Here is a 110,506-nt window from a genome sequence, read left to right as displayed (position 1 = left end):
GATTTAAACTGTTAAAAGTCAGTTCAGTAAGAAGAAGCTAAGGTCAATCTAGAATGTCATTCTTTATTTCTTTTTTCTCAATAGATTTTAGACTGTGTTAGTTAAAAATCCATACCGTGTACGGGTTCTGGGAAGTCGGGGGGGGGGAAGGAGGAGGGGGGGTGGGGGGGTGGAGGGAGGGAGGGGTACACACAACAAAAAAAATTGTACTTCAATGTCTTAATGATTGACAAATGATGACATATTTGTGTTTTTTTTTAAATAAAAATAAAAAAGTTTTGTTTAAAAAAAAAGAAAACTGCAAATATAGTACCACCAGCAGATTTAGAAGAATATTTTTATTCATTAGAATTTTAAAAGGTTTAAATGTATTTGTTAGTCAGGTCAGTTTATTTTTCTCCTCTCCCTATAATCCTGCAGTTTAAGATAAACAACATACTACTACATCTGCTAACTGTAGTTAGCCATACAATTCCCCCTAATTATGATGTAATTCTAACATTAGAAAATACAGTGCTTTTCTATGAACCTCAAGCATCAAACTCATCAGCATTTTCCAATTTTTAAGACATTAATAAACACCATAAATCCATCTTCTGTAACAAAATTTCACATGAATGAAAGCCATGAATCAATATATTAATATGAATGTTAATAAATATATGAAGATTTGCCAGGCAACAAGGTAAGAAAACCTGCCTAACAAATAAATCCCATTACAAAAAAAAGGAGAAAATGAAGCATATTTATTTATTGTAAATTAACAGGAACAAGTTTATTTGCTCACATTTTGTTTGCATGATATTTTTCTTGGCTTTGCTGGAAAAACAAATAAGACTTCCCCTCTGTTTTGATTGCTGCTAAGACAACGTTTATGTATCATTTGAAACTGGTTCTGAATGGATTCATGATGTGAGCAGGGCCATGTGTTTGCTTATTCCTGATCACTTTTTCTACTTAATGTGCTTTTTCCAGGGGTTGGCAAATTAGTGCAGCTCTTTTAACCCCCTGCCCCTGGTCCCTTGCCCATTACTGCGCTGGATCCAGCTAACAAGAACTGAAGTTCAAACCATCTGACCTTATCTATTTGACTTGTAGTCTAAAGATCATTGTGTTAGACTCAGGAATGCCAGAAAATCAAATACCTCAGTGTGGTCCAGCTTATAATATCTTCATATTACAGCCACTCAGCATAAATATAGAATGTAGTACTTTCTCTACATTTTATTGAAAAGCGGTAAATGTTCATTCATAGGAGACTGACAACACTATATGTGCAGAGATATAAAAATAGTTTAGGTGGGTTTATGTATACACTGGCCAGTCTAGGAATATTAACGGAATGGATAAATATATACATATTAACAGCAATAATTAAAGAGGCCACATAGGAAATGAGAGTAAGAAAAAAGGAACACAGAAGATCAAATTGGCAATTATCCAAGGAGGATTATCAAACACGTAACAACTTATTTGACACCCATTCCTGTGCTAACATACAAAGTTGATCTCAGTAGCTAGGAAATATATGCTTCATTTTGTGTAGCAGAAGCTCCTGCACAAATACAATTTAATTTGCAAAGTTATAGTATATTGCATGGAAGTATAACAGTAGGGGCACTAAGGATCAGCAAAATATGACATTTTAGAAGTAGGAAAAACACTAGAATGTTCCATTTCTCCTGGGTTTGACATAATCTAGAGGGGAAACAGAATGTTGTGGAGCTCTCTGGAATGTTTTGTTCCTGAATCACTAGAATGTTGGGTGCCCCTACTGGGTGACTCATATTATAAGAAGCATAGAAAAATATGAACGACACTTAAAAACATTCAAGCTTGTCCCAAGGAGACAATCTACTTTAGGATCATAGTCTTGTCAATTGTCTTCTCTTTCAGTTTCTCCGTAGTTTCTGAAATCTTTCGGCCATATATATTTTTCTGACTCACAATATATGAATCCACAATGTCCCTCACATCACTAGAAATAAGAATACAGAAAAAGTCTGAACATGTGGATTAGGTTGTTTTCAGACCAGCAAAAGGAAATTCTGTTTTAAATAAACAAGGCTAAGCAAATGATGATTTGGAAAATAAAAGTTTTGCTGTCAAAGTTATATATTTGGATTATACCTTGAAGTCTCAAAATATAATCTTACATTATCATCCATAGTCTGCTCTTGTTTAAAACTGTTCTTCAAATTCAAATAGAGTTAGACTAACAAAACATATTCTATTTTTACTATAGATTCTGTGTTGATTAGGTTGTCCTAGTTTTGCCCTCCAAGCTGGATATCGTGACCAACTTATAAATATATAGATAAAAAAACAGTCCTGTAAAAAATGGTTCTACAGACCTTCAGGGAGGAGGATGGTTACTTATTTGGTACAATTCGTTTCCTCATTACAGGAAAAGATGGAGTGAGTTCTCATTAGCAGCTTCCCTGGTGTGCTTTATCATGAGTTTAGCATCTTGACCAAATTAACTACTCCTTAAGGAGCACATTTTATCAGAAGGCTAAACCAGTTTTCTCTTTCTGCCTCAGGGAGCAGAATCAATTAAGTGGTTTCCATGTGTTTTAAGTCAGGAGGTGTCAAACTTGTGGTGTCATGTGACTTCCCCCCCTTCACTAAACTGGGGGTGGGCATGGCCAGCGCGACGCAATTGGCCCACGGGCTGTGAGCTTGATGCCCTTGGTCTAAGTGCTATGGAAATGAGGGAAGGAACAAAAACATTCTATGATGGCATTTTTTAAAAAAATGTAAGATTGTAACATGCTAAAAATAAACCAATTTCTTTAAAATATACTCTACTTTCTTTTTTCCCACCAGCGTCATTATTGAGTTTTTATAAAGCCTAATAAAATGAGAACCCTGCCAATCTCAATACAACCAGTTAAGGAAGCCCAAACCTGAATAAACCTGTAAAGTATGAGAAATTACCAAACATTATTAGGCCTTTTCAGAAGTAAGCCCCATTGCTTTGTCAATATTTGCAATTCTTTGCTGAATTTTACTAAAATCCAGCCTTTCTTACTTTATTTTTACTAAGTTTTTTGAGGGCATCCATCCTTTCGCTCTTTTGAATCCACTGCATATGGCCATAAGTAACCTTTGCACATCTAACAATATACTTCAGTATGATTTCTATTAGCGCTAATACAAAGCAATCCATTGGCGTTTACAATTCAAATAATCCCATTACCTGGAAACAGGCACAGATTTATATAGAGATGTAAAAGAACCAACTTTCACTTCTGCATTTCCTTCACTAAAAAAAGAAATAAAAAAGAAATAATTGTTAAAAAACACCCCTCCATTATTGGGTAATAATTTTATTATGAGCAATAGAACGACATAAAGGAATATTCGAACAGTTGACTTTTCTGGAATGTCTTAGAAGGCCTGGTGTTCAGAAATAAATTAATATAGCTAATAAGTGCAGGGATGGGGCAAAGAGTGATGGACCAGTTGTCTTTCTCAATGCTGCCTGTAGAGAACATCCCTGCATAAATAAGCTTGTTGCCAATACATTTTATTAGTGTGAAGGTGATTTAAATGGAGCCGAATGCCATTTAAATTATATATGTGACAGAAAGCTCACCAGAACTAAAGCAGTGGCAACTTACGGTGACACACTGTAGCAGTTTGGGCACCACAGGGACAATTCTAATCATTGTCTTAGTTGCCTTGAGACTCTAGACTTAAGAACAGAAAAACTTAATCAAGCCTAGAAGATAAATATTTGGCAGTCAGCATTATAAAGCATATTGCTTTGCCGCAAAAATTCAAGCAGGTTTGGGTTGAACACAGGGAAAGTGACATTTTTTGTTCAAAGAACTATTATTTAGGAACAAAAAATCCCTTTCCCCAACTCCAGATTGTAACTCAAGGAAAGGTTGGTTACATATTTTATTTCCTTGCTATTAATCAGTGCTACAAAAACCACACTTCTGAGTTTGAACCTGTTCTGTTCCTAACACTATCTGATTTTTGTGCTTAAGGGCAAAAACATCCATAAATATTTATGGACTATTCCTAAGGTTCATGAAGCATTTAAACCTCTTTCTCTCTCATACAAAAGCTATCAATTCAGAATATTCCATCCCTGCATTTTCTGTTCAGAACAACTGCATGTTGCCTGCAGCCCACATTTTAAGGACCACAGCATAGGCTTTGCATGAGATTTTAGTGGAAACAGACATACCTTTCCTCTTTTGATTTATTGTCTTCTGCTAAGATGTCAATCTGTGGAAATTCAGCTTTCATCATCTGTGGTGTAAGTAAGACGGCAGCCTCTCCTTCAATTGCTCTAAAATTTAAGTTGCCAATTATTTTACTTTTCAAGTAAATGACGGCAATCTTGTGAGCTTTTCATTATGTGCCCACACATAAGCACCTGTTTATATTAAATCCCGGTGTTTGGTACGCAATAGAATTATTCCAAATGAACAGTGGAGAGAAAACTTACTCGTCCACCACATTTTCCTTGTCTTGTTGTGGTAACTCATGCAGAATTGGAGGAGCAACATCTGGAAGTACGTCAGGGTTATAAGGATCAATGCTGTAGAAAGTGGAATCATATTGAGATGTTAACAGAAGCATGTGATAAGGACAATTGAAATTAACCTTACGACTGGCTCTTCCACTTGTACTGGGGCTACACGTCTCCTAATCCATAGAAGTATTGTACTCTAACACAAGTGGATGGTTTCAAGTTGAATATGGATGAACTACAGCACTGATGTAATTTTCCTGGCTTTGATACCTACATCCTTTTTTTCAAATGAAAAATAAATGAAGCATGTCATCATATTCTAATACAATACCAAGCAGTTAAAAAGTAAAAAATATATTACAACAAACAAGAGTTACATTCATTACAGGATCTTCTCTATTACAGGTAGTCCTTGACTTATTGATCACAACTGAACCCAAAATTTCTGTTGCTGAGATATTTGTTGTGAGTTTTGTCCCATTTTACGACCTTTCTTGCCACAGTTGTTAAGGGAATCATTGCAATTGATGTTAGTAACATGCTTATTAAGTGAAACTAATTTTCACCATTGATTTTGCTGATCAAAGGTTACCAAAGGCTTGATCACGTGACCTTGGGACACAGCAATGGTCATGTAAGTATGAACCAGTTGCCAAGCATCTGAATTTTGATTGCACTATCATGCGATCAACATGATCATGCTACAAAGGTCGTAAGTGTGAACACTGGCCATAAGTCACTTTTTTCAGTGCCATTGTAACTGTGAATGGTTGTTAAATCAAGGGCTACCTATATACCCCTAGTCTTCCATACTTTATCTCTGTTTCCTCTTCATGATTTAGAATACATGGTGTCTGACATCACATACTGCTAAGCTCAGGGTTGTTTTAATTATGGTCTGTGGAATAAGCCGCACTGGCTGGTTCACTCACTGTGTTAAGTGTTCAACCATTTTCCCATTTTCCTGAGAAGCAGTCTAAATTTTCTGGTCTCTGAAAACTATTCCTAATGCCTTACATTTTAACTATGTTTCATTTTCTATTAAATATGCCTAGTATAAGCAAACTAAGTAAGCTCCAGAATTTATACCTATAGCTAAATCTGATCCAGGTACTAAATGAAGAACAGTACATTGTTTGCAACTGACTTTAGCTAACAAATTTAAGAACTAAACAACTGAATAGTAGGATACTAAAAATATTCCATATAATCAACTGACATACTGTCTCTAGAAGCAGTATTACTTTACAGCAGAGGCATCAGATTAATCCTCTCTCGATATTTTTGACTTTAACCAAACCTATAAAATATGACAAATATTTTATTTGGGAATATAGAGGATCTAAAACACCCAGAGGGCATTTTTCTTCAAGAAAAACAGCCTGTAAGCATCCAGAAATTTGGGGGAAGGACTTTCTGTTGCTTCTTACAAAGTCAAACACTTCCAACCTTTTTCTATTACTTTGCTGAAACTCTCTTTACCATTTTTAGCAATATTCCAAGTGAAAAAGGGCCACTTTGGCCTAGAGAGTGAAGATGCTTTTAATAAAAATGATAATTATTCTTACCAAAATGGCATTACCAAGCTATTCAGAGGTGGTATGGCCGATAAGGTTGAATTGGTAACTGATGGGAATTTTCTCCAGTTAGTCACACCACGAATCACTTCCTGAAATGATCATAAACATATTAGGAAAAGCTATCCATCATCCCCATCAGCTGTTAAAAGTTCCAGTGACAAATTTTACCCTGTGATGAAGAAACGTCTTTTGTGTAAGTGTAGTGCCGTTTGGGAATTTATTGCAATTTGGAAATTTTGGAAGAGGGCAAATGTGATATTCCATGTTGGTTTCTGTATAGGGCAGGGGTAGCTTGAGATCAAACAGTCCTGGACAAGGATTCTGAAAAGCAAAGAAGAGAAATATTGAAGCAAGAACACCTTTGGGCCAACTGGGGGGGGGGGGGGGCGTGACAAGTAATTGTGGAACAAAAACAAACAAAAGGTTACAGTTATCTTCCATAGTTTTTACATCAAAAAGCACATCAGCATATAAAATCAAACAAACAGATGACATGCTGAGTCTGATAGAAAGACTATTAGCCTGCAATTCTGAAAGCTCTGATTAGCGATCCTGATATTTTTGACTGGGTTCATTTACCATGGTAAAATATAGCTCCTTTTCTACTGTGGGAAAGTAGCCTCTCTGGGTTGTATCTTAGTGGACTATGCAAACCTCACCAACAGGGTTCAAATAAATCATGCTAGAAAACTATTTTATAGTTGGAGGTTGCATTTTTAAAAAGGCTTCCATCCAAGGGCCAAATGATACTTGGCTGCTTATGGAGAGACATCCTTGGAGCGAAAAGGGCTATATATTTTTGCCTGGGAGGAATGGTTTGTTTAGGGAACACTCTTTTAAGGTTTATTTAATCCATGGTTGCATTCTCACAACATGCTAACTCATAAGATAGGATCCACTAATAAGAAGTGTGAAATACGCTCAAAATACTAAGCCAGAACCAAACAACCATGCTTTAGGACAATGTGCAAATCCAATCAACACACTTCAATGGAATTGGGAAACATTCAGGAACGGGAATAAAATCCAAGATTTTGGCAAAAAGTTGTTAATTAATCCTAAATTGGATAGATTATTGTCCAAATATTAAATTTTGTGTGTGTGTGTGTGTGTGCGCGCGCGCACATACATATCAGAGGTGGGTTCCTACCAGTTTTCGTCAAATCTACCGAACCGGTTAGAAGAGGTTCCACCAGTGGACCCGGAAAGCAGGCCACACCTACAGAAGAGGTTCCAAAAAATTTTGAAACCCACCACTGGTGCATATGATCAAGATCAAATGCAACTATTCTAACATTATACAGCAACAATCTTATCTGTGTGTATTCCTCATCCTTTGTTGGTGGGACAAACTGTCCCAGGTTCCTTACTCTGTCTGTTTTACTCACAAAAATTTGAAGTGGATGATGGTTTGGAGGGTGAAGCAAAGCTTCAGGGGCTTTCAGGTTTAAGAGGGAAGTGTCCCATTCTGCAGCCTGTGCAGCTGAGGATTCTTCTTCAGAGGCAGGTATTAGTGGAATCAGCTCTTCCTGAAAAACAGCAGAAAATTATTGCATGAACATAGCATGACCAAAACAACAGATCCGAAAAAGAAAAGTAAAACACAGAACAGACTAATTACCTCTGCACCTGACTTCAGAGTTTGAGAATATTTTGGAACCTTGTAACTAGTGGCTGCTTGATGTACACAGAATGGTTGATATGCCATGCTACTGAAATGCTGGGGTACCTTGATGTAAAACAAAACAAAACAAAAACCAGATATCCTTGACAATCAAATGATATGAACCAAATGGAATTTAAAAAGTATCCTACTCATGATTCACACCACCAGCATATAACTTGCTACAAAATATCTCTTGGTACAGGAAAAGTGTTGTGCCATGGATGCCCGGTGCTTTGAGTTTGAAGCAGCAAAGTTCCTTCATAGGCACATGTGGGCATAGATGCCTCTCTTGTTGGGCTCCTTCAAGAGGTTGCATCTTTTCCTGTACTCACAGTAGCTGTACAGTCCCAAGAATATTCAGGCAGTCCTCAACTTACAACAGTACATTTGGTAACCATTCCAAATTATAATGGCACTGAAAAAAAAGTGACTTGGGACTGTTTTTCACACTTGCGACCCCACGCATCCCCATGGTCATGTAATCAAAACTCAAGACTCTTAGCAGCTGGCATGTATTTATGACAGTTGCAGTGTCCTGAAGACCTTCTGGCGAGCAAAGTCCATGGGGAAGCTACATTCACTTAACAACCATGTTACTAGCAACTGCAGTGGTTCACTTAACAACAGTGGCAAGAAAGTTTGTAAAATGGGGAAAAACTCACTTAACAAATGTCTCACTTAAGAACAGAAATGTTGGGCTTGATTGTGGCCGTACATTGAAGACTGCCTGTGTGCATTTGAACTAAGGGGTACTGATAGGGTGAGAGAGCACCCTTTGGATGGGTACGAAAGCACTCTTGGGGCCTCCTTACTTATAGGTGGCATGATTACTGTGGGAGCCCAGGAGGGGCAGTTTCTTTAAGGAGGCCAACAAGTGATGTTCAGAACCTATATTCAGAACCTTCTGCTCCTCTAAAGTTCCACCCAATTAAAAATGAACTTACTGTCATCTCGGGTTGCAGTAATTGAAATCCTACATACTTGGAGATGCCGAATTGGGTACAGCCACTAAATTAACATTAACTACTGCTTGTATACAATACTTTAATTTGACCACAGAACATGACTTGATCAATTGCAGCTAACCTTTAGATCATAAAAGTGGTGGAGCTGTTTTATTTTCACTGAAGTTTGCTTAAGAGGAACTATGCCCAAAACTTCGGGTGCCTGGAGGGAGAAAAAAAAATAAACAAACCAAGTTGTTATGTGGATATGTGTTTCTGCTCATTTTTTAAAAATCATCAGATTGGAATGTATTTTGTTCATAATGTAGCTTACATATCATATTGTTAGTCATGATTTGTAAAAATAAATTCTGACACATACATTTATTTGGTTCACATATAATACTAGGCTAATGTATGATTACTTCTGTTGCTTACTGTGATGAGAAAATCCACCTATCATAGTTTAGCATTATGTCCAAAACCAATGGTTTGTTGAACAAAAATACTGAAAAGAATCTTGACTCTAAGATGTGTATAAATGCAGCCAAGATTATTTGCAGGAGGATCAAAAGGAAGAAATGTGATCACATCATGGCAGAGCCAGCAAAGAGCCAAAACAAGGACACGGACATTTCTGCCCCAAAGGTGCTTTTCAAAAGGCAACTGGACTTCCTTGATTTTTTTCCTTGAAAACTTTTAGCTTCTCATCCAATAAGCCAGAGTTCCACAACTTTCTTGGCTTTGCGGACGGGGGTGGGGGGTGGGGGGTTAGGATGGTTCTATGCGTGGGTGGGTGAATGTGCAGCTATTTGTGCAAGTGCTCACCTGCTGCTTGTGAGATGGGGGTCCACATGCACATTTGCCTGCCACTTCTGTGGCCTGGTTCTGAAGGGCTGAAGGCCTGGTAGTGGCCCGTAGCCCAGGGGTTTGGGACCCCTGCAATAAGCTTCTTCAGTTCTGACAGAAATTTCAGGAAAAAAAAAACAAGAAAGTCAAGTTGTCTTTCGAAAAGCACCTTTGGGGCAACCATGACCTGGATGATTTAGAATCTACACAGAGACATTTCTACCATTCTCTACCCAGAATAAGAGTCCAGGTAATACAGTAACAGATGGTATACCGCCTCCATTGAGAGTAATCCTGGCTAGGCAGAACTATCCAGACAATGCTACTACTGCAAGGCTGCAAATCTTTTTTAAGGTCCAAGAGGGAAATTGTTCAGCCCTTTATATCTCTTTCCACCTTATCCTATCCTATAAATGGTTTATGAGACTGGATGAGTTGCACATGTTAAACTATTGCTATGTTCGTATATAGTTTATTCAATAAACTATAAATGGCTACCTTCACAAAATGCACTGTGCATAAACTATGGTTTGTAAACTACAATAGCTGGTTCACAGCAAACAAACAAACAGTAGCAAAAAAACCAGTAGATTTTGCCATGGAATATTACATGAACTAAACCAGCAGCTTCTTTTGTTCCAAATCACTGCAAAAAGATTTCAGCCCACTAGCCAGCTAAACAAAAACAAATCAAAACCAAACCAATCCGAAACCCCTTTAAAAGTTAGTATCAGCAGAATCTTGATTTTCATTTTTAAAAAATTCTTCCAACCTGACAGAGAGAGAAAAACCTTTTGAAAAGTAAGCTATTGAGGGGAGCAAGTGTCAGAGATTCATTTTTCCTTCCTCACTTCCTGTTCTCTTTTTCTTCTTGCATGATAAAAATGTCTATTTTTCACCGCCATTCCTTTAACTCTGTTTCAATATACCCCAACCTTTCTTTTTATATTCTATGTATAGTTTGCTTGGTTATAGGGATCCTAGGGTTTTTAAAAATATTTTTGATTATTTGCTTGTTAGCCACCCAGAGTATGTATTTAATATGGATGGCCATATAAATTTTCTAAATAAATAAATTTATGTGCACATTTGGTGAATCAGGTTTAACTTGAACAATGACAATGGCCACATTGGCTCATGTAAGGGGGAAAAATCCAACATCTGTTTTAGGATAATACCTTTAACAGGATTATCTAAAAGGGCAATTGTGAAAAATTAAGAGAACTGAGGTTTAGTGCTCATAATGTTCATAAGCTTGTTTTGACAGCTTCATTGATGCTGGTTAATTGGTGGCTTCAGAAAAAATAGTGTTGAAAGAGGGATTGCATTGTTGTATCTTCCTGGTGGTACTTACCAGTTCATCAGCCCATTGTGGTGGATTGTAAGTAGGGAATTCAAATGGCTGTATTCGAGCTGCAATCAAGGCAAAAGGCATTCTCTTCTCCTCTTCGTTTATAGCAGCGGTGCTGGATGTTTTAAAACTGCTGCATTCTGCCACATGGAGATAGACATGGACAAATGCTAAGATCTGAAGTATAAGAACATTGGATAGGTGACAGAGAAGCATTCTGGTGCTTCATCTACTCATTTACCTCATGACTCCAAGGATGAGGAAGAAGAGGACAAACTATCTTTTCATCTTTACCTTGTGCTCTATCGCTTGATTTTTATGAGTCAAATAGAACAACCTATTTACCCATCCTCTATGGCTTCAATAATTGTGAGTTATGGTCTGGCAACAAAGAAGCGGGGAATGCACTGCAATGAAAAGCCATGGCCCACTTGGCAATGGAAGCCACTTTCATGGAAATGTTTTTCTAATTATTTACATCTAGTAAACTCCATGTTTTCATCACACATTTTACATATTGTGGCAGCACATATTTTCATTGCCACGTATGAAATGACCTGTACTTGTAAAGGAAGCAAAAACTGGCAATGGTTGGGTGATTCTGAGGGTTTACCTGATATCAATCTCTTCTCTTCCTCTTCTTGTTCTTTGTACCGCTTAAATACGTTATGAAGCAAATTTATCACTTTATCTAGCCGAATCTGAATCAGGACCTATAACAATGATTAAGACCCATTCAGTGGTTTTTCAGTAATTCTGTAAAGTGGTGTCTATCTTTGAGATATGTTCAGCTAGGTGCCATCAGTCAGTACAATAAAAAAGTGACACAAGTATATAAAAAGTACATAAAATGTGACAGGCTCAGTTTTTTTCTATTAAAAATATAAATGTTTATACAACATAAATGTTTATAGAACAATCTTGAAAACAGATGAACAAATAATCCGTTGTCATTTAAAAAAAAAAAACTAAGGCACAATAAATAAACACTGAGATATTATAATGATATGTATTTGAGACAACATGCCAAAACATTGTTTTTAACTTTTTGTAAACAAGTCAAAAACTTCAAAATGTTCCTGAAATGATGTAAAATAACTGAAAGCTGATCACCAATGCATTATTGTAATTGCTTAGAATTTGGTTACTACAATACCCAGAATCCCCAGTAACCCTGGTATTTTGCTATGTAGACTATGACTGTGCAAGCTGCAGGTCTAAAATATCTGGAAAGTACCGTATAATGGGGAATAATAGACTAAACCCATTGGGAGTAAATAGACTGCATACCTAGGCTTATCCTAACTGTAACTGAACACTCACATTTCTAAAAAGAAACTTCCAAAATTATAGGGGGAAAAAAGATTCAGCACAAAACTTTCCATAATAAATATTCTGATACTGGTTACTAGACAATTATTAGTCATAATTTGTCAAATTAAACATGGTACACACTCAGTTAAGCTTCATAACTATGATATCGAGATTGAGCCAATTAAAAAGTACAGGGGGAAGTTTTTATCGTCACTTATTTATTTATTTGGGGAAATCAACTATCTCTTGTTAATTTAGCTAAATAGTTACCTCAAAGGTAGCACTATATTGAAAAGTATATTGTTATATTGCAATAGCAGATTAAAACTAGTTAATAGCATGAATTTATTGAAATACAATTTGATCAGCAGAAGAGTATGACCAGTATGGGGAAAATAAATATAATGTCTCACTAAAATCAAGAATTGAATTACGATAATTTTTTAGTTTTTTGATAATAGAATATTATTCTTTGATATGAACGTTATTATAATTGCCTACAGAGTACGTGGAGTGCACAAAACAGTATTAATACTGACTAAACTGAGATTATATATTTCAAATTATTTTAATTTAGCAGAGCATTTGCTTATTGAAAATTGAGACACATTTTTTCTAAACTTGGAAGATTTATCAGTCAACAGATATCTTAAAAATTGAGAGCCAAGTGTTGCGAATGTTAAAGGTTATAATAGCTTTATAATATATATTGGAATTCCTTCATTTTAATGCTCAGACTTTTTGATTTTAATCAGATCTTAGAACTTTTCATACTGAAGCAAAATACAAAGTATGACATTTCTATTTTATGAAAAAATAAAGAGAGAATATTTATACGATCCTATTATATGTACTAAAAGGGGGGGGGCAACAGAAATCCACACAGTTTAGTCCTAAACAAATAACAAATATAGATCCACCCTCTCTATTTCCACTAAATGGAAAGTTTTTCTGGGCTGAAAATACGACAACTCTATGCATGCACGTAAACACTGTGAATCTACAATAACTGCAAAAAGTACAATTTTAAAAAGCGCTCATCTCTTGCTTAGGCAAATTAATTGGGTACCATCTATCTATAGGATCAGAAAAAGGCTGTGCAAAAACGAATAAGTATATCTGCAGCTGGTATCTGCACGGGTGTATTTACCTGCAGCCATTTTGTTTAAGTACCTTTCGTGCAGCTTGTTGGAATCGCTGCTGAATTCTGTGCTTGTGATACCAAGGATTATTAAGCAGAAGGTCGAAAGTAGGCTGAAACCGGGGACGCTTTGGCAGACAAGAAAAGAAAGTTGCAGCAGTAAATGTTCAGAATTTGGAGTTTTAAGCAACGATACCACCAAATTAATGTACTACATTTAATTTAACACTGAAAGATTACATCTCAGCAATCCTGAACTTTGTATCTGCTTTGACATCCAAAGTGGTAAGCAGTAAATGTACAAAAGAAGGGGAGAGCCCTGAAACTTGAACCAGTTCCTTAAGCAGTACCTATTGATAACTACAGGTAGTTCTAATCTAATAACCATTCATTTAGTGGCTGTTTGAAGTTACAATAGCACTGAAAAAAGTGACTTATGGCCGTTTTTCACGTTTACGACTATTGGTAGCATCCCCATGGTCACATGATCAAAATGCTTGGCAACTAGCATATATTTATGACAGTTGCAGTGTCCAAAGGTCAGGTGATCCCCTTTTGCAACAGGGAAAGTCAATGGGGAAGCTTAGCATTGCTACAAAGTTAAAAACAGCAGTGATTTATTTAACAATCATAGCAATAAAGGTCATAAAATGGGGCAAAACTTAAATGTCTTGCTTAGCAATGGAAATTTGGGGCTCAATCGTGGTTATAAGTCAAGGAGTACTTGTAAATGGGTTTATCTTCTAAACCCTGCGTTCTTCAACCTGCTTCCTCTAGATGTTTTAAGCTTCAACTCCCCTAAATTTGGCCATGTTAGGTTGGGATTATGGGGAATTAAAAATCCAGCGTATCTGGAGGTAGGTGGCTAGGGAAGTTCATTAAAAGTAAAATTAAAGAATTTAAAAAATAAAAAAATCTAAACTAAATCATAATCAAAGATTTATGATGACAACATTATTATTTTTTACCAACTTCACATGAATTAAATCTAGGAGAATCCTATTAAACCTATCTTCCACCTGATCCCTGTGCAATACTAATCTAATTCTCACCTGTGCAACTCCAAATATCTAGACCTCTCCATCTGTTAATATTTTGACAAGAGGGCCTGACAATGGAAATAAACATTTACTGTATATTTTAATTTTAAATTATAATTCCATCCACTTTTAACACTTTTTAACAAAGCCATACCTCATTAACGTGTCGGACGATACGTTTCAGAGAGATTTCAATATGCTTTCTTTCAAACTCCTTCTCCAGAATGGGGTCTCTTCTTTTAATCTAGTTTGGAGCAAAAAGGAATGAATGAATAAAACACATCAATCAAAAGCTTTGTGTTTAGTAATATGAGCAGAGCTGATTAGCAAAATGTTGCATGCCAAATATATGTATCTTATCCACATGGTTGCTATTACCATCCACACACAAACCACTGTGAATGTAGAGGAGGAATAGACATACAACCTGCCAGATTTTAGACTACAGTTCCAACATATCTTTGCTATTATCATATTGGTTGGAGCTAGAAGATACTGACATCTAAAACATCTGGACAGTTCAAGTCTCTTAATTCCCATAACAGAATAGGGCTGTTTTCAGACACAAAGCTCCATATATTGTAGCATCATTGCTTTCCTCCAAAAGTGAAAATTTAATTGTAACATTATAGTTCCCAGGATTCTAATGAGATCTATATATGACCCAAAGGTGCTTTTTCAAAAGGCAACTGGACTTTGTTTTTCCTTGAAGGCAAAGACCTTGAAGAACTGAAGCAGCTTTTTGGATGAGAAACGAAACATCTTCAAGGAAAAAACAAAATTCAGTTGCTTTTTGAAAAACCTGGATGACGGAGAATTGTCCACAGACATTTATATATGACTCTTTTTCTCTTTAAGCAATCTCAAAATGTTTCTTCTCAGAACTATTTGAAAAAGTCACTTTTGACCTGTTACATCACCACCCGCCTGGTCCTGTGATCATAATTCAGGCAGTTGGTAACTAGCTTGCCTATACAATGGTTGTAATGTCTTGTGGCCACATGATCATGGTCTGTATCTTCCCAGACAGCTTCCAACAAGCAAAATCAATTGGGGAAGTCTGATTTACTTATCAAGCACGAGATTCACTTAACAACCATGGTAAAAAACAGTACTAACATTGACTCTGGTTATGGGTGACTTGCTTTACAACTGCACCAATGTATGATGGAAATTCACGTCCCAATTGTGGACTACCTGTATCTAACAGAGATAGATATTGACAAATGAGGGATTTTAATTAGAACAATTAAAAGAAAAAAAGTGATTGCAGATGATACATGGACTCCTTAGATCATTTTATACAGCTGAAAGCAATCTTAAGTCAGAGATCTTCAATCAGTTCAGAATGAAATCCAGCTATGTTCAATGGGATTCCTTTCAGAACCATAAGATCATGCCTGCAGGGATAATAATCAAAGCACTGCAGCAAGCTACACTTGAAGATGAAAAGGTAATTTGGAATCTGCATGGAAGCTCAAATAAGGTCCGTTGATGCTTTCTTAAAGGCTGATCATGTGCCATCAAGTTGGTGTTGGCTCTTAGTAAAGCAGCATCTTTTCCTGGTCTTAATGCCATCGTAATCCAACAAAGCCAAGCAATTTTTCACTTTCAGTCTGGATTGCTGCACAGCCCTAATAATCATTTCAAAGTGCTTGGGAAGGGATTGTAATTGTAACATCATGTATCCAGTTCCACATCCCTGCTGTTCATTAAAAATACATATTTTCCAAGGAAAACTGGCTTGGAGTAGAGAGCTATCTTTCGGAAAGAATAAATTGATAGAAGATGGGACTCACAGAATAGAGAATAGAAATACAAAACAGGGTTGGAAAGTGACAGATCTCTGGTTTCACAGAAGAGCTCATGTTCTCCTATGGGACAGGACATCAGGACATCATCCAAGTGCAATATGACATACTGTATATAAAATGAAGGACTCCAAAAGAAATAAAGCAGTAGTGCTATATTTGGATCCATACCACAAGAGACTATGGCTAGATGTTCCCAAAGGGATTGCCCACCAGACTATCCCTGTTTCTCTTCTGCTGCTCCTGTTCTTTTGACATTTCATGTGAACTCTGGAGTTAGGAAAGTAAACCATTTTTTAAAAATAAGAGTAAGATATACAAAAGATGACAACAGTGATGTTGTCTGCTGTGTTTCAAGATAAGATCCCATCTTCTTTGGTCTCAAAAATTATTCTACCCTCCTGATATCTCCCAGAATATATGAAGCCAGAGTCCCAAAACTGTTTCTTTTCTGAAGGGAACTGGACTTTGTTAGCATTTTCTTGGAAAATGTTTTGCTTCTTATTCAAGAAGCTTTTTCAGTTCCTGAAGCAAAAGGTTTTCAAAGCAAACACCAAGAAATTCCAGTTGCTTTTTTGGGGGGAAAAACATCTTTGGGACAACCATGACCTGGATTATTGAGAATCTCCATAGATATATAAAAAGTCAGGGATTATTTTTATACTCTATAATTCTACTCACCTTGTAAAGTTCTTCTTCTTTCAGTCGATCTTCATGGATTTGCTTTTGAAGAGTTGGACATATTGGATCTTTACCTAAATGAACTTGCCTATGTTTGAAATTCAAAAGAAAAAGAGTTTTAATAAAAAAAATCAATTCAGACAAAAGTCCTCTTGACCAACAATTGGTCCATCTGAAGAAAAATAAATCCTAATATAAAAATGACTTTTGTAGATTACCTGTTCACTGATCTACTGTCACTTCACTACACACATCAAATTAATCAATCATGTTGATGCACATGACTGGCAGTGAGGCAACAGGATGGGTAACAATATTATAGACTTGAACATTTTACAAATCCACTTATTTTAGTCAAAGAAATGAACTTAAGTTTGTGCTTCTGAAGTCACACAATTTTAAAATGCTTGGCTGACTTATGCTTCATAGGGTTTTCACAAATTTAGATCTGGGGACTTGTTAGGTCAAAGATCATAATGGCTAATTCATACATATGAAAAATCATGGCTTGTTTCAACTCTGGTTGTTAAACATATCACAATGGCTGGATTCACAGAGCGCAGTAAACCACAAATCATGGTTTCAAAGTAATAAATTAGGTTAGCATTCTATACTTTGCCTGGATTTGTTTTTACATTTTTAAATGTCTTAGAGCATTATGTTAATCTAGTCAATGGATTGTACCCATTGGTGGCTTTGCAACAATGCTCCTGTTCATGTTAAGGCAATCAATCGATCAAATGATCAAGCAATACACTTATTTATTATTTCCTCTTATTACTTTTGCTTTTTCACATTATTCTAAAACCTCTGTCAAGCCTCTTTATTATCCTTGGTTGTATGTGTTATTACACCTAGAGTTATTAAAAGGCCATCAACAGATTTTAAAATGTTTCTTCCCACTTTTGTTGGTATCTGCTGCTTACCCACAGTGAAACAACTAACCACAATTTTAGTACATGTAACAACTGTAATCAGATACAAACTGAGAAATGATAATTATGTAACTTTTATTGTAAAACCGCTTTTATTAATATGCTAAGTGGCAGAATGATTTGATTGGAAGAGTTATTTTAACTTCCTGCCTGTTGGTATAAAGTGTGCCATCACTCACCACTTAAGTTGATTAATTTCCTCTTCTTGTATATCCTGTTTGACTTTTAGTTGAAAAACGGCTTCTTTTATCTGTCGTGTTTTAGTTCCTCCATCACCTTGTCCTCCTAAGACTGCATAACACAAAAATAAAAAACTGTTAATATAAAAGGGCAATGAATTACTTGTTGCAGGGTAACATTAAGCATATTTCCCATACTAATATCCCAGATATTAAGTATCTGACAGAAGCAGAATTATTGAGAAATTGCAAGATTTCAAAACACTGATATCAGGAGCATCCTAAGATAATTAATTTAATTATTATTAAATTATTATCATTATACATGATACACACGCACATACACACACAATAAATGCCAACGTATTATATATATGATAAATTTGTGGAGTTCTTGGTAAAATAAATGTAAACTGTATATAACAGGGCAAGATAAAATTTAATATTAAGTATAAGAAGAACACACATTGGGATTGACAAAAATCATTGTCAGTTAATTGCAAAAGGCAGCTTAACTGGAACAGCTTCCATCCTGCGCTGAGACCTTTAACACCATCAAACAACATCTGTCTAACTGTCTTTGAGAAGGATTTGATTGGTGAATAAAAATGCCAAATTGAGTCTAAATATTTGGCTGATTATGCGACCAAACAATGATAATAAAAGTTATTACCTTCCCTTAACTGTTTAATCTTCAATTTGCCTGGTTCCTGAATCAAAACTGTTCCCACAGCATAAGGATTTGACAAATCAACAGGGAACCTCAAGTTTTTATATTCAATAGTCTACGAAAATAAATAGGTTATGTCAAAATGACTGTTGAGAATGTTATTTCCTTCCTTTATAGCAACAATTTATTTTTGTCCATTCTGTACCTGTCCTTTTTGTAGTGGTTTGGGCTTTTTGTCTTCCGGTGATAGTGTTTTCTGTGGAAGCCACAACACTGCTTTTTCAGCAGACTTTGGTATTCTTTTCAAAACTGACTCTTGGTTCTCCAAATCTCCTCTTCTGGAATTGGGGGAGAAAAGTACAGAAATTTTAGATGGGTGGGAACACATAAGCCACATTATCTGGGTAATGAAATATTGCTCTGAAAAGCTCTAGTAAAGAGAAAATTACATACATGTATTCATAGCACACATGAAACTCAGTATGCAGCACAAACGGGGACATTTCCCCTTTCACCGTATACATTAAACTGGTTCCTGCTATTTTTGAGGAAGAAGAAAGGGATGTACTAGAGCAGAGGTGGGGAACTACGGCCCTTTTATGAACTTCAACTCCCAGAATTCCTAAACCAGCATGGTTGGTTCAAGAATTCTGAGAACTGAAGTTCACAAGTCATAAAGGGGCCACATTTTATGGGGATTCTTGAAATCTGAGGCCAAAATTGGCAAATTGCTTCAATGGCATGGGATGCAATGTCACTTCTCCAGACTCAATTGTAATTAAAATCTTTGCATATTATTTATGTTAAACTGGCTTGTTTATTACTCCAAAACAGTCCATTCTTTAAATGTCTTCAAGGGTAGCTTGCTCCCTGGAGCCCTGAAGGCTTAGATATGACTGAATGTTTCTGGTGTTAACTATGTTCTCCTGACTGAAATAGGATGACTTCTTTCCTCACAGGCATCATCTTTGCCCTCATCAATCTAATGATCAACTGTATCCTCTTGGCACTTATCAATGCTTCCTGTAGCCAGTTTATAAACCGAGTATCAAAAAGAGGAGACAGCTGGTTTCCTATTCCTTGTCTCCATCACATGTCATGCTGCATTAACTAAACAACAAGGGAAGGGAGAAGAAAAGGAAGCTGACCTCTCTTTAGGGAACAGAAAAAGCTACTTCTCTGTGCAGCTGGAATTGAGGAGAAGTCATAGCTCCCTGGCTTCTTGGAGGAAGAGGAGGAAAGGAATCCAGAAGACAGATGAGGCTGGCGTTCTCAACAATGTGAAAGCTATTTCACATGTTTAGAGAAGATAATATCATCACAGTATTTCCTCTGGTGTTGGAGCCTAGTTGATTAACTTGTGTTAATCATTTTCAGTTAATCAGTTTAGTTTCTGAAGACAACTGGAATCCATAGCACAGCAGGGCCATGAAATGCCAACTTCAGTGAGTCCCTTGTGGGTGGAAGGGGCCTATAACTAGTGAACCATTTTATAATGACCTAGTTCCATTTGTTTCTTTTTACAGGTAGTCCTCAACTTAGGATCACAATTGAGGCCAGAATTTATGTTGCTAAGTAAGAAATTTATTAAGTGAGTTCTGTCTCATTTTATGATTTTTCTTGCCACATTTCTTAAGTGAGTCAATATGATTGTTAAGTAAGTAACATGGTTGTTAAGTGAATCTGGCTTCCCCATTAACTTTGCTTGTCAGAAGGACACAAAAAGTGATCATATGATCCAGGGACCTCAAAAATATGGAACAGGTGTCAAGGATCTGAATGTAAATCATGTGACCATTGGATACAATGGTCATAAGTGTGAAATATTGTCCTAAGTAATTTTTTTCAGTGCTCTAAACGAACTGGTCACTAAATGAACTGTTGTAAGTGGAGAACTACCTATATATTAAGTGATTCTGTTGCTGACATACTGTCCCCGCACCTTATAACTCAAATGAAATCTTTTCACCTAAATTTCCCTTCCAGCCATTGTTCTCCATGGACAATTGTTTTGTGAAATGATTTACAGTTTTGCTACTTTCCTCTACTAGGTGATAGGAAACATAGTTGAACAATGTTATCTTTTCACTGGTCCAGAATCCATTAACTAGGAGTCTTGGTAAACATGACTCTAGTAGTCAAACTATCACTGAGGCAAGCACCTACGGATTGCAGTGCAAAAAAAGAGTTTAACCAGGACTGATATTTTATAGCACATATAAAACGGGTACATATAATGGGAGATATATGTAAATAACATTTTCAACATGGTATGTTTTGGGGAACATTTGACCTACTTAATTGATATAGTTTTTGACTAGGTAACCCTCAGCTGCAAATATTATCTAATAAACATCTCTGTTAGCCAATATTCAAAACATTATGAGCTTCACATACATTACGTTTAGGTGCGGGATAGATGTTCCCGTGAATGTACAACTGTAAGGTTTTGAGTCAAACTGCGAAATCCACAATTGGATTTTTATTTGGGCTGTCCCATATTCAAAAGGTGCAAATGTAACCATCACTTCTGCTTTCCCACTGGATGGAATTATTCCTGTAATGAACAAAGAAAATGTTATGTTGGAGTTAATGTACTTATTCTAAAAACCTGCTGTTCTTTTTCTGTCTAAATACATATACTCTATGCACATGTTGTGCACATGTTGTTCCAAATGCTGCAAGAGAGAAAAAGTTTTGATCAGCTGATTGGAAAATGAAATACTGCTAGGCAAAGCAACCTTCAACTACTTGGATTGCTTTCTAAAGAACTAGCATGTCTCCTCTCTGAACCTTTGTACATATCATACATTGACTGTCTTTGTGGCCCAATGTACCAAAAGATGATTCTGGAATAAAAGTAGCTTGGGACTAAATTATTTTTGAATTCAAAAGCCTCTTGTTTCCCTGGAAAAACTTGGATCAAGTTTCCTAAATAATCAATTTATAGCTAGTATAATACATTTAATTTAATTAGTTAGTTTTGCATTTCTGAACTGCCTGTCTCCTTCAGATCATTCTGCTATTTTGAATTAGTGGGCAGGATCAATTAGATGCACTGGCCTGAAAAGCACAATAAAAGTACTCCTGCCTGTGTGAGTTGGTGGGTTTTGAAAATTTTGAGTACATTGCTTCCCCTTGAATTTCAGTTAGGCTTTCTAAGAGGTTCATGACCTGATTTTCCTAATTCATCCTTTTCCAAATCCTTCCCATGATTTTTCTTATTGTTCATTCCAATGTCTGGACACAATGATGCAGAGGATTTAAAATCAACATACAGCGTTTTGATTACGAAAGGTCAATTTTGGTTAGCTTTACAAAAAGAGGCTCTATGAACCACTCCTATTCTACTGAGAATAGCATCCAAGGCAGCCTAAGTTTTGGGAAGACTGTCTATATTTCGAAGGCCTATGCTTGAGCAAATGTCCCCATTATCAAGGCAGAATAGGAAGGAAGTATATACATGGTAAGTTGATTTGCTTTGGGTATATAAATTAGAACCTATGGATAGGTTCACATAACATGCTCAGTGAAAATCAAACAGAATTTGGAAGGACTTAAGGTGACACATGAAATCATCCTGAGAAATATACATCTAAGGTTCATTCATTCATTCATTCATTCATTCATATTACTATGTAAAATTCCAAACATTCATGAAACACGGCTTCCCTTTCAGAACTTACCTGACATGGGTTGTACTGTAAATGCTTTGTGGGATTGAAGATACTCAATCTGAAACTCAAAATCTATGGGGCAGCTACACTGCAGTGGGATCACATAGGGCTTACTGAAAAAGGAAAACAGGACCAAATAGCAAATAATTATATTCAAATTTGTAATATTACCATTCTAGCAGCAGCGTGACAAAAAAGGTGTGGATATGATGGCATAAAATCCGGAACTTGTAAACAGGAAAGCAATTATTAAAATAATGCCTACCATATGTTAAATTAAAGTTTGTTCCAATTTAAATGATAAGCACCCAAATTTTATTTAAAATTATTTCATATAGATATTGGAGAACATGCTACATGAATATGCAGCCCTAATCAAGCAACTATATTAGATAAGTTATGATTTCATATTTCATGAAAGTTGGCAGTTTGTATTAATAATTGAAAACACATATGCATTTACCTCTGTATGTATGTAATTTATTTTAATAAGATTTGAGCTTTTGCATTATGAATTCATATAAAAGAAAAAGCAGCTTCCTTAGTAGACTTCACTTGATTTTAATTTAAATATTCTTCCTTTTTAAAAATTAACAATTAAAGTTACACTGCTGTAATTTATTTATTTATATTTCATATTTCTATTCCATCCATTCCCCTGAAACCCTGTTGAATTCAGTGAGGCTTACTTCTTAAATAGGTCTGCAATATTGCACTACTTGTTATGATTTAAAAAACATGCAATCTCACAGACTTTGTTCTGTTTTTAAAATACAGCAAAGTCTATGAAACTGCACATTTTAAATTCAGTAAATTTAATTCTGTAAAGTACTCTGAAAAACTCACTAATGGGTGCAGCTGGAAAACTACAATTTTTCACTTCCATTAATGGGGTTCTTCAAGTGGAATGACATGAATAATAAAAATGAACCCCAGTCACAGAAATAACTTGCTGGAAAGTTTTTTTCTATAGCAAGGGACATTTCGAAACTAGATTTACCAAAAAGGATAGAATAGAGGAAGACTAAATCTATAACTTGACTCTTACTTGTAATATATACTTCATACGTATACTGTACCATATTTATAAAGCCTTGTTTAATAATTGATATGATTATGTGCATGAGTTCATCTCTTGTTTAGGACAGAAGCTTAAATCAATAAAGAAGCTTTACTCCAAACCTCAGTATGGAATACAAGGGTGAAGTAATGAATGCAATTCTGCCATGACCCTCTAGGCGGGCATCAGGCAATGGAGATTCAGGGAATGGACTTCCTCCATAAAATCCAATGCTATTATAACTAACATGTAGCTTCAATTTGTAACTTCAATTTGTATCTTTTTGAGTATCTAGTAATTTCCCCCCCAAGTTAAACTTTTCTGTGCAGACTGCAATTCCAGCTATTATTCAGAAGAAAAACTCTGAATATTCTCAATTTAAATATATTTCATTCCATGAACTCCAATATAAATAAACTGTCTCAGTTGAATCCTGTCTAGCCAATTACAATGGAATATAGTTTACATACAGTACTTCCTAAAAGCAATTCTTTCTGTCTTTCTTGTTTGTGTGACTAGTAACAAGTAACAAGAGTATATTTCTTTGATGGGTGTTTAAGAAGTTCAACCTGGAAAGCATTTCTATCCTTTGCAAATAAAGGAGGCCATGGATGTATAGAAAGAATGGGGCAAGGATCAAAGCAGGAGGAAAGAAAAGGGAAAAAAGGCAGCATTTGTAATAAAAAAATAAAATAAAATGTAAGATTTAAAAGTAGAAAACAAAAAAAAAAATAAGCCAAGAAAGAATAATCCCCTAATCCTACTCAGATGCACTCAGAAATAATTCTCTGTTTATTTAACAAGCATATTAGATGGAGAATTTGAACATTCTTGAGAAATAATGCAAGAGTATCCTGAAAGCTAGAGATAGGCAGGGCTGCCATAAATTTCAGACCTTGCACCAACAAGAGATATGTGAAATTTACAGCAGAGAGAACACACAAACCTCTTTATATAACCTTTTCCAATTACATATACATCTGCTTCTACAAACAGAAAAGAAGTTCAATGCTTGAATATACAATTGAAGTTGGCATCATAAACTGCAGGTAAACTTCAACAGGCAGGGATGGTATATTTGAGTATAAAACTTACTACTACCAAGTTATACTACTCATAAAGGAGAACATTTGTAGTTCAGAAATGAAATGAGGGGTCATTGGTGTTCTCTGAGCTTGGTTGTTTTCTTGCAAATGTTTCATTACCCAAACTAGGTAAAATCATCATTATGATGTTACCTAGTTTGGATAATGAAACATCTGCAAGAAAGCAACTAAACTCAGAGAGCAGTAATTCTACTCAGTGTATACTATGAACACACTATTATTTCATAGCAGTTATCCATAGGCATATTCTTCCTCTGTATATAATCATTTATCCCCACCAATATAAAGGTGTTTATATGGGAATGCTTTACCCAGAGAAAAAGATGAAACAAATCCTGTTTTTTTTTTCAAAACAGTAAGATCAGGGGAAAATTAAAAACAGAGAAATACCTCCCCACCAATCACATTTTAACAGATTTAAGGCTCCAGAAAACAAAAGTATTATCTAGATATTTAGTCTCCCACTTTCATTTTCTCTCTTTACAAATGTTCTCAGAGTCATCAGTGAACACAACCAGGGTGTAATAGCTATCAATAGTTTTACAAAGTAATTCCAGAATTACATTTCACAGTGCCTTGTCACCAAATGAAAAATATATAAATATGGTTACAATAAAAACAACTTCAATTGCATTTCCCGATTGAATTAATTCTGTAGATGAGGCATTCTGTTCTTTCACTGCCCACCGGCCAAAGTCTAATTATGCTCATTCTTTTTATCATGCATGAAGAAGAGATGAAAGAAAAGTTATTGCTTTAATAGCCACTTGCCATTGTCCCAAAGGAACATCCGACAAATTAATGTAGGATGGAAAGTCTACATTATTCATCACAGGATAGGCATGGAGAGGGATCAGCAAAGTTTCATCTCCCTGAGAAGAAAAGAGAAGGATACAGACAGTCTCAGGAGAATTGTGATCTAGGGGGAAACTAGTTCCGCTCTCTTACACAGTTAAGGCTACACTTCTCATATGACTTAAATAATTATGGGGATATTTTAATTCCCAGCCAATATAAAACATGCAGTATATGAAAGCCTAATTTTAAGACCTGAGAGGACTAAAGCTATTACCATTTCTGTTCTGAAGTTTTGACACCCAAAATAAAGATGATCTGAATTTTTCCACTTGCGTGCATGGCACACATGCATGTACACCATGTTATTTCTTATAGGATGAGAAACATTGTAGACTTTCTATGAGTTGAATACAATATTAGATTGTTAACAGAGGGCTTTGATGCTTAATTTTGTTGTTGGTTTAGGTGTTAACTACCTTTTCTTAGATATATGGTAGTAGATAGATGACAGGCTAAATTAGAAGTAAATAGATATGCAGAAATTTATAAATTGTAAGCTTGCTTTGCAAGGGGTAGAAACTATTATTGCTGCAACACATTTATCCGTATTCAAGTAGGGAGGCTATATCTATCTCTAATCAGTTTGTTTGTCTGTCTGTCTGTCTATCTGTGTGTGTGTTCTAAACAGAAAAAAGAAACCAAGTGAAACCTAGTTACAATTCGCTATGCATCAATATATTGCATAATTGGTGGGATGCAACCAATATCTTGGTTTGCAAGACAATCTCTAAATCAGAAATCCTAACTTACAGTAAAAGAAATTTGAGCTTTGGTTGAATGTGATAAATTGGCCAAAATGTGCCAAACTGATCAATGCTGTCAATATAATTACCGATCACATTTGGCACATTTTGGCCAATTTACTAACATTCATCACAATTAGTATGAAAGCTGAATGTAGCACAACTAGAATTAAAGCTGATAATGTAGTTAACATCTTACAAAACGTTCATGAATGTTTTAAAATAAGCATCCCAGTTCTTAGGAAAACAATAAGAAAATGCTGGAAACCTGTCACCTACTTTATTTTAAACTAACGTATATATTCTTTTTGAGCGTCTATTCCCCCCCCCCCCAAAACTGGGTGCGTTTTTTTTTTATGGGCCTTGGAACAAAATAGCTTGAAGAAAAAGAATGAGCCAAAGAAGCTAGTAAAAGAAGCTGATCATTAAAGAGTCTAAAGAATCTTCAATCTAAGCATAGTAAAAATATTCATTGTATGTGCTGATATCATGAACAGTCAGCAATATATTGATTGACATTTAGAGGGAAAGGGGAGTTCCTACCTAGATCTATTGTTTTTTCTTACCTGAGAATGGATTCGGATGCAGTCGTGATAGTATCGCCATTCATCAGGGCAAAAATCAACCATTACTGTAAAGGACAAGCCAGGGACAAGCCGCTGCTATAAAAACAGAGCAGAACAATTTCCTATGAAAGGCTTCAAACTATTTGTTTTACAATTTGGTGAAGTTCAAAAAGGAAGAGATGAAATAAATGTGGACACTCTCAAGGTTACTGAACCGACACTTACAATTTTGTTATATTTGATCTGGAAATAGTTTGTCTCCGGCGGAATAATATGAATGTTTATAACTCCTCCGGAAATATTTATCAGTTTCTATAGGATAAAGCAAATAATTCAAAGAAAGAAAAAAAGATGTTCCTGTCAGTATTTTTGGCACAATTACAGACAGAAAGTGATGTAGATAAAATGGTTAACATATAAGCTAATGCCGAGGACATGAATGGAACAGAATACAATTTGTTAATTGGCACTAGTCAATTCAGCTGGGTAATGCCCCTTCTGTAGGAGCTTCATTGGTTGACTATGGCTTCGGAAGCCAATTCAAAGTCCTGAGTATAGCACCTTATACTGCTTTGGACCTCATTATCTTTGGGACTTTCCTCCCTGTAAAATCACATGCCCCCAAGGACAACAATAGCTTTTATGAACAGTAATTCAATTATTGCTTTTAAAATTACATTTTATAAATGTCATTATCTTTATACATTGTACGCGGCTTTGAGTCATAAGGACTATACTTATTTATAAAATTAAGCAAATTTATATGGCCACCCAACTCACACATACGAGACCAAGGATGGATTACAACATTAAAAATCATGACATTAAAACCTCTAGCCCACTCACCCCAAATATGTATGTGGGTAATAATAAATAACATTAATAAATGCATGAACTCATTTCAGGGTATCAGCTCTCAACTCTTTCGTTACTTACCAGCACTTGCTGATGATGTTTTTCTAACTCAAATCCTCCATAATGCATGATGGCAGGTTTAGCCTGTATAGCATTATTTCTTACTAGCTTTGTATAAATCTCTGAAATTAAAAAAAAGAAACAAAACAATAATTGGTGCAGCCAATAAGAGGGGTCACGATATCGGCTACAGCTAGAAAGAAAAAAATTGAGAACCAAAAAATAAGAGAGTTGAAAGAAAGATATAGAAACTTAGAGAGTGAACTTCAAAAGAAACCACAAAATAGAAGTATAAAAGGAAGTATGGAACTGATTAAACATGAATTGGCTATATTTGAAAAGGCAAAATTGGCAGAGTCTATAAAAAAAGCAAGACAAAATTTCTTTGAGAAGCCTATAGGATAGCTACCGGGGCGGTAGCTATCCTATAGGCTGAGGAAGCAGAAGCAAGAGAACTGGATCAATAAACTACAAGATGAAAAAGGCGAGATCTGCTAAGAGCCAAGGTGGCGCAGTGGTTAAATGCAGCACTGCAGGCTACTGCTAGATCAGCAGGTCAGCGGTTCAAATCTCACCGGCTCAGGGTTGACTCAGCCTTCCATCCTTCCGAGGTGGGTAAAATGAGGACCCAGATTGTTGGGGGCAATATGCTGACTCTCTGTAAACCGCTTAGAGAGGCCTGAAAGGCCTATGAAGCGGTATATAAGTCTACTGCTATTGCTATTGCTATCAACTAGAGGGGGAAAAAAGGATTACCCAAGAGTTTTATGAACAATTATATAGAGAAAACCGAGACTATACAAAGGAAGGAATACTACAATATCTGGAAAAGTCAGATCTGCCAAAGATTCCAGACGAAATAAAAGATATGCTCAATGAAGAAATTAAAACATCAGAGATAATTGAGGCCATACAAAAACAAAAGACTAATAAAGCTGCAGGGCTGGATGGACTGCCAGCGGAAATATATAAAGAATTTCAGGATATGTTTGTTCCAACGCTGTTGGAAGTTTATAATGCCGTGTTGAAGAGGTGAAGATACCGCTATCATGAACGGAGGCTAACATTGTATTAATACCTAAGGGGGACTCAGATCAGATGTTCATACAAAATTACAGACTAATCTCACTGCTAAATGCAGATTACAAGATTTTTGCTCTGATAATAGCAGAACAGTTGAAAAAATTCCTCACATCATTTATCCACACAGATCAAAATGGATTCCTCCCCAGAAGACAAATTAAAAACAATAGGAGAATTATGCTGGACATTCTCGAATATTATGAAGTACATAATGAAAAACAGGTTGCACTATTTTTTCTCGATGCCCAAAAGGCATTCGACAATGTGAACTGGGAATTCTTGCATCAACAATTGGAACACATGGAATTTGGGGATAAATTTATAAACACAATTAGAGCAATATATACAAATCAAAAAGCCAAAGTAATAATTAATGGTGAATTAACACAAAGTATAGCAATCCAGAAAGGTACAAGACAAGGTTGTCCCCTATCCCCGCTGCTGTTTATATTAACCTTAGAAGTTTTAGCCAGGAATGTATGTAAAGAGGAACAGATAAAGGGACTAGAAATTAAAAAGGAACAATTCAAGTTACAGGCTTTTGCGGACGATCTAGTGTTTGTGTTAGATGATCCTATAAAGTCTAGTATGAAACTTATCAAGAAATTGACAGAATATGGGAAAGTAGCAGGTTTAAAGATAAATATGACAAAGACTAAAAATATGACATCCAAATTGAAAGAAGAGTTAATGAAGAAATTGGGTATCCAAATTGTTAAAAAAGTGAAATATCTAGGTATACACTTATCTGCGAGGTGTGCGTCCATCAAAGAAGACAACTATACTAATCTGATCAATAAAACTAAGAAAGACCTAGAAATGTGGAAAAACCTACAATTGTCCCTGATGGGTAGGATCGCAGTCATAAAAATGAATGTACCACCAAAATTTCTTTTCCTATTTAAGAATATTCCAATTAAATTAGAAAAAGGTTTTTTTTAAGGATTTCAATCAATTGGTTTCAAATTTTATTTGGCAGGGAAGAAAACCAAGAATAAAACTCAAAGCCATGCTAGATACTAGGAGGATTTTGCGTACCAGATTGGGAACTTTATTATATTGCGGCCACCCTAACATGGTTAAAAGAATGGATAATGTTGAGAAATAAAAGATTACTCAAATTGGAAGGTCATGACCTCCAAGCAGGATGGCATGCCTTCCTGTGGTAAGAAAAAGAATCTGCACATAAATATTTCATTAGACACTATATCAGACAGTCCCTGTTATTAATATGGAACAAAATTAAACACGACCACTATACTGAAACACCCATTTGGCTATCTACGATGGAAGCATATATACACCCAAATTTAATTAATATGGAAAATATTGTTACATATAAAGAGTTATTGAACAGACAGGGGGAGATTAAAACTAGATTAGAATTGGCATCACAAGGGGTACAAGTAGAATGGTGGTCTTATTTACAGATACAATCAAGGTTTTCACAGGACAGGAAGAAGGAAGGTATTGCTAAAGATTACACAGTGTTAGATAAACTTTTGATAGAGACAGAAAACAAGTTGATCAAAGTGCTGTATAGATTTTTATTGGAATATAAACTCGAGGAAGAACTTGTCAAAGATACTATGGTCACCTGGGCGAAAAAGTTTGGTTATAATGTGGAATTGGCTAAGTGGGAAAAACTTTGGATACTTAATCAGAAACTAACATTGCCTACAGGGTATAAAGATGGTTGGAACAAATGGTGGGAGACCAAATTTTATTTAAACCAGAAATTTTTCTCCTAGGCATAATACCAGAAGGCTTTAAGAAAAATGTACTCTATCTAATTATACATGTATTAACTGTGGGGCGCATAACTTTGGAAAAAAGAAAATACACCATCAGAGCTAGATATAATCAGAAAAGTGTTGGCCTGTGCGGAAGCAGATAGGCTCACTCTTGAACTTAAAAATAAAGGGGAATCAGAATAGTTTGAAGTCTGGAACAGATTTTATGACTGGTATAAGACAAAGTGACAAGACTGGAACAAACTGTATATATTGTGATTGGACAGAAGGATAGATAATGCACTAAGTAGGCTAATAGTTAATGGTTGAGACTAATTGTGTATAATGTGAATGTATGATCACTTCAACTCTGCAGTACTGCATTGTTTTAAATGTAAAAATAATAAAAATATATTTCAAAAATAATAATAATTGGTGCAGCCAGACAATAGCTCCAGGAGTTCCCTATGACTAATTTTGCTTTTTTTCTAATATTAGATGGACTGATATAATTAGCTCAAGATCTTCCGTGCACGAAAACAATCCATTTAGCCTACCAAACCACAAACTATCCCATTCCTCAATCTGACAGTCCTTTTTTCCCCCTGGCCGATATTAGGCTTCATCCTAAGGTAGCATTATGTATGGAATTCAACTGCAGATCAATGATGCTGTATTATTTAATTATGTCATATAGGCAGAGAGTGCCTATTTCAGAACCCACTCCCAACTATTGGGATCCAGGAGCCTTCTCTGCTGCAGTGCTTGTGCTTTGGAATATCTTAAGATCTAAGATCTGCTCCCACCCTCTTATCCTTCTGCAAGAACCTGGGGATCAAATGGGGGGGTTCCAAACTGGAGGTGGCTGCTGGACTGATGGCAGAGTCCCTCCCCCGGCTTTATGTTGCCCCCCCCCCCCGGCCATCTTTTCGGTTAGCATATTGTTGTACTCTTGTTATGTTGCTTTTTCATTGTTTGTTTTATTGTTCCATTATTTTATTTCTTTACTGTTTATGCTCCTTTCATTTTCTTATTATTGTTAGCATAGCCACACAGAGAGATAGGCTACCAATAAATTTAACAAATAAGGAATATTCTCTGTTCAGAATAGAGCTGGAAGGAATGTCTAGAATGTCAGAAACAATGCTGTTTCTGTCAGTGCTGTCTATGACTATGTATATTTACCCATGTAGTGTTATTATCTTCTTTACTACCTCCTCTTATTGGTATTGTGATTATGATTATTATTCTGTTGCTTTGTGTGTACTCTGAGAGTTTCTGAACTGGAGAAATATTCCTTGTGTGTCTATTCATACTTGGCTAAATAAAGTATTTAAATTCAGATTATCTTACAGGATGATACATGTCTTGAAAGAATATAAAAGGGGATTGTTAGTTCAGTGAAATTCTAGGTTCCCCACTATGTTTCCCCCTTCCTTGACCACTGGAAAAGGATCTTCCAACCTCAGGAGTGGGTTGCAAGGGAGGAGGAAAGGGGAATGCATCAGGGGTAAAATCCATCAGGTTCTGGAGAACCGGTAGCGGAAATTTTGAGTAGATTAGAGAACCGGCAAATGCCACCTTTGGCTGGCCCCAGAGCAGAGTGGGAATGGAGATTTTGCAGTATCCTTCCCCTGGAGTGGGGTGGGAATGGAAATTTTATGGTATCCTTCCCCTGGAGTGGGGTGGGAATAAAGATTTTGCAGTATCCTTCTCCTGCCACTCCTACCAAGCCATGACCACCAAACCACACCACTCCCACCAAACCACTCCCACAGAACCAGTAGTAAAAAAATTGAATTTCACCACTGGAGTGCATGCTATTATTATTATTATTATTATTATATTAACAGAGACAGAACTGAATTATTATATTTCGAAATGAATTTAGGTGCAACAAAACTGCCTATAAGCCGAGGTGATAAACAATCATGTTCGTCAAGATTATTAAGATAACCAACAATTCTTTTCTGCCTGAGAATAGTCAATTAATCACTCACTTGATTCCAGGAGGTGATTGGGAACATCAGTTTTTTGCTGGGCCTCCTCCACAAAGCTGTCCAGACGAAGGGATGGAGGGCTTATGAAAGACTCTTTGGTGCTGTGGAAGTCACTCTGAATATTACTCACAACTTCCATCCTCTTGTTGGAATTTACAGTTTCTAGAATAGCAAAAAGATCATTCCTGTTACCTGATACAAAACAAGTAACATTAAAAAAAAACCTCCCTGGAATCCAGGGGTGTCAAACCCGATCACATTGCGAACCATATTGTGACATATTGGGATGTTTTTTGCCTTTGCGGAGCCAGGGTGGGTGTGGCCTGCAAGGAGCATATCCGGCCCGCAGGCTGCCAGTTTGACAGGCTTGCTGTAATCCCTTAATTCAGGGTATAATCAGGGCAACTGGACGGAACTGAACGTTTACTGGCAGATGCCCTTCCTGATACCATGTGGAGTTTGCAGCAGATATTTTTCTCTTTATGCCTAGGAGAGAAACATCTGCTGCTACCTGGGATTGAACTCTGAACCTTCCGAGTGGGAGGTGAGCATCCTCACAACTAGGCCACTTCGCCACTACATATAGAAATTCTACATACACCAATACATTTATTTCAACTGCTATTTGGTATACAAATTAGTAAGATTTTCCAATGAAATTAAACAAATGATTGTGGCCCACAGCTTGAAATGATTCAACCCCCACCCCAACCCCCCGGATTTATCTATTTGATAATTATTCTCCTCAGACAATATTTAGAAGTATCTTAACTTTTCCAGGGTTTTTTTTCATTCGCTTAATATTTGGCATAATAGTAGCATTTAAAGTTTAAAATAACTTTAGAATGACTTGTTTACAAAATGAAGATAAATATACAACACAGTACTACCTAGAATAAATTATATGTCCAATTGGAATAAGATGAATTATTTAAATGTAAATCTAGCTTGAGGCCAAGCACAGAAAATTAAACTATAAAATGCCAGTTCCCAAAATATGACTTTTTGACAGCTGTCACTGGCAATTCCCTCACAATGTCAAAGGGAAACAAATACTTTTTCAGAAAGATACAATATATTATAATGTGAAGCTGACCATTAAACAGCATCCCAATGCCAAATCTTCTTACATCTAACCAAAGAGGATGAGATTGGAGGAACTGAATATGTACAGCCTGGAGGATAGGACGGACAGCAGGGGACATGACTGAAACTCTTAAATATATTAAGGGTGAGAAAAAGGTTCTAGAAGGCAGTATTTTCACTATTAAGCAAAAATCAAGAACACAGGGACATAACCTCAAACTGACAGTAGAGAAAGTTCAAAAGTACTGTTGCAAAGTATTACTTCAAAGAAGGAGTAGTAGAAGTTTGGAATCAACTTCCATCAGAGGTAGTGGGTCAGTCATCTGTAACAAAGTTTAAACCTGCTTCGGATAAACCCATCATCCGACAAAAACAAATAAATAAAATAATCAGAAAAGCACCTGCCATATAACACCCTAGACTTAACAAATTTCAATTAAAAAAGACAATAAAGTCTACATAATGGATGTGGCAGTACCTGGAGACAGCAGAATAGAAATATAAAGACCTGCAAATAGAAATACAATGACTGTGGAAAAAGAAAGCAACGGTAAATAGGAGCTTTGAGTGAAATCCCAAAACAAATGGAGCACCACTTGAGCACCACTGATAAATTCTCTATCAGTCAATTGCAAAAGGCAGCTTTACTCAGAACAGCTTACATCCTGTGACAGTCTGTAATGCCATTAAACACCCACATCTGCCTATTCCAGGTCCTTAGAAAGAACTTGAGAGGTAGACAAAAATGCCAAAGCACTGAACATCTGGTTTACTGTGCGCCGAATCACAATAAGAAAAAAATAAAAGAAAAAGAAAAAAGAAAACAAAAAGAAATAAAACACTGAAAAGGCACACTTGATGGATCACTGGGTCTTTTTCTGCTGTCAGTTTTCTATGTTCCTATGTCATCCCTCACCAACCGCTAGGTCCATACACTTTACCAACTCAGAATTTGGTTAACAATGCTTTACTAGTAAATCGTAATTGCCTGAGCTTATGCATCATACCAAATCATAAAACCCAATTTGCAAGTGACAATGGCTGAAAACACACATTCATACTTCAAACAAATTACATTAGAGTATGGTAAACATGAGGTGTGAATCAATTTCTCTAGTCTTGTTCTATTATGGCTTTAGGTAGCTGAGTTAGGTACCTAAAAGGCATGAGCAAGAGATGCTGTATTGAGAAGAAAAAAAGTGAGGATGCAGTTTTTAGTTTATTGCTGTGCTGTAGCTTCTGTATCTCTCTTCCAAGAAAATATAATACTGACTTACCTCAGCAGGTAGCATCACCTAGCTGAAGGGTTTAAAAGCTCAACAAGAATGGGCAGCAAAGTGACATTAAAAAGACACTCCTTCTTTCCATCTAGTGGTTGTCTTCATTAGATATAGTGAGTAGTACTTGAATGCAATGGGGCATAGATGGCTCAGCAGTTAAAGATGCTGAGCTTGTCAGCTGGAGAGCTAACAATCCAGGTTTGAGAGCTGAACTCCACGCAACGGGGTGAGCCCCTGTTACTTGCCCCAGCTCCTGCCCATCTAGTAGTTTGAAAGCATGCAAATGTGGGTAGATTAATAGGTACCACTTTGGTGTGAAGGTAACAGTATTCTATACGTCTTTGGCATATATTCATGCTAGCCACATAATCATGGAAAATTTCTTCAGACGACACTGGCTCCCTTGGCCAAGAAATAGAAATAGAGTTGGACATGTGGCAGTTAGTTTCTGGAGCTTTCCTTTTCTATTATGGCACAGCTGAGATGGCCAAACTGCATATAGATAGTCCTCGAATTATGACCCCAAGTTCAAAATTGGTGTTATTACTCAAGACAGTTAAGTGAGTTTAGCCCCATTTTATGACTTTCTTGCCCCAGTTGTAAAATGAATCACTACATTTGTTAAGTTACTTACGATTAGTAACTGGTTTTTGCATTGACTTTGCTTATCAGAAAGTCACAAAGGTGATCACATGACCCATAGCCTTTATTGTCATTATACATCATGTATACAACGAAATTGGTTGTATACCCAGGGACACTGCAACCATCATAAATAAGCCCATTGCCAAGCGCCTCAATTTTGATCATATGACCATGGAGATCCTGCAGTGGTTGTAAGTGTGAAAAATAGTCATAAGTCACTTTTTTCAGTGCCATTGCAACTTGAAATGGTCACCAAATGAATGGTTGTAAGTCGAGGACTACCTGTGTACCTTTCTTAAAAATATATAATTTCACAAATAATATAAAAATATATTATACACCTTTCTTTAAAATTTGTAATTGTATAAATAATATAAAATATGTACTGTAAGTAACGATCTTGGTACCTAGAAAAAAAGCAAGCTAGCTTCTTCACATGCTTATACATAGATTCAGCTGAGTGGAGTGCTGATAATTTAGCAGCAAGCAGAATGCTTGCTAAAAAAAAGAAATCTTCAGTGCAATGCCTAGCACTTCCAATTGAAACTCGCTGCTATATATGTGCGGGTGTGTACATACATACATACATACATACATACATACATACATACATACATTTACACACACACCCTTAAGGGAGATAAGGGGACAGAGGTTGGGCTAGAAGACCTCTAAGGTCCCTTCTAATGCTATGATTTTTTTCGACCTGGGGAGTCGGGACTAGTTAAAGCAGAGAGTTCTGGTGAGGTGGACAAAGAACCAGTAGTAAAATGTGCAAGTGGTAACTTTTAGTCTTAAGGCGAAACAGAAAGAAACCACTACTAGATCAAAGGGGGAAGGCGCTGCTCCGAAGGAGAGGAGTTTGAATTTGCAACGGACCCCAGAAACTCCCAATTACCGCCCCCCAACCACGGCCCTTCCCAGTTTTATTTTGTCTTTCGCTTGGAGGGACCGGCGAACCTACCAGCAGCGAAGGTGCGATCTGTAGCTTAAAAACCACTTCGCGCCCGCCCGCCTCAAAAGCTTCGGTTGCTATGCTGGTTGTCAACTGTGACGTTCTAGAGCGCCAAGCGGGCTTTGGGCCGTACCATTATCTAACCCTGGGAGGGGAGATAAGGAGAAGAGATGTAACATGTTGACCGACGGGTCAGCAAAGCGTACAGCCTCTTTCAGTCGTGGAAAGCCGAATGGTTTTGTACTTGTTCGGGTTGCGCTGCAACTCTTAGAAAAGGGTTGGAGTTGAAGAATAGAGACAGCGCCGTACAGTTAATTGCTAGCAATTAATCAGTAGCAAATTGTGGCAATTCATTATTTAGCCGAGACGGCCAAGGGATTGCAAGACTTTAATTGGAATTTGAAAAGGGAAATGGGGCTGGTAGAATTAATAAAGAGGGACGCGGTGAACACCCTCATTCCTTTTGCCTTTATTATCTCAGCTACATGTATATATTTCCACTTCAAGGCTGTTTCCCAAAAAACTATATCCAAGAAACATCAAATAAAAAATAAAACTCTGAAGAGTTGAGAAGTAAATGTGCCAGCACGGTCACTGTAAAAATATGTTGATACATTTTTAGCTGCTAAGGCTACATATTTAAAAGGATATATATACTAAACCCATAATTTGCAGTCGATATTGTGTATTGTATAGATATGTGTGTCCATGCCTACATTGCTCAGCTTGATAGTAGCAAATAACTGATAACTGATCTTGAGAGCATTAGGATAGAAGACCTCCAGAAAATCCCAGGACTGTAGTCTAGTTGTACTGAAACATCTAGTAAAGTGTGCAGAAAGCTAGCACCCACCCCTCTCTAGAAGAATGAAATATTCTAGGAAATACTAAAAAGGCAGAATATTATATTTGCTTGGATGAGAAAAGGGGGAACCTGTTTTTAAAGACAAAGCAGCTCCCTGTCCCCAGCAGATATTTGGTGCCCATTGAGCATGACTGGGCCAGCCTATCTATAAGACAATGAGACCTTCAACTCCAGGGTAATGGGATTCAGACATGACCCCAATCCCCCAGGACATAATAGGATTATATATCAGCAGAATTCACCACATGGCACAAACACCTGGAACATTACATCACCCTCCAAGTTTCAATCAAACCTGAGCGCTCAAACAATTTATGACCCTTGCACAGCCCTGTAGGAAGTTGTCACCCAGCCCTCTCCCAGAAAAATGAAATATCCTAGGAAATATTGAAAAGGCAGAATATTTCTCTGGATGTGAAAAGAAAGAAACATATTTTAAAAGACAGAATAGCTGCCTGTAGCTTCCTGCCCATCCTCACCTTGTTAATGGGCCATTAAGAAGGCCAAGCTAGTCCACTTTACATAATAAAGACTTCTCCACTGCAGCTGCAGGGGGATGGGAGTAAAAGCATGATAAAATTGGCCCCAACTGACCACATGGCATCTGAGAACTCAACCAAACCTGGATTCAAAACACAGCCCAGAGAGTTGCCCCTGCATGGCCCCATGGGAGTCTGACAACCAATCAGAATGCATTTCTTACACAGGAACAGGAAACAGAGAGGTGGGACTGAACAGGTTATAAAAAGCCTAGCAAGCCCCTCCCTCAGCCCTTTTCTTCTTCTCCACCAACATTGAAGCATGTGATCACCTTTTCTGTTCAGGGCTCAAGCAAGCCATGTGGCCCTGTTCAACAATAAACCATCTTTCCAAGTAGCTTCCATGTCTCCAGTGTCTTTTCCCCACTTGGAGCTGAACCCAGAAGGACATTTCTTTCATCAGCCCCATGGGAGTCTGACAGCAACCAATAGAGTACATGCCCTTGTCACAGGAACAGGAAGCTCAAGTTCAAAGCCCAAGAGAGAGTATAAATACCTCTCACTCTGCACGCCATATGGTTGGCTGCCCAGGACCTCAAACCCATGTGGTTCTGTTCACCAATAAACCCTCTTTCCAATCAGCCTCCATGTTTCCGTTGTCTTTCTCCCCTCTTGGAACTCATCAAATGGATATTTCTTCCAACAAGTGTTTTAGTACAATTTGCAAAATCCCTTTAAGGACATGTCTGTGAAGTCACTGGGATCTGAGCTTCATTTAAAGATTTTGCATTTAAAAAATGCAGTATAGTTCTTATCTGCACTGCATATATTTTCAAATCAAACCAGAGGGTACTGTAGCATTAGGACATGACCTCCAGCATCAGATTACTTCCTTTAAGCCCTCTGTGGGAGGCGAGCATCTTTTTGCCATCTTCTGATTTATTGCATTGTTCTCTGTGTCAACAGTGGAGACTTTATGGGACTCTTAAAACACAGCTTGCAGCTGTTTCAAGTAGTAAGCCCACTGTCAAGAAATCGGTGGTGGGTTGCAGGTGGTACGCCCCGGTACAGGCGTATCGGAGTCTGCCTGGAGCACTGGGTATCGTTTTGGTATGGTGCTCCGGAGGGACCACCTGCCTGCCCAAACTCCTTACCTGTCCTTTAAGCCTTTGGCACTTCTGCGCACGTGCATGGTGCGTAGGGCGCCTGTGCGACACTCCGCTGAGCAGCTGGAGCATTGCAGAGGCTTGCGGAAGTGTCACAGGCAAGTACTACGCATGCGCGCATCCAAGTGGGTGATGCTGGGGCGTTGGAACGGAATCCGGAATCCACCCCTGGAAGAAATGCTGTGAGATGAAGCTAAGCAAAGGCTGCACGTTTCCCATTCCTACATCTTCCTTCCAGTTGAAACAGAGCAGGTATACTTCTAGATCTGGATTATATTTTTTGCACATTAATCTGTGGAGGGGAGGCAGGATATAAATATTTAAATAAATAATTGGAACTGTTTTGAGAAAAAAAGGTTCCCTGAAAGTAGCAAGTTTGCAAATGTACTATGCTCATTTTTTATCATTTCTACAGCATTGTGATAAGATAAACAGCATTATCTGCAATAAATATTTTACCCAGATACTAGAAACCAGCCTAGTGGAGGAAGAAACTGTGCTGCTACCTGTAATATATAAACATGAAATTGCAAATGGAACTATTGCCTCATTTCAAGCAAAATTGTGCCAATTATAACTTTTAAGATGTTTGCTTACTTTCGGTGGGTCCAACTTCACTATCTGATGCTGTAGAAAGTTAGCAACCACCCCTCTCCTAGAAGAATGAAATATTCTAGGAAATATTTAAAAAGGCAGACTATTATACTTCCCTGGATGAGAAAAGGAGAAACAAGCTCTTGGAAAGCAGCCCCCACCTTTGTTAATAGCCCCAGAAAGACTGAGCTATCCTATCTACAAAACAAAATGCCTTCCACTCCAGAGTGATGGGATTATGATATGACTCTCTAAGACATAATAGGATTAGTCCTCTACCCATGTAGCAGCAGAACTCACCACATGGCACCTGGGGATATTACATCATGCAGCACAGTTCAGCCAGGCTTACCTCAGAAAAACTCCTAGGATTTGCACATAACCCCTACAGCAACCAATAGGATACATTTCTTGCACAGGAACAGGAAGTTCTAGGGCAAGGCCCAAGAGAGAGTATAAATAACACTCACTCTCCACTCCACGTGTTCAGCTGCACCAGAACCATATCTATCTTGAGCTCAACAAAAGAAAACTCCAGTACGTTCTGTTCTGTAATAAGCTCTTCCAAGTCCTTTGTACCAAATGGCATCATCTACGTACCACAAACTGTTATTGTTTTGAAACTTTTCAACTTTTATTCCAGCTACCATCTCATCCCCACACTTTGCTTATGATACATTTGCTGTGTAAGTTAAACAGAAATGGAACAATATGTGTTCTTGTCTTACTTTCTTTTCTCTCTCTTTCTTCCTCCCTCCCTCTTTTCCATTCATCCATCCATCCATCCATCCACAACAATATAACCTGAAGTTTTAAAAAAGTTTCTTGCTATGCATCTATGAATTTTATATCCTGTCTTTCCCTTTTGTTTAGAGAATCATATTAGTATAGATAGAATTATATGGTTGTCATAGCAGAATAGATGGCTCTGTACCAGTGTTGCTTTCTGCCCAAGTAAGGAGGCAAGAGTGCCTACTATTCCATCCAACAGCCACCCTGTGAGATGGAGCATACATTTTTGTCTGTCAAAGATACTCTCTGGATACCTGTGCTCCTGGGAAATGCAGTTTACACAGGGAAGACACTAGCAGAGTGTTTCAACCTAGATGAATCACCCCATGGATAGTGGCTTTTCTCTTGCCAGAAATTGGTTTGTGCCGCCACTTTATTCCTTCTAGGTTCTGGAACAAGTTCTGTTATTTTCCATGCCTTGACAGATTTATCTTTGGTTTGGTGAAATGAATGCAGTTATCCCATAACCAGATGTATTCCCTTATCCATGGGAACACAAAGGATTGATCTTTCTTCTTGACACAAGGTGATAACAATGAGTAATGGAAGAGAGAGTGGAAATATCTCGACTGCACAAACCCTAACATTGCCTGTGACTGGAGGTGTAGCATCCTGCTGGTATTCAGGGACAGATATAACAGTGCCGGCAAGATGCAGACAACCACATTATCCGGGAGAGCGGGAAGAACACCTAGGAGCCCATGGAGATAACTTTTGATCTGTGTGCAAGGAGTGAAAGGAAGAAACAAGCACCAGCCATGTGGGTTTTTACATTAATTGTCTTCACGTCTCTGGAGCTAACGGTAAGGACTGTAACTGATCAGGGAATACCGTGTATGGTAGCAAGGAAGCCAAATGTCCACCCACTTAAAAGGAAAAAAATATGGGAGAGGGATATTGGAGCAGCCCCGTGTGCACTTATACAGAACAACTTCTTTAAAATCCAAGGACATTTGTTTCTGAGGCAGTATCTATATAGGATTGTGATGTAAAATGGAGGGGGAAATCCAAACTGGAATTTGGATTTGCTTAAAATATCTTAGAACTCTTTCAGTGGGATCATTAAAAAGTATGAGAATGCGCTTTAGAGACGCCACTCTGCCCTGATCAAAGTTAAAATGTGTAGGTTGTATAAACTCTTGTCTCGTTGTGCTTCAGAGACCAAAATGCACAAGCACTGTGCAGTATAATGACAGGACAATCAGCTCGTTACACAGTCTGTAAAAATATAATTTATGACAGCAATTTGCTGGATTGTCAAGGAGCATATAAAGACAGTTGCTAGTCAAACATAAATATTTTATTGTGTTCTGTATAATAATTTATTGTAATTGATACACTAATTTCACTCTAAAATTAAGAACTGTGCTAATGTATGTCTGATTAAAAGGTTATTTCTTGCTCCTTGTCTCGTGTTCAAATATTGCTTAGTATGGGCTAGAATGATTGGTTTAAACTGAGGCCCAAAATATAGCGATGAAATAAATAATCAAGCACATATTAAAAATATGAATAGTAGTTGTCAGGTGAGACTACATGCAAATAATGGTATAAATAAATAGAAATTATTATGTTTCTAATAATAAAAAAGTTGAATAAGCAAACATTTATATAAAGTTTGAATTATTATTCAGTTTATAGCAATTTATTGAAGCGTTCATTTTGAATTTTTTCTATTCACAGAGGGTTAACACTTAAGGGAAGCTAAATAGTAAATGGAAATAAAAATGAATGGAATAAAATATTGCATTCATTTTTATAAGTTTTAAATTACAGATAATTTGTTTTGCTATGATAGCTTTGGATAAATAATAAGTATCAGAAGTCATCTGTGACTTTTCTGTTCAGATATTTTGGCCACAATCAACATTATTTACAAAATCTGTGACTTTTGTGATGTAATTGTGCCTTAGTCCTGCATAAGCTGCAATAGGGTTGTGATGTGGCACTGTGGTTCTAAGATGTTAACTTCCATAATTTTGTCCTATTTGCAAAATGATCCCATTGACAAAGTGGCAATTGTGACTTTGCTTCTTTGGAGAGCAAAATGTTAGGAACTGAAACAAGTCAGAAGGTTTCTCCTGTGGAGAATCACTTTCCCTGCGGATCTCTGAAAGAAAAGAGTGTGGGTGTGTATGTATGAATGTGCATATATAGGTAGTCCTCAACATATAACCGTTCATTTAGTGACCATTTGAAGTTACAATAGCACTAAAAAGTTGACTTATGACTGTTTTTCACACTTAGGATTATTGCAGCATTCCATGATCATGTGATCAAAATTTAGACGCTTTAGACAACTAACTCATATTTATGTCAATTGCAATGTCACGGGGTCATGAAATTACCTTTGAGAACTTCTGTCAAGCAAAGTCAATAGAGAAGCCAGGTTCGCTTTATAACTGTATTATTAACTTAACAACTTCAATGATTCGCTTAACAACTGTGGCAAAGAAAAGTCATGAAATGGAACAAACTCACAACAACTGTCTTGTTTAGCAACAGAAATGTTGGGCTGAATTGTCATAAGTGTGTGTCTGTATACAGTGTATAGATAGATAGATAGATGGATGGATGGATGGATGGATGGATGGATGGATGGATGGATGGATGGATGGATGGATCGGACCGGACCGGACCGGACGGACAGACAGACAGACAGACAGAGGCAGACAGAGAGAGGCAGACAGAGAGAGGCAGAAAGAGACAAGATAAAAGATTTCCAGGCCATATAAAATTAAATAAGAATTTTCAAAGTAATATTATATCAGTATTGTATATAAAGGTGACCTCAGTATTTTAAATTTATTTTTAAAATCAAGTCAATCCTTAGCAAAGGCACCCAAAATACTAACAATTATTCATCAGAGTAGCTTCTAATCTAAGAGTGCTTATTATTATTCTCAAAATCTTAAATTTTAAGGCCTTGTGTTTAAGAGTAAGCTGAGCTTCAGATGTGATACAACTCCCTGTGCAAAATTATAGCCCCAATTAAATTCAGCATCACATTGCTTTTTTCAATTTTAAAAAAGTGATTGCACTTTTTTGAGACATTCTTACTTTGCCTCTAAAGGAAGAAATGCCTTGCAGCTATAGAGGAGATGTAGCAAATCTGTCGTTGCTGCATTTCTTCTGGGAAAAAAAGAGAGGAGTGATTGATTACTCAACTCATTTCCTGAAGACCCTGGGAAGCTGTATGATATTTTGGTAACTTTTCCTGTGGGACGTTTAGTACTGTAACAGCAATGATTTTGGACATACAGGTAGTCCTTGACTGAACACAAAATTTTTGTTCCTAAGCAAGACAGTTGTTAAGTGAGTTTTGGCCTGTTTTATGACCTTTCTTGCCACAGTTAAGTGAATCACAGCAATTGTTAAGTAAGTAACATAGTTTTTAAGGAAATGTCAGAATACATACTTTTAGAATACTTTAACAGAATAGCAGAGTTGGAAGGGATCTTGTGTAGGACATCTAGTCCAACCCCCCAATGGTGGGTTTGTACTGGTTTTACTACCGGTTAGTTTGTGCGTGTCCGCATGCTCTTGAGCGCTCTTACACATGCCCAAAAGTGTCCGGGTGGGTGGGAGGAGCCTCCCGACACTGCCACAACTGGTTCCACTGAACTGGGCTGAACTGGGCCGAACCAGGAGCAACCTACCTCTGCAACCTCTCCCCACTCTACCCAGGCAGGAGATCCTGCACCATTTCATATGGCAGGTTGCAAAAGGTGATCCCATGGTCCGGGGACACTGCAACCATCATAGGTATGATCCAGTTGCCAAGTACCTGAATTTTGATCATGTCACCATGGAGATGCTGTCATGGTTGTGTGTGAGAAAAACAGTCATAAATCACTTTTTTCAGTGCCGTTCAGTGTATCGCCGTACAGTCACTAAATGAATAGTTGTAAGTTGAGGACTGTTTGTATACAACCCCTGTGTTTGGAATGGCTCTGAAGGATGGTAACTTATTGTAAATTGTGTAAGAAGAAAATTGAACCTGGCATCTGTTTTTACATTCACGCCAGTGGTGGGTTATGACCAGTACGCCCCAGTACCATTCCGGTATGGTGCTCCGGAGGGCCCACCTGCTCACCCGCCGTCCTTACCTGTATTTGAGCTCTTCAGGGCTTCCGCTCATTGAGAATATGGCGCCTGTGCGATGCTCCACTAAGCAGCTGGAGCATTGCAGGAGGTAAGGACACATGTGCGCGCTGTGCACATTCATGTGGAGGATGACGGACCCTGTTGCACCATATCGGTTGCACCGGGATCTGGAACCCACCACTGATTCACTCTCACCATAGATCACAAGTTATGGCTCACTTTTATTTTTATTCCTGACTATATGTGTGGGTTTGCACATTGTGCTAAGCCAAAATGTATTGCAGGGAGGGAGGACTATTGGCTTTGGTTTCTAACCAATTGCTTCTTTATTTAGTCTGATGGAAAGGTTTGTCAATATTTGATTATACAGACGTTCCTGAAATTTTACAGCTAAGGGTAAGATCTGATTAATGTTCCTAGAATACAACTCTCATGATTAGTAACTATTGTGCTTGTTATGCTAGCTAGGACAAGGGTATCAAACTCGATTTCATTGAGGGCCACGGGAGGTGGGGGGTGGCCAGCTATACATCACTCGTGTCAGGGATGCCTGTGGTGCCCTGAGAGCTCTGCCAGTGAAAATGGGCTGTTTCCAGGGTGGCCCTGTGGGTCAGATCTAAGCACCCCATGGCCCAAATCCGCCCCCCTGGCCTTGAGTTTGACACCCCTGATCTAGGAGTATTGGAAACTAATCCAGTATTTTGAAAGCCAACTATTTCTCCAATATTTCATTAGGAGTAGGGATCAAGAATAAGGTCTTGAGCCAATCCACTTATAAATATTTGTGTTACACTAATAAGAGTCTATGGAGATTCTCAGTCATCCGGGTTGTGGTTGTACCAAATATGCTTTTTTCAAGAGGCAACAGGACTTTCTGGTTTTTCTTTGAAGAAGTTTCACTTCTCATCCAAGAAGCTTCTTCAGCTCTGACTGGATGATGGGGAATGGAAGGATTTATACTCCTTGCAGACAGCTGGTCATTTGCATTCTTTTAGCAAGTCATTGAGGCTACCTGGAGACCAGCTGTGTACAAGAAGTATAAATCCTTCTATTCCCCACCATCCAGTCCGAGCTGAAGAAGCTTCTTAGATGAGAAGCAAAACATCTTCAAAGAAAAACCAGAAAGTCCAGTTGCTTCTTGAAAAAGCACATTTGGGACACTAATAAGAGCTTCAATATAGAATGACTGACTAGATTAGTCTTTCGCAAGCTTTTTACCCTTGAAGCCCTTTGAAATAATTTTCCAATCTCAGGGACCCCTTCTTTAAAATGTATTATATGTACAGCACAGGGTGATAAATAAACTGAGTTGTGCATAGACATTCTCCCCTTTCCCAGTGCTAGCATTGAGTGATATGCAACATTTAAAAAGGGATGTTTGGTTGTTTTTAGTCATGACCTGTTGCAGAACCCAAGTAGAGAAGGGCTGACCATCCTAACTTAGTACCCTCCAAGAACTCTCCTAATTCCCCAGCCATGATAGCTTGGGATGATAAGTTGAGGTCCAAAACATTTAGAGGATAGTAGCCGAGGGACCTCTAAATCTTTTGCACAGTGTTAATCACATTCCACTACTTTATGGTTTCCTCTATAATTCTCCCTGCTCCCCATATCATAACATAAGCAGGTTCAGCAATTGTGAGACTGTCTTGTGATAAGGATGTGCTATCTATACCAGGGGTGGGTTGCTGCTGGTTTAACTACTGGTTCGCAACCCGCACGCAACACTGTTCAATGTAAATTGTTCTTCATGCATGCGCAGAACAATTTACAGTGAATTGTGCATGTGCAGTCGCTAAAAATCAAAATGGTGGCAGCCCAGCAGTGGTGAGGGAACCAGTTTGGGGACGTGGCAGGCCTGGGTCGCTGCCGGCTCTGCGACCCAGACCTCAATTCCACTACGGGTTTGGCCGAACTAGGCCAAATCGGCAGCAACCCACTTCTGATCTGTACCTACTACAAAACGTACGAGTTACTGACTGAGTAACTGTAGCAGCACTGTTTCATGCCTTTCCCTTTTTCAGGAAACTTATTTCACACACATTTATAAACACCACTTGGTATTTAGAATATCAGGCATGGAAACCAATTCAAGCCCTTGAATCATTTCAGGAAGCCGTATGTGATGTTTACTTATTCTGACATGTTTACCGGTACATCCTCTAAGTAAGGTGAGGGAAAAGGTCTTGCTTTGTTCTTGAAAGACAGCATACATCTTCTGTTGAAAACCTGTTGCCAGTCCTGATTTATCTCGGGCAATTTTGATTTACTTCTGCAAGTTGAAATAGAAGAATTTTAACTTGCTGTCCTGTATTTCTTATGGTTGTGGTTATAAGGCTCAAACTTCATTAGGGCTACTGAATCTAGGCTGCAAAACTCTGGGCAATCATTCTGTCTGTCTGTCTTTCCACTGAGTGATTTTCCTGAAGCTACACTCCAGATCTGATATGGTACCGCTAAGTTTCACAATTGATGCCTTCTGTTGTAGGTTTCTTTTTCCAAAACAATGCTTATCAATTTTATACAACATTTGCCATTTAGGACAAAGGAGGGAAAAAAAACCTCTTGTATAAACCTGATCCTTCTGTATATGACTGACAACTTGCTTCAATGTCTATCAATAATAGGCTCTCATCTTAACTGAAGTTGCTACTGTCTTTGGTATGTATAGCAATTAGAGAAACCACCTCAAATAGAAACTTCCAGTTTTTGTTGGAGTCTAGTCATTGTTCCATCAGCATGGATAAGGTTAGGTCAATTGGTAGATTACAAGTAGGAAAGTTACATTTATCTGTGGGAAGTTATCATCCAGCCCTCTCCCAGAAAAATGAAATATCCTAGGAAATATGGAAAAGGCAGAATATTTCTCTGGATGTGAAAAGAAAGAAACACGTTTTAAAAGACAGAATAGCTGCCTGTAGCTTCCTGGCCACCCCCTTTGTCAATGGGCCATTAAGACGGCCAAGCTAGTCCCTTTACATAATAAAGACTTCTCCACTGCAGCCCCAGGGGGGATGGGATTAAACCATGATAATATTGGCTCTTTACTCAACTGACCACATGGCATCTGAGAACTCAACCAAACCTGGATTCAAAACGCAGCCTAGAGAGTTGCCCCTGCATGGCCCTATGGGAGTCTGACAATCAATAAGAATACATTTCTTACGCAGGAACAGGAAACAGAGAGGTGGGACTGAACAGGTTATAAAAAGCCTAGCTAGCCCCTTCCTCAGCCCTTCCCTTCTTCTCCACCAACATTGAAGCATGAGATCACCTTTTCTGTTCAGGACTCAAGCCATGTGGTCCTATCCACCAATAAACCATCTTTCCAAGCAGCCTCCATGTCTCCAGTCTCTTTTTCTCCACTTGGAGCTGAACCCAGAAGGACATTTCTTTCAGCACTTCCAGATAGGGTGAACATATAACTACCATCATCATCTGATCATATGAGAAGTTGAAGCCCTAGCTCCCATATGGAGGTCAATATTGTTGTATATCTTCAAGATGCATCAAGAATATTTTCTGTATATCCCTCCTCAACTCTTTATGATTACTGGTAAGTAAATAAAATTAAATGTAATTTTAAGACAAAGTGAGAAAATGGATGGGAGTGGAAAAATCACCACCAAAAAGTGGATACAGTTAAAGCAAAATAAGAGCTTTTCATGGGGTACTCCTACTTTACCCTTGCCTTACCACAGTCTTCAAAAATCCAAATGGGACCTCTCGAATGTTAGGCTGAATTTCTAGCATCTCTGTTCAGAAAGAACAGAAGAAAAAGAAGAACTTCCCCTAAGAACACAACCTGTCAGAATTGAAAATCTAGTACTGGCTTGGTGGACAAAATAGTTTTGACTGGTATAAAGATATCCGCTTATGTTATATAACTTTCCTAAATTATTTGCAAAAAGCCCCAATGACTGTTTTTCATTGATAGTGGAAGCCTTATATCTCACCTATCCAGGATTGAAGATAGTTTCCTTATGGTAGAGATGACCATCTTTGCTTTCTGTGTGACATATCTAATGCAGACGCCAAGCATCTGAATGCAACATCTACCTATGTAGTTACTTAACCGTAATGTTAGGTTAATCAAGTTGAAATGTTTTTGATTGAGTTACAGCCATATTCTAAAAGGTCTCATAAATTAAAGTGCAAGTTTAATTCCAATAAGAGTTACAGTTCTTTCTCAAATAAATGATTCAGCTGCATAAAAAGAAAGTCTTCCTAATATATAACTGATGGATTGTTGCATACCCTAAAAGAAATGCTCTATAAAATAAATTTTGACTTGGGTCTAGCTATGCAATAGCTTTTGCAATTCCTTGATAGAGAAATTGCATGCGTTTGATGTGCTAAACATCCAATGCTTTTCCCCTTGTGTCTACAGTTGCTCTTTCTGAACCAATGTTTCTTTCCCTTAGGTTTTTGAATAGCTTATCTAGCTGGATATAACCCCATACAGGTAGAGAGAGGAATAGATGGATTAAGAAATCTGATTTAAAAGGCAATAATTTTACTGTAACATAAACTGGCGTGTGAATTAGAATTTCAAAAGTAAATAAAGGAATAGAAACCTATATGAACAAAGAATGTTCTTTCTGCGCCAACCCAAGAAGCTCAAACTGCCCATGGAGCTGCTGATACAGTTCTACAGAAGAATCATCAAGTCTGTCACCTCTAAAATTGTCTGGTTTGGTTCTGCAACCCAACAAGACAGAAACAAATTTCAGAGGATAATTAGAACTACAGAAAAAACAATTACTGCCAACCTGCCATTGAGGACCTGTATACTGCATGAATCAAAAAGAGGGCCGTGAAAAAATTTACAGACACTTCGCATCCTGGACATAAATTGTTTCAACTTCTAACCTCAAAACGACCCTATAGAGCACTGCACACCAAGACAAACTAGACACAAGAACAGTTTTTTCCCTTAACGCCATCACTCTGCTAAACAGATAATTCCCTCAACACTGTCAAACTATTCGCTAAGGTTGCATTACTATTACTATTAGTCTTCTATCATTCCTATCACCCATCTTTTCCCACTTATGACTGCAGGACTGTAACTTTTTGCGTGAATCTTTACGATTTATATTGATATTGATTGTTTCCTGATTCCTTATTTGTACCCTATGACTATCATTAAGTGCTGTACCTTATGATTCTTGATGAATGTATCTTGTCTTTTTATGTACACTGAGAGCATATGCACCAAAGACAAATTCCTTGAGTGTCCAATCACACTTGGCCAATAAAGAATTCTATTCTAAAAAAAAAAAAAAAAAAAAAAGAATGGCTGGGTGAGACATAGCCTTGTGGGCACTCAGCATCCAACAACCCTTTGCAAGAGGTAACATGTCAAGATAAACAATGTTATCATCAATTCTGGAGTATCTATTGCATAAAACTTTCTAATTTATATACATAATTGATTTTAATAGAAGAAGCAGAATCAGGGCCCCAATAATGGCAATTTTATCATGTGTGAAAGTAGATTAACCCAGCTACACTTATAGTAATAGGTATTTCTTGTGCACTAGAGGCAGGGTTGATGTAAATCAGCCTTGCATAAACTGAACTGCAAAGCCAACTATGCTTTACCACCATATAAGGCAGTTGCCAAGAATGTTGTAAATCTCTTGGGGCTGCTTGTTTGGAATTGCAAAAGGTTGCCCAGGATCTTCCTACTAGCAATATACAATTTACAATCTTAATTCCACTGGTAGTGCTTAAATTGTGCAGGCATAGAGAAATGGGGGCACTTTCAACTTTCCATTCATCCAGTTCATCAAAAGACACAGTAGCTGAGTTGTAGTTGCATTTGGAAGACTTACTAAACTGCAAACTAGTTGATCACATATGAATACAGCAAAACCAGACTTAATAAATTCCTTAGGAAAAGCCCCAAAACAGAGCTCATGAGTAAATAAATTTCAATTTAGATTGTGTTGTACACTATTTGCATTAAGCAAAAAAGGTTGGAAGAATACAAAGAGGCCTCGATAGTGAATGGAATGGGGACAACTATCAGAGGAGACCTCCCAAGAGGGCAAGAAGACACAAAGGATTGTTGTGATGTCACAACATGTTGCATTGTCATGTCACAACATAATGCCCAGAACTTAAGCATTTACATCATGATATAAGAATGCATTTTGGGGGTGTGTGTCATTTTTCTGCCTTCCCAGTTTGAAGTATATGCCTATGACAACCATGATGGAATAACCTCATCATGGTTTTGACTGTGCTATAAGCTTCATCTGGAATTATGTGATTCATTGATTGGAGTTAGGTGTAACATGAAAACCTGAGAAAAGCAATTTAAAAAAAGATCTATCTACATTGGAATTTAAGTAACCATTTTGTCTTTACGTTTGAATATCCTGTCCAGAACTGTTATGGGATTGTTAAAAAAAATTGGGGGGGGGATGGTTCCCCACTTCTGCAAACAAATCCCGGGATTAAATTCTAATGAGTTTGGGCTCTAGTTGAGTTCAGAAGGCAAACAAGTCACTGTGTTACTTTAAAATGCTGAAATTATAACTATATAAAAAAGGAACCAGCCGCAGTAGTTTGTAATCAGAGTAACAAAAGAGTAATAAAATGATACTTTTTAATATAGCAGATTGCAGCTTTCATTTCATCATGCGAAATCAAAAAAATCATGAGGATGGAAGAAGAACTGTGCACCTCAGCACTTGCCCAGGAAGAAGCAAACAGAACAGCTGGAAATGAATCATTGAGGAGTGCAGGTATGTTCCAGAGTATGAATTTTATGCCATTTAGATCAGGGGTCTCCAATTTGGCAACTTTAAGAATTGTGAACTTCAATTCCCAGAATTCCTCAATCAGCCATGCTGGCTGAGGAATTCTGGGAATTGAAGTCCACAATGATGTAGACCAGGAGTGTCAAACTCACGTCGTCACAGCAGCGTCACATGATGCATCGGGACTTCCCTCCCCCCCCACTTCGCTAAACTAGGCAAGTGATACATCCGGCCCACAGACCAGGAGTTTGACAGCCCTGATCTTGACCTCTGATCTAGATCATTGTGGACTTGTATTAAAATAAGAATTCAAAAGGTGGTAATAGGTACACAGTAAATTATGCTGATAAAATAACCAGAGATTAGTTTGGGGTAGGATTGTGTGACAGCTGAATGGGATCCAAGAAAATAAGTTATTCACTTAAATAATATGAATCTGGAATACGTTTGAAAATTGCAAATAAATTTAATGGACAGACAAGGTTATTTATCAGTGCTTTAAAGCAGTCTTTCAGCCTCAGCAACTTCAAGATATTTGGACCATCTCCCAGAATTCCCCAGCTAGCCATGGGGATTGAAATCCATACATCCTACACTTGTTTAGATTGAGAAACAGAAGCTTAAACTATTTGAAATTTAGCAAGAGAAATTTGGATTACCTAAAATTGCAGAACAGCTGTATATTCAGTTACCATGTCTTGTAAACATCTTGTTGTCCAGGAATTCTGTTGCTTTTTGGGACTCACTGGGACAGTTTAAAAAATTGTCTCTTAGTATTCTTGTAAACTCATTGTCAAGATTGAACTGCTTTGCTTCTTTCCAATCTTATTGTTATTCAACTTGCCAATGAACTGGAGGGAGGGAAGGAACAGAATGCTGAGATTTGGTGCACAGATCAAGGTCACCACTGCACATGCTTGAGAAGGAGGTGAATGGTTCCCATAACAAAAGGATGTCTCATAACTGGACAGTGTGAACATCCTGGGGTGGGGTGGGGGTAAGGAAGCTATTGTTTAACTAAGCAAGTATTTGCATGGGAAAACCAGAGCTGGTTTTGATTCTTCAATACCAAAATGGTGTATCCAATAAAATTTTACTTTTGGCAATTCAAAGCTCTCGAGAGTATTTCCATATTTTGAGTCCTCTAGTCCAGTTTCATTTACAATTGGAAATCCCTGGCTTTGATAATATGTATCTTAGTTATCAGCATAACATCTCTAAACATTAAAACTTGCCTAGGTACAGCTTCATCTGTGTGTCTGTGTATTGTCTAGATTTTCTTCCAAGAATCAAAATCTTCTTATTTTATAGCTATAGTCATCATCTCTTTACTACATAACCTTTTCTCTGTTTATTTATACTAGTTCACTTTATCTGCTGACATTATTTTGGTATTGTTTGGTATTGTTTTAATATTCATCAGCACGCTTAATCCATAGTTCTTCTCTTTCTCTTTACCCATTTGTTATTTTTATAAAGTACTCTGGAAGTGGAGAATTATAAGAAAGGAAGAAGGAAAGATCAGAATAATCCCATATAAGGAATAAAAGATTAATTAAGGGGGGAACCAAACACTAATTTGTAATTAGTTCTGTAGCTATACTGATCAGAGAAGAATATCCTGTAGAGAAACTGGAAAGTTAAACTGTTAATTTATCTCTCTGTATATCTCTGCTTCTGCCTCTGCCTTTCATATATATGTATATAAATCTCTCTCTCTCTCTCTCTCTCTCCCTCCCTCCCTCCCTCCCTCCCTCCTTCTCTCTCTCTCTCACTCACCGTGACTGGGTGAGGCTTGTTTCAGGGGCCATTTTGTGTGAAGTCCAACTGCTTCTGCATTGTGTGTAAGTCAGTTGTGTCAGAGTCAGTTGTGTAGCTTTTGTGTTAATTTTGTGTAAAGTGTGATAATTGGTTTTTGAGCTCTTTGTGGCTCTGTGAGGTTCCTGCTTGTTGTTGCAGGGACCATTTTGTGTGCTTTTGTATTGTGTATGAGTCAGATGTGTGATTTTTGTGTTGTTTATGTGTGTGAAGTTTGAAAGTTGGTTTTTGAGCTCACCCGGTCACATGACCACCAAGCCACGCCCACCCAGTGACATGGTCACCAAGCCATGTCGCAAGCCACGTCCACATAACCAGTAGGGAACATTTTTAGATTTCATCACTGTATGTATGTATGTATGTATGTATGTATGTATCTATCTATCTATCTATCTATCTATCTATCTATCTATCTATCTATCTATCTATCTATTGTCTTTGTTTCTACTTACATTTATAGATACTACTCAGACTAGGGATTAGTGCTAAGGATAGGCTTGTGTAACTTGGGTAAACTATGGTTCAGCTAATTTATGGTTTGTTTATGGTTCAGCATGTCCTGTGAATCCAGAAAACCATGGTGTGTTGTATAGATCTAGCTTAAATTTCTGATGTCCTATAGGAGCAAGGATGTGAGGAATGAAAGAAAATGAAAGAATTCCAGTTCCATTGAAGAAGAAGAGTTGAGATTAACTTTCAAAAATCAATATTGGGAATAGTTTGTTTGTCAAAATCTCTATTCTAACTTGCCTCAAATTTCTAAAACCTTCCTCTGATGCCACAATTTTGAACTATCACAGTAACTATATTGGACACTAGAAAATAAAGATTTAAATATGATGACCTCTTTACTATTTTTTATATTTCTTCTGAATGATGGAAAGCACACTGCCCAGCTCCCTAAAGAGAGCAACAGTACCAAAAGAGTTAGAATATAATTAAACCTTGTGTAAAAAGAATGATCTGTTTGGTGGATTTATGTCCCATGATATGATGAAGTAGACTTAAATATTCAGGAGGATTAGCAATAGAGCTGCCTTCTGGGAAAGAGATTTCTGGAACAATGGTTGATTGAAGACTAATATGAATGCACTTCTTCCTGGTTTTAATTAATTAGGTTTCATTGACCTACTCAGCCCTTGTCTAAACAAAATAATGGCCTTGCATGCCTTATTAATCAGTACCTTGAATTCAGAAATATCTATCCCACTCATGTCTTCTTTTAGAGTATATGTTTGCTCCTTGCCCTCCCTTGGTAATCTCACACAGCTCTGAACACCTAAGTAAAGGTAGAACTTTAGTAGAAGATAAGAGGACCAATTCAACTCTCCCTTTCTTCTTAGCACACTCAGCAGTCCATTAATAAAGGCTCCTGGGATGGCATGATTTGTGATTACTGGCATTAGTTAATGGAGGCTGATAGTCTGCCAAAACCTGTGTTGTTTGGTTTATATATAAAATTACGATCATATAAAAATGATTGATCACATAAAAATGATTTAAATTACAGCAAGTGCATTGTGAGACGCAGGGTAAATAGGAGGAACTCTTTAATATATTTTTATAAGCTCTAAAATACTTATGACATCAGAAAGAAGAATATAGCAATAGCAATAGCAGTAGACTTATATACCGCTTCATAGGGCTTTCAGGCCTCTCTAAGCGGTTTACAGAGAGTCAGCATATTGCCCCCAACAATCTGGGTCCTCATTTTACCCACCTCGGAAGGATGGAAGGCTGAGTCAACCCTGAGCCGGTGAGATTTGAACCGCTGACCTGCTGATCTAGCAGTAGCCTGCAGTGCTGCATTTAACCACTGCGCCACCTTGGCTCAAGATCAAGAAGGCTAAAGATCATGGTGTGAGGCTATTGCTCACTTCTACTCTGCTTCACAGAGACTGGTTTATCAATAAAGGAGAATATCTGTAACTCAGGGCCGAAACGGCAGGCCCTTGATGCTCTTTGACCTTGGCTGATTTCTTGCAGGCATTTAATTACCCAACTAGGTAACATCATTAGTGCTAGAAGTTGATTTTCCCCACACTGGTTGATGCAAGCGCAGCATCTGGATTGTGTTGCGATTTCCTTCCCCCTCTCTGTGGGATTTATTTACTATTTTGATGTGTTTGTGTTCTTGTACCTTAGGCAGATGCCTTGGCATGTGGGATAATCTTACCTGTTGGCTGTCTGCTTCCATTGGACAAACTGTTAGTGCACCCTGTCCCCAAGCCTTTCAAATAGTCACTGGACAAACAGGTAACATGAAAACCATGATTTAATGGTCACACACATTTTCAAAGGTTTGGGGAATTACTTTAGATTTTTGGAACTGAAGGACTTAGGCTGTCAGCATTCTGAGTAACGCACCCATTGAAAGCATAACTCCAAGGCAGGTAGATTCCCCAAAGGATATGTTTATTGGATACATCATATCAGCACAGCCGGTGAAAACCAACTCTGAAAGTTCCCATGGTTTTCACCTAATTAAAAGAATAATACCCCCCTCCCTTGTGTCATCAGTCACATTGTCCAATAAATATGGCTGGCCAGCTCCTCTCCTCCTTCACAAGGCACCTGTTACGATGACCTTTGTTCCCACAGGAAAACTTTTTATTTTGACTGCAAGCTGGGCTATCTACTTCCCCCCTCCCCTTCTTTCTCAGACTTCATGGCAACTGTGAGGCAGGACAAGATGGCTTCAGCCAGGCTCATTTCAGAATTGACATAGCCTACTTTTCAAACTGTATTGGACCAACTTCTGTTTATATATAAAGAATATTTTTTCATCCCCAAAGCCCAGGACCATAGTTGCTCATTTTGGGCACAAAAACACTGTAGGTTGCGCTCTGAGAGTTGCATTAAAAAAGCAAAACAGTAACAGGTCCAAGGATTTGCTTTCTTTCTTGCTTGTTTATTTCCTACAAGACTCAAAGTGACTCTTGGTAGTTGTCTAGGCCACTGCACAGCTGTAAACCTTCTGTGTGGTCTTGTGTGTATCTTTATTTTAGCTCTGGCTTCCTATTTAAAAAAAATAAAATAAAATAGATTATTTTTAAGAAAATAATTTCCTAAACAAAGGAAATGGGAAGTAATGTTAGACCTTTTTATCGCATTATAATCAATATTTGCTTTAATTTAACAATAAAATCAAATAATTTAGATTGTATATTGAAAACTATACTTTCCTCTTATTTATAGTCCACTGCTTACCGTAATTTATCGGGGTTTTTTCCATGTTCTTCTTGTTGCAATACAGGGTTTATGTATCGTAATTGCACCAGAGAAGGCTGGTCAGAAAAATATCCCAAACCATATATTGCTTGTGGCTTAAATGCCAAACAACTTAATGCCCCTATAACTGAGTGGGAATCTAAGGTGAGTTCACCTCTTCAGCTATAATATTTCTGCATGTGATAGAAAGTCCTTTATACAAGCTCGAAAATTGGTCTAATATTTGATCCTTGTGTAGAGCAGTGGTGGGATTCAAATAATTTAACAACCGGTTCTCTGCCCTAATAATTTCTTCCAACAACTAGTTCACCAAACTGCTCAGAAAGTTAACAACCGGTTCTCCCGAAGTGGTGTGAACTAGCTGAATCCAATCACTGGTATATGAGCACCAACAAAAAAAAAGAGAGAAAAAAAGGGGGGGGAGTTAAAATATTTTCTGAATGTGTAAAAAGCATATTCAAATTTTGCAGGTGTATAAATTAGCTCTGAATATGCAAAAAATGACATGCACATATACTGAGGTCTGGCCACTGTTTAGCATTCACAGAAGAAAGTTAACATAAGAAGAAAGTCCACTTCTGTATCTACATCAGTAATATCACCACGGATGCAAAATTGCTGTTTCAAGACAACAAACTCAACTTCAGAAAAAGATAGTGTTGCTGTTTCAGCTCTATTGAAGGGATATTCTTGGCTCTTCCAGCTTTCCATCTTCTCATAGCAATAGCACTTAGATTTTATGTATCACCACATAGTGCTTTTACAGCCCTCTCTAAGCAATTTACAGAGTCAGCATATTGCTCCCAACAACCTGGGTCCTCGTTTTATCAACCTCAAAAGGATGGAAAGCTGAATCAACCTTGAGTCTCATCAGGAGGCTCTGGGCAGAGTTTGCCTGCAATACTGCATTCTGACCAATGTGTCAGCAAGGCTCATAAAGATCTGAGATCCTAGCACCATGCTGTTATGATTGGAAGAACTCCAAATGCAGACTTATTATCACATCGGCATTGGGAATGGTGAAGGCCACAAGGATTGCCACCATGGCAAACACAGACTTTTTGAACGGCATGGATCTGAAGAGGGAGAGAGGATGTAGGCAGTCAGTGATTGGCTGTCAAGTGACCTCTAATTGGCTGACTGTTCTTTCTGCTCAGCTATTGGACAATAGCAAGCAGTAATTGATGGGAGATTCTCTGTGAACTCTGTACTGCCCTATACTACCTAATATTCTGTATAGGTCTGAAAATAGCTTGAAGCCATCTCATTCAGTAGGTGCATTTTAAAGTGGGTTCAGAAGGATTGGTAGATCAGAAAAACTACTTGCCTGGAAATGTCCTATATCTCTGAAATATATTGTTTTTGCTGATACAATTGCACTCAGTTGACCTCGTGGAACTGAAGAACTGGGTTCAATGAAACACACTGAAGGATAAATAGAGTGCCAACCTGACCAATTTAGCTCGAAACTCACCAATTTAAGAGCTCATGGGGCACCCATATATCTGTTCCTCAAACTTTGAAGAAGGATTCAACTTCCCTAAACCTACAAGTTTGAAACACGGATGTGCAAATGGATAGGTAGGTCACACAGGAAGGGCAGGAATACATATTCTCTTTTTTGTCTCATTAGTGAATTATGCCCTTTGAAGGAGGAATTGGATCAAGCCTTTGTTTTTGACACTCTACTTAATTACAGAATAGATTACTACAGCAGCTTTCATGAAGAGCTGTCCTGGCAGACTGCCTGAAAATTTAAGTTACTTGAGCATGCTGCCAACAGACTGAGATCAGAAGGTGCAATATACAAACAGTGGGATGTCATCATCATTTGTTTCCTTGCCCTCTTTTAAGCAGGCCCAAGAGAGTTTTATTTTTTGCAGTCATTTAATGGGCTCTTTTATTCTCAGTGGTTGTGTTTTATGAGGCTGATTTTATTTTGCAATTAAGTTCCTTTGCAATTGTTGTGCACAGGCACTAAGCATTTTATATTCCATTTAAATAGGTATAGAAAGGTGGGATATAAAATCCAAGGAACAAAGATGTTTTATTATCATTACAGAAAATGTATTTTTGGGGGTTACTTTCATCTTTAGTCTATAAGTGCTTATTCCTTCTGCTTGGCTACTTGGATTCAGAGACAATAGAACTGCTGCATGTAAGAAAAATAATTGTAAATAGCAACACCTAGTGATCCAATTTAGTACTGCACAATTCAACAGCCTCTTTAATACATGCCCTTTCAAAATGTTGGAATGGCAGAATGTGATTTCTTTGGGGCTCAATTTAATGTGTGAACATGACATTATGATTGGTAAGCCAAGGTTTACAATTTAGAGTTATGTGTAAACTCAGTCACTTTGGCTTTTTTGACACACCATGGCTAATCATGGTCTAGCAACATGGATGAATACTTATGTGACTTCAGTAGGAATCAATGATATGAGGCATGTTGTTCACACGACCCTCAAAGCCGTGGTGGAATTCATTTTTTTTACTACCGGTTCTGTGGGTGTGGCTTGATGGGCGTGGCATAGCTTGGTGGGTGTGGCTTGGTGGGCATGGCAGGGGAAGGATACTGTAAAATCTCCATTCCCACCGCACTCCAGGGGAAGATTACTGCAAAATCCCCATTTCCTCCCGATCAGCTGGGACTCGGGAGGCAGAGAATAGATGGGGCGGGGCAAGTCAGAGGTGACATTTACCGGTTCTCCGAACCAGTGGTGGGTTCTTCCCAGTCCGGCCGTACCGGTACTAGCTGGGAGCAGCGACAGTGTACAGGTACAGTGGCTTGTTTGGCCCCCCTGCCCACTTTCTATACCTGTTTTTGAAGCAACCAGCCAATTGCGCACATGCGCACAGCATGTGGCACTTGCGCAAGCCCCAACGAGCAACTGGGTGTCTCAAGTGTGGTAGATTGTGCATGCATGTGCAGCGTGTGTGCACAAACAGGACGTGTGGCCCCGTGAGTAGCGTACCGGTAGCGACAGTAAGAGCAACCCACCACTGCTCCGAAGTACTCAAAATTTCCATTACTGGTGCTCCAGAAGTGGTCAGAACCTGCTGAATATCGCATCTGCCTCAAAGTCAACATCTAATTCACGTAATGCAACAACAGATATATGATTCTGGTCTAGTGTAATATGTATATTCCACTCCTGATTTACATATGCTAAAAGGAATTATACACCTGGCTGGGGATATTTCTTCGTTTTGTTCCTCCCATATTTTCAATCAAGCTGAGTTCTGCCAGAGAATTTGCAGAGAAAGTCATTTGCCTCAATTCAGTTTATTGCAAATAAAAGTTACATTACTATGATTGTTTTTTTTTTAAGCAACATTGAAAAGCTGCTTGCATGAATACAACTCCTACCTGAAAAAAATTATCCTTGGATGTCTTCTTACAGGTATCTTTTCTAATGAAATTGGAGACCGTGTACACTGTTGGAAGCAGCATCTCCCTCATAGCTCTGGCAGCAGCCTTGGGCATTTTAGCTTCTTTTCGGTGAGGAAGAATTATCCATAGATTTCTTCCCTTTCCTTTGTTTATCGTTTAATAGCCCACATGAATATGCCTCTGTGTATTAAATGATGTGAAACACTGAGAAACTGTGAATCCTGTTCCATTTATTGGTGAGGTTGGGAGTGGAGAAATGATGAGAATCAGAGATCTGGCAATGCTTTCCCATGATAGGTTCAGAATGTGCCATCATACTGCTTCATCTGCTTTTACTTGATCGTATGATACTGCATTTAACTTGTTGAGTGGATTCTGTATTTTTATACCATGTTTCCCTTGTGCAAGAAAGTAACATATTTTACAGTTCTCAGTTTTACCATACAGATGCCCAACTAGATTGCAGGATGTAGCAGAGCTCATATGATCTCAAAAAGGGTTGAGGTTCAAAGAGTACTTGGCTGTGACACTGCCAGAAAATTCCAGGGCTAAATTGGGAAATTGGTTTTTTTTAAAAAAATCCTGAAAGTAGGCAGTGGCAAACTGTATTTTACGGAGTATAAGACGCACCTTAGTTTTTGGGGAGGAAAATAGGAAAAAAAAATCTGTCTACCAGGTATTCATCTGGCTAGCGTCCTTAGTCTGGTCAGCTTCAGTGCATAAGTTTGCTGGTTTTCAGCACACGTGCACATGCTTTTTATCCCCTGGTTGGGGATTAAAAAACAGCTTCTAAAGCAGGGCTGATCGTTGGAGAGAGAAGCAATGAGAAAAGCAGGCAAAGCACGGAAGATCACTTCACTCTTTAGCACCTCTTTAGGGCTGAGAAAAAACTTCGAAAAAGCTACTTTTGGAGTATAAGACCCACCCAAATTTTCATCCTCTTTTAGGAGGGAGGGAAGTGTGTCCTTATACTCTGAAAAATATGGTATATGTATGTGTCTGTGAACTCACCCTAGTCCAGCTGAATTCATTTGAGTTTTTACCCTCAGGAATAAGCCATCTGATAAATCCATACAATTTTTTTTATTTAATTAAGTAGATTTTTATGGCTGCCTGACTCGCACAGAGTGACTCTAGGAGGCGTCCAGCATTGAAAATCAACATTTTAAATTTAATCAGCATATCGATTGAATGTTTAATCAACATTAAATATTAAGCTAGAGTGGCAATGTGCTCATCTTGGCATATAATTGGGATCTAGGCAATATGTTCTCCCTTACATGTAGTCCCCAGTGCCATTAGTGAATCGGTTCAGGCAGGAAGACTTGGAAAGATGTCTGGCTGAGATCTTGAAAAGCCTGCTGCAGATTAAAGCAAATTATTCCAAGCAGTATAAACAATAGTAACAATTCTTCTTTCTTTGCTGTTTTGTAAATGATATGCCCTGACAATATACTGTATTCAAAATGTTTATGAATATATTAAAAAAAGTAATGATCTCTTTTCCCTAAACCTTCATGTGGCTGATCAGAATACCTATTCTAATCCTGCATAATGCCTGGTTTTTCTCCTTTTGAATAGGAGACTCCACTGTACAAGGAATTACATCCACATACAGCTTTTTGCTTCTTTCATCTTAAGGGTGACTGCAAACTTTATCAAGGACCCTATACTGTCAGAGGACACGGATGATGCTGTCTACTGTGAATTACATACAGTAAGAAAGTAGACATATACAGCCACTCCGTTCATTAAAGCATCAAAAAAGCTACTTGAGAACAAAACTGGGGGGGGGGGCAGGGAATCACTTTCATCTCTTTTAAACTCAGAGAAAGTTATTGCCACATTGCTTATTCTGGTACCTTTCTCTTGTTTAAATAAGTTGCTGTTTGAGAAGTTGTGAGTGTTTAAAGTGGCATAAATTGTGTTTAATTTGCCCTTGATTTTGTGACAGTAACAACTTGATTAAAATCATCAGCATAGATTAATTAGTCATATAAGCTCAGGGGAGAAACATAGGGCAAACTTATTTGTAAACAATTTTGGTTAATTCCTAGTTAATATCAGACTGAAGAAAGTGACGTGTGTTATCTAGAAAAGCTAAGGTAGCAAGATTAGTAATACTTGCTCAAGGTACTGTCCCCTGCAAGAGATCAAATATTTGCAGGAATTGGTCTAATAATCTTGATTATCTTTAGAAGAAATTGAAGCAGAAGCAATTTTACTACTCAAAGGATTCCAGGATTGATACCCGATCCAAATCCTACACTAGCCCATAGCTGGTGGAAAAATAAAAATCCCATGTTAAGAGCTCTTAGGAAATGAATTTAAAAGTATGCAGTAAAATATTCATCCAGTATGAGGACATCAAGGAATGCGGTGGCTCAGTGGCTAAGACGCTCAGCTTGTCAATTGAAAGGTCAGCAGTTTGGCGGTTCGAATCCCTAGTGCTGCGTAACGGGGTGAGCTCCTGTTACTTGTCCCAGCTTCTGCCAAGCTAGCAGTTCAAAAGCAAATGCAAATGTAAAAATGCAAGTAGAAAAATAGGAACCACCTTTGGTGGGAAGGTAACAGTGTTCCATGTGTCTTCAACATTTAGTCATGCCAACCACATGACCACGGAGACGTCTTCAGACAGCACTGGCTCTTTGGCTTTGAAACAGAGATGAGCACTGCCCCCTAGAGTCACGAAGACTAGCACATACAGTATGTGTGAGGGGAACCTTTACCTTTACCTTATGAGGACTTCTGGAACACTCTGGTGGTGATTTTCATATTTCATCAGAATTATGACATGCTTTTATGCTTCTGCTATGATAACAGAATGCCAGAATGCAGACGGTCTGATCTAGTATGGTTCTTCTAAGGTATTGAGATTAGGGAACTGATAGACCACTGATAAATAAAGTGCAATGGGGTACAGGTTCTCTGGAAAGAAGATAAAATGGAAATAAATAAAACACCTTATTTATAATATTTCTTGTTTCCTCTTCAGGGCAGGTGCAAGATGATCATAGCCTTTGTTAACTTCTGCATCATGGCAAATTATAGTTGGCTTCTTGTAGAAGGGCTTTATCTCCACAGCCTGCTGGCCATTTCTTTCTTCTCCGACCGAAAGTTCTTCTGGTGGTTTGTGGCTCTGGGATGGGGTAAGCATCTACATAATTACCAGACAAGCATGTTGTCTGGGGATGTTCCGTGACCTATTGCAGAGCCTCAACTTACTCCCCTTGCCTACTTCGTGGCAGTGGTCTCTTAGTTTCCCTCTCCCCTACATTGCTTTTGGGTCACTTTTTCCCCTTTTTGTTTTGCTTCTGGTTTGTTCCTCTTCTTCACCTCTTTGCTCTTCTTCTTTGTCCTGGACTTTTTTGTCCTCTTCCATCTCTTTTCCTGTGCTTGGGGGTGGGGGGAATGAGATTTATGCCCAAGCTCTTGCCACTGATATAACTGAATATGAACCTGCAAACAGGTATACATCATTCCCTCCAAATATGATGCTATAGAGGAATGTTGGATTGTAATTCCCATCACCTTTACCCATCACCCTTATTGTTTGTGCAACACTCAGCTGTGAAAGCAGGAAAATTGTCTTCATGGGTAAGGATGTTTTGAAAGGCTATGTATTTCTGTGCACTTCAGCTTTTTGTTAGGTGTGTTGGGTCCATCCTTCTTTTATTTTTAGGCAGATCCATTTTTCCTTTTCATAAGGTTATTAGACTTTGTTATTGTTATTCAAAATGTTCAGCTAACCTAAGCTAACTTTTCTTCTACATTAAGAATAGGCACTAACCACGGAATTGTTTTCTCTGTTGCAGGTGCTCCAAAGTTATTTGTAATTGCATGGGTCATAGCCAGACTATTACATGAAAATGCTGGGTAAGCACATTTTCCAAACTCAGTAGTCTGTTTGCAAATCATGCTAAGACATGGTTGGGTCCAACTGTGATTTACTGAATAAAGCAGAATACTAAAGTATCGCAAGTGTGAAAAATGTGCCATCAAGTAATGTTTTGATCCTGAAAAAAATGGCTCTGGATATTCTGGAAGTGATCTATCCTCAAAATAAGCCCGAATTTGTCCAGAACAGCTTCTGGATCACTTCTGTAATATTTGAAACCATCTATTTTGTGATACCTAGAATTGGTTTTAGGGTTTGACTGTTTTGCAGCAGAACTCTTTTTTAAGTTATAGAATGGCAGGGTTCATGTTGGTTTGCCAAAACTAAACAAATCACATATTATGGCTGAGTGTAAACATTATCCTGTTTTCCCCAAAATAAGACTGCCCCAGATAATAAGCCCAATCAGGCTTTTGAGCGCATGCATTAAAATAAGCCCTTCTCCAAAAATAAGCCCTCCCTTAAAATATTGTAACACAGTAGCAGCCATGAGGTGACTATGCTCACCACCTCCTGCACCTCAAAAATAATAAGACCTCCCTGAAAATAAGACCAAGCGCTTATTTCAGGGATCCAAAGAAAATAAGGGGAAACAGGGTATGTATTCAAGTTTCTCCTCAATCCACAGTATGAGTAGTTATTGGTTTAAAATCTGGTTTTTTTGTTTGTTTGTGAAGTGCTCAGAGATTCTGAGAAAAGAAAGGAATTTTGCTATTCGGTTAGAGAGATGAGCCCTTAATTTAAAAAAACCCCAGCTCTTATATTCCACTTTCTGAATATCATATCTGCTTCTCTCTGATGGGTTCTGAGCATGACAATTTGATAATTATTTTGGAAACAAACAAGAGTGCTTTGTGAGATAGAGGAGAAGCATGGGCTTTGTGCAGTTATACCAAACTGGCCTTTTAAACATACTTTTGTAGAAAGGAGTGGCAATTTTGTAGAAGTGCTGTGGGAATATACAGACTGATTAGAAAGGAAAGGAAAGGAAAAGAAAGGAAAAGAAAGGAAAGGAAAGGAGATAGAAAGAAGTGGGTTCCACGTTCCATGGTTGGACAGAGTAACTGCCATTTATTTTATTTATTTATTATGAAATTTATATGTTGTGCACCTCCCAGTTCAAGGCAACGCTGGGCAGCTTACAACGAGGCTACAACATTTGTCTAAATCCCTAGAATTCTCATTTAAGAATTCACCTTTTACAAAAAGACAGTTCCCATCCCTCTTAATGATGGATAATGTTCAAGTTAATCCGGTTTCAAAGCATTTTCATATCTGTTGAATAGATACCACAGGGAGATATGTTTTCTGCTGCTAGCTACTTGTCCTGGAACTCACTTTTATTAATGAAGTAAAATAACAAGTTTATTTCAGTGATAGTGATCTTACCCTCTGTTTGGATTAATCTAGCTACCCAGGCACAAGCAATCGGTTATTTGGCTCCATTTGGATCCTTCTGCTCGGCTAAACAGATTCAACATTAGTTAGCATTTCATCAGATGCCGAGATCCCGTCTTCTTGTTGCCAAACACATCAACCCAGATTTTTAGCCTGAGTTTTTGAAGAAGCAATACACCAAATGATAGCATGGCACATATTTTGGACTGACAATATGCAGCACAATTTGGCAATGCTCTCAATGGGTTATTTAGCTATCAGGGCTAGCAGGAGACCTTAGCTGAATCAACAGATTATATAGAGTTCATTATGGTCACTTAGAACTGTTCTGTGAGAACATGACATTTTCAGGAGTTTTTTGCACTATAATTACAGGTGTAGCAGTTATTATTTGCATTTCTTAGCATGATAAAATAAAAATACAGACTTTTTTTAAAAAAAAGCTATTTTATTTTCTTTTAGCAAAAATGGCAGTTAAATCCCTTAAAATATGATCTATACATTTACTTTGTGCCTTCGAGTCAGCGCAGACTCTGGGACATTGCTTGGACAAGTCCCTACAATTTTCTTGGCAAGGTTTTTCAGAAGTGATTTGCCTTTTGCTTCCTTCCTAGGACTGTGAAAGAGGGACTGGCCCAGGTTTACCCAGCTGGCTTTGTGCCTAAAAAGTGTGAGACAAGACCTCATTGTCTTCCACCAGATGCCTTAACTTCTACACTAAACTGGCTGTTAAAACATGATCAGTGTACTGCAATGCATGCCATTATGTTTTTTGGTTTGGAGAATTTTCCATCCAATAGGGTGAGATTTTGCAATGCTCATATTCAAAGGAGGCTGCATTCCAGTTCAGAAATTGGGAAATGAATCAAATGTAGCAAATGAAATAAAAGAAATTGCATTTTGGCAAGTCCTTCAAAGTTATTTCCCCCTTTTGCATCTTGGAGCGGAAGGAGGAGGACGCGACAAGAAGGTAGTAAAACAGCAACCTTTATTCTAGCAGAGTAAACTATGATTAACCTGGCGTGGTTCGCGCCAAACATTTATACCCCCGGGTTTGAGCAATGAGCCAATGAGGCGTCGAGTGTCTCGGCCAATCAGGGAAGACATTGAACCGGCTCCGCCCGCAAGCCAGTATTCAACACCCCTCCCCCCCTAGTCAAGTACCCTCACGAAGGGCAAACATAGTCCTGTAGATAGGTGGGACGGTGCCGCTCTCGTCCCGACCTTCGTAGCTCCCCGACAGCTGTCGTCGGGGGGGGAATCGCCAACAGAGGCAAGTCTGTGGCGGAACGGTGATCCTGTGATGCGGCCCCGAGAGATGGCGCTCCAATTGTCTGAGATGGTATCTCCGCAACAGCCGGAGCATCCGACGATGGACCCGTACAATCTGGTTGGAATATATGGTCAGAGTCTCGATAAAGGCTTTGAGGGAAAGAATGGCCAAATGAGGCACGTCTGTCCGAAAAGTTCGTATCGGCTTGTCCCCCGTTCCCCGAGGAAAGGCAGTCCGTTGGGGATAAGGTCATCAAGGGTAGCTCACGCTGAGGGCGAATGTCTGGGGGGCCCGGGCCGTCTATTTCCGCAGGGAGGCGGCGCCTTAACTGGTCCAGGTGGCGCCTCCATTGCGTTCCGTCGGCCAGACCGGCCCTGAAGGAACAGGGGCCAGTCAAAGCTGTGATTGTTGCGGGAACCCACCGTGGATCCCCTGAAAAGGAACGAGCCCAAACGGGATCCCCTAACTTAAACGTATGGGACGGAAGGGCCCCCAAGTTGCTCGGTAAATCCCCTGCATAAAGTGGATGGAGCCTATCTAGGGGGGTTCGCAATCTCCTACCCATCAAGAGCTCCGCAGGACTTTTATTAGTTGTTGGACAGGGTGTAGAGTGCTGGCTCAAGAGATAGGCCGCCACTCTCTCCTGCCAGTCACCCTGGTCCATGCGGCCCAAAGCTTCTTTAGCTGAGCGAACTGCGCGCTCCGCCCTACCGTTACTAGCTGGATGATACGGGGCTGTGGCCGCGTGTCTAATCCCTTGCTCTGCCAAAAATTCTTGGAACATAGTGGAGGTAAACTGGGGCCCGTTGTCTGAAACTATCACATCTGGTAGCCCGTGTGTGGCGAACATCTTACGAAGAGCCCTCACGGTACTCTCTGCCGTAGTGGAGGTCATGATTACCAACTCCACCCACTTAGAGTAAGCATCAACCACTATCATAAAGTTTCGGCCGTGAAAGGGACCGGCAAAATCAATGTGTAAACGGGACCATGGGCCTCTAGGGATTTCCCACTCACGAGGTGCAGCTGTGGGGGGATTCGGCCTAGAATTTTGGCATATTCTACATCTACCTACATAATCTGCGATTTCCGAGTCTAACAAGGGCCACCACACATAGCTACGGGCTAAAGCTTTCATTCGCGCTATACCTGGGTGATTTTTATGGAGCGCGGGCAGGATTCGTGCCCGTAGAACTTTGGGGATCACTACCCTATCCCCCCAAACAAGGCAACCCCCGTGAAGGGCAAGTTCGGCTTGTCGTGCCTTAAACGGTCGAAATTCTTCCGCTACCTTTTTTTCGGGCCACCCCCTCAACACCCATGAAGCTACTTGGGACAAAATGGGGTCAGCCTTTGTGCAAGCTGCAACATCCACGGCTGAAACGGGGAGATCGGATTCAGCAATAGACAAAATGGAGAGAGAAGGCACGAGGGCTGTGTCCGTCTGTGGCAAAGGGCAACGACTCAGGGCGTCTGCGTGCCCTAGCTGCTTACCCGGACGGTATACCAGCGCATATGAATACGCCGCTAAGAACTCAGTCCAACGTGTCATGCGGGGAGACAAAATGGGGGGGGTTGGCTTATCGCCCGCCAATAGGCCTAAAAGCGGCTTGTGATCCGTAACAAGGGTGAAATTCCTACCGTAAAGGTAGTCATGAAAACGCTTAATACCCGACACTGCAGCTAGAGCTTCTTTGTCAATTTGGCTATAATTTCGCTCCGTTGACGAGAGCGTCCGGGAGTAGAAAGCTATAGGAGCCTCTGAGCCGTTCGGGAGGACATGGCTCAGGACCGCCCCTATGCCATAGGGAGAGGCGTCACACGTTAAAACTAGGGGCATCCTGTCGCTATATTGAATTAGGACTGCTGACGAGGTTAAAATGTCCTTTATAGCCGCAAACGCCTGCGCTTCACGGCTACCCCATTTCCAGGCCGCTGACCGGTCAAGCAATCGATGTAACGGTTCAGCTAACGACGCCTTGTGGGGAATAAAAGGGGCATAAAAGTTTAAAAGCCCCAGGAACGCCTGCAATTCCGCCCTCGAGGTGGGTGCAGGAGCGTTTTTTATGGCCGCAACTTTCGAGGGAGTGGGGTGGATGCCCTGTGTATCAATAAGGAATCCCAAAAACTCTACTTGGGGAACAGCAATTTCGCACTTGCTGCGCTTTAACTTCAATCCAGCCTCCCTAAAACGTGTAAGAACCTCCCGCAGTGTTTTTAGGAGTTCCAGGTGGCTAGGGGCTGCAACCAGGACGTCGTCAAAATAAGGAACGACGCCTGGGATCCCATGGAGCAACCGCTCCATGAGGCTCTGAAATATCCCTGGGGCAACCGAAACGCCAAATTGGAGGCGGCGGCAACGGAAAGCCCCGCGATGGGTAACAATGGTCTGGGCTGTAGCCGCATCATCGTCTACGGGAAGCTGCTGATAGGCCTGTGCCATATCCAGCTTGGCGAAAATGCGGCCTTGCCCCAAAGAGTGAAGTAGATGTTGCACTACAGGAACAGGATATGGATTTGCCTGCAGGGCCAAGTTGATGGTCGACTTATAGTCGGCACATATCCTCACCGATCCGTCGGGTTTGACCGGGAGGACTATAGGGGTTTCCCAAAGGGCATGATCTACGGGCTCTATTACCCCCTGCTCTATAAGCTTATCCAATTCAGCATCTACCTTTGCTCTCAATGCAAAAGGAACCCTACGTGCCTTCAGCCTAATAGGCGCGACCTGGGGATTGAGGCAAAGGGAAATGGGGGTGCCCTTATAACAACCTAATTTCCCGTCGAACACATCTGCGAACTCATCCAAAACGCTATCTACAGCACGGGGAACTACCCTATGCACCCCTTCTATAGTGAGGCCCAAAACGGGGAACCAATCTAACCCCAGAAGAGCGGGCAGGTTATCCTTAACAATTAAAACTGGAAGTTTCCCCTTAAAATCTCCATATTCCACCCGGATGTGGAATATTCCTGCCGTGGGAATCCCATTTCCCTGGTAATCTAAGAGGGAGACCCCGGCAGGGCGCAATTTACTCTGAGAAACCCTAGGGCAAAGGCGGGAAAACAAAGCCCAAGATAAAAGGGAACGGGAAGACCCGGAGTCCACCTCCATTCGGCAAGGCTGACCTTCAAGACGAACGACGGTGCTAATTTTGCGACCACCGGCAGGGACGTGGGAAGCCTGATAGACTACGCACTCAGCACTAGGGAGCTGGTGGGTTGAATAGCAGTCCTCAGCTCGCCTCGCTGAACGTGGTTGTTGGCGGCGTTGCAATGTCTGACGCTGGTTGCTGGGCTGCATGAACGATGGGGCTGGCAAGAGAGCCCGGCAAACCTTGGCGAGGTGTCCTTCTCCTCGGCAACGGCGGCAGACAGCGGAACGAAACGGGCAAGATACGCGGCTGTGGCGGCCGCCGCATCCACGGCAAGGCATGTTTGAAGCTGGCTGAACGGACGTCGGTGGTTGCTGATGTGGCCTCTGCTTCGGCTGCGTCCTCATCTGTCCGACGGTTTCCTCCTCCTCTTCTTCCGTGGGGGAGAGGTCGTCAACGAGGTTCGTCTGATTGGAAGGCCCCGCAGCGGTTTGCGTGAAAGGTTTCAGCTGAAGGCGTTCCATGTCGGCCGTGGATTGTTCAGAAAGTTCTGCTGCTCGCGCAGTCTCCACAGCTTGCGCCAAAGTAATCTTGTGGTTCCGGAACATACGGCTGCGCAATTGTACGTCGCGGACCCCGCATACAAACTGCTCCACAAGATTCTCCTCTAGGTCTGCAAAATCGCATTGGGCGGCCACTGTGCGCAATGCCTCGAGGAACTGACTGATAGATTCGCTGGGCTTCTGCACTCGGCGGCGAAAAGTAAACCGACGAGCAATCAAAGAAGGTGAGGGGGCGTAATGGTCCCTCAACCTGGACATTAGCTCGTCCCACCCAAGTTTGTAAGCTGGCCTCGGAGCGGCCAGGGCTCTCGCAGAAGCAAACATAGAGGGCTCGCAGCAAGACAGGAAAAAACTGCACTTCTCCTCGTCAGTCTGTGCCCTGTTCTTTGACGCGATTAAATAGCATTCAAAACGCTCCATGAAGCCGTCCCAGGATTCTCCCGCAGACCCAAACGGCGCGAAAGGAGGAAGCGCTGTTGCCATTCTGATGCAAAAGCCAGGGAAAAGGAAAGAAGAAACAGAGAAGATTTTGTTCGCTGCCGGCGTTCCTAACCTGAAAGGTATGATTCAAACGCGGAGGCAAGCTGGTTTGTTCTTCTCTGTGGTCACGGGAATCTCATCCCATCCTCGTCGCCAGTTTTGCATCTTGGAGCGGAAGGAGGAGGACGCGACAAGAAGGTAGTAAAACAGCAACCTTTATTCTAGCAGAGTAAACTATGATTAACCTGGCGTGGTTCGCGCCAAACATTTATACCCCCGGGTTTGAGCAATGAGCCAATGAGGCGTCGAGTGTCTCGGCCAATCAGGGAAGACATTGAACCGGCTCCGCCCGCAAGCCAGTATTCAACACCCCCCAAGAGCTATTTTAGCTTAAGTTTTTATGATCAAATCAGGACACATAATTTACCTTTTTTAGGGCTCCAGAAAGTTTGAAAAACAATCTCACGGGAGATATAGGTTCTTGGGCAGAGGAGGAGGTATATGTAAAGAATTTCCCTCTGTTCTCACAACAGTCCCATAAGGTACAATAAAGGAGTGTGGCATCATGCTGGGAAAAAAAGTTACAAATAAAAATCTTTTCTGTGGAAATCTAATTACCCAAGATGGTGTGTGTGAGGGATTTATGAATTGAGTTCATTGATAAGTACTCTACTTTGCTTGATGGTAAAATTCTGCCACTAGTGTTTGGTTACTTTGGCCATCCAAAGTAACATATTCTGGTGTCACAACAATCAAGGGGATAACTACAGGTTGGTCTCAATTAATGCTGATCATGAAAAACAAAAAATGGTTGCATTATTCAAATTCACACTTTTCAAAGTGATATTTCTATGGAAAACAGGGTCATTGGTTCCAGCTTAAACCTAGCCAAAATAGGGTAACAAACTTTAACAAGGTTACTAAATATCATTCCTATCTATGTTGTAGATCAATAATCCCCTTAAATATTAAAAATAAATAAATCAAGTGGACAAAAGCTAAGCTAGAGTCTAAGCCCATATCCAAAGCTATCTCCTATATTCTGCTCTGGTTTTCCAAAATGAGCCCCTTCTTTTTTGAACTTTCCCCAAACAGAACATCTCCTTTTCTTGTTCTGTACACAACAATTAGCATCAAAAACCCCAATGGCAATGGTGTGGCCACCAGTCTTACATTAACTGAATTTTGACTTTCATTAAATGCAACCTGGTATCCATTTATAATTTTCGATTCATACTAATTGTGAGATACCTGTACGTGTGCCTGTGTGAACCAGCCTTCAGTTCTACCAAGCAACAGAAAAGTGAAAACCTTGAGTAGTGTAATTATTCCTTGCTTTGCTGCATCACTGCAACTTCCTGAGTTCATCTGCCTTTCAAATCTCCCTTTGAACCAAACTCTCTAGTCCAAACAAGACTGTCCCTTTGCTTCACCCTCTCAATGTGCCCTCTTGAATTTTCTAATAATTATATGTGCCTGCTGTAAATTTCTATAGACAGATAGTAAGACATACCTGATGGTTACATCCCTCCATGAAATATTTATTTCAGAACAGAGTTTTCTAGGATGTTCATCCACCGGTTTTTCTAAATGAGACCCTTTTACTCATTCAACAATTGCAAGTTTGTTTGTTTGTTGTTTTTACAGGTGCTGGGATATGCATCTTACATATGCCCTGTGGCTCATTCAAGGCCCGGTGGTGGCTTCTATTGCAGTAAGTCTACTTCACAGTAATTTCCCAGATAAACTATTTCCCCACTACCAAGTTATAGCGATGTATGTTGTGGTGCTGAGATTATTAGTGTCACCTAGGATAAAGCTTGTATGCTCAACAATGGCTGGGTGATCCTAGAAGATGTAATTAAATGCTGGTGGAGGAATGGGATGAGTGTAGTGAAGAACTACCTCCATCTCACTTGTGCTTCCTTGTTTTGTAGATCAATTTCATTCTATTTGTTAATATTGTAAGGATTCTGATGAGCAAACTGCGATGGCCAGATGGAAGAGGCAAGGACTCCAGTCAATACAAGTAAGAAGGCTTCTTTAAACAGCCTCACAAATAAACAACCAACAGCAAACAAAATGACCAGGGGGCGAAGGTTTTCTTTGCTTGCATGCCATGGATCTGTCTAGAAAACTGCCCCAAGGATGATTGCCCCATTATAGTGAAGAGTGATAAACCTATCAATGTTTCTATTTAAGACACCTGTTTTTATGCTCATCTGTTATTAGGAGCAGAGAATAGAACAGGAATTAGAGATCCAGCTAAGTGACAGAGAACTGCAACTCTTGGTAGAAGGTTAAATGTCAAGTGTACATCATAAAACTATAGGAGGGTTTGAACCTACCCTGTTAGCATCAGCCAATATTAAATGGGCTATTATTATTACGTGGTTAATCTTTGGTGAGATTCACAGCCTTTGGGGCTGGTTGGTAGCTCAACAGCTCTAGTCCTAACCAAGGACCTAGGAACTGTTAAGGTACCGTCGGAGGATATAAGCTGTTCCAAGTAGGGTGGTTTTTGTAGAATCAGAATGTTCAAGTCTGATAAATTTAGAATTTTCAAATAGCGAGGTAGCCTTTTAGGTATTGCTCTAAGGCAGTGATGGCGAACCTATGACACGTGTGTCAGTGCTGACATGCGTAGCCATTTGGGGTGACACGCACAGGATTTCATGTGATTCATCCTCGGCTCCTGCACGGCCGCTGAGGATGAAAGAATATGTGCTGGAGGAATGGGGGTGGGTGGGACGTGTGATCTCCCCCGCCCACACTCACTTACTGTATCGCCGCCGCCCCTTTCTGAGCGCAGGGGCTGCTGGTAAGGCGTGCGTGCCGTGTGCACACACGTCATCAGCGTGGCGAGGGAGGACCCGCAGGAGAGGAGCGTGGGAACAGTGCGTGCCTCTCTCCAGTCAGGCCGGCACAGAGAGTCTACTCCTGGGACTGTCGGTTACGACCGCACCACAGCAGGGAACAGCGGAGTGCCAACGGGAACTGTGAGCGCCATTATACATTTTTGTAGTTTAAACTATAAATTGCGCAAAATTATGTTTTTGTCGAAGTGACACACAACGCGAGTTATGCTCGATTTTTTGCCGATTTTTGACACACCACACCAAAAAGGTTGCCCATCACTGCTCTAAGGGCTCCAATTACAATCGAGACAACACACAATTTCTTTTTCCACAGTCGCTCAACCTCAATTTGCAAGTCCCGATACTTTGTGATTTTTTCTTGCTGCTTATCTTCAATTCGCGCATCACCAGATATTGCAATGTCAATGAACCAAACTTTTTTCTTTTCAACTATTGTTATGTCAGGTGTGTTGTGGGCCAAGTGCCTGTCAGTCTGGATTCTGAACTCCCACAAGATCTTTACTTTTTCATTCTCTAGAACCTTCTCAACCTGATGTTCCCAGTGGTTTTTGCTGTACTCAAATCCAAACTTTTGGCACAATTTCCAGTGAATGATCTTAGCAACCCGGTCATGGCATTGTAGGTAGTCAGTTTGTGAAATTTTCTTGCACACATTGATCAAATGGTCGACTGTCTCATCTTTCTCATTACAGAAGCAGTATTTGCTGTTGGTGATAACATGCTGAATTTTTGCCTTCATGTAGTTTGTGGCTAAGACTTGTTCTTGAGCTGCCAAAATAAAGCCTTCTGTTTCTTTTTTCAGTACTCCTGATCTTAACCAGTTCCAAGTTAGCTTTTGGTCAGCTTTGCCTTCAATACGTTTCAAGTATTGGCTATGCATAGTTTTGCTTTTCCAATTTTCAGCTCACTTCTCAATTACTTGTTTCTTGTATTCAGCTTTTGACTTAGTTGTCTTCAGAAGGCCTCCTTTATTTACTTCCTTAATCATTGGTTCTTCACTTTTCTGGATGTAGTCATTCAAGCTATGTCTTTCTTTTTCCACAGTCTGCTTTACTTGTAGGAGTCCTTGATCACCTTCTGCTCTTGGTAGATATACAGGTGAAACTCAAAAAATTAGAATATTGTGCAAAAGTTCATTTATTTCAGTAATGCAACTTAAAAGGTGAAATTAATATATGAGATAGACTCATTACATGCAAAGCAAGATAATTCAAGCCATGATTTGTCATAATTGTGATGATTATGGCTTATAGCTCATGAAAACCCCAAATCCACAATCTCAGAAAATTAGACCATTATATGCAATCAATAAAACAAGGATTGTACATAGAACAATATTAGACCTCTGAAAAATATAAGCATGCATATGTACTCAGTACTTGATTTGGGCCCCTTTTGCAGCAATTACTGCCTCAATGCGGCGTGGAATGGAAGCTATCAGCCTGTGACATTGCTGGGGTGTTATGGAAGACCAAGATGCTTCAATAGCAGTCTTCAGCTCTTCTGCATTGTTTGGTCTCATGTCTCTCATCTTTCTCTTGGCAATGCCCTATAGATTTTCTATGGGGTTCCAGTCAGGCGAGTTTGCTGGCCAATCAAGCACAGTAATCCCACGGGTCATTGAACCAGGTTTTGATGCTTTTGGCAGTGTGGGCAGGTGCTAAGTCCTGCTGGAAAATGAAGTCAGCATCCCCATGAAGTTCGTCTGTGGAAGGAAGAATGAAGTGCTCCAAAATCTCCTGGTAGACGGCTACATTGACCCTGGACTTAATGAAGTACAGTGGACCAACACCAGCAGATGACATGGCTCCCCAAATCAATACAGACTGTGGAAACTTCACACTGCATTTCAAGCATCTTGCAGTGTGTGCCTCTCCATTCTTCCTCCATACTCTGGGGCCTTGATTTCCAAATGAGATGCAAAAGTTGCTGTCATCAGAAAAGAGAACTTTGGACCACTGAGCAACAGGTCTGTTTTTCTTTAGCCCAGGTAAGACGCTTCTGACGTTGTTTGTTGTTCAGGAGTGTCTTGACAAGAGGAATACGACATTTGAAGCCCATGTCCAGGATCCGTCTGTGTGTGGTGGCTGTTGATGCACTGACTCCAGCCTCAGTCCACTCATTGTGAAAGTCCCCAACACTTTTGAATGGCCTTTTCCTGACAATCCTCTCCAGGCTGCGATCATCCCTGCTGCTTGTGCACCTTTTTCTTCCACATAACTTTCTATTAATGTGCTTTGATACAGCACTTTGGGAACATCCAACTTCTTTTGCAATTACCTTTTGAGGTTTTCCCTCCTTATGGAGGGTGTCAATGATGGTTTTCTGCACAACTGTCAGGTCAGCAGTCTTTCCCATGATTGTGATTCCTACTGAACCAGACTGAGAAACCATTTAAACCATCTAAACCATTTAAAGGCTCAGGAACCCTTTGCAGGCATTATGGCTTAATTAGCTGATTAGAGTGGGATACGTTTAGCCTAGAATATTGCACCTTTTCACAATACTCTAATTTTCTGAGATTGTGGATTTGGCGTTTTCATGAGCTGTAAGCCATGATCATCACAATTATGCTAAATCACAGCTTGAACTATCTTGCTTTGCATGTAATAAGTCTATCATATATTAGTTTCACTTTTTAAGTTGCATTACTGAAATAAATGAACTTTTGCACGATATTCTAATTTTTCGAGTTTCACCTGTAATCGGTCAACATCACTTTTAGGGTGCATGATTCATTGACATAAGCTTCCTTATTTTTCTGTCCAAATTGTCCAAATCCATCTGGGTCCAGTTAATTATTCCTGCAGAGTATCGTATCACAGGTATAGCCCAGGTATTTATTGCTTTTATGATGTTTCCTCCACTCAATTTGGACTTTAATCTTTTGCGAATTCATTGAATGTACTTGGCTGAAGTTGATTCCTTGACTTTATTATGCATAAGTCAGAGGCCTCTAAAATCCCCAAGTACTTGTAACCTTCTTCTAGTTTTACTGCCTTTATTCATTCTCAAGTTCTATTCCACCATCTTCTATGACCTTGTCTGCTTTGATTGCCATTGTTGCACATTTGTCAATTCCAAACTGCAAGCCAATGTCTTGACTAAATTCTTTTGTGCTTTCAATTAATATTCAATTATTATTAATTCAATTAATATTTCAATTTTTGTATTATTATTATTATCATCATCATCATCATCATCATCATCATCATCATCATCATCATCACAACAGAATTGTATCACAGCAGCCAGTTGTTTCGCCGGATTTGACATTGATTACTAGTCGGGCCCCACCCAGGGGCCTAGGATGTCGTAATGTATTTTCGTAATATATGTGCAGATCCAAGCAGTGCGGCTTTTTGCATTTGACTGATGGTGATTTTGTCAATTTTTAACTGTTTTAAATGTAATTCCAGTGCTTTTGGAATAGCACCCAGTGTGCCGATTACCACCAGAATTACCACTGCTGGTTTGTACCATAAGTGTTGAATTTTGATTTTTAAGTCCTGGTATTTCGCGATTTTTTCATGTTCTTTCTCCGTGACCCTGCTATCATCTGGTATTGTGATGTCTATGATTGTGACCTTATTTTTCTCAACCAGTGTGATGTCTGGTGTATTATGCGCCAGTATTTTGTCCATTTGTATACGAAAATCTCATAAGATCTTGACCATCTGATTTTCGGTGACTTTTTCAGATTTATGTTCCCACCAGTTTGTTGTTGTTTTAATATTATAATTTTTGCACAAATTCCAGTGGATCATTTGTGCTACTGAATTGCGCTGCAATTTATAATCAGTCTGCGCAATTTTTTTACAGCAGCTGAGTATGTGATCAACAGTTTAATCAACTTCTTTGCAAAGTCTGCATTTGGCATCATCAGAGGATTTTTCGATTTTGGCCTTAATGGCATTTGTGTGGATAGCTTGTTCTTGCGCAGCCAGGATTAGTGACTCTGTTTCTTTCTTTAATGTACCTGTTGTTAACCATAACCAAGTTTGTTCACTGTCCACTTTATCTTTTATTTTTTCCAGAATTTGGCCATGCAATGCTTTGTTTTGCCAACTCTCCATTCTTGATTTTATCACATCTTTTCTGTATTCTTGTTTTGTCTGTTGGGCCTTCAGTAGATTTTTGTTCTTTACTTCGATTAATAGATGTTCTTGACTTTTTTTAAAATAATCAACCAGTGCATGTTTTTCTTCTTCAACTGTTTGCTTCACTTGTAATAATCCACTGCCACCTGATTTTCGGGGCAGATATAATCTATCAGTGTCACCACATGGATGTAAACTGTAGTGCATTGTCATTAGTTTCCTGGTTTTTCGGTCCAAAATGTTCAAATCAGCTTGTGTTCAGTTAACTATACCAGCTGTGTATCTTATAACTGGTATTGCCCAGTTGTTGTTGTTATTGTTGTTGTTGTTATTATCGTTGTTGTTATTGTTGTTATTGTTATTGTTGTTGTTGTTATTAGATTAATATTTGGTGAGATTCACAGCCTTTGGGGCTGGTTGGCAGCTCGAGTCCTTACCAAGGATCAAGAAACTGTTATGGTAACGTCGGAGGATATAAGCTGTTCCAAGTAGGGTGGTTTTTTGTAGAGTCAGAATGTTCAAGTCCGATAAATTTAGAATTTCCAAATAGTGAGGTAGCCCTTTAGGTATTGCTCCAAGGCTCCAATTACAATCGGGATAACACTTGATTTCTTTTTCCACAGTCGCTCAACTTCAATTTGCAGTATTATTATGTGACTAATCTTTGGTGAGATTCACAGCCTTTGGGGCTGGTTGGTAGCTCAACAGCTCAAGTCCTAACCAAGGACCTAGGAACTGTTAAGGTAACGTCGGAGGATATAAGCTGTTCCAAGTAGGGTGGTTTTTTGTAGAATCAGAATGTTCAAGTCTGATAAATTTAGAATTTCCAAATAGCGAGATAGGCCTTTAGGTATTGCTCTAAGGGTTCCAATTACAATTGGGACAACACACAATTTCTTTTTCCACAGTCGCTCAACCTCAATTTGCAAGTCCCGGTACTTTGTGATTTTTTCTTGCTGTTTATCTTCAATTCGTGCATCTCCAGGTATTGCAATGTCAATGAACCATACTTTTTTCTTTTCAACTATTGTTATGTCATGCGTGTTGTGGGCCAAGTGTCTGTCAGTCTGGATTCTGAACTCCCATAAGATCTTGACTTTCTCATTCTCTAAAACCTTCTCAACCTGATGTTCCCAGTGGTTTTTGCTGTACTCAAATCCAAACTTTTGGCACAATTTCCAGTGAATGATCTTAGCAACGCGGTCATGGTGTTATAGGTAGTCAGTTTGTAAAATTTTGCTGCACCCACTGATCAAGTGTTCGACTGTTTCATCTTTCTCATTTGCTATTGGTGGTAACATGCTGAATTTTTGCCTTCATGCAGTTTGTGGCTAAGGCTTGTTATTGAGCTGCCAAAATAAATAGCAATAGCAGTAGCAGTAGACTTATATACCGCTTCATAGGGCTTTCAGCCCACTCTAAGCGGTTTACAGAGTCAGCATATTGCCCCCAACAACAATCCGGGTCCTCATTTTACCCACCTCGGAAGGATGGAAGGCTGAGTCAACCCTGAGCCGGTGAGATTTGAACCGCTGAACTGCTGATCTACCAGTCAGCTGAAGTAGCCTGCAGTGCTGCATTTAACCACCGCGCCACCTCGGCTCTATTTATTCTGTTTATTTTTTCAGTGCTTCTGATCAAGTATTGGCTATGCATAGCTTTGTTTTTCCAATTTTCAGCTCGCTTCTCAATTTCTTATATTCAGCTTTTGACTTAGTTGTCTTTAAAAGGCCTCCATTATCATCATCATCATCATCATCATCATCATCATCATCATCATCATCATCAAATCTTTGGTGGGATTCACAGCCTTTGGGGCTGGTTGGTAGCTCAACAGCTCGATTCCTAACCAAGGGCCTAGGAACTGTTAAGGTAATGTCGGAGGATATAAGCTGTTCCAAGTATGGTTGTTTTTTGTAGAATCAGAATGTTCAAGTCTGATAAATTTATTATCATCATCATCATCATCATCATCATCATCATCATCATTTCTTTTATTCATTAAACATGAAACACAATCAACTGAACATTTAAAGATGTGTCACAAATACCATTGACTGGTGCTAACAGTTGATACAGGTTGCTGCCAGTGTCTTATGTATCATCCAAGTATCTTCTTAAAATATATGATGTTCCTAGTAGCACAGTTTTTTGTAGTTCCACTGGTGTTATTGCAGGAAGCTGCAATTTCTTTACGTACTTTGTAAAAATCTTGGATGTGGTACCAATGGCAATGGATATCACTGTTTATCATCATCATCATCGTCATTCTGTCTTTCTTTGCTCTTAGGAGGCTTGCTAAATCAACACTTGTGCTCATCCCTCTCTTTGGAATCCATTACATTCTTTTTGCTTTTTTCCCTTTTGATACCACAAATGGCACCATGGAAGTTCAAGCTCTGTTTGAAAAAGCCCTAGGATCTTTCCAGGTAAGAGGGGTATAGTTCCTCTGATGAAAAATTCCTTAGATACTTAGTTAATTAGTTTACTTTATTGATTAGACTTTGGGCCATATCAAAGTGCAGAGTTCCAGACACAAATTATTACTAAAATCTGATAAAAACAATTTGAAATGGAATTGGATAACATACGATTTAAAATGAAATTGGACCTTCGATTGGAACTTAAATTAGGATCTCAGAGAATGCAGGTAAGCACAAAAGTAGTGAAGCCACCTTACCCAAGTCAGTAACCCTTAAATGTGTTAGGGTTACAACTTCTAGAATGGTGCATGTTGGGTGGGGGTGGGGGTGAGGCTGGCCTACCATGTTTACAAGTTCACACTCAGGTCAGTACTGGAATAACTCCTATCTTCTGATTCAAACTACTTCATGTTGTTTTTGTTTCAAACCTCCTAATGTGTTTGCCAGCATAATTGGTATTTTGTATATAGAACATGTAGGATGCTGCAAACCACCAGCAGGTTCAGCCTAATGTAAACATCCCATCCTCCACCTTGGTCTTTGGAACCACCAAAGCGACAAAATAGTCTCCATTCGCCACATGCATCACATTTCAGTGTGATTTTTAAAAAAAATGACGCTCCATCTTCTGGAATGGCAGTCTGCCATTTGCTATTGTGTATTTCATAATGAATAATTTGCTTGTTTTGTTTCAGGGTTTGGCTGTGGCTGTGCTTTACTGTTTTCTTAATGGAGAGGTGAGCTTCCCATGGATTGAGATTTAGTCATGAATCCTGCTGGATAAGATCAAACGTTTGTCTAACCCAGCATCCTGTTTCCCATGGCAGCCCACCAAATGCAGGACTGGAGAACAATAGCACTTTTCACCATAAGTTCCCCATCAATCAGCATGAAGGGGCATGCTATTTCTGATACTGAGATAGATATAATATATAGCCATAAGAGCAAATAGTTAGCTTCACCCTATGTAGTTTTGAACATTTTATTCTTATCTGTTTATCATTCTCGTAATGGAGAACATGCAACAAAGCTACTAATCCACGTAATGGCAACATCTAACTTTTAAAAATAGGAGCAAGGAATCCTTATGAATCTAGTTTAAGTCCTTGTTCACCCATGGCATTAAATAATGGATTACCAACATGGTATCCATGGACATCAAGAACTGTTGGAGCAGTGGATAGAATACAGTACTGCAGGCTACTTCTATTGAGTGCTGGCTGCCGGCTGCCGGCTGCCGGCTGCTGGCAGTTCAGCAGTTTGAGTCCCTCAGGCTCAAGGTTGACTCAGCCTTCCATCCTTCTGAGGTCGGTCAACTGAGGACCCAGATTGTTGGGGGCAGAGGTGGGTTGCTATCAGTTCGCACCGTTTCGGGTGAACCGGTAGTGGAATGTTGACCTGGGTTGCCCAGGCTGGCCATGCCTCCGAACTGGTTCCTTGGTCATCACGGCATGTTTTGGGGGGCATTTTAAAATGTTCTGTGCATGCACAGACCTATTTACAGGCAGTTGCGCGCGCACGCAGAGCGCGCCGAACTGGCAGTAATGCTGATAGCAATCCACCCCTGGTTGAGGGCAATATGCTGACTACGTAAACCACTTAGAGAGGGCTGTAAAGCAGTGCAAAGTGGTATAAAGGTCTACATGCTCTTGCTCTTGCTCTGAGCATGCCTCTTGGGCTCTAATTTTTATATTATTGATTTTGACCCTTCTAACAAACAGAATAAGTGGGAGGCTAGTATATTGCAAACTGAAGTGTTCATCTCAAACATCAGCTTTAGTTTACTTTCAAGTCCCACACATATCCCAAAATAGCTTTAGAAAATAAAATCAGTCAGGGATAAGGAAAGTCCACTTGTCTAAGAAAAAGAAATAAATGGAAATGATAGTGATCTTAAGAGGGTAGAGATGGTGATTAATGGTGTGATCAGTTTATTCGTGGTCATAGAGTTACTATTGCTCCCACCACCAAAGTCATTTTGTGAAAATGCCCTAAGATGCTTTCAAAATTCTAGATGACCCAGCAGGGTTCAGGACTTCTGTGGGGATTGTGTGTATGTGTGTGTTTAATGTGTTTTGTGTTGTCTGCAAACTTGATGAGTTCCCGTTCTAGTTGAAAAAAAAAAGGTGACTCCACTGCTCTTTTGGACCACATTAGCAATATACAGTTAATGCCTTTTCAAAGGTCATCTTTCTTAATGGACTCCACTGCAGGCTACTGAATTTTTTTATTCAGATCTGTCCTTCTTTCCAGTTGCAAATCAAATGGAGGGACTCCCTCTCTTTTCTTTTCTCCTTTCTTGTGCTGCCCCTCCTTAAAGTGCTTGATAAATCAATGTCATTCTGGTTGATGGGAAGGAAACTTTTTTCTCAAACCAGAAGAATGTTTAGGTACAGTGATTGGGATATGGAATTATGCCCCAGATTTTTCTATACAAGCATCTCTCTAGCTGACTGGCATCTCCTGAGGAAAAAATTGTGGTGGGGTAGGGTTTATTTCTGTACAAATATTTCAGATCAGGAAGCCGAGAATCCAGGGAGGAGCTGTGGAGATTTCCACAGAGGCTTCTGCCTGCCTTTGAAAGCAGCTATATTCTCACAGCAGCCTTTGTGCTGGGTAGCTTTGTTGATTTAATTCCAGCCATCAGCAGCAAACAAGAGAAATAGTGATAGCACTTAGACTTACCGTGTTTCTCGAAAAAGACTTGAAAAGAAGCCCTATCATAGTTTTGAGCACATGCAATCAAATTAAGCCCCACCCACAAAATTAGCCCTAATTAAGACCACACCCACCCTGGAGTGCAGGGGGTGGGGCAAGGCACACTGGTAAAAAATAAGCTAGGGTGGGGATGAGGGGGTGGAGCTACCTTCATGCAGGCGAAACAGAGGCCAAGGCAATGCATGTGAATGGTGGCAAGTAGTCGCAGAAGAAGTGGGCCAGCAGTGGGCTCCTGTTGGGCAGGGCTGTTGGTACCACTGCCGTGAGGTGAGTCAATAATTAGAACCCTCCAAAAAGAAGACCTAGCCATTTTTGGGGGGGGTCAAAAGAAAATAAGACCCAGCCTTCTTTTTGGAGAAACATGGTATATACTGATTCATAGTACTTTATACCACTCTCTACGCAGTTTACAGAGTCAGCATATTGAGTTGGTCAGGATCGAACTGCTGGCAGTTGACAGAATTAGCCTGCAATACTGCATTCTAGTCACTGGGCCACCATGGATCTTAACGATCAAATGGTCAAACCATCTCTGAAACTCTGGGAGGGGGGGCTTGGGGACACTTTGTTTTCTCATTTGCTGGAGTTCTTGCCTCATACTCCCTCCTAAAAGCAGAACTTGGAACAGTTTAGTTGAATTGCCAGTCTGTCTCACTAGATAATGTGCCTTATGAGGGAACCTAAGGGAAACAGGAAGGAAAAGTGGAATATTGGGATTAGGGAAAATTCGTAAGATTAAAGATTTTAGTTTTCTCTTTCAGCATCCAGAATAGTCTTGATCTTAGTTTTTTTTCTTGGTATGTTTGTGTGGAGAAAAAGTGAGAAGATCGGAGGGCCATACCCCCACCCTTTTTCTCACCTCCTCTGGTCCCTGCAGCCAATCAGCTGTCAGCAAGTCCCAACAAGTAAGTGGCAATTGGCTGCTTTGGAACCAAGGCTGAAATCTCAAATCTCTTAATAATGGTGGACAACAAGGGAGGGGGTGAGGGAGCAATCTGGATGCCTGCTGGCAAGTAGGGCTAGTTTGGGGTCTCCAGCAGTTGATGGGTGTGCCTTAGGAAGAGCTGAGGTGGCGCAGTGGTTAGGGTGCAGTACTGCAGGCCACTTCAACTGACTGTTATCTGCAGTTTAGCGGTTCTAATCTCACCAGCTCAAGGTTGACTCAGCCTTCCATCCTTCTGAAGTAGGTGAAATGAGGACCCAGACTGTGGGGGCGATATGCTGACTCTGTAAACCACTTAGAGAGGGCTGAAAGCCCTATGAAGCGGTATATAAGTCTAACTGCTATTGCTATTCTTCCTCCCTGGAGCAAGGGGGCCCTCGGGAATGGAATGGGAAGCAAGGGTGCCATTTTTCTATCAGTCCACAAATCTTTTTATTCCTTTATTCCCAGATGTGGTAGGCAGTTCCAAGTGCCAGTCAAGGAGAAAGAGGAGGAATGATTTCTGATACCTCCTGCCAGCTTCTTACAAAAGCAGAATCAATGGGGAAGCCAGCAGGAAATTGGAAGTCCCTTCTATTCCCACTGTTGTTTTGCCCTACCTATGATCATTCCATCTCTGCTTAAATAAGAAAGTATCTCTGGAAGGGTGATCTAATGGGTCCCAGATTGTCAAGTCTTTAAAATCTTTACAATGCAGGGCATTTCTCTTGCTACCTCAGCCCATTCTTCTTCTACTTGTTTCTTCACCACATTTCTCCATTTATTGGCCTTTCCGATCTTCCTTTTCCCTTTTCTATTTGCATACCCACGAGACTACATTTGATTTTCTCTGTCCACATTTTGGCTTTGCTTCCTTCCTCTGCAGGCAAGTAGTGGCTGACCACATGCCATCAGGGCAGGATATTGCTTGAGAGTGATTTATCCTTGTTATTGACTGCAGAGGTTGAGCCCCTATGCTGGGCAGGGAAAGGGTGTCCTCTTTCTCTTAAGAAAACCATGAGCCTTCTTACTAAAGTGAAACTTTTTGTTCAGGTCCGGCAGGAGCTTCACAGAAAATGGTGGCAGTGGCATTTAAGGAATCATCTCGGTTCCCATAAGCACCACAGCTCTTTGTTTCCGAATGAAGTAAGCGGACTCACTCAAGTCTTGCAGCTGACAAAGCCTGGTTCCCAGGAGGAAAGGCGACCTTCTTACCCAATTCTGAGCAAACTGTAAATGTTTCCACGGCACACAAGAACATGATAAAACTCAGAGGAGACTTGCATTACCTAATCGGGCATTGTGGTTCAGGACTTAAAAGCTAGTTGTTGGCTCTGGAAACTGACTTGCTATCATGTGGATTCTTGTGAAAAGATGATGTGTGAAAAGCAATTTCCAGATGGAAGGCTCATCCCTCTCAACTTGCTGGTTTTGTTCTCTGGAATCTATCACTTCAAAAGAATCTACCTTCTCTTCTCTGTTTGGTTCCTTATTGGAGTGAGGATTCTGAACAATATTGCCATTTTATATATGACTGACTTATAAACTGATTATACACAGTGGTGTGATTCAACCGGTCTAACAAATGTTTCATTGAGCATGTGCTTTGCTCTGTGGTGCCTATCAACTGGGCTAAAAACAAGGAAATATAGATAGGTATAGCCCAGGGGCAGGGGGGGCAGGCCCACCTGAAGGTCGGAGCAAACCGATTCGCTCTCAACTGATCTTTGGAGTTACCGGTTTGCCTGAACCGGGCCAAACCGATAGCATCCCACCCTTTGTTATATATCTTCAGTAACTGTTGCATTGTTTGAACATGATAGAGTGTACATTTTTTTGGCAGAGAGAAAATATATCTCTTTGGTATCAAGCCCATGCCCACAAATGATTGATGGATTTTTCTAGGCATTGTCTATGGACATTTGAATTTGCTGTTTAGGAGTCTTGGCAATTCAGCTGCCACAAAGGCCTTTGCAACTTCCTCTTGAGAGCTGATTGTGGCTCTGTGGGACTTGGGGCTGCCACCTGGAAGCTAGCTAAAAGCAATTCACTCCGTGAGAGACTGCAGTGTATCTTCAGTTCATCTAAGAAGTTGGATTAGAAAGATGCCCATTTTTCTGACACAATTTCCTGTTGTAGCCTAATTTGAGAGATTGCTTTAGATTCACAAAGCTCCAATGAATTTGGGAGGCGCCAGGCATATACCTGTGTGTCTGTGCCTTCAACTAGTGTTGGCACCTGGTGATGCCTGGACATGTCCCTGCAGTTTTATTGGCAAGATTTTGGAACTGGTTTGTCCTTTCTGGGGCTAAGAGAGAGAAAATGGTTCAAGGTTTCCCAGCTGGTTTTATGTCTAAGGAAGGACTCAGTTTCCCAGTTTCTAACCTGACATTTTAACTACTTCAGAACAGAAAAGAACAGAATTTTTTATTGGCCAAGTGTCAAAGTGGCTTTATGTATCTATGCCTCTTCCCAGTTCTGAGGTACTACATTTTCAAGCATCTCTGACCATTAGCCATGCTGTCATGAGCTGATAATAGACAGAATTTAGGAGCAGTGTTTTTCAACCTTCACCACTTGAAGATATGTGGACTTCAACTCCCAGAATTCCCCAGTGAGCCAAAAATTCTGAGTTGGTCCACACGTCACCAAGATGCCAAGATTGCAAAACACTGATTTGGAGGTCTATGGAGATTCTTAGTCATCCAGGTCATGGTTGCCCCAAAGGTGCTTTTTTCAGGAGGCAACTGGACTTTTCTTGTTTTTTATTTGAAGATATTTCGCTTCTCATCCAAGAAGCTTCTTCAGCTCCCACTGGATGGTGGGGAATGGAAGGATTTTATTACTTGCAGACAGCTGGTTGTTTGCATCCTTTTAGAGAGGGTGAGGCCCTTGGAGGTTTCTCTGTATCCTAAGGGTCACCTACATAGTGCAAATGGTTCCTGTGGTCTGCAATTTTTTCCCTCTGGAAATCCGTTCATACTCTTACACCATTCAAAGGGTCTTCATCCCATCCCATACATGGCTATGTCCCTCAGGACACCGTTTAACCTCCAAGTGCCTCAGTAACCCTGTAAAAGGATACATATTACCAGTTGTCTGCAAGGAATATAAATCCTTCCATTCCCCACCATCCACTCAGAGCTGAAGAAGCTTCTTGGATGAGAAGCAAAATGCCTTCAAAGACAAAACAAGAAAAATTCAGTTGCCTCCTGAAAAAGCACCTTTGGGACTGATTTGGAGGGTTCCTTATTCCTGTCTTCCATTGACTGTTTCTCATTATATACTATCTTACAATGATCTTATCAAACTGTTTCAAGAGTGCTCTCTTAGCTACTTAAACCTTAGTAATAATCAGCACATCAGTGGCATTTGCAGTGCTTTTTTTGTGAAAAACTCTTTCTCAAGGAAAGAATTTTTCACAAAAAATAGACAGCTACTGCAAACGTGCCAAAGCTCTAGCTATTTTACATTGGTTGGACAATGTTCAAAGCAGTGTAGATAGTTCATGTCAGTCTTTTGCTTGCTGTGATGAATTGCATCAGTGAATATTGCTATTGGCAGTGGCTTGAATTGACAGTTACCAGTATTGTTCTGTAGTAAAAGCAATTGAGTGGCTTTGGGAAATCATCTTCTTGTGAAAGTTAAGCTTGTGTTTTCATATTATTGAATTTGAGTCTAGTTTACCCACTGCCTGTGCCAAGTGTCACTTCAGTGAAAGTACTATTGTATTTAATAGTAAGTCACAAATATAATATTTCTGGGCCCTATGATGCAAAAAAAAAAAAACCCTCCACAACTTTTTTTCTGAGGGTGTCCAGAGCCAACAATGACTTTTATGGACTCTCTTCCCATCTAAACCAGCTTGCCCTATGCAAGTGGCCTCTGGGTATGTTAGATTATTACCTCAAGCCAGTACATGGTGGTGAGAGTTGTTGCCCAAGAAACATTTAGACATCTCCCACAGAGCCCACAGCTATATTCTGCCCATTTTGGTTTTCTATGATTGAGTTCACACATTACACTAAGCTGAAAACTGTCAGTATAGATTTTTATCGTGTTATGGTGGAGAACAGATGAAAATTTTAGAGTAAGCAGAGAAAATCTGTCTTAAGCCCACTGATCCATTACTGAACAGTTTTACCATTAAGATTCCACACACACCCCAATTATAGCCCACAATGTCTGGAGATAATTTAATCCAGACCCCCGCTCTTGCATATGCTGGGGGTGAAAGAACCAGTTCCTTTGTGTATGTTTGGCTTTTACAGGGTTTCACTCAGTAAAACCATAAAAATAAATCAACCCCCATTCTCCCACAGGTTAATGCCCGAAGTATAATGTAAACAATTCGGACAACTCTGATCCAAAACTCTCTACTAAGGATCTCAAGTAACTTAGAAGAGAGGGGACACATTTTTTTAAAAAGTTTGTATAAGCAAAATGGGAACATCATCAAAACTTACTCTGGGCTTTTCTCCTCAAGTTACCTACATGAGTTGTCAATGGAGAATTGTTGTATATAGCAAGCATAACTGTTGCATAGCCTTATAACTCTCAAATATAAATATACTGAATAATTAACCCTGGTGACTCCTAAAAGTGGTATATTTTTTTCTTATCCAACATCAATGAACTCATTAATTTTATAGCTAGAGGCCATAAATTGTCATTTTAGAGTGCTGGCAAGTTTGAGAAAAAAACTCGTCGAGATGGCTGCTTCGTTCGTTCGTTCGTTCGTTTGTTTGTTCGTTCATTCATTCATTCATTCATTCATTCATTCAATCTTAAAGCAGGAATGGAATGGAATGGAATAGAATAGAGAGTTGGAGACCATGGAGGTCTTCTAAATCCAACCCCGTGCTCAGGCAGAAAAACCTATACCATTTCAGACAAATGATTATCCAATCTCTTCTTAAAAACTTCTAGTATTGGAGCATTCACAATTTCTGGAGGCAAGTTATTCCACTGATTAATTGTTCTGTCAGGAAATTTCTTCTTAGTTCTAGGTTGCTTCTCTCCTTGATTCGTTTCTACCCATTGCTTCTTATCATGTCCTCCCAATCCTTCTTTTCATTAAACCCAATTCCTGCAACCATTCTTTATATGAAAACCCAGCTTGGTGACTTTGAGCTAGTCACTCTATCTCTCAGCCTAACCCTCTTCAGAGGGTGGTGGTTGTAGGGAAAATAGGAGGAAGAAGTATTGTGTGGGTTTGTCATCTTAAGATATGTATAGAAATTAAAGGCGAGAAATAAATTTACCCCCTAGAATGGCCTCTGGCTATCTGTTCTTGTGTCACAAGATCTTTATGATGCCCCTATCTTTGGTGCTTTTGTTGCAAGATCATTAGTGGCTTTAGGCTCTGTTAATATCAACCGCTATCTGGTAATGCCATGTACAATTGTTTTGTTGTTAGAAAGTTATGTTGATATACTTGGCTACCTGAACAGAAATTCAAAGTAAAGCAACCTGTTTGTTAGCCTGAGGTGACAGATCAGTAAACAGACCCCAAGATAGGAAAGGGGAAGAGCTGTCACACATCTTCCCAGCGTCCTTGGATGGTTCTCTATCCTGATCATAATACAGAGTTATGGAGTAATTAAAATTGGTTTTTTTTTCTTAATTCAACCTCATCATTCTGATTTCTATGAGAACCTTTTCTAGTTCCTTTTCTCTATCATTTAGTGCAAATATACTGGGGTGTACTATATGTATGTGCATATATATTCACATGCTGTATGTCTCCCAGCTGTGACACTTATAAGGGATTAGAATTACCATTTCAAAAAGTAGTTTATTGAACATTTGACATTTTGATCCTAGATATCTTCCAATTTCCTTTTATAGTTCATAGAAAAGAGTTTAGAAAAGCCCATATGTTATAACTTACTTAGTAAAACAATCATTATTAAAGTTTAGAAAATCTTACATGTTATAACTTACTTAGTAAAACAATCATTATTAATCTAAACAAACATTTTCTGGCATTTACTGGCAAATGGCCTTTAATAGGACAAAAAAGAGTCAACACTAAACAGTATTTACAACTTTTATAGAACATCAGCTCAAAACTGATCTCTACAGTTAGATAGTTTTGAAGGCCTAAAGAACCATCATTTTTGAAAGGTAAAGATGATGGTCATTCATTTAGCCCATGAGGACAGAGTGTTCCACCTTCTCAACATGAGATGAAATTCTAGGCAAGAATTCCACAATTTTGATACATCCACAGAAATTTGTGTTCGGTTCTTTAGCACATTATTTTTTTCAAGAAGACATCAAATTTCTTCACTAGATAGTTGCGAAAACTATTGAATAAAATCAGCAAGATAATAGACTTCTAGATAGGCAGTAATAGAGAATTAATGTTCTAAACTGGGGAAAAATACTATAGATTTTTCAAAATATTCTCAACATGAAAACTTCAAAACTCTAGTCAAGCAAATCTTTCTTTCTTCAGGTTCATACAATAATTTATACAGACTACAAAACAATACAGGTAGGTATGATTTGCTAATAGCAGGTCACCCCTCAGTCTGGTGATACTTCACTGTATAACGTATTGTATTCTTCAACCGTGCAAGTCTTAACAACTCATAAGAGGCAATAATAAAAATGCAAGTTGAATGACATGCCAAGATCTTCCTAAGAGACAAGGAATGGAGTATCTTTTCTTTTTGGTATGGTAAACATATAAAAGTATATGATGGCTTGTGAATCTATTGATTCTACTGATATCATAACCTGTCTAGTTAATTATTAAGCACTCTTTCTACTTGGGGTCCTTTTTAATATATTGCACTACAACTCCCATTGCCCAAAGCAGCCTATATAATACTGGTTGGGGTTAGGCATTTAATATGACCCCACCAGATTTGGGGAAGCTTGGCTAGACTGCCAACATAGTGGCTTTACTTTATTTCCAAGTAAATGGCTTGGAAACTTCTACAAATGTTTTAGAGAAAAACTTAGTAGAATAATTAGGGCATTCCTAAATAGTCTTATGGTTAGCTGTAAAGAAACAAATATAAATAAGGATTAGAGAACCTAGAATTCAATCAAGCATGCAGCTTTAATGAAATAACACTGGTTCTCTCAAAAACTATGATCAGTGCAGTAGTTTCCATAGAAAATTTGACAGCTTATCTGTGCATTTCTTAAGCTACTAACTTTTTTTGTTGACAATAATGAACAATTTGGATTAATAATATAGGATATTTAGACATAGAAAGTTCATAGGGATGGAGTCAAACATTTACAATTTTAAAAATGGTAACAACTGTCCTGAGTTTATGAAACTTGTTATTGTTGTAGTAAAATATTGTGAAATACATATACAGAGAAGAGTACAAGTTATTACTGAACAATAGAAAATTCATGCTCTAAACTTACACCAAATCTGATTTACAATTTATTTCATTTATACCACAGGGTGTCTCTTAGGATTGAAATCATATAAGCTATATGTCCAGAAAGGAGTATAGGAGCCTCCTTCCACCTTTACCACTACATATGTGCCAGTAACTGCTTTCTATGATAATGGCCTGACCCTTTATTCTTAGCAAAGAATGCACTTATTTTCGGTAATTTTGAAAATCAGGAAATAAATTTAACTGGGCATTTTGTGTTACAAATTCTGTGGTTAGAAATACAGAGTTGAGATGTCTCTATGAAAAATTACTTCTAGCTCACAGGAAGGGGCTGACTCTCCACTATCATTCATTAAATTGTAATAGCACAAACCTCATTTAAAAAGATGTTAGTTGGATAGCTTGCTTCTCAGCAGTAAAGGATCTTTGGTAGAAAATGCACACAGTACTGGCATGGTTTATAAATCATATATTTGCCAAATAATATATGATAAAAGCACAAATTTTAATCATGGCTTATATATGGCAATGTGAAATGGCAAATTATTTATGTCTATTAGAAAGTGAAGTTCTAGTTGTTACTGCCCTATGTCCTGCATAGTACAAATATTTCTAGTGATACAAATTACTGATATGAAAAACACAGTGATAAAAATGCACAAACCCAATCACACAGCATATGTCTTATTCTACCTGGCTATAGAATTTGGTTCCCACCCAACTCAAATAAAAATAGTGTGATTGGTTGTCTTAATCATTTCAGTGAGACACTTAAAAGATAATGACTGGAACTGGACTAAGGATGTTGAGGCTTATGAACTGAGTTTTAAATTAAGCAAGTTGCTTTTTGCTATTCCATTACTATGGTTAGATGCATTATTTAAAATCCCAACAGGTTATAATTTCCCATTTCCAGTACTCAGCATCCATTACCAACTTAATTTGAAGACATCCTCTAGAAAGTGGCAAGCTGTTAGAAATCTTTTACCTTATGCTACCAAAAAAAAAAAAAAATCAAACTAAACAATTCCCCTCAAAAACAATTCCCTTGATAAGTTTCTCGAACGTTAATGAGCTGCAATATATTCTTGGGATATTTGGTTCATCATGTTTAATTTTTTATCACTCTGTTCCATGGAAAAGTTAGGTTGTTAAGGTGAAGTCCACTGATTCCATTAAGGAAGAAAAGGAATGTTGCAATAAATTCACACCAATAGGTTAAGGTAAAACTTGTGATCGTGATGTAGTCTCTTAGGAGGATTAAGAAGCTCACCATTCCAGCCGATGACAGTAGAAATGAGACAAGAATGAGGACTGAGCCCATGGACCATTTTCTCCTTGAGTTGATATCTTCACAGACTTGAGAGACCATGAGAAGTTCCAGGCCAAAGATTGCAACAACAACGGCAAAAGACACCATGCTTCTTACATAGATCATTCCTATGCTTATCCCTCTGATATTGGTCAAAGAGAGATCAGTGGTGCATTTCAAGGTGCTGTTGCTTCCAAGGGTACAGAAATGCCACAGACCAAAGAGTTTTCCTCTTGTAAAAAGCCAATGGCCATCGCATACCGCAACGGACAACAGAACAATGGCAATTGCAACACAGAGGATAATTAAGCTCCTGATAAAAGTCTCAAAGAATGATTTCTTCGGTCTTCTACGAGTAAGTAACCACTGGGTCTTCAGAAGAAATTCCCAAAAAAGAAACAGAAAAAAGAAACATAGATTTAGTTCAGGTGGAACATTTTTGTTAAGTGCTATATTGCTTCAGGATTACCGTATTTTTCTTAGTATAAGATGCACCTTTTTTCCTCAAAAAAGAGGTTGAAAATCTGGGTGTGTTTTATACACTGAATACAGCATTTTTTGCCTCCCGAAACCCCGCCCATTCACCAAAATGGCCATGCATAGCCTTTAGGAGAGAGCTCCTGGGGGCTGGGGAGGACAGAAATGAGCAAAAAATGGACCTCAATTTTGCTCAATTTTGCCCCCACCCCACCCCCTAAGGTGCATTCTATAAGCCTCCTAAAGGCTATTCATGCCTTTTTTAAAAAAAACAAAATGGGGCGTTTTGGGGAGGTTTGTAGAGTGCAAAAGCCTTTTTTTTAAAAAAATTGCCTCTTCAAAACCTTGGCGCGTCTTATACTCCGAAAATACAGTATCTTTTCAAAGTCACAGGGCCTGTGATGGCCGGAACCAAGACAGAGAGTAGGTGTGCAGCCAAACCCCAAAGGGAGCCAGGCCATGCATATTCTACGGATAAAGGAGAATATCTGTATCTCATGGTTGGAATGAGGCATCCTTGGTGCTCTCTGCGCTTGGTTGTTTTCTTGCAAATGTTTCATTACCAAAACTAGGTAACGTTACAGTGCAACCTAGTTTGGTTATGTTACCTAGTTTGGATAATGAAACACTGCAAGAAGACAACGAAGGTTAGAGAGCACTAAGGACGCCTCATTCATATTGTCTTTTTATTGTCTCCTTTTCTGTTTTTTTATTTTTCTGCTATTCTTTCTTTTTCTGTCTCTTAAGATGGCAAGGCAGGCTGTTCTTAGTGAAGCTCTAAACTGCCCACTTGCAAAGTTTCTGAAAACAGACTGAGGGTTGTATTAACGTTACCACACTGGATCTCTTTTAAACAATGAACAAACCATGATTTTTGGCATGCCAATAAATGCCATTTAATTGAAGTCAATTAAATATACTTTAAAGACCAATTATACATAATTGATCTGAAAGTGCCTTGGGAAGAATGCATAATAAACAATTTTGATGTATTTCATGAATTCTATACAATAAAAGCACTAGTAAATATACCACTAGTTTTTCTATAGAAATGTAATATTTGGAAATAAAGAACATTATCTGTAATTTGTCCAATGAAACTCAACCAAAACAGTGATTTTAATGTGACTTCCTTCTTAGAATTTTTTTGTATATACATCCTGACAGGCAAACTATTCAAAGAAGTCTCAAGATACAGATGCCAGCGGATATAGCTGGAAGCATGCATTTTGCAAACAGAGTTGAGACTGATGCTTGACATTCACAGGAAATCCCCCCCCCCATATTACAGAATAGGCTTTTAAAATTTCTGTGGATAGCACAGATTTATTTACCTAAGCATTTCTGATTAACTCGATTGCACTATTTGGCTTAAGACTGTGCTACAAATATCTCAAGCAAACATTCTTGACTCCCACAGGCTTAATCTGCCTGGCCCATTTGGTCTGCAGAGCCTCATGCAAGACCTATGCTTTCCTCCTACATCCTTGAGGAAAACTAATGGAACAAAGGCAAAACTGGGAAGAAGAGAGTTGGCACAATCCAACTCACTTTGTCCACGTGCTGCTTTTCCCCGCTGAAAAGGGAATAACAGGAAATAAAGTTGCAGGATTAGACATGTTTTGCCTTTACTCCAGCTTTCCTCATCATAACAATATCAAGGTTCTACTTTCACCTCTTGTGGAAATAACCTTAGTACATTCTGAGTCCCAGAAAGAGCTTGTTCGGACTATCTCAGGTATGTACCACAAGGGCAACAGCTTTTTCATCCTGGTGTCCTCCAACTATGTATATTTATTTCACTTACAGTAGGACCATCTTGAATTTTAATTCCTAAGCGCTACCTTGTGAGATGGGTTGAACTGAGAGACAGTGGCTGATTCAAAATCACCCAATAGGTTTCTTTGGCTAGAAAATATTAGAACCTGGGCTTCCCTAGTTCTGGTCCAACACTTTGACCACAATATAGTGCTAGCTCTTGATGTTTATCTGGCATTAAAACAGCGGTGGGATTCAGCCAGTTTGCACCTATTCGGGAGAACTGGTTGTTAACGTTCTAAGCAGTTCAGAGAACCGGTTGTTGGAAGAAATCTCCTTTTGTTTTTTCCCACTTTACGCGGCTAATCCTGTAAGGAAGGCAGGAAGGAAACATTATGGTGTTGCTTCTAGCCTAATCTTTATTGTCCTGCTTACAAAAACTGCCTCTCCAGTTAACCCTTATTACATTGTAACAGCTAAGGGGAAGCGCCTGTTGACGTGAGTGACGTTGGGTTGGCCATGCCCACACGGTCACATGACCACCGAGCCACTCCTATCCAGCTGGTCATTAGGGCAGAGAACCGGTTGTTAAATGATTTGAATTCCACCACTGCATTAAAAAGTAGTTAACTAAAAGGGGCAAATATAAAACAGGACAGCATAGCCATTGTTATAAGGTATGCTGACAGAGCCAAAGAAGCAATCCTTCATTCTTTGTTTTTCAATTGCTTTCCATCATCTGCATAATACTCTACTCATTTTGTAATACAGATAGTCCTTGACTTACGACCAGATCCCAAATTTCCACTGCTAAGCAAGACAGATACTGAGTTTTGCCCTGTTTTATGTCCTTTCTTGCCACAGTTTTTAAGTGAATCCCTGCATGTGTGATTAAGTTATTAATCACAGTTGTTAAATGAATCTGGCTTCCCACTGACTTTGCTTGTCAGAAGGTCACAAAAGGTGATCCCATGACCCCGGGACACCGCAGCCCTCATATCTGCCAGTTGCTAAGCATCTGGATTTTGATCACATGACCATGGGGATGCTGCAATGGTTGTGTGAAAAGTGCTCATTTTTTTTCAGCACTGTAGTAACTTTGAATGGTTACTAAGCAAATGGTTGTAAGTCGAGGACTACATGTATTCTTTATATTTTACAAGCAACAGGCTGGAAACACCTTAATTCCAAAGGACTGCAGTCTAAGACAGTCCAGGGAACAACCCTCCTCCCCAAAAAGAAAACAGAATAGCAAGAAAGAACAGGTACACCCCACCCCACCCCAGGCCATGCGGTTTTGCTCATAACATAAACAGTATTGAGGTAGAGAGAGGGATCCCAAGGCTTTTCAGGGGAGGTGAGTTTGAGGAAAGTATTTTTTTTTAAAAAAAAAAGTTTCTGGCATCAGGGATACCAAGAGAGAATTCATTTCAAGAAGAATCGATGGAGTTGTAAAGTAAGGGCGACATGAAGAGATATGCTGGAATCAGTGGTGGGTTCTGGATCCCATTCCAACTGGTTGAAACAGGCATGGCGGCAGCCACATGGACGCACTCAGTGCGTGTACACACATGCGCAGGGCATGCATGCGTCTTAGCGCCTCCATGAGCCTCCACAATGCTCCAGCTGCTCCGCAGAGCATCACACAGGTGCTGTATGCACCATGCGCGTGCACAGAAGCCTTAAAAGACAGGTAAGGAGCTCGGGCAGGTGGACGGGCCCTCCGGAGCTCCGTACCGCAACGGTATTCCTCCAGCGCCCCGTACTGGGGCGTACCGCCTGCAACCCACCACTGGCTGGAATTATCAGCTTGGAGAGATGAAGCAACAGAAGGCATTTCAAAGATAAGGAACTTTTGCAAGATCTACATGGATGACTCTTCTGTGACAGCTGCTCAGCTGGCAATCAGTTCACTCACTCCTAGCACCACTCGATCATGAGATGCTCTTGTGGTGGACATTTCTGAAGTCATCCAGCTATTGTGGAATTTGGTTTTTTTTTTAGTGAATGATCACCTAAAAATATTGTGTGGAGTTTATCTATCTTATCCTCTTCTTTTTTTTTTTTCTTACCTTCTTCAGATAGCTAAGTGGGAGTTTGGCTTTGAACAACTTGGGACTTATTTCCAGCTAAAATTAATTCTCTCTTTTTGGCATTAACATTGACTGAGGTTTATTTCACTATGTTATGATGTTCACATGACTCCCCCTAATACCCTCTTTGACCCAGTTAAACATGCAATGTGAACACGGGCTGAAGGGAAGATAGCAAAGAAATTCTAAACCTTCAGTGAGCTAAATATCTGACAGATACGGGTGGATGAAAATAAGACAACAGAAGACCAAGAGAAACAAGCAGCAGTAATTGGCAAGCAATGGCAAAACTTTGGAAGGAAGGAAGGAAGGAAGGAAGGAAGGAAGGAAGGAAGGAAGGAAGGAAGGAAGGAAAGATGTATGTACTGTATGTCAAAAAATATGAAAAGGAGATAAGAGATTGCGCATTTCACTTTGGGAAAAATATGAGAAAATAAAGAAGCAGTGCACTATAGCAAAATGGGCACACAGTAGCTCTCCAGATATTGCTCAATTAAAACTTCCCCAATTCCCAAACGTCATGGTCAATTAGGTGGAATGCTGGGAACTGAAGGTCAGCAATATTTGGAGGACTAATGATTTATCATCCTTGGATTTAGAGGTATTGAAAACTCTAATATACATAAATACTAAAGATGACTAGAGAAATGTCTCTCAAGTTAATCAGCACTGTCCCATTTCTGAGAAATTTAGCTCTTAAAAGTATTGACCAAGAAATATTCCCCCAGATTTCTGTTTCTCCTAATTGTCATTCCTGTGGTGCACTTTGTTTTGAAAGTCACTCTTGCTGTGTATGAGCTGGCTTTGCTGAAACATCAGGAACACCATGTCAGCAAGAGGCAGATTTGCAGATCTTTGTAAACAACTCATTGCATTCTAAGAAAAAAGGAAGTTGAGCAAGTTGAGTTACTTTGGCTCTTGGATACCCTCGCCTCACCCCTAAAAAAAAGAGAGAGAAAGAATATGGAGCTTAAATTATTTAATTTGTTCCAAGCTCCTTACTAACAATAGCTAGAGGAAGCTTGCTTCTGTATAGTGAAGTAACATGTTCCATCTCTCTGGGTTAGTGTGATTTCTTTCCTACCTCTTGTCTGTATTTGTGTAATGTCTGCATGAGTGTGCGTGTAGGCAGTTACTCTGCTCACATGACCAGGAGAGAGAAAAGGAAAAACGGCTTAGAATGCAATAGTTAATTGCAATCTGTGAACATACCCAAATGATCATCCTTAGGGCAGATTTTCCCCTCCTTTCTTTGCAGTCTTTGGCCAACTCTGGCCTATTTTCAAACTCCACCTTTTTTTGTTGGCTTCCCCTCTTAGATTTAGTCTAACTCTGTTCAATGTTTGGACAGATATCCTCTGCATGAGCAGACAGACAGGGTCCTGAATCTCTCTACAGAATTTCTTTCCAACCTTCTGTTGGGTTGGAAACATATCACTTTGGCATGCAGCATGCTTCTCCTCACCCCACTAGTTGGATTCACATATGTTTATTTGAATCCCCCTCAGAATATTATCAGGCTGATGCATATAGGGTGATGGTATCTGTGTTTCTATCATCCCCCCACCTTCTCCCATCATGCTGCATCTGTCTTGTTTTAGTGTATGTAAGCCCTGGGAAGCATAGGGCCGGCTCTAAACCCCATGACCTTCCATCTTGAAAGAGAGGATGCCTACTTTTGTTTGCCTTAATTGCTCTGCCCTGGGTCATGTGACTAGGAGAGGAGGTTAAGAATGGACCCTTAAACAACAGTGTTCTCAGCTGCCTCCGCTCTCCCTCCCCCCCTCTCTCTGTGTATGTGTCTTTTTTCCAGAAAGATTGTCTTCCAAGCAGATTTGCTTTCCTTTTGGGAAATTTAGTCTTTCTTTTTGCCAGCTTCTCCCATCACACCCACCCTGTTTTTTTTTTTTAAATCTCATTCCGTTCACTTTTGGGAGAGTCACCCAGTAGATGGATTGCCAGAAAGTTTGAACTAGAGCAAATGAGCACCGGCACTCTTTACTTGAAGCCCCATCTTCAACCATGTCCGACTCCCCACTCCCTCTCCTCAAACCCTTCTCCAAGCTGTGCAACTTCCTCGCCGAGACATGTGTCATCCCTGGGCGATAATAAACCTCGGAAGGCAGATTTAAAAGTCAACTTCTGGGGGAGCAGGGAGAGGACAGGTGGCACGATCAAAGACTTTCAACTTTCCACTATTTGAGCTCTCGGTTAGGGAAGCCCTCTGTCTACAAGAGAAAATGCAACGGTCGGGGTTTACGATTTTGGGACGCGAGGGCTCTCTTGCTCCACCACCCCCACCCATTCCCGCGTTTCGAGAGAAAATTTACGAAGAGCAACAGGTGAGTCCGCCGGTCGCCCAGACCCAGAAGAACCGCTCCGCCGGTAGGGCGAAGGGCGAACCAGGGAGAACAAAGGACCGGCCGACACAAGGCTTGCAGGGATGGGACCCCCCCCCCTCCTCCTGCCCCCCATCTCGCTCCCCTGACCCAAAGGGAGCCCCTTCCGCCCCCAGGACGCGGCCCTACCACCCACCCCCCGCTGCCCCCAAGTTACCTGAGCTGCTATGGCTGTCATGGTGACTGGGGTTCCCAGAGGAGGAGGAGGAGGAGGAGGAAACCAGAGGGCAACTTCGCTGCGCTTTGTTCCCGGCGCTGGCGGGAAAAGTCTCCCGCGGCTGCTCCGCGCGTCCCTTTCAGAGCCAGAAGGCTTCGAACAAGAGCTGCGAAGAGAGCGGGGCCCCGGGCGACATCCCCGAGGAAGGCGGGCAAGCCGGGCGGGGGAGCGCCCTTTGAGTTTTCCCTCCGGCTGAGTCAGCAGCCCAGAGACTCCGGGAGGAGGAGGAGGCGGGCAGAGGCGGGGGGGGGAGTGCTCCGGAGAAACAAGGCGCCCTGGGAAGGGCTGCTGCCTGCTGCGCTGACCTCGCGGAATTGGGGGGGGGGGGTCGATACTTAATGCAAGACATCCCCCTTGCCCCCCCGCTTCTTCCAAGAAGGCGGTGCTCTCTCTCTCTCTCTCATTCTCTCTCCCCTCCCTCCCTCCCTCAATCTCATTCGCTCTCTTTCATTCTCTCATTCTCTCTCCCCTCCCTCACTCTCATTCTCTCTCTCATTCTCTCTTCCCTCCCTCAATTTCATTCTCTCTCATTCTCTCTTTCCCCTTCCTCCCTCTCTCCCTCTCATTCTCTCTCTCTTTCATTCTCTCTCTCATTCTCTCTCTCCCCTCCCTCCCTCTCTCTCTCCTCTCATTCTCTCTCTCCTTCCCTCCCTTCCTCACTCACTCTCATTCTCTCTATCTCTCTCATTCTCTTCTCCCTCTCTCCCCTAGATTTGCCACCACACGCTGGGCTGTAAAGGGAACCAGTGTGTCGGTGTGTGTGTTGCCCTAGGCTGAGTTAATATAAGGGTGGCTGCTTTGGGGGTTAGCAGGTCAGTGGGTCATCCAGACCCCGAGGTTGTACTGTGTTGCCACTGGCTGAAGACCTTGATTACAGTAATGGAACTAAGGAACCTGAGTTAACCCAATCACTTGAGAAGGTTGCACAAGAGACCGCGAGCTAATCACACGGAATGGGTTTGCGCACAATAGGCTGCCACAAAGAAAACAAACACAAACATCTGAGCAAAGTTAAAAACTCATCAAGATTAATCTCTTATGCAAATGGAAGCAGGATGTTGCAACGCCTGAGTAGCATCTTATTTCCTGCATCCCACTCAATGCCGGGAAAGAACTGCGGGGCAGTGACATTCACTGCTTATCTTTCTTTAAAAGCAGACGAATAAAGAGGGTTAAAGGCCAGAAGAAGAGAGGCTAGAATAAGCCCACAACCCCTCTCCCCTCCCCCACAAAAAGATTTCATCTTCTTGCAGTCAGACTCAGCTACTTGCAATCAGTATAATCACATCCATGTTGACTTTCTGGTGACAAAGGCAAACACTTCCAAATCAAAGATGGTCACCAAATGGTAACAAAGAGATGAGAGTTTACTGCCCATCTTTCCATCCAGTGATTGCCAGTTTTCCAGATCATTTTTGGTAGCCTCATCCCAACTGTAGATTAATTGTGGAAATGGGAACATGTGGAGAGTTTCTGCTTTTTAACTGCAATCAGTGACTGGGTTATGTGAGTCTCTAAAGCACAACCCAGTTACCTTTTCATTTAATAAGCAGTTCTGTGCAAACCCAGCCTTTCTGGTTACTTTCTGGGACAGTGTGTTACATAAGGCAGGATATCAGAGTAATTAAAATATAATAAGGATATCGCCTGCTCTGCCCTACCCTGCTGATCCAAAATGCTATACCCAGCCAGCAAAATTAGGTAGGATAAAGACCCATCTCTCAATTGCTGTAGTACAACCTTTTTGCCACGGATGTTAAGTGAACCATTGGTTAAGTGAAGCACGTGGTTAAGCAAGGCCATCTTTCCCCATTGACTTTCATGTTGGAAATTGACTGGCAAAGTTGCAAATGGTGATCACATGACTCCAGGGTGCTGCAACTGTCATAAATAAAGATTGGATTCCAAGCACTCAATTCTGCCAAGTCACATTTGATAACGTAACTGTGGGAATGCATGATGGTCATAAATGCGAGGACTGATCATAAGTCACTTTTTTCTGTGCTGTTATAACTTTCGATAACAAATGATTGTAAGTTGAGGATTATCTGTATATCTACAGCAGGGATGTCAAACTCACGGCCACAGATCCAGTGTGTGTCACTTGCTGGCAACGCTCACCCTGGTTTAGCAAAGGGGAAAAAAAGTCATGATACATCATGTGATGACAATGTGATGCCATGAATTTAACACCCCCGATCTATAGGGTCTTAGGCTAGGAACGGTGTCCTACCCACTCAATTATTCATTATATCAAGAAGATAATTGCATTTTCTCTTCCTTGTCCTTCTGTTCTCAAAGGCTGTTTTCTCATTCTCAGGACATTTTTTTTTGCGTGAACAAGGTGTATCATGAAGATACTACCCATTCTGAAGTACAGCAAAATTGAGATAATATCCATGCAGGAAAACAAAATAAATCAGGATTTTAGCATTTTTGTTTGTTCACTTATTATCTGCAAACTGGTGGAAAGAAAGGGTGGGGATATGCTTAAACATATTTTTTGAGTCAGCCATGCATCTGACAGTGTTTGATTGATTAGACTCCTGGTAATAATGAGATGAGCAGTGTTTAAATTATATGCATCAAACACTATACTCAGGAGGTGGAAATTAAGGTTTGAAGGAAGTGAAAACAACACTGTGTAATGCTCTAATTTTGCTGGATGACGTGTAAATCCTACAAGAACAAAACGAAGGAACAGCAATGTTTAGTTGATAGAATGTCACATTGGGAGTAAAAATATTTGGGTGCAAATTTTATCTCAACCTCAGAGCTGCTTGTCTGATCATTTAGTATCTGTTCAATTTGATTTTTCTGATTTTTCTGATGGGATTGATGCAAAGTTAGATAGAAAAACTAGCAGATGTGTTCCCAGAAATTCCCTGAATAAACAGGAGACGTGCTAAATGTTTAGCTATACCACTGTTACTTAAAACATTACATTTAAATTATGTTGGCTGAGTTTACCAAAACATTGGTCTAATGTGTGACTCAATCCAGGCTAACATTTCCAATTCAGGTGCTCCATATTTCAGTTTTCCTTTAAACATCCTTTTTCAAAAAAACATTTCAGGATGGCAGCTTGGGTTTAAAAATACCTTTTTCTACATTCAACTAACCAGGGCCAGTATTTCTTGACTAATTTTTGTTTTTGGGTGGAGGGTGCCTTTTCCTAATAACTTGTCTCCTTTGAGTAAGGCAGTTTAATCAATCCATAGCTGTACTGCTTTTAAAATAGTTTATTTTTCTTCATGAAATCAACGTCTTATAGGAATTGCAAATTATATAAAATTTCAGTGGAAGAGAATATATGTAGTTCTGAGGAGTCCTTGAAGATTATGTTACCTAGTCTGGTGATGAAATATCAGCAAGCAAATAATCAAAGTCTGCAGACAGAGATAAAGACGAGCAAAATATTCTAAGTATAGTACTGCTTGTGACTCAGCTCCCTTCAGGACTCTAATCTGTCTTTTTTTTTTTTTACAACAAACAAAAACTTTGCTCAACTTGGATAAGAAGAAAATGGGAAGTAAGAGGAGTCAAACAAATGAGTGTAGCTATGGTAGATTAATCCAAGCAGATCCACCACATATGTATAGGTAGTCCTCAACCTATGACCACAGTTAAGCCCAAAATTTCTGTTGCTAAGTAAGACAATTGTGAGTTGTCCCCAATTTTACAACCTTTTTTTGTAGCAGTTAACTGAATCACTTATAGTTGTTAAGTGAATCGTGTGGTCGTTAAATAAATCTGGGTTCTCCCACTTATCACAAAAAGCGATCACACAATCCTGGGACACTGCAACTATAAATATGTGCCAGTTGTCAAGCGCCTGAATTTTGATCATGTCACCATGGGGATGCCGTAATGGTCGGAAATGTGAAAATGTCACTTTTTAAATCACTGTTTTCAGTGCTATTGTAACTTCAGATGCTCACTAAATGAATGGTTGTGAGTAATGACTACCTGTACTGCAGTAGCGTTATTGGCAGATGTGTTTTGATAGGTAGGAGGACAGCTGAGTTAGAGAAATTAACCAATTATTTCTTGCATCTCATCTAATTGCATCTAACCCCCTTATTTTGTTTTATTGGCTTATTAACTTAATACCTTGCCTGCAACAATGAAGCAAATGCCAAATCAGATTTTATGGTATCTCAAAACCTATTTGTATAAAACCTTTCAACTGAGGAAAGCATTTCAAATGTTTCATAGCTGAATGAGTCTGCAAAGCTTTACTTTGCTACGTCTTTACAATGTTACCAATTTCTATCCCTTCTTATAAAACATCTCTTCAACAAGGGGATAAGCCCAGCAAGAATTACACAACACATAACATTAGAAGACACAGGAGAAATATGGACTTGGGCAATTCTAGGGACTCTGGAAAAACTGGAACCCATTTTGGGTTCCCTGCATTTTGTCTTTTGCTGATCACTTTTAATCTCCATGAAATTGGCATCACTACTATGCTAAGATGATCCCTGACCAATCTTCTGCTATTCCTCTATGTTTTCCTTTATGCTCACAAGTTGGAACAAGTAAGGAAAATGCATGGAACATAGTCCTTCAAGATCTACATTCAAATCCTCATTAGTTTTCAGCCCAGCGTATCTTAGAAGGTTCTTCTTAAGAGGATAAAATGAAATACTCCACATATCCTACCCCCATACTCTGTGTAACAATAAAAAAAATGAGCTAGATATATGAATTAATTATCCAGGAATTACAGAATGAAGGAAACAAATAAAACATAGAATCATAGGGTTGGAAGGGACCTTGGAGGTCATCTAGTGCAATCCTCTGCTTAAGCAGGAAATTTTGCTTGAATCAAATAGGAGTACTTCTTGCCTATGCAATGAAATGATGATGGAACAATAAGACCATTCTCAGTACTGTAGTTTCTCCACCCTTTGTGACTTGGATATAAATTTATACAAGAGTTCCTTTGGGCTGCAGGTTCTGTTCTCAGATCATCAAAGCTGGGGTGGTGCAGTGGTTAGAGTGCAGCACTGCAGGCTATATCAGCTGACTGCTAGCTGCAGTTCAAATCACACTGGCTCAAGGTTGACTCAACCTTCCATCCTTCTGAGGTGGTAAAATGAGGACCCAGATGGTTGGGGGAAATATGCTGACTCTGTAAACTGCTTAGAGAGGGCTGTAAAGTACTGTAAAGTGGTATATAAGTCTAAGTGTTGTTGTTATTATCTTGGGAAGCATATCTTTAAACCAATCATTAGGGGTTGGTTGGGGGAATATAGGGGTAGGATATGTGGAGTATTTCATTTTATCCTCTTTAAGAAGAACCTTCTAAGCCAGGCTGGCCTGAAAACTAATGAGAATTTGAATGTGGATTCACATTTCACTTCCCTTCTCAATGATCTTGTGCTGAAGAAAGGAAACAACCCTTCCCCCTCCATCTGACTTCGGCAATGAAATGTGGATGTGATGAAAAATACATGAGCTTCACATTCTGTGACCTTTGAATTATATTACAGTAGAATGTATATGAGAACATTTCCTCATTGGCAGCTAATGTCAGCACCAACATGCCCTTCCAAATTTTTATGTCTGCTGTGATGTTGTCTTCAAGGGATGCCCAGCCCATACAGGAGAAAGCTTTAGCTCATCCTTACCTTATCTTATCCCTAGTTTTGCCCTGGTTACCATCTCATGCACTGTCCAGGCATTTTGTCAGTGGCACAGCTTGGTGGGCCATATAGGGTGGAATGAGTCTAGCATCTATTGACCACTATTCTCCTCCAATCCCTAGGTACTCAGGGCCATTCTGCTTTGGGCAGTGTGGAAAGTTGTATTCTTTCAAACTGGGCTCTTCCCAGTTTGCAGACTGGATCTGCAGCTGGCCAGTTGGAAAGGAACTGCCCAGCAAAGTAGAAGTGGGAGAGAAGGCGGCAAGGTCTCAGGCTGCAATCTTCTTTATCAGTTCGCAGTTTTGCAACATGGATTTTAGTGCTTCTGTGGAATAAAATTGAATCTGACAACCTAGCTACCTATCAAGATTCCCACCTGAAAGTGAGTGACTGGTAGATGTTTTTCTGCCAGATAGTGGTATCCAATTACAGAGGAGGAACACAAAACCAGGTGGATCCACCAGTCCCTTCTCTTGGTGTCTCCTCTACACCATAAACACATACAGCAGCAGCCCTTGCTGATGTTATGCTGGCAGGATAGGAATTGTCACTGGGATTAGCAAATGTTCAGTTTTGATAATTTTCTGCTGGCTCAAGAAAGTGTGGACAGCACTGTAGTTTAGCCCGAGGAAGAGTCCTGAATACATATGCATATAATTGTGCCATAAATAATGCATTTATTTTCTGCTATTTTCTTTCAGAATGGGCCATTCTCTTTCTGTTGTTGTTCTAAAATAGTAGATCTGCATGCTTGTCTGATTTTTTTCTTAAGATTAGTGCAGTATGTTTATTTCATTATCTTGTTACTTTTATGCAGTATTACCAGGGGTGGGTTCCTATGTGAACAAGTACTGGTTCGCTCGTATGCACGGCGTGCCAGCTGCACATTGCTTGCGCATGTGCAGTTTGCTGTTAATGGTTGCGCGCATGCACAAAGATCATTAAAAGCTAATAAACAAGATGCCAGCAACAGAGACCAGGGAACCAGTTCGGGGGTGTGGCCAGCCTGGGTCGTTGCTAGTTCTGCGACCCAGGCCAGATTACTACTACCAGTTCGGCTGGGCTAAACCAGGAGCAACCCACCTCTGAGTATTACTCCTTACAAGTATTGATCCAAAGCATCCTGTGGATCACTTTTGAAGTACTGTAGAGTTGCACTTCGTTAGGATATTGAATTTAGCTGGAACAATAAAGTGTACAATAGTCCAGAACCCACAGTTATAGTTGATTAGAGAGTGCCAACTCCTGCATGAGGTAACCTATGTTATGATTGACTGCCCTAAATGTAAAGGAGGAGTTTCCCTCCCCCCACCTTTTTCTTCTATGTTTTCAGTATACTCTTTAATTCACCTCATAATATTCCTTTGTTCCTGAGTATCTTCTGTTCTTTTTTTCTTTCTGGACGATGGCTGCTGTGCAATTCCTTGACACACTTCAAGACCGCATTTTATTGACTTGATTCCCCATAATAATTATTTAATTAAATTAAAGGAATGATTGTACTTTTGGTGGGAGATATGTATGTGTGTGTGTGTGTGTGTGTGTGTGTGTAAGTGTAAGTGTATGTATATGTATATCAGTGTTGGGTTTCAAATCCCGTTCTAACCGGTATGGTTGGAACGGGGCCAGTGGTGTCCTCCTGGATGCACGCAGCATGCGCATGCATCTTAGTGCCTCCATGATGCTCCAGCTGCACCGCGGAGCATCGCGCAGGCATTGTACACGCCATGCACCTGCACAGAAGCGCAGAAGCCTTTAAACACTGGTAAGGAGCTTGGGCGAGCAGGTGGGCCCTCCAGAGCACCTTACCGGAATGGTATCCGGTGCTCTCGGCTGGCTCCGGTACACACGTATTGGGTTGTACCACCTGCAACCCACCACTGATGTATATGTATATGTGTATATATTCATTCATTCATTCAATTTTGTCATTTTAGGAAGTCTTTTTTAATTATGTTACAAACCAGAAATTAAGCCTTTCTCCAAATATACCTTTAAAGATCAAACAGAAAACACAGCAGAGATGAACTTTTAGAGGACAGACTGACAGCCTTGTATGAGTCAGAGAATTGACTAACTGTCTCAGACACTAACATTTGATTCTGCAAACACTAAACAAGATAGTGTTCTAATTACTAAAAAAAGCAGGAAAACTTTATCACTGAGATTAAATGGTAAACTTTTGTACACTTTTGCCATACTTGATCAAAAGGTTCCCGTTTCAGAAAAAGTTGCAACCTGAGAATCAAAAAGAAGAACACTCTATTTTATCAGCAGTGCAGCAATATTGCTGTTAAAGTCCAAATTGGCTCCTGCAAATATGGCAATCTACATGTTTAATTAGAGCATGATCAGGACGTTTGACAATTCCCTTGAGGGGTCCTTGGTGCTCTCTGAGCTTGGTAGGGGTTTTTTCTTGCTAGTTTGCTAATGAAATGTCTGCAAGAAAACCTTTAAACTCAGAGAGCACCAAGGTCCCTCAAGCATACTAAATTCTATATTCCACATTGACTAAATTTTAAACTTTATTTTTTTTTTAAAAAAAGAGGGGAGGCTAGCATCTACATGCAAAGCACCTTTCTTAATCAACAAAATGACTGTGGAGTCCACAAGACATTTAAACATTCTTGGAAGATAAAGATGATTTATGGAGTCATCCATTGTTGACAAACTATTGGGTTGATTCTCTTCAATAGCTCTATAAAGACAGCTGATATAATCACATTGGAAAGCCGAGGAATTGGGGTGGAGATGGCAATGCTGGTGGAAATGGTAAAAGTGGATTTTCATTCCCATAGTTTGGCACTGAGATGTTATTTAGAGATTGAAAGACATTGATTCTGAATGCAGCACATCACAATGCAAATAAACAGAATAAAGTTAAGGTTAAGGGCTCTTGCTTTATTTCCATGTAATAGCAGTAGACTTTGTGCAATTTCTTTTCAAGGCCATAAAACTTCCTCTGAATTGTGCTTAAATAAAGGCTTTGAATCCACGAAGGAAGGAAGAAACAAACAGTCCTGCAAACTGCAAATGTTTGTACCAGCACACAAAACTCTACCAGTTCAGCGTTTGTTTCCAACAAATGCCCCTTCCCACAGTGTCTCCTTAAATCTGCCCCAGGTGTGCATTGTGAAGAGGGACAGGGTGCTCTCCTTCTGAGAACATTGGGTCGGCCTGTGTTGTTCCCACCTTCTCTCCCCTTTCCATGCTCAGGGATCAGGAGGGGTGGTCCTTGCTCATCACCTGAACTCCGTTGCTCAACTCCACTGCTTGCCCACTCTTTGTCATCCTGCCCCTCCACCCTGTTCCTTCCTGCTAACAAGCTGTCCCTATCCTGAGGAGCTGTGGGCCATGCCCGCCAAGCCTGCCACACCCACCAAGCCATGCCCACAGAAACAGTAGTAAACATTTTTGAATCCCACCTCTACTTAAAATGTCTTGCTTAGTAACAGAAATTTTGGGCGCAGTTGTGATCATAATCAGAGGATTACCTGTATCCCCATCACAAGCAAGCAAGATCTCTCTGCTCTTCAAAGCAAGGCAGGATGGTCTCTCCCTAGCAGGGAGCAGACAGAAAGCACATGAGATAAAAGTTCAAAAGAAAGAAGCAGAGGGGAGAAAAAAGAAAAGCAAGATGCAGGCAATTAGTGAAACAGGATTTTTTAGACTATATTACCTTAGGTATGATTCTGCCAAAATATTACATGGCGACCTATAAAATAAAACCACCAAGTGATATATGCTTCCATCTGAGTGAATCTAAAGATGTTTTTAGTAGCTGTTACTTAGAAGATGTTATTTAATAAATTTAATGGGCTACGGCAATAGTCTTGAGTTACTAGTGACTTACCAGTGAATGAAAAGTCTTCAGTGTTGTAGTCCTTCTGGGGTATTCCACTACAATTCTTCCCAGAGCTTCATATTTCGACCTCCTTACATACCCTTCTATATAAGAGTCTTGCTAATTCTTGCTATCCATTCTCGATCCCAAACTTCAGATACTTTTAGTTGCTCTAGAGCAGGAGTTCCCAATCTTGACAACTTTAAGACATGTGCCTTCAACTCCCATAATTATCTAACTAGCTGGAGAATTCTGGGAGTTGAAATTCACTTCTTAAAATTGCCAAGATTAGGAACCCCTGCTCTAGAAGGCAAAGCTAATCTTTTATATTAAATAATCAACTATTGATTTCTGAGTTAAGAGTTAGAAAACAGAATATACTACCAATTCTTCCTATAGAGGATTACTTCAATTGCTGTACGCATAGGTACTTCAATTATTCTTCAAAAGTTTTGCTCTAATAGCTTAAACCAGGATGAAAAAGCTACAGCTCCATTTATATAGGTTCTGTATTCAAAGGGAGCTGGCTCCCTCTGCTGGCAAGATTGTTTCTGAAGTGTTAATCTTTGGATTCCATTTTTGTAGGTCATTGTTCTACCCATTATATGCAACAAGGCTGGCAACAAGTTCGAATGAAAATATTTTATACAGTCTGGCCAGATGTGCCTTCCTATATTTCCCCGTTTTAATTCCATCCTGGTGTATTATTTTCTGGTCTAAAGTCTGTTCAGGAACAGTATGTGAAAAAACTCGTCAATTCTGCTTCATTCAATAAGTAAACTACACAGTGCATGAATAAAACTGAAGACTTATTAAGACTAATAATGCACATGTTGGACTATCTCCAACTCAATATTGCAAAATAGGTTATTTCTATAGCCTTTGGGGTGGGCTTTTTTGCAATTACTATATAGAATAACACAGCCAGTGTCAGCTTGCAGCTTTGACATTTAGTGCAAAGGCAGCAGATAATTTCAGCTGCCTCTGCAGTCAGCAAACCTGTAGCAATTAAATATGAGGATTGCTTGTGAAAAGACAATCAGTAAAGGATTTAATCCGATACATGTTAAGGTTACTACTTTACTTTTCTATTTCTCAAGCCTGACATCAGCATAAGATTTCAACAAAATACCACTTGCAATTAAGTGGTAATTGCCATGCCCTTAGATGTACCATTGCTAAGGAATAAAATTAATCTGAAATTAACAGTGCTAGACTTGTGGATCTTGTTAAGCAATATGATGTAGTTTCCCCAGGAAAGTCCTGGTTTACTCCAATTGTGCTGGTGTTATGCCCCAGTTTAGTGTTAGTTCTGGATTCATTTTTTAGAATTAAGTATAATAGCAGTTTGGACAGCCAGTTTGGTGTAGCGATCACTGCACCAGGCTAGAGACTGAATTCTAACTCTTAGGCATAAAGCAAGCCAGGTGTCTTTGGGCCAGTCACTTTCTCTTGGCCCTAAGAAGGAGGCAATCGCAGACAACTTCTGAAAAACCTTGCTAAGAAAATTGTAGGCACTTGTTCAGGCAGTCTCAAAGATTCAGACAGAATGGAATAGAATTATTTTTTTTACCAGTGGAGAAAATCTATTGGTACAAGTTCTCATTTCTTCTTCTTCTTTTTAACCACTGTATATATGGACAAGATGAGGCCTGAGCAACCTTTTCCTTCTCTACCTCTTTTGAGATCTTTGCCTTCTTCCTCCTGCAGCTAACTTGCTCACCTTGAATTCCCGAGCCATAGATTTCTGCTAATTCTCCATGTTTCAGCACAAGAGACCCAGTTTGTAGGATTAAAGTATATTGTCACTCATTTTAACATTGACTGTGCACATTAACAGACACTTCTAACAAACCTGCATAGTATGTTGCACAACCCAAGGTTGTGGCTTTGACCTGGTCATCCTAATCAAACCATGCATTTAAAAAAATCCAGTTAAATCATCCTCTTTGCAAAAGAACCAGCAGATACATATTTGCTTGTCAGTAGTTCATTTGTAATATGGTTTAGGATTACATGCTAATATGGTAATTGGTATAGGATAG

The 110,506-nt window shown here is 39.6% G+C and overlaps 3 protein-coding genes across 5 annotated transcripts; 1 reads left to right on the top strand and 2 right to left on the bottom strand.

Annotated features, from left to right (window-relative positions):
* Positions 1–731: 731 nt before the first annotated feature.
* CFAP221 (cilia and flagella associated protein 221) lies at positions 732–36,429 on the bottom strand. Of its 2 annotated transcripts, XM_014064793.2 has the most exons (25): positions 36,373–36,429; positions 32,398–32,559; positions 27,603–27,703; positions 26,892–26,978; positions 26,667–26,762; positions 25,271–25,371; positions 22,343–22,446; positions 21,054–21,213; positions 18,862–18,994; positions 18,660–18,771; positions 17,987–18,098; positions 16,873–16,960; positions 14,535–14,624; positions 13,373–13,468; positions 11,499–11,598; positions 10,889–11,025; positions 8,828–8,908; positions 7,697–7,804; positions 7,464–7,604; positions 6,244–6,396; positions 6,064–6,164; positions 4,469–4,561; positions 4,205–4,309; positions 3,203–3,268; positions 732–1,978 (listed from the first exon to the last, which is right to left on the bottom strand). In XM_014064793.2, the coding sequence occupies exons 2-25, from the start codon at positions 32,534–32,536 to the stop codon at positions 1,855–1,857; spliced, it is 2,628 nt and encodes an 875-aa protein (XP_013920268.2). In that variant the 5' UTR covers positions 32,537–32,559; positions 36,373–36,429; the 3' UTR covers positions 732–1,854. The 2 variants fall into 2 exon arrangements, with proteins under 2 accessions (XP_013920268.2, XP_013920275.1); XM_014064800.2 differs by lacking the exons at positions 25,271–25,371; positions 27,603–27,703; positions 32,398–32,559; positions 36,373–36,429 and having other exon boundaries at positions 26,892–26,976.
* A 4,516-nt stretch (positions 36,430–40,945) lies between these two features.
* On the top strand, positions 40,946–84,938 carry SCTR (secretin receptor). The gene is made up of 13 exons (XM_087712398.1): positions 40,946–41,062; positions 50,995–51,124; positions 55,103–55,213; positions 56,214–56,332; positions 59,596–59,693; positions 61,167–61,302; positions 62,581–62,734; positions 63,401–63,461; positions 71,940–72,006; positions 72,230–72,321; positions 79,562–79,700; positions 80,390–80,431; positions 84,388–84,938. The coding sequence occupies exons 1-13, from the start codon at positions 40,961–40,963 to the stop codon at positions 84,568–84,570; spliced, it is 1,434 nt and encodes a 477-aa protein (XP_087568524.1). The 5' UTR covers positions 40,946–40,960; the 3' UTR covers positions 84,571–84,938.
* A 4,436-nt stretch (positions 84,939–89,374) lies between these two features.
* TMEM37 (transmembrane protein 37) lies at positions 89,375–108,419 on the bottom strand. 2 transcript variants are annotated; one of them, XM_014064816.2, is made up of 2 exons: positions 108,112–108,419; positions 89,375–92,391 (listed from the first exon to the last, which is right to left on the bottom strand). In XM_014064816.2, exons 1-2 carry the CDS (start codon positions 108,121–108,123, stop codon positions 91,819–91,821), a joined length of 585 nt encoding a protein of 194 aa, XP_013920291.2. In that variant the 5' UTR covers positions 108,124–108,419; the 3' UTR covers positions 89,375–91,818. The 2 variants fall into 2 exon arrangements, with proteins under 2 accessions (XP_013920291.2, XP_013920284.2); XM_014064809.2 differs by lacking the exon at positions 108,112–108,419 and adding an exon at positions 98,904–99,208.
* Between the last annotated feature and the right edge of the window lie 2,087 nt (positions 108,420–110,506).

The sequence above is a fragment of the Thamnophis sirtalis genome, unplaced genomic scaffold (genome assembly GCF_051295495.1).
Source record: "Thamnophis sirtalis isolate CommonGarterSnake01/CBP01778 unplaced genomic scaffold, rThaSir2_p1.2 scaffold_1, whole genome shotgun sequence".
Lineage (NCBI taxonomy): Eukaryota > Metazoa > Chordata > Lepidosauria > Squamata > Natricidae > Thamnophis > Thamnophis sirtalis.
Note: the sequence above shows the minus strand (reverse complement) of the source record. Positions and strands in the feature narration are given on the sequence as shown.

Bases quoted from the DNA above. Each gene is read 5' to 3' on its own strand.
- SCTR (XM_087712398.1), top strand. From the start codon at position 40,961: ATGGAGATAACTTTTGATCTGTGTGCAAGGAGTGAAAGGAAGAAACAA. The intron at 79,701-80,389 runs GTAAGAGGGGTA...GTTTTGTTTCAG, and splicing joins AAGCCCTAGGATCTTTCCAG to GGTTTGGCTGTGGCTGTGCT. The intron at 80,432-84,387 runs GTGAGCTTCCCA...CTTTTTGTTCAG, and splicing joins ACTGTTTTCTTAATGGAGAG to GTCCGGCAGGAGCTTCACAG.
- CFAP221 (XM_014064793.2), bottom strand. From the start codon at position 32,536: ATGGAAGTTGTGAGTAATATTCAGAGTGACTTCCACAGCACCAAAGAG. The intron at 11,599-13,372 runs GTACTTAAACAA...TCATTGTTATAG, and splicing joins TCCAACAAGCTGCACGAAAG to GTCCTGATTCAGATTCGGCT. The intron at 3,269-4,204 runs GTATGTCTGTTT...TTCTTTTTTTAG, and splicing joins AATAAATCAAAAGAGGAAAG to TGAAGGAAATGCAGAAGTGA.
- TMEM37 (XM_014064809.2), bottom strand. From the start codon at position 98,924: ATGACAGCCATAGCAGCTCAG. The intron at 92,392-98,903 runs GTAACTTGGGGG...TTTCTTCTGAAG, and splicing joins TGACAGCCATAGCAGCTCAG to ACCCAGTGGTTACTTACTCG.